The 144,179-nt window shown below is 38.8% G+C and overlaps 1 protein-coding gene across 2 annotated transcripts; it reads left to right on the top strand.

Moving 5' to 3' along the window:
* The first annotated feature begins 53,734 nt into the window (after positions 1 to 53,734).
* LOC131369540 (gamma-aminobutyric acid receptor subunit alpha-3-like) lies at positions 53,735 to 143,896 on the top strand. Of its 2 annotated transcripts, XM_058416299.1 has the most exons (10): positions 53,735 to 54,014; positions 72,100 to 72,204; positions 85,468 to 85,586; positions 86,840 to 86,907; positions 97,864 to 98,084; positions 114,646 to 114,728; positions 120,408 to 120,551; positions 125,276 to 125,428; positions 130,127 to 130,332; positions 138,391 to 143,896. In XM_058416299.1, the coding sequence occupies exons 2-10, from the start codon at positions 72,122 to 72,124 to the stop codon at positions 138,739 to 138,741; spliced, it is 1,428 nt and encodes a 475-aa protein (XP_058272282.1). In that variant the 5' UTR covers positions 53,735 to 54,014; positions 72,100 to 72,121; the 3' UTR covers positions 138,742 to 143,896. The 2 variants fall into 2 exon arrangements, with proteins under 2 accessions (XP_058272282.1, XP_058272283.1); XM_058416300.1 differs by lacking the exons at positions 53,735 to 54,014; positions 85,468 to 85,586.
* Positions 143,897 to 144,179: the final 283 nt, after the last annotated feature.

Raw genomic sequence — 144,179 nt, 5'->3', positions numbered from 1 at the left:
AATCGCACTTTCTGTTTGTAGCCTGGTTTCTGTCTCAGCTTTCTTTCTAATGAAGAGATTATAACACTGTAAAGAAAGACAAAAAAAAGAGACCCAGAGAAGAACAATGTGAGAGAGAGAGAGAGAGAGAGAGAGCAGCAGGATGTGGAAATCAATGGTTGTATAGCTGGTGAATCTCAGCACCTTCATTCCACCATTTTGCCGATGACACACAGTCACATGGCCGGGTGTGGTGATGGTTTTGCGCCAAACAGATTGTGTTGCTTGTTATTTAATTTTTTGTTTGTTTTGTTTTGTATTGTCTCAAATTCAAGCCCGAGGCCTCGTGACCACATGGTTTTCCGATTAATTGAATGAAAATAAAAAAAGATTTTGCTCTGAAAAAAAGAAATATTCTGCCAATCAGAGACCAATTGGTGGAGTGTGAAGGCTAACACATGCTTCCTTCCAGACACATGAAGCCGGCCAACTGCATCTTTACAAATCACGGCGTAACACAATCGGAGGAAAGCGTTATCCGCCCCCTCTTCCCCAAACATGAGCTCATGGATGTTCAGGATTGGCTAGCGTCACTGTTATTGACAGCAGGGACAGAGTAAGCCCCTCCCCCCAGAAAGCATGGCCAATTTCACTGTCCAGTCTCCTGGACACAGATCTGGATTTCTTGACAATAAAGTATTAGCTCTTCATCCCAATCACTAACTTGCCTTCTTCTTACCGTAGCTTTCTTGTAATATCTACTTCTGTCTCTCTTACTCGTATCACATGTTGTAGCAGTGCTAATCAATAGCTCACATGTCCACAGTAGTACACATTTCAGGCAGTGCATCATGATGAGACAGAGACATCTCACTGGGATTCAGCCAACAGCAAGCGTGTATTCTTTCACCTTGAAGAAGAGAGGTCAGTGGGACGGGGAGGTCTAGAGCTGAGGACACCGTTCCTCTGAAAAGGAAACTCTACAAAATGCGGAATCTTCTCACCTCGGATCAATCCGACATCACAAGCCATAACGGTTAATAGCTCTTTACGACATTTAAGAGCAAACCCGAGATTTACAGGTGTGAGATACTGTAGTCATCCGTCTCAGAGCCTGAATTTACGCTAGTTTTCCGTGTTTATATTCAGAGCATTTTTCTCTTCTTTTTCATTCTGAGAGGTGGATTTCTCCTGCTCATATTAATACGATAACGTTCCTATACTATATCTCATTCAGACAAAAGGTTTACAGTATAATAAAAAGGATATTTAATTTTTAAAAAAGACCTGTTGCTGCCTGCTAAAGAAAATGTGTTCGTACTGTTAGATGGTTATTTCTGGAAGTGTCAGTACTTTTGTAACCCTGTCTTCAAGACTGGAGAGGTTATGTTCCTTTGTGGTTTATTAGTATCATAACAAGCTGACTTTTTGTCTTATTTACATGAAGAGAGGGCATCAAGTGAGACTGGTGAAGGGATGAGTGTTTATAGCTGCTAATATGAGACAGAAAGTGACAACAATAACTTTATAGTATTCACATGCTACACTTTATTGCCAAATGTTTTGGGACATCTGCTGTTACATGCACGTGAATGTAATATGTATATAAGTTGGCTTGACCTTTGCAGTGGCTTTCCACAAGGTTTAGGAGTGTGTTTATGGGAATTTTTGACCATTCCTCTAGAAGCACATTTGTGAGGTCACGCACTGATGTTGGACGAGAAGGCCTGGCTCAAAGTCTCCGCTCTAATTCATCCCAAAGGTGTTCTATTAGGTTGAGGTCAGGACTCTGTGCAGGTCAGTCAAGTTCCTCCACACCAAACTCCCTTATCCATGTTTTTATGGACCTTGCTTTGTGCACTGGTGCACAGTCATGTTGGAAGAGGAAGGGGGTCATCCCCAAACTGTTCCCACAAAGTTGGGAGCATGAAATTGTCCAAAATGTCTTGGTATGCTGAAGCATTAAGAGTTCCTTTCACTGGAACTAAGGGGCCAAGCTCAACCCCTGAAAAAACAACACCTGATTTGAAGGGGTGTCCCAAAACATTTGGCAGTATAGTGTATATTTTAATATTTGCATATTTTCCATTTCCTCTTAAAGTCTGTTTTTATTTTAATCTATTTTTATTCTGTTTTAATGACATAGAAAGTCGAGAAAAGCATTTCACGGCACAAACATCCTAGTGTATGAGTGTGTATCTGACCAATTCAATAAAAATAATACAATGTTATATGTAACAATAAATAGTTAAAAAGCACTTCTTGTCGTTATAATCATCGGTGTTTTAAGAGGAATTCTGGGCGAAACACTTACGAAAAATCCTTCAGCCTGATTGTTTTCCTATAAATCGATGACTCTGTGTGTTGTTCTATACTTAATATATAATATAACATATAAAATAAGTCTAATATTCCAGTTTAAAGGATACTGATGTTTGGGTGTGTGTAGTGCTCACGGTTGTATCGCCGTGTTATCGGAGCCGATTGCTGGGTGTCCAATCTGCAGAAATATTTGATCTTTCTATCTTTTCTGCTTTGTACTTCATCTCCACAGAACAGAGACTATATTTTAAGAGAAAGGCGCAGAACGTAGTTTGATCTGTCACCTGCGACTGCGATTTCATCAGTTCATCAGTCTCAAATCTCTCCTTCATTTTCAGATGATTTCAGGGCTGAAAAAAATTCTACCATTCCAGATGAGATTTTCTTATAAAGGTGCTGGTTGAATGAATTAAAGGAGTTGCTAATTGACCTCCCTCTTCTTATACACACACACTCACACACACACACACACGAACAAATTTGAACCAGGAAAACCATCCTTTGGGCTACGACTCCATCTCTCTCTCTCTCTCTCTCTCTCTCTCTCAGAACACCAGTAACATGGTTGACCTAAGCTGTCTGATATTAACACACTGACAACAAAACACCTTCTGTCATGCACACAGGAGGTTAATTCACATCATAGCATTATCAAGCCCTCTCTCAGCAAGCTGTCGCTTTATGTGGTTTAATTTCGTTTGTATCAGTGCGCATTGGAAGCTACTGGAATGTGTGAATGTGTGTTTGAAGAAGGAACAGCTGGCTGTAAATAGCAGGAGAGCTGTTTTGCTTTGTCTGTATGCAAAGACTATGTGGGCAAAAGGAAAGCATCGCTGAAAGGGTTAACGAATCCTTCTCAGAGATAGATATTGCCATGGAAACAGCTGCGTGACTGCTTGCAGCTTGTATTTGGTACTCCCGAGGAAGGGGGGGGGGGAGAGAGAGAGAGAGAGAGAGAACAATAGAGCGAGAGCTATTTTAAAATTCTAAGAGCACTAACTGAAGTGTTTAAGAATTAGGATAATGGAAAAAAAAAACACCAAATTTCGTGAAAGACACTTCAGTCAACTAGCCAGATGTATATAATCTGTACACCATCTCTCTCTCTCTCTCTCTCTCTCTCTTTCTGCAAGATGAACCGGAGATATACCCATCACACGTCTTAACAAGAAGAGGTCTAGGCTCTAGGCATGAAGAACAAACTCTGATCTGATCTGATCTGAGGCTGCCACGCGGAACAGTAAATAAAGAAATAAATAATGAAATAAATAAATGGATAGATAGATAGATAGATAGATAGATAGATAGATAGATAGATAGATAGATCAGAGCAGGAGAGAAAATATGAATATGAATCTGTAAATAAATGAAATAGTGGGTGGTGAAGCAGATGTGAAGGATGGTGTCTGTGAGCGAGAGAGAGAGAGAGAGAGAGAGAGAGAAGAGGAAAACAAGACAGAAAGAAGAGGGAGGGTTAGATTGGGAAGCAGATACACTCCGAACGGGAAAGATCCTGAGAGAGAGATAGACAGAGAGAGAGATAGAGAGAGAGAGAGAGAGAGAGAGAGAGAGGGAATAACCATCACTGAGCCCTGTAATGACGTGGAAAAGGAGCACACAGAGAATCCCGCCTCTCTCTCCTGCTCTCCTTTTCCTCTTTCTTCCTCCTCCTCACCTTCATCCACTTCATTTCTAAAAAAATATTTATATAATCCTTTATTTCAGATGAAAGCTAAACGTATATTCAGGCATATCTGAAAGATGTCAGATCCACCAGGAAATAAGGAAAGATATCTAGTGCATCATCATCTGCTCTTTTTCTCTGTTCGCAGCTGATAGCTGTCAGGAACCAGGAAGTGGATGTGGTTTTTCTGACGAGATGCTTTTCTGCTCATCACGGATGTAAAGAGGGGTTGTATGAGTTACCGTAGCCTTTCTGTCGGCTCATACTGTCCATGTCAGCTCTGACCTCTCTCTCTCATCCACAGTGTGCTTTCACCTTTCTGAGGGGTTTTTCCACACCAAACTGTGGAGACTTTTCTAGAGTTTTGCGAATTAAAGTAGCCTGATAATCACTGCCACTCTTCCACCACTGACATTTCTTTCCTCATTCTGATGCTTGATGTAAATTTGAACTGAAACCTGCATGATTTTCCACTCTGTAAACGTGTCTTCAGAGCTAAACGTGATCCAGGTTATGAAACGTATGAATATATGCATATATATTTTAGATAGCAACACACCGTTCACCTGCATCAGGAATCTCACAGGCTAAGCCTTGTGTCTTGTTATCCGTCGTACATCACTGCCTGACATATGCGCTCTCCTCTCTGGATCGGCTCCAGCGGGACACGTCTCATTCAGAATCAATTAAAGGGCCAACGTGATATTCACTCACAACTTCATTTTCACCCATTGGCACACACTGTTAAGAGAGTCAATGGAGGCGTGTTTTGAGAGAGCGCCCACATCGATTGCAATCATCCAAGAAATGTCACCGCTTTACCCACGATGAGTCCACTAGTGACTGCGGAGATCAGGAGTCAGCCGGCTGTGAAATGCCCCTCCGTCTCTATTTCCAGGTCTATCAGATGACGCTAATGGGAAAGTCTACACTGCAAAATAAATAAATAAATAAATAAATAAATAAATAAATAAATAAAAAAGCTAAATAATTGTTAATTTACAGGAGGAAAAAAAAGCAAAGAAATGGTTTTACAGAAGAAATTTTACAGTGAAATGGCTGCTTGCAAATCATTTAATTATCCGTTAAAAGCGAAACAACTACAACACATCTATTGGATTTGGTTTTTACCTGATGATATTAATTTTATTTTTTTTGAGAATTATAAACACTCACAATCATTTAGTGTACATTAAAGCACTTTGAAGAAGGTTAATTTGATAATAATAATAATAATAATAATAATAATAATAATAAAAAGCTCTGCAGTTCAGAATATTTGTTTCCAAAAATCATTTTGGTGTTTCTTCCTTTTAGTTAATTTTTTAGGAATAAAAAAGAATTAGCTACACTTGTGTTTTGTTTCATTTCTTTTTTGCAGGATTTGCAGGATAGTGAGTTAGTTTCTAGTTTTGTTGCTTAGCCTGCTTTCAGTGCCTTCTTCTCATTCAATCCTTCATCTGAACTAATTGGCATGTTAGTTAAAGTCCCTCTGTGGCCAGATGACCTCTCTGCTCCTCCCTGGGAATACTCAGTCTTGGGAAAATTTTTACGAGTGAAATTCATGATCCGTCAAAATATTAGAAACACCGTCACCTATAACACAGTCGCTCAGTCGCTGCAGAGAAGGTGAGCAGAATATCAGCTTTAAACTCAGCATCTCGAATCCACTTCCTCGACTCGACAAAACAAAGACATGGTCAAGGAAATGACCAAAATCCGCTAATTCTAAAGGATGAATTCGGACGGGTTCTGGCACATGGAGTAACATTAGTGAGCATGATAATTATTTGATATATAGAGTATATATATATATGTAATCCCACTCCCTGGTGTTTATAATTCTTTATAATCCCACTCCCTGGTGTTTATAATTCTTTATAATCCCACTCCCTGGTGTTTATAATTCTTTATAATCTCACTCTCTGTGTTTATAATGATTTATAATCCCACTCTCTGGTGTTTATAATGATTTATAATCCCACTCTCTGTGTTTATAATGATTTATAATCCCACTCTCTGGTGTTTATAATGATTTATAATCCCACTCTCAGTGTTTAGAATGATTTATAATCCCACTCTCTGTGTTTATAATGATTCATAATCCCACTCTCTGTGTTTACAATGATTTATAATCCCACTCTCTGTGTTTATAATGATTCATAATCCCACTCTCTGTGTTTACAATGATTTATAATCCCACTCTCTGTGTTTACAATGATTTATAATCCAACTATCTGGTGTTTATAATGATTTATAATCCCACTCTCTGGTGTTTATAATGGTTTATAATCCCACTCTCAGTGTTTAGAATGATTTATAATCCCACTCTCTGGTGTTTATAATGATTTATAATCCCACTCTCTGGTGTTTATAATGATTTATAATCCCACTCTCTGGTGTTTATAATGATTTATAATCCCACTCTCTAGTGTTTATAATGATTTATAATCCCACTCTCTGGTGTTTATAATGGTTTATAATCCCACTCTCAGTGTTTAGAATGATTTATAATCCCACTCTCTGTGTATATAATGATTTATAACCCCACTTTCAGTGATTATAATGATTTATAATCCCACTCTCTGCGTATATAATGATTTATAATCCCACTTTCAGTGATTATAATGATTTATAATCCCACTCTTAGTGTTTATAATGATTTATAATCCCACTCTTAGTGTTTATAATGATTTATAATCCCACTGTGTTTATAATGATTTATAATCCCACTCTCTGTGTTTATAATGATTTATAATCCCACTCTCTGTGTTTATAATGATTTATAATCCCACTCTCTGGTGTTTATAATGATCTATAATCCCACTCTCTGTGTTTATAATGATTTATAATCCCACTCTCTGTGTTTATAATGATTTATAATCCCACTCTCTGTGTTTATAATGATTTATAATCCCACTCTCTGTGTTTATCCGTCAAAATATTAGAAACACCGTCACCTAAAACACAGTTGCTCAGTCGCTGCAGAGGAGATGAACAGAATATCAGCTTGAAACTCAGCATCCCGAATCCCCTTCCTCGACTCATTGACGAAACAAAGACACGGTCACGATATGACGAATTTGTTAGCTCTCAGAAAGCAAACGACCAAAACCCGCTAATTCTAAAGGATGAATTCCGACCGATATCGTGTATATAATTGGACAGGTGCTGGCACACGGAGTAACATTAGTGAGACGGATAATTGCTTTTGCCATGCTTAAAGGGGTCAAGACAAATCCTGTGCACAGGAGGCGATGCTGAAGAGAAGTATTCCGTCAGAGAGACAAACTACGCAGGCTAAACGCTAAAAAAAGGGGGGGGGGGGCTTCTGAGTCTGATTTTCACACAGCAGTATCTGCATTTTTCATTTGACGTTTTATCCGCACAGAATATGAGCAGGAAATTGGAACATTTACCACACTCCTGTTTACAGGGATGCTGACGTTGCAAAATGGAAATGCGTGGCCATGTTTGTCCCACTTCTCACACACACACACACACACAATGACACACACTCACACACACACACACACACACACTCACGCTGCCGCACAGCTATTGAAACTTTGATTAAGTTTCGTAACTTTCCGATTAGACCAGTATAATGCAGGAGTACTTCTACAGATGAAACACAACACACACACACACACACACACACACACTGTGTTGCAGATGCAGTGAAATGTAAAAAATAATATCCTGGCAATATGTGCGGCTCGGGTCAGAGGTGGACTCTACCGCTCCAAACTGCTGTTTACTCCACTAGTGTGCAGTTTCAAGTCAAAAACCGAAGGAAGTGTTAATGAGGCAGAAGAAGAGGAAGTGCCTGGACCTGACACAGCCACTGACTGACAATGATTTCTGTCCATCTGTCCACACAGTGATTCTTCTTCATCTTCTGGAAGATCTATTTTAAACAATAATCATCAAGCAAATGCAGGATATTTAAAACAATCAGACCGTAGCTGGCAAATCTAGCAGAATGATTGGATTATTTCATTAGTGTGATCATGACCTGTTTTTTTGTTGTAAAGTTGAAATTTTGGGAAGTTTTGTACTGTGACTCAAAGAAGCTTTTAAACCTGAGTCAGTTCTGTGTTCAAGCCAGGTTGGTTGGATATAACTAAATCTTTTCGTGGTCAGAAACGAATGTAATTATCAGTGCTTAGTGCGGGTGAAGAAATACATTACACACCTGGGTAAAGACGTCAGAATGATGAAGTAAGCAAAAAAAAACAGAAGTCTCCATCAGTGATCAGTTCAGAACTTCAACTAGAATCACACTCTCTGTGTTTATAATGATTTATAATCCCACTCTCTGTGTTTATAATGATTTATAATCCCACTCTCTGTGTTTATAATGATTTATAATCCCACTCTCTGTATTTATAATGATTTTTAATCCCATTTTCCGGTGTTTATAATGATTTATAATCCCATTTTCCGGTGTTTATAATGATCTATAATCCCACTCCCTGGTGTTTATAATTCTTTATAATCTCACTCTCTCGTGTTTATAATGATTTATAATCCCACTCTCTGTGTTTATAATGATTTATAATCCCACTCTCTGTATTTATAATGATTTTTAATCCCATTTTCCGGTGTTTATAATGATTTATAATCCCATTTTCCGGTGTTTATAATGATCTATAATCCCACTCCCTGGTGTTTATAATTCTTTATAATCTCACTCTCTCGTGTTTATAATGATTTATAATCCCACTCTCAGTGTTTATAATGATTTATAATCTCACTCTCTCGTGTTTATAATGATTTATAATCCCACTCTCAGTGTTTAGAATGATTTATAATCCCACTCTCTGTATTTATAATGATTTTTAATCCCATTTTCCGGTGTTTATAATGATTTATAATCCCATTTTCCGGTGTTTATAATGATCTATAATCCCACTCCCTGGTGTTTATAATTCTTTATAATCTCACTCTCTCGTGTTTATAATGATTTATAATCCCACTCTCAGTGTTTAGAATGATTTATAATCCCACTCTCTGTGTTTATAATGATTTATAATCCCACTCTCTGTATTTATAATGATTTTTAATCCCATTTTCCGGTGTTTATAATGATCTATAATCCCACTCCCTGGTGTTTATAATTCTTTATAATCTCACTCTCTCGTGTTTATAATGATTTATAATCCCACTCTCAGTGTTTATAATGATTTATAATCTCACTCTCTCGTGTTTATAATGATTTATAATCCCACTCTCAGTGTTTAGAATGATTTATAATCCCACTCTCTGTATTTATAATGATTTTTAATCCCATTTTCCGGTGTTTATAATGATTTATAATCCCATTTTCCGGTGTTTATAATGATCTATAATCCCACTCCCTGGTGTTTATAATTCTTTATAATCTCACTCTCTCGTGTTTATAATGATTTATAATCCCACTCTCAGTGTTTAGAATGATTTATAATCCCACTCTCTGTGTTTATAATGATTTATAATCCCACTCTCTGTATTTATAATGATTTTTAATCCCATTTTCCGGTGTTTATAATGATTTATAATCCCATTTTCCGGTGTTTATAATGATCTATAATCCCACTCCCTGGTGTTTATAATTCTTTATAATCTCACTCTCTCGTGTTTATAATGATTTATAATCCCACTCTCAGTGTTTATAATGATTTATAATCTCACTCTCTCGTGTTTATAATGATTTATAATCCCACTCTCAGTGTTTATAATGATTTATAATCTCACTCTCTCGTGTTTATAATGATTTATAATCCCACTCTCAGTGTTTAGAATGATTTATAATCCCACTCTCTGTGTTTATAATGATTCATAATCCCACTCTCTGTATTTATAATGATTTATAATCCCACTCTCTGTATTTATAATGATTCATAATCCCACTCTCTGTATTTATAATGATTTATAATCCCACTCTCTGTGTTTATAATGATTTATAATCCCACTCTCTGTGTTTACAATGATTTATGATCCCACTCTCTGTGTTTACAATGATTTATAATCCCACTCTCTGGTGTTTATAATGGTTTATAATCCCACTCTCAGTGTTTAGAATGATTTATAATCCCACTCTCTGCGTATATAATTATTTTTAATCCCACTCTCTGTGTTTATAATGATTTATAATCCCACTCTCTGTGTTTATAATGATTTATAATCCCACTCTCTGTATTTATAATGATTTTTAATCCCATTTTCCGGTGTTTATAATGATTTATAATCCCATTTTCCGGTGTTTATAATGATCTATAATCCCACTCCCTGGTGTTTATAATTCTTTATAATCTCACTCTCTCGTGTTTATAATGATTTATAATCCCACTCTCAGTGTTTATAATGATTTATAATCTCACTCTCTCGTGTTTATAATGATTTATAATCCCACTCTCAGTGTTTAGAATGATTTATAATCCCACTCTCTGTATTTATAATGATTTTTAATCCCATTTTCCGGTGTTTATAATGATTTATAATCCCATTTTCCGGTGTTTATAATGATCTATAATCCCACTCCCTGGTGTTTATAATTCTTTATAATCTCACTCTCTCGTGTTTATAATGATTTATAATCCCACTCTCAGTGTTTAGAATGATTTATAATCCCACTCTCTGTGTTTATAATGATTTATAATCCCACTCTCTGTATTTATAATGATTTTTAATCCCATTTTCCGGTGTTTATAATGATCTATAATCCCACTCCCTGGTGTTTATAATTCTTTATAATCTCACTCTCTCGTGTTTATAATGATTTATAATCCCACTCTCAGTGTTTATAATGATTTATAATCTCACTCTCTCGTGTTTATAATGATTTATAATCCCACTCTCAGTGTTTAGAATGATTTATAATCCCACTCTCTGTATTTATAATGATTTTTAATCCCATTTTCCGGTGTTTATAATGATTTATAATCCCATTTTCCGGTGTTTATAATGATCTATAATCCCACTCCCTGGTGTTTATAATTCTTTATAATCTCACTCTCTCGTGTTTATAATGATTTATAATCCCACTCTCAGTGTTTAGAATGATTTATAATCCCACTCTCTGTGTTTATAATGATTTATAATCCCACTCTCTGTATTTATAATGATTTTTAATCCCATTTTCCGGTGTTTATAATGATTTATAATCCCATTTTCCGGTGTTTATAATGATCTATAATCCCACTCCCTGGTGTTTATAATTCTTTATAATCTCACTCTCTCGTGTTTATAATGATTTATAATCCCACTCTCAGTGTTTATAATGATTTATAATCTCACTCTCTCGTGTTTATAATGATTTATAATCCCACTCTCAGTGTTTATAATGATTTATAATCTCACTCTCTCGTGTTTATAATGATTTATAATCCCACTCTCAGTGTTTAGAATGATTTATAATCCCACTCTCTGTGTTTATAATGATTCATAATCCCACTCTCTGTATTTATAATGATTTATAATCCCACTCTCTGTATTTATAATGATGCATAATCCCACTCTCTGTATTTATAATGATTTATAATCCCACTCTCTGTGTTTATAATGATTTATAATCCCACTCTCTGTGTTTACAATGATTTATAATCCCACTCTCTGTGTTTACAATGATTTATAATCCCACTCTCTGGTGTTTATAATGGTTTATAATCCCACTCTCAGTGTTTAGAATGATTTATAATCCCACTCTCTGCGTATATAATTATTTATAATCCCACTCTCTGTGTTTATAATGATTTATAATCCCACTCTCTGTGTTTATAATGATTTATAATCCCACTCTCTGTATTTATAATGATTTTTAATCCCATTTTCCGGTGTTTATAATGATTTATAATCCCATTTTCCGGTGTTTATAATGATCTATAATCCCACTCCCTGGTGTTTATAATTCTTTATAATCTCACTCTCTCGTGTTTATAATGATTTATAATCCCACTCTCAGTGTTTAGAATGATTTATAATCCCACTCTCTGTGTTTATAATGATTTATAATCCCACTCTCTGTATTTATAATGATTTTTAATCCCATTTTCCGGTGTTTATAATGATCTATAATCCCACTCCCTGGTGTTTATAATTCTTTATAATCTCACTCTCTCGTGTTTATAATGATTTATAATCCCACTCTCAGTGTTTATAATGATTTATAATCTCACTCTCTCGTGTTTATAATGATTTATAATCCCACTCTCAGTGTTTAGAATGATTTATAATCCCACTCTCTGTGTTTATAATGATTCATAATCCCACTCTCTGTATTTATAATGATTTATAATCCCACTCTCTGTATTTATAATGATTCATAATCCCACTCTCTGTATTTATAATGATTTATAATCCCACTCTCTGTATTTATAATGATTTATAATCCCACTCTCTGTGTTTACAATGATTTATAATCCCACTCTCTGTGTTTACAATGATTTATAATCCCACTCTCTGGTGTTTATAATGGTTTATAATCCCACTCTCAGTGTTTAGAATGATTTATAATCCCACTCTCTGCGTATATAATTATTTATAATCCCACTCTCTGTGTTTATAATGATTTATAATCCCACTCTCTGTGTTTATAATGATTTATAATCCCACTCTCTGTATTTATAATGATTTTTAATCCCATTTTCCGGTGTTTATAATGATCTATAATCCCACTCTCTGTATTTATAATGATTTATAATCCCACTGTCTGTGTTTATAATGATTTATAATCCCATTTTCCGGTGTTTATAATGATTTATAATCCCACTCTGTGTTTATAATGATTTATAATCCCACTCTCTGTGTTTATAATGATTTATAATCCCACTCTCTGTATTTATAATGATTTATAATCCCACTCTCTGTATTTATAATGATTTATAATCCCACTCTGTGTTTATAATGATTTATAATCCCACTGTCTGTGTTTATAATGATTTATAATCCCACTCTCTGTGTTTATAATGATTTATAATCCCACTCTCTGTATTTATAATGATTTATAATCCCACTCTCTGTATTTATAATGATTTATAATCCCACTCTGTGTTTATAATGATTTATAATCCCACTGTCTGTGTTTATAATGATTTATAATCCCACTCTCTGGTGTTTATAATGATTTATAATCCCACTGTCTGTGTTTATAATGATTTATAATCCCACTCTCTGTGTTTATAATGATTTATAATCCAACTCTCTGTATTTATAATGATTTATAATCCCACTCTCTGTATTTATAATGATTTATAATCCCACTCTGTGTATATAATGATTTATAACCCCACTCTCTGTGTTTATAATGATTTATAATCCCACTCTCTGGTGTTCATAATGATTTATAACCCCACTCTCTGTGTTTATAATGATTTATAATCCCACTCTCTGTGTTTATAATGATTTATAATCCCACTCTCTTTGTTTATAATGATTTATAACCCCACTGTCCGTGTTTATAATGATTTATAATCCCACTCTCTGTGTTTATAATGATTTATAATCCAACTCTCTGTATTTATAATGATTTATAATCCCACTCTCTGTATTTATAATGATTTATAATCCCACTCTGTGTATATAATGATTTATAACCCCACTCTCTGTGTTTATAATGATTTATAATCCCACTCTCTGGTGTTCATAATGATTTATAACCCCACTCTCTGTGTTTATAATGATTTATCATCCCACTCTCTGTGTTTATAATGATTTATAATCCAACTCTCTGTATTTATAATGATTTATAATCCCACTCTGTGTTTATAATGATTTATAATCCCACTCTGTGTTTATAATGATTTATAACCCCACTCTCTGTGTTTATAATGATTTATAATCCCACTCTCTGGTGTTTATAATGATTTATAATCCCACTGTCTGTGTTTTTAATGATTTATAATATCACTGTCTGTGTTTATAATGATTTATAATCCCACTCTCTGTGTTTATAATGATTTATAATCCCACTCTCTGGTGTTTGTAATGATTTATAATCCCACTCTCTGGTGTTTATAATGATTTATAATCCCACTCTCTGTATTTATAATGATTTATAATCCCACTCTGTGTTTATAATGCTTTATAATCCCACTCTCTGTGTTTATAATGATTTATCATCCCACTCTCTGTATTTATAATGATTTATAATCCCACTCTCTGTGTTTATAATGATTCATAATCCCACTCTCTGGTGTTTATAATGATTTATAATCCTACTCTGTGTTTATAATGATTTATAATCCCACTCTCTGTATTTATAATGATTTATAATCCCACTCTGTGTTTATAATGATTTTTAATCCCATTTTCCGGTGTTTCTAATGATTTATAATCCCACTCTCTGTATTTATAATGATTTATAATCCCATTTTCCGGTGTTTATAATGATCTATAATCCCACTCTCTGTATTTATAATGATTTATAATCCCACTCTGTGTTTATAATGATTTATAATCCCACTCTCTGTATTTATAATGATTTATAATCCCATTTTCCGGTGTTTATAATGATCTATAATCCCACTCTCTGTATTTATAATGATTTATAATCCCACTCTGGTGTTTATAATGATTTATAATCCCACTCTCTGTGTTTATAATGATTTATAATCCCATTTTCTGGCGTTTATAATGATTTATAATCCCACTCTGTGTTTATAATGCTTTATAATCCCACTCTCTGTGTTTATAATGATTTATAATCCCACTCTGGTGTTTATAATGATTTATAATCCCACTCTCTGGTGTTTATAATGATTTATAATCCCACTCTGGTGTTTATAATGATTTATAATCCCACTCTCTGTGTTTATAATGATTTATAATCCCATTTTCTGGCGTTTATAATGATTTATAATCCCACTCTCTCATGTTTATAATGATTTATAATCCCACTCTCTGTGTTTATAATGATTTATAATCCCATTTTCCGGCGTTTATAATGATTTATAATCCCATTTTCCGGCATTTATAACGATTTATAATCCCACTCTCTGTCAGGAACAGCTGGACAGTTCCCTGCCAGGCCCAGAGAGGGCGCTGGCAGGTGAACCTTGGAAGCCTGCTTCTTTGTGTGTCTTTTGTTACGCCCTTCCTATTGTTCCTATCCTGATTGTGTCACCTGTATCCCATTAGCCCTAATGTCTACCCCTATAAATAGGGATCCTTGTGTTTGTGTCCTGGTCCATGATTGTTATCTGTACTGTGGTTTCTGTTGGGGTTTTGTTTGCTAGGTTCCATGTCCAAGCTAAGGTCTAGGTTTTGTTTAGTTTAGTTTAGTTAACCACGCCATGTCTAGTGTTACGTTTGATTCCCTATGTCGCGTCTTAAATGTAATAAAAGCAGTGCTTCGCTGAATCCTGCGCATGGGTCTCATTACACCGTGTGCTGGCGTGCGCACACACACCACGGGCGTCTGGGGTCGAGCCCCGCATAGGGCGGGGGTCCCAGACGTTACACTCAGGGAGTTCCCCTCACCTCTGACTCACTCATTAGGCCTGGATTTACATTTAAATCTTGAAGCTCACTAAAATTGAATTGAAAGTAGCAGCTGCGACATATAAAAGGTCATAAACATCTTCTGCATGGTGTCTGCCTCAGCCGAGATCTTCATGTGAAGATGTAAATGCTTTGGGTTCATTCAGTGAGCAGTTATGTAATTGTTATTACAGATACGTGTGTGTTCATTATATGGTCATTGTGTCCATTGGGACTATTAGCATGGATGTGTACGGGTCATAAGCAGACGCTGTCCTGCATTCACTACTAGGTCACAAGACGACGTAGAGTCCCAGTCTCTCTCTCTCTCTCTCTCTCTCTCTCTCTCTTTCTCTCTCTCTCTTATAGCATCTGCATCTAGTATGCGCGTGGCTATATTTAGAGAGGTTAGTCAGTGATGACATGCTTTCCACATTTCTCCACAGGCGTTATGGAGGGCGGGAGGGATGAAAGTACAATCAGGAGAAAGCGAGGGAGGAGAGGAAAAGAGTGGAAAGCGGTGAGACAAACCGGCAACCTTATGGAATCATTTTAGTGTTTTATACTTCATTCTTTGGATCTAGGGTTAGGGTTAAATGTATCCCAGAATTTAACGACGATGTAACCTAAACTGAAACACTGTACATCATTTGATATACTATATGCAGAACACCACTCATTCAATTATTCAGTCAGCCAATCATGTAAGAATGGGTGGGGCTAGCAGGAAACTGGTTAGAGTAACTCATATAAACACTTTTTACAACCATGCTGAGCTGAAAAGCATCTCAAACCTTGAGGAGGATGAGCTACAAAAGAAGTAGACGACACCCAGCCAAGAACAGGAAGCTGAGCCACCGAGTCAACCAAACCTCACAAATGAACAGAAGGTTGGAAGAAGACCAGACAGCAACAAAAACGTTACCTGGCTAATGTCTTGAACCCGGGCGTTCGGCGTTTGATGATCCTGGGCCTACTGCATGCTCAGCTCTTTCATTACGCTTCAGCTTCAGTGTGTTGGTTTTTATGAAATGTATGAAAAATGGGTGTGGTTATACTGACATGCTTTCGAACGATTTCAACCTGCTGGTGAATTTACTTCATTTGCATGAATTTCAGAAATGTGTATGTGTGCTATGGCTTCATGCATTCGATCCCGGTTTATAATATTGTACGTCATTGCAGAATTCTCTGAAATTTTACAATCAATTTTACACTTACTCATTTTATATAGCTGTCATCTTTATAGTATTAAAAAAAAAAAAAAAAGAAAGTGGGATGTTATTGAATATGTTCTTGGAAGTCTAAAGCTGAAGCTCTGCAGCACTGGTGCTGTTACTGCCGGGCAGCTCGGAGATGTTAAAGAATTCCATTGCCGAAAGTATTGGATATGAGTGAGGAGCTAATCTGAGAAGAGCTTCATGACCACAATGTGCTTTCTAAACAAGAGCATGCAGGCAGAACAAGAACCTGAACGATGATGAGCTTCTCTTCTCTTGACATGTAATTAAACTAGAAACAAAAGAGAGAGAGGAAGTCGGTAATGTCAGTGAGTACGGACACCAAAACCCTGTTTTACTGCATTCATGTCATATCAGAGATACGACAACTACGACTCTGAGGAAAACTGGGAGTTTACACCAAGTCCTGAGTTCTTCACTGATGTTCTCGACTCAAGCGATGACCTCGTGGATGAAGGTGATGGCACTCCAATCTCTTCTTTCTCGTACATAATTTACGCCTGTTCCATCTTCAGTTCCCTGAACCTCATGAAAATAAAGAGAGGGAACTGGAAAATAGAGCGGATTCAGGAATCTGCTGCACATGACAGAAGACACGTTTGATTTCTTCTCATTGGATGACATTCAGTGCTACTTATCTATGTTGATTAGCAACCAATCCTTAGAGCTAACGGACTATATAGCAAATAATGGCTTATTGCTAATATTAAATGAATACAAATAAATGAACACATCATCTTTGTTACTGTTTTATAAAAGCGATAAGCCACACAAGGGGCAAGGTTTTATCGCAGGTGATAAAAGCAGCTTTCACGTCGTACCTCACAACACCGATACCCATTAAAATCATTACTGGAAATTGTGTCTTTCTTTTTCTCATCCCTTCCTGTCAGAGCACATCAGAATCGTCTCAATCCGCCCCAGTTCTACTACTTTATCAATAATAAGTGGGTTGTGAGGTTGTTGGAAGGGTAGAGATTCAGCATCTAGAGTCCTCTGGTGGTCCTTCATCACCAGGATATTGAACATCCTGCCACATTAATCTTACTGTTTTTGTGTCCTGGGACACATGCCCCCTCCTCACTTAGATCAAATAAAAGCCCGATGATAAATTACTCGTCATATCGTTAGAATAAAAATAGCATGCAGAGAGGAGGAGGGGCAAAAGTGGTGGGGACAGTTGTTTGGAGGTGCGCCAGTGTTTTTCGCTGGTGTGGGATGATGGGGAAGTTCGGGCTGGGGTTGAGTCCATGGGGAACGCTGTAGGGGCAAACTGTTTGAGTTTGACATTGAGCTCGGTCGAAGGAAGAGTGGATTTTAGATTCCATACATCCCACAGAATCATCATACAGACGTTTATCTCTTTTGTCTTTTAGGTGCTGGTTCACCCCTACTGTACATTTTCACTGCAGCTGAAACGTCTGGATAAAAACCATCATCTGATCAGCGTCGGGAAAATATGTACAGTATATAGTAATAAAAAAGATCATTGGATGTCCAGCTGCTGATGGAGAGATCATACGAACATTATCCTTTAAATTTGTGTTGCATTTTTGTTATGTTGTAATCTCCATTGCTTTGCTGAGAACTGTTTAATGATTTAAGGTTCGTTTTTTAAAGAAAAAGTACATCTTTCCATGTTTATTTATTGATTGCAATTCATTTTAATACCCAGGCAGAAAATACTTGTTTAACAGATGAATGAATTACTGATTATTTCACTAATCTAAACCATTTGAAAGCCTCTGAAGCGGGATTCTGTCAGTCATGGTCTTATAACATAGAATTAGCTCTGAATGCTATGCTAGCAGGCAGTGTTACAGATTTCTGAAAAATTTAAGTTCTATGCACAAAATGAGATTTTCACAAACATCTCAAGCAAGACCGGAGGAACGTTGCTGGTTTTCAGATGGACACAAAGAAGATGCACGCATGCATTTGATACTGACGATTGGTCTCATGCTGATTTCAGAAAAAAAATGATTGAATTCAATCTGCTCCTGTAAGAAATGGAAAATATTGGACTTGGAGTTGAAAAAATTTTTTTTTTTTGGTTGGGATTTTAAATATATATATATATTTTTGTGTTTTATTATTTTTATTATCTTGACCATGTATGTGAAAGTATGTTTAACTGAAAGAAAAAATAATAATAAAATAAAAAAGCTGTACTTTTGTGTAAGTCATGTTTGTATTTTGTAGTGAGGCGCTTCAGAAGATTTTATAGAAAAATGTATTGATTTCGGCTGTTAAGGTCTCGTTATAGTTATCAGAAAAGAGAAATTGTTATGGTGTTTTCTCTGTTATGAACTGAAGGAAAGTCAGAGCTGCATGTAGCATAGAATTCATAGAGCAAACGCATGAATTCTGCTCACTTTTTAACTTTTATACTTAATACAGCAGTTCATCTGAAATAAACCATGTCCCCAGATTGCCTATACCCTGATAAAAACTTTATGAATATTGTAAAATTGACACATGGGACTCGTAAACATAAGAACACATCAGGATCCTGTCCGCTTTTCAAGGACGATGAGGACGACGTCTGATTTGCAATAAAAAATCTCTGTTTTATTACGATGGACGTGACTCACGCTGCATATTCTGACCAACCAGCAAAGAAAGCCCCTGGTGTGTGTGTGTGTGTGTGTGTGTTCAGAATGGGAGTTACTGAAAACTCCTTGATCTGCAGCCTTGTTAAGTCATTACAATATCATCATCATCATCATCATCATCCTCATCTTCTCCGCATCCTCTCCTTTCCCTCAGGACTTGTGTACTGTACTGTACACACTCACCATATTAATAACAGCGCATTATGCTATACATAGCATGTTTACTGCAACATTAAACCATCTAACTGTCTCTCTTAGGGTTGACTGCTACTGCTAATTTTCCTCCGAGGCTCTGTTAGCTCGAATCAAGTCCCAAAGGAGCAAATCACTGCAGTTTATAAGCTTCCCTTTCTCCACCACGCTCCACTCGAAACGATGAACGGCTCGCTAATTAGCTAGAGGTCAATGGGGTGTGTTTCAGAGCAGCTTAGAATAAAAGACTAAACTTTTCTATATGTTTACTGTAATGTCCGATATTAGCGCAGAGCATCGTGAAACAACAATAACAACAAAACATGGTTGTATAAGGTGTAGCATGTTATTAGACCGCGTAGCACGGAGGACCTCTTTCTTACTTGGAAAGATGTCTAAACAACGTGGTTTTTAGGATTACCTGCTACTTTGAGACAAATTTAAAAGACCTTTCTCCCTCTTTCTCTCTCTCTCTCTCTCTCTCTTTCTCTCTCTCTCTGTATTTCTGCAGAGATTTCTTTCTTTCTTGTCATTGTTTATTCCCTCGTAAATGATTACTGGTTTCCATATTAGATAATATTAGTAATGTGGTTGAAACACCATGTCGCGGTTGAATTCTCAAATCAGAGAGTGTGGATTAATTTTCGATCACAGTACGTCTCAGACAGTCGTTATCACTGTGACATAAGACACAGGTTTTATATGAACGCACTGGTTCTAATATGTTATGGTTTCTATAGTAACAGCTCCATCACAGGAAGACAGCAGATTCTTTTAATGGGTTTTTAACAAAGAAATTGTATAAACATTCATGTGGCGGAGATTTCTGTAACATTTATTTAACGTTCACGGAAGGAGTCTCCAGTTTCGGTGCTTTGTAGCCGCGGAGGATTTAAACTTTTGAGGTAAAACAATAAAATATCATTTGCCGTAGAAAAGAAATCAAATAAAGACTGATCAGGGAGCGTCACAGAGTGCCACAGCAATACGATCCCTTTTAAGTTATTTATTGCATATTTAAGATGCTAGAACATTTGACTTCAAATAAACCAGTGTTTATGGTATCCAGTTTATTTTTATTGTATCCAGTAACCAAAATGTCAACACAAATGTCAAAGTGCTTTCTAATCAGAATGGCTTTCCTAGTCTTCTGAAGTGGTTATGAATTCATCTCTTTCATCTCTCCTTCCCTCCATCCCACTCTTAAAGCGAAGGAGGTCTGCGGCGTCTGGACATAAAGCAGTACAGCAGGTCGCTTATCAGGAACACGTGCAAGACCTGCAGTCTAGGGATCCAAAGCTATCTCATTCCAGGGGCGTGTAAACTTCTGCATCCAGCTTCTGTGCTCCCCTGGATGTGCCCGAGCTTGATTTATCGACTGTGGGCTAATGCTACTCTGCTGAATTTTTACAGGGAACCCCGCGGTTTACAACGTGATACTTTAGATCTATTTATATGGCTTTACGTAGGGAAATGGAGGCACTGCTGCTTTTCCTTTTCATGAGACCGAGCTGGAAGAATTGTTCCTGGAATGAGAAGAGCTCATACATACCAGCTGAATTCGCAGGGGATTTTTTGGGTCAGGCTCCTTATTTTTCACCAGGATATGATGAATCGTGCTAACATCAGAAGCTTCTAATGCTACATGTACACATCTGGTTTCTTCTCGATGCTGCATGTCTTCAGAAACGTGCGCTCATTCGTGTAATAAAACAGAAGCACAGCAGTTTTCCCTGCGGGTAAAATGATTATTAGTTGTTTGAACATTAAGTGAGCGAAGTTGAGGTGAAGGAAGGTTTATATAACCACCTGATCTGGCTTCAATGCTCCTACTTGAGCTAAACAGTGGATCAGAACATAAGCCCAGAGATCAAAGTTTTACCTTTTAACATTGCTTACACTGACTTGCATAATGAGAAGCAATACATTTGCAGGTATCTTCCTAGATTATTTATTGTGCAGCCAAATATATACTCAAAAAGCAAGATAATCCCAAATGGAATCTATTTTGAGAAGAGAAACATCTGAGACGCCTCTGTCTGAGGTCTGCTGCTTCCAGACCCTCAGCATGTTCACCTTTCTGCTTCTGTAAAGTAAAAGTGAACTCTGGGATCTTAGAGCACAAGAAATTGGTTAAAAATCGAAAGTTAATTTCAGTTGATTTATCTTCTTTTCTTCTCTTTCATATTTTTCAGACAGCTTATTTAACGTTTCTCTTTTTTCCCCTCAACTGCATTTGATAAGGTTCCATTAGTTCGGCAGATGAATTCTTTACATACTTTCCATAATGGAAAAAAAAGCTCTATAGAGTACATTAAACTTTATTAGCAGGCTTTAGTGGTTTTGCAGTTGCACTAATGATTATTATACGTTGTATTTCTTTTTGTGGCTTTTTGTCGTTCCCCATTTTCTCCCTAATTTGCTCCTGGCCAATTACCACCCGCCTGCCACCCTGAGCCTCTTCTTTAACTTAAGAAGTTTAACACACTATCAGGAAAGTGCTCTCTATGGCCTTCCGCCCTCTTCCACATACATTAAGATCACGGATTTCCATTGGCTAGTCTCGCTGTGATTGACAAGGTAGAGAGAAAGTCCCTCCCACCCAGACAAGACAGCCAATCAGGATTTGACCTTTGTGAATTGAACTCCTGGTGAAAGAGCTGAGATACTTGTAGAAGAATTGCAGAAGTTTTATGAATTTTGTTTACACTTCTATTGCATTTTCAGTGTATTATAAATGTACTAAAAGTTTGGGAGCTGTATGTGTGCTGTTATTATTATTATTTTTTTATTTATTTTTTTTACAAGATAACCCCCAAACTGGACCCTTAACCCCTAACCCTAACCCTGAACTCAGCTCAATAACAAAATGTCCCAAAGTGTGTTTAACAAATGCAGATATCGTAATACAATTAAATTTAATGTATGATGGCTGAATACTTGCTAGCTTTTAAGATGAATTAACATTAGCAGACATTACATTTATCAGTTTATTCACAGCATACTCTGTCCATACTTTATATATTTACAGTACAACTGAGTGAATTTATCTTTTACAACCTTTTACTCTTACTAACTGTGCAGTAATCTCAGAAGCACACGTTACAAGTCAAGGCAGAAAATAATGTTGTGATGCATCATCAGTGACATACAACTGACACTTGTTGCATGTACACACACACACACACACACACACACGCACACACGCACACACACACACACACACACAAGGGCACAAATATACATATGCATGCTGTATTGATCTCCCACAGAGGTCACACCAAAGATCAATAATCAGAAGCGCTGTTTGGAGATGACCGTCTGTATTTCTTTCTTTTTTTTTCCGTCTATTAGAAATAATTTTTAACAGAACTATACATTTCTCACCAAACACCAAAATGTCTGTGTGGGAAGGATCTGTTTCTGTAGGAAATCCCAGTTTCTTCTGCTTTTGCTCAAACGTGCACACACCCACACACACCACATGGCACATATTTCTACCTTCTGTCATGTTTACATCTTGTGAAGACCAGACAGGTCCGGTTTTACTTTAATGGAAATAACCGAAGGATAAATCCACTGATGATACATCATTAGATACAGTTCTTCTCGTTAGCCTGATTTTTAGGGCTTAATTTTCTGCACAAGGTATCATTTCATAACCCTAATAACTAATTATTGAAGAAATTAGTCACCATAATTCATGGAGCTTGGAAGCTGATAAAAAAAAAATAAATGTGAATTTCGGATACTTCAGTTATACAGTTTACACATCACGTTGTGTTATTCAATTTTTTAAACATATTTTTAGGGCTTGATTTAAATCGATTACCATTGATTACCGAAATCATACCATTTGATATGACGGATTACAGCAAAAATCCTAAAGACAAATAACAAAAATACTGTAATGTTAGGCTCAAAGAGGAGCATCCAGAATTAAATAAAACTTATTAACCAGCTCGCATGATTCAGAGGTACTTTTTCCCTACTCCTTGATGGAAAGCTCTAATATGGAGACATGTGATGTTCTTCACAGCTGTCTAAGAGCAGATGCATTCTGACAGATGAGATAGATTTACCTGGGCTCTTGTGCTCATCCTGAGGGAATATGGGTATTGATAACCTTCTCCCCCAGCACCATGCATGCCTCTCATTGCCTCTATTGATTGGGTTGAATTCAATGGCTTGTGACCCAAGACACTGTTGCTGATTGCCTACTTGTCACTAAGCCGCCAGCAGGGTCAGGCCCCTTGTGCATTACGCCTGGCCTGACTTATTATTATTCGTGGGAGAAAACACTCCCAGGATATTGTGTCGATGCCTACGCATTCATCCAGACTGTTGGAGAGACAAAGGCATTCTTCACTGGCATAAGCTGGCCAGAATTGTCTAGGACAGCAGACAGACATCGAGAAAGTGCCAGGACTCTTGAGTGACTTGCTTATGTTCCCAGCAGATCAAAGCGCAGGACAGCAGGATGGACGCCAAGGTCCTGGCCCTCTTGTCTCTGTATGGATTTGCTGAGACCTCCTAAAGTGTGAACGCGGCACGTAAGCAATTACTTTGAAGCAGGATGCTTAGACATTAGCGAGAAGTGCTTCTGTTGTTGCTGCCAATGCTATATTGTCATATATTTATGCCAAATCCAGAAAGAAATGCATCAGCATATTCCTACATAAAGCCCAAACACTCAAATTAGATTTAGACGATTTTGAAAAGGATGCGTCTACTCATCTCAAATTCTAAGCAGGAAACCTCGAATGCACAATGCATCAATATCACCGATCTGCCCTCTTTTCATTCTTTTCAATTCACTCTTTCCCCTTGTGTGTGCTGTCAGCAAGTTCTGATCAGCTTGACGGCTGTTCAGCTCGACATGTACTGTATGTACAGTCATTATTCATTAAGTCTCTTCTAGGTACCCAGACACCCGAAACAGGCTCAGTGCACAGGACACGACATACAAAATCTCTGAATCTCTGACCCCCGGGTTTCTTGGTGGATGTAGCGGTGAGCCCACTGCATGAGCGCTCATGCCTGATCACGCTCAAACACATCTTTAATGGTATAGAGGTGCACCTGATCCTACACTTTCTCATTGCAAGAGCTGTAATTAGACTGGTTACATGGTCAATAATTATCACAGGAAAAATAAAAAATGAGTGAAAAGATTAAAATATGGAGGAAGGACCGGATAGAAAGACTCAGGCAGTGAGGATTGTCTGTTCTGCAAAGAGAACTGGAGGGATTGTGAAAAACTAAGCTATCGTAAAAACCACTTAGGTTTCACTCTACAACACAAATAGATGGAAACTGGATTCAGGGATCTGCTGCGCATGACCGGAGATGAAATTGTTTTTCAGAGAGCTTTTCTTGCTACTACATGTAAAGGGGGTTACGCTAAGCAATTCCCTGCCAATAAAATGATGCATTTCCGAGCTTCACGCTGCTGTTCGTACACAAGGGTCACTGCAGAGTAGTGAATCAGAATCAGTCAAACTCATGTAGTGTGTACACGGCTTAAGCAGCTGGATTTGTGGTTGAGGGTAGTGCTGGAATTGACTTGCTACTATGTGCTGGCTTATCAAATTGAGGCTTAATCACACTAATCACACACTAATAAGTGGTTTTCGCCAGACTGGCAGCTCTGGATAGATAGCAATGTGTTTGTGGGTTTGCCTTGAAGGACTTGCTCCATGCACAACAGATTAAAACTCAGCTATGTCATTACAGTCAGCTTTCTATTAGCGAGGTTACATTAGCTCAACATGTTATTACCACTGTAAAGGGCAGGTCAAGTGGGATTGTTTTTGTGTGTGTGTGTGTGTGTCCTGGCTAATCATCTTCATTTCAGGCCATATTGGGTCCCAATTCAGCCCAGTACAATTCAGTCAAATGTCAGTAAGGTGTACTAATCCACTGCTTACAATGCAATTGCAATGCACTATTATTTTTTCCTGAACTACTACAAGTGGCTGGATAAGTGTGATATAAGCGTGTGTGTGTGTGTGTGTGTGTGGTTGGAGTGTGCCTTACACTTGGCTGGCAGTATGACAGCTCCAGTAGGTGAGGCCATTACCAGCACAGCCGGCCCCTCTGTGGGTACCTGCCTCTCAGCCGGTTAGTGACACATGGTGGGAAATGAAACGGCAGATGAGATTTGAAGTGCTTAGTGGACTAGGAGGATGGTCAGCTGCCGTTGCGATCTCCCCGTGGAACCCTGGCAACAGCTACAGCTACTGATCGCTTTTAATCATTTGGCCTGGCAGACAAAGCATGGCGACTTTTACACCTTTTCACTGTGAATGCTGGGAGTACTGATGGTCCACTGTTTGTGTGTGTGTGTGTGTGTATGTGTGTGTGTGTATTTTTTTTTATGTTCTTACAGTCTCTATTACAACTTCTAAATACAGTGAAACAACAGCCGATGACCATAGATTTTGGTGTTGCAGAACATATGAGGTTATGTTGCAGACATACAAAATCATACAAAGTCGAGATGCTTTCACACTTGAATTATGCTTCATTCTAGTGCATTTTGAGTAACCCCATCATAAAGAGTTTTTACTTGACAACATAAAATATCCAGTGTACAGTCTAGCAGCTCGTTTTCCACAGTTTTTGACCTAAGTACCTAGAACTGTGGTCAATAGAGCAGGTGAGATTCCTGAAGAGCTAACATCATTAACCATGCATGCAACTACTATGCAAAAAAACCTTAAAATTAGCCCAAGACATGTCCCCTTTAAATTTAATCTACAGCATTATTCATAATCTTCATAATCCCCCTTTTTATCTCCAAATCTTTACAATAAATTTTACAAGAGAAATATTTCTATACATTATAGTCACGCTGTACTTATTTTTTACCATTGTAGAAATTCTGATTATTTGCTATAAAACAAGCTCTGTAGTGCAGCACTGTCATGTCACTGCTCCTACAGTGATAACTGTTCATAAAAGCATGGGCCTGAGTGATTCCTGCCCCAATCGACCTCTATTAGTGCTTGTTGCAGTTCCTATTTGTGACCACTAGGGGCAGTAATATCTCTATCAGTAAACACACTGCACCAGAATTGCTCAAATGTACACTGAAGTATGCTGAGGAACGACTGATGATGGATCCACTGAAGTCTTTCTGGAAGTATTTTAAAGTGTAGATGTTGGTGGTTTATATCATTTACTTTGTGCTGCACCAGGAAGTAAACAAAAAGCTAGTTAAACTGACGCTTTAGCTACTACAGCTTGTATAACTGTACAGTTTGTGTGTCATAATTATCATGTCAACATCATGCTTAGCGTTTAGCGTTTAATTAGTAGCTGATATAACATGTATTTGACGACAATAACCTATATATATATATATATATATATATATATATATATATATATATATATATATATATATATATATATATATTTTTTTTTTTTTTTTTTTTTTCTTTATAGAGTTTAGATGCAATGATGCTAGGAGTCAATATGAATAAATATGAAAGATTTGCATATGTATTTGATGACAATAACCTACCAAATAATATTTAATCATATTTACTTCAGTCTGTAACATTTCAAGAAAGATTGAGTCCATTAAATATGAAAGATTTGCATTTAATAGCAGCGAGATTAAATAATAAAGCAGAGATATGTTCCTCTGGGTTTCATGCTTGGTTATGGCTCTACATATTTCCTTTATGAATTTATTTTGGAGCTATTTGTTTCTATTTTTTCAAATGATCTGTTCTGAATAATATATTCTTCTATAATTATAACAAATGTAATGCTGCATGCATGTTAGAAACATTAGCAATGCTAATAATGGAAGACCTGCATGCAGCCTGCATTGGCCACCTTCAGCACATGGGTGCTTGGGATCAGCACATTATCACTGTACACAACTATCTTATTTTTTATTAGTGTTCGTTTATATGACAGCTGTACAATTAACGTCATACGTTTAGCTGCGGACTCTCTTACAGCATTATCAGTGGATTATGTATACACAAATGCTAACCTGCTCTCTTCTGCTCCAGTGAATCATAGAGTCTGATTTCCAGTGCAACAGCACTCCAGTTGGTTCTCTGAGGTAAGAACAGCTCAATCCAGCCTTGAATTAAGGGAGGAAGGTGGATAGAGGAGGGGTGGCTGAGAGGAAGGAAGGAGAAGGAAGCCAGATCGAAAACAGCAGGGCTAGATTAGTATGCCGTGGGGGAAATGCGGCAGGCGTGAGAATTCACCCTGAACACTTGTGCTTCAGCGGCGTCATATTATGCCAATGCAAACTTGACAACAATATAGGCATGAAGGTAAATAAGGTGACATGGTGCTTGAGCAAGAGGAATGAAAGACAGAGAAGAGAGAGAGTGAGAGAGAGAGAGAGAGAGAGAGAGAGAGAGAGAGAAACCACACATGAGCATGTGTCTGTTTGACTCGGGCTTTTGATAGTGTTGCCATGGCGACCGGGAGCCAATTTCCAGAGCGTCGTCATCACTATGACTGCTCCTGTGGAAACGTAAGGATAAAAATAGATGCAGGGGCTAGAAGAACAAAGGGCTATTTAAAAGAACACAAGGGAGGGAGTAAGAAAGATGGAGTATGGAAGAAGAAAGAAGATGGATGGACGGATGCTGGCAAACGGCGGGCAAGCAACGAATTTAAAATGGTGGCGCTTTGATTGACGTGTGGCGTGCGGGCAAGGAAACCCCTCTGTTAGGGAGGTTTAGTTTAAAGCAACAGCGCCGTCTGGGCGGCATGAGGGCTTCCTCTTGGGCCTGAACCCTCCCCCCAAAACCCACACACACACACACCAGTACAGACCAAAGCCTTCTGTCATGAAAACATGCTAGGTCTGCTAGGAATTACTAAAAGTAATAAAACAGTTCAGTTACCACCTTATATTATTTAATGACAAATAAAAAGGCTATGAGGTCATAAAAAGGAGAATGAGGTCATGCTATGTCACCTCTACAGGCTTTCATTCATTAGTCACCTGCATTAACAAAATTATTCTTAAAAGGTTCAGATTGTTTTGTTATTTTTTCACTGTTTCTTATTCTTCTACCTTATGTTTATTGCTAGCATGAATTCCTAGACAGTTTTGCACCAAGCCGTTCCTAGATCAGCACTCTCGGGGCATTTCCGTCCCCTGAGGTTGCCACTTTAATCACGTACAAGCCTCATACTCCCTCAGCCTCACTGCAATTTAATTAACCATGACGATCTGTAATTACAAATGTATGTGTAGATATTCCTCCTTGTTCCGTGCTTTCCTCATATAAAGGTCTACTGGCACTTCAGGATCTGGGCCTGATCCAAGACCCGTGTCTGTGAACGTCGGAGGTGTTTTTATTTCAAAGGGCAGGGTGTTTGACCTTTTTTTTATCCCACATAAAGAGAAGAAGACTACCATTATGTGCAATCCGAAACGTATTCCTTGACATTTCAGTTTAAAGAACACTAATTCAACTCCATGTCGCATCTCGTTACGGCACTTCAGTACACCGTTGCAGCATTTTATCACCGTTACAGAGTAAAAAAAATAATAATAATACACCCATTAAAGATGATATTTGCAAAATCAATTACAGGACTCAAACAGAATACCTCAGAGACCAAATGTTTATTCAGCAGCAGCAATGTCTGAGACAGGGAAGACAGATGAGCATCACTGACCCAATTTATCAGCTATCTTCAGTTTTAAACACTTTACATGATAATTATCTGCAGAAACCAGACAAAGAGATCTCAGTATTGTACAGCTTAACATCAAATCAACAGTTACATGTCCAGGTTAGCTGCTAACTAGCTGAATTTCAGCTAGACTAGAGCTAGCCAGATCTTTTTATTCAGTAGAAATCGATATATTATTTTGTTAAATATATTTAAGTGTTGCTACAGTCTATAGATAGCGCTCAGGATCATATGTAAGAAGTGATTTTGCTACATTAGCATGCTAGAAATATGTATGAATTAGCAAAAGCTAGACAGACAGCCTGCTAAAACCTAGCATGCAATTGAACCCCCAGCATGTTGTCTAGCCTGCTGATTCACTTCAGCATCGCTCACTTGGTGAGTTAACAGCTTTGTTCCGTAGGTGTAGAATATCTTTGGATGATCCATGAGAAAGCTTATATAGTTTTACATGAGTAATTTTTTTAAAGTATTATTTCATTATCTGTACTTTTACTGAAGTTAGTGTACTTCTATAGTCATCTAAAAGACATACTGATCTGAGATAAGCCAACTGAAGCCATGGAGTTTGAGTACAGAGTGGATCCTGGTGTTGGTGGATGTTCCTGTGGGACGAGCCTGGAGTCCAGAGTGAGGCAGCTGGCTTGGCTGTTTTGGTGTTTTGCTAATGGGATGCCCAAAACCCATCTGCTGTTGTCTTCCACATGTCCTCTGTCCCTCTATGCCCACCCCAAAGTTTCCACAGGCCCACCTGGGTCTAACGGCAGCGCCTGGTCCATGGCTGATTCTGGGCATGTGTAGAAATCATGTGTAATATATAAGGAAACATGGTCTCCGTGTTCATGGGAGGACAGAGCCACCAGGGCAGGGATGCTTTTTATTTCGTGCGTCTTTGTAAGAAGATGAGGGTTTTTTGTTGTTGGCTATTGTAGCATATCAAAGCAGCACTGTTTCAATGCTTATTATAAGCCTCAGTAAAGGCTACCAGAAATGCACTAAATTATGCCTTTGGGGAGAAAATAACATAGAATGTAGTAATTATGTACAGTTATAGGGACAGCCATTATTTTTCAACTTGTTTTTTTTTTTTAATCTTAGCATGTCCTGGTCAAATTAATATGCATATGAACACAGCAGAGGAAAATCATTGAATTGCATAATAATAAGAAATATAACAAAAGTGTAGCTAAAGGTGAGGAATTCACCCTGTGTAGTATCTTATGTTCTATTTATCTTATTTATTACAATATTATTTGTGTCTATCTGTATCATTAATGCTGGTGAAATCAAGCTAAAACAAACAAACACGTTTTTGTTTACTTCTTACATTTATTGATTTTTATTGTTACGTATCTAACCTACATGATGTTAAATTTATATTATAGGACAAACCAGAAAAACTGAGATTTTCTTATCAACCAGAGTGCCATTTGAGTTCTTTGAGTCCTTCCTCCTCCATTAATTAATTTAGGAGGCACTATTCGATCAAATAAAGGTCAGCAATTATAGGAAGCCGCACATTGTAGTAAATCACATAATTTAGAAGGAATAATAATTAATGATGCTTCATGATTTATCATGATACTAATAATATTAACCTAAAGGTTATAACATAGATCAATGTGTGTTATGACCTTTAGGTGTTAAATAAGAGTTTCTGTCACACATGAAGGTCTGGAGAACTGGGCCTGATCTTGTATCTCTGGAAATTTTCAGAAGCCGGTGTTGGCTGGAGTACATGTCAAAGACGCCCGGAGTTATGATGCTGGTCCTGATGTGGGTGCTCCACTTTCTCTTCTTCAGCATTAATGGAGTCTCTCTCTCTCTCTCTCTCTCTCTCTCGCTCTCTCTCTCTCTCTCTCTCTCCTCTTCCCAGCTTGATCCTGCTTGAACACTGTCCCCTGCTGGTCAATTTTCTTTTCAACGGCCACGTGGATAGAATAAATGATTTGAGGTTTGCTGGCTGGGTCTGAGGCTATAAACACACAGGCAGTTCAGATTCCAGCTGTTAGGCAAATTAATTATGTGGTATCCTTTCACAGTCTTCCTAGATTTTCATGCTGATTAGAAGCATTACCTGATTTCTATATTTAATTTCTATTGTCTATATTACGTTATTAATTCTCCTTCACAAAGGATTCCCGAGATTTCCATTGAATTTACTATTTACTACATTATATATATTTGATTTAGACATAAGCATTTATAAGTTTATGTTTTTTTAAATCTGTAAAGCAGCAGCATGCACATTCAGCGCAGTTCCTCTTCCATCCTGCAGGGTGTCTCCAACATCCGTCCTCTGTCAGGAGTGCATCCGTCACTCTCTTGCCACCGGTCTCCCTCTCCTCCTGGACACAGTCAGACCTGCGGGCACTTTGTCCTGGTATGTGAGTGAGACAGAAAAGAAAGAGAGATGTTTCAGATGGGGTTTCAGATTGAAAGTAAGAAATGATATAAAAGAAAGGCATAATGGAAAACAGGGGGGTTGATGTGAAAAAAAATAAAATAAACAATAGATGTAAATGAGAGAGGAGAACATAAGAGTTTGCATAAGTGTGTAGATTAAGGACAAAAAGATAGACGCATCAAAATATTCCTAAATGTGTTCGATCCGCAAAGATGAATGATCACTGAGCTGTCTGACCGCAGGCAAGAGACAGAAAGCCTTCCTCTGGTTTGGAATGAAGTAGACACCAAGGACACCGGGTGCCAAAGGGGATGTGCAGCTCTGATTAAAGGAGGAAAAAAGCGCAGTACAGCGTAGGATAGAGGAAATAAACAGGTTCAGGTGCTGAAGACAAGACTCAAGCTGTGCTGCAGGATTAAGGATGTTTACTTTAAGTGCACTCTTGAGTACACTCACTAGTCAGCAATTTCCCTACAGCTACAGGAATGAATACCCAGCAGACATTCAGCAGCACTGGATATCCTTTATTGTAATGTGAATGAAGCTATGATTTTTCACTTCTTTTTTTTTTTTTTACTTTCTAGTAATATTAAAGCCACACAGCCACTGCTCATCATTGTAGCCATTAAAGTCCAAACACACCCCTACTGCAGTTTTGTGACCCACAATACTTTAATTATTAAATACTGTAAACACAGGAGCCTAACAAACCTGATCCATTGTACACCCTTTGATTCTGTCCTCCTATGCTAATGTCTCGCCTAGTAACATAAAAACTTCCTGTTTACAGTTCAAGCGAATGCCAAGTAGCACAAGAACCTGTCAGAGCTCTAATGTATTACATCAGTAAGCAGGTCAAAATCATTATAAACATTGATTTCTCTGAATAAGGATTCAGTATTATAACAAAACGGGTTTCCATTTCAAATGTATTATGGGCTTGAGGCTAAAGGACCAGAATGTAAAAAGGTGTGTGCTCACAAGCTCTATTGCATATATCCATGATTATTTTACAAAGTCATGAAAAATTCATGCCTGACATTAATGAACAAGATTCCAGCATTTCAACTTACTTGCCTGCAGGGCCATGTGGAGGGAGTTTTACGCTAATGTCAGAGGCTAGTTGAGTGATCGAACAGGCTTAACAATTGAAATGCCACTCAGGCCCATGGGCCTTATAGAATGATTGCCTATATTGATCGTATTGATTGATTGATCATCTAGCGCTGACATGGATCACTGTGTATCGTAGCCTTCCATTGTTTTTGCCAAGGAGACAGCTTTATTTCTTACACAGGCATGCAAGTCACATACAGAAAGATATTCCAATTCAATTAAACTATTTAAATCGTGCAAAAACTTCAAAACACATTGACTTGATTAAAAGTAAAAGTAAACGATCAAGAAAATTAGTCAAGCATGACTAAAGAATTTGTCTGGTGAAGTAATTGCTTCACAAATTACTTTTTTTTTTTTTAAACAAGTCACACAACTTATCCAGAATTGTTTTATTTTTGAGGAAAAAAAATGATGTTAATGAACCAGAACTGAACACCACCTCCATCATCAACAGCGTATAAAGAACACTAGCTAGCTGACTTAAAAAAATATGCTCAATCAGCTAGCTAATGGCTTAGCTGGACACGTTTCCGCAGAATACAATAAAGTTGTACAATGCCGAGATCTCCACAGGTTTTGGCTTTTGTATTATAATTAGCAGATCATTATCATATTGAAGATAGCTGATAAACTGAGACAGTGATGCTCATCTGTCTTCGCTTCACTCAGACTGCTGAAGAAACGGTTTTTGGCTGAAGTATAGGCGTTGGGAAACTGCTTTGTTTTGACTGGGAAAAGAATCATTCAAAATTCACATATTTTAATTGTCTTACACTCAATCATTTATTATTTTTCAAAGCTTGGAGCAGTGAATATTCCATCCAACCATCCATTCTCTAAACCGCTTATCCTTGTGGGGAACCTGGAGCCTAGGAGATTTGGGGCACAAGGCAGTGTACACCCTGGACAGGATGTGAGTCTATCAAAGGGAACTCACTCAATATAGACAATTGAGAGATGCTAATCAGCCTACAACACATGTCGTTGGAGAAAACCAGAGTACCTAGAGGAAACCCCTGAGGCACTGGGAGAAAATCCAAACAGGAATTAAACCTCCAACCCTCGGGGTGTGACGCAAATGTTCTAACCACCGAGCCACTGTACCCCTGTACAGTGATTGACTATACTCCATTCTACTCATCACACTCCAGTCTCGGCATTACAGTGAACCATGTGCTCAAGCACTGTAACGAGAGTTCATGTAGTTCATTTTGACCTTCATCGTGTTCCAATTGAAATTCATCATCTGCACGATGCCAAAGAAAAGGACTGTCCCAATCAGGATGCATCTCATGTCTACAGATTCTCCAGCATACGAAACAGCCACTTTCAATTTAGTAACATGAGCCAGGCAAGCCAAAATAAACTGATCTAATATAACCTAATTACTTGGTGTGACTTAATGAAATATGAAGGCAGCATTGAGAGAAGATAAGAGTCCTAGTCTCACACGCAAACACTGCTATTTGAACATATTTAAAAGATGTGAAAGCATACATTTCCATGTTGATATGTTCATTGATATATTCATAATTCCCTCAGTTATGATCACAGGTTGTCATCCTGACCTTGCAGAGTGGGTTTAGTTGACATCCTGTCTCAGCAGAGGAAATTGGGTTACATGACAGCTGCTGGAACAATTCCTCCACCTTCCACCTAATTAACTCGGCTTCCGCTGTGGGTCAGATTCGTGAGTGGGGTCGTGTACGGAGAGCCCTGGATATTCATAGACGACGGCTAATACTTTTTGATATACCGTTTTAATAGGATTTAAATGAGAGATGATAGGAACTGTTGTGTGAAAGTTCCACTGGTGCTGAAGTTGTCATGTCCCATAAGCCCTACAAGCTTCTAGATCTAAATGTTCATGCATGCTCATGGACGTTTTATTTAATGAGGTGACAATTGGCATTCTCTAAGTGACCATTACAAGTGAAATGACTGCACAGAGAACATTACGGGCACAGACTGAGCATTGAACTTTAACTTTGGTCACAACCTTTTGCATTGTACAGTATAACACGTACGATAAAACAAACAAACAATGGCTTTCCAGCTTCTCTTCACATTTGAGCTTGTGCAGAGTCTCATACAACAAAACACACATATTCAGTTCCCTGCAGAGTAACAGGGAGAGTACATCAATAAGCAAGCAGAAATCAGGTTCAGGTGTCTTGCTATACAGTTTCTGCCATTACTACACCGGCTTGGTGAGATGTGCTGCCTTCACATCCTGCTCTGAAGTTTGTGTGTAGGAGTTCACAGGTGTTGTGGAGGTGTGAAGTGGTTTTGGTTGGTAAGACTGACAATATAAGAAAACTTTTTTTTCATTTGTTTTTTGTGTTTTTTTTTGTTTGTTTTTTTCCCCAATTGCAGCAGGGTATGGAACAGAACCTGATTTTCAGTTGTTCAGTATGACAGTGTGATGCAGTTCAATTAATTATGATTTCTCCAGGCTTGAAGGTTGCAATAATCCTGGACCTCGTCCAAGTCATCCTATACACCTAACCCTATCCCATGAGACTCTGTACAACACAGAACAACATACATACCTTCTGAAATACACTGAGTTGCTTCCACCGCTGTTAGCATGTTTTCCCGCACTTCCTGGTTCACTGCTGCACTCACTTCCGGGTCGGGTCACTTCCCATCTTGGGGTTTCACGTCCGAGTCGACGGCCATCTTAGACGGTCCAGTGCTATATAAACACGCTACCTAGCATTGTTCTGTGCCAGAATGTTCATGCTTCTGCTTAGACATCCCACCTTACTTCCTGTAACCTTGCTTGACTCCAACTTTGCCTGTTACCGGTTACTGACTTCTGCCTGCCCTACATTGCCCTGTTCATGGTTTGGATTTTTGGATTGTTTTTGATGCTGTTTTTGGCTGCTCTGCATTACACCGCTCATGGTCTGGATTTTTGTATTGTTTTCAACACTGTTTTTGCCTGCTCAGAATTGCATTGTGTCTCATTACGATTATTGGACTGTTCTTTGACCCTGTCTCTTCCTGCCCTATATTGAACTGTGTTCTTGTGGACATTATTGGTCTGCCTTTTACGCTGTCTCTGTCTGCCCTGCATGCTCCAAACCACGCCTCGTACTTTGCACTGGTTATTTATCTTGGTATTGGACTTCTTCATTAAAGACACTCTCTGTCTGAACTTTGCCTGCGTCTGCATTTGGGTCCACACACCTCAGTGCCCTGACAACTGCCTGGACATTTGATTTGACTCTGACCAAATAGAAGGAGCTGGATGAGGTGTAACTCCATCTCCTGGAGTTTTGGTTCAGCAGCGATGGTAACACAGGCGTACTTATCCCCACAACCCTTCCTCTTTCACTATAGCAGGGTTTTCCCAAACTAGGGGTCAGAACCACACTTAATTTATAGATGAATTCGTGAGGAAAAGCTCCCTTTATTTCCATTAATTTGTTTAATATTACTTAATTTTGCCATGATTCAACTCTGAATATGGATTATGTATCATAACCCCAACAATAATTAAAAAAAATCTTTTTTTTACTACAATTCTACTAATTTTACCAGGAGTCACATTTGAACAAGCCAAATGTATAAAGGGAGTGTATCCTTATACACAAAACTAATTTAGAAACAGTTAGCTAGCTTGCTAGCTCCTCAACATTATTCTGACAGAAGTCAAGGGTGAACATACTTATGTTGGACTTTTTATTAAATCTGGATTTATAAGAATGGCGGTAAGGAACAATAATAAGGAGAATCAAAATATCAAAGCTTGAGGTTGCAGAAAAAAGTCAAACATCAGTTTGTTCCAAAAAAGTTTGCGAACCCCTGAACTCCATATGAACCACAACCACCAATGATCCCATGCTGCATACAGCATTACTCATGCCGCATGTGTTAAAACTCTCATTTTTATTTGTAATTTGAATCCATCTGAATGTTTTGCTAATGTCTTTCTCACAGGGTTGCCTGTGAGACCATTGATTGGTCCAATCAGTCAGTGATGGACTGCATTCACCAATTACATCCATCAAAGGGATTGGTATCTGCAGCACTCAGACTCTAATCTGATCTAATTTTGGCCCCTGGCTGTATACAGTTCCCTCCATGACAGCAGAGTTAATCAATGCACTTTTCCTCCACATTGCTACAGGCGACACATTCTTGGCTGCACCATCTCACCACTGGGAAAGGGTCACTTATTCCTGACACTTAATCGTTCCCTCCTGATTTTAATTGTCTAGAACTCCTTTTAATTCCACCTCGGTTGCAATCCGGTATCATCCCGAGACATGTTAGCTGCTCTGTGGTGACACGGCACAGGGGCGTAGGGGACAAATGCAATTCAACAAGGCCTGTGGATGGCACATTCTGACACTTCCAGGTTATGACATACTTTTTCTCTGAGTTTAGACAGTTATGGAGTTTACTTTTAGCCAGTGAGGAATTACACGCAGAGGCAGAAAGACCTCGTATTTCCCCACTGTTAGTTATGTGGGGCGATCGTCTCGGCACTTCTGGGACTCTTCATCAGAGAGATTGTCTCGCTGCACACTGGCCTGGCCTTTCCTCACGCTGTGCTTACTACACATTTCTCTCTCCTTCCCACTCAACCATGCTTCAATTGTCTTGTCCTCTTTTGGAAATGAGGGAACTTTAAGTAAAACCGAAGTTTAAGGTCTGATGTCTTGCCCAAATCCATCTGACAGCATTCAGTGAAGTAAATCTACCTCTGAGTTATTTTTGAGCCAGAACTTAAACCCCCATCCCATGAGGTGCAAGGCACATGTGCTAACCACTAACCCATCACGTCCCACTGAAGATTATAATGTAACTTCTAAAAGTTGCCACAAGATGGTTTGTTGTGATTGAAGTGATTTATGACCAAACACAAACCTTCATTCTAGAGTTCAGAAAACAAATCTGTGGCTAAACTGCTGAACTGAAAAGAATCCAGAATATATTACTTCTAACTAATGTGTATGTCAGTGGCAGAAGCACGGTTGTCAGTTATGGCAAATGGCAATAAATTATTTAGCGCTCAGAAATTTAGCATATCATCCAGGTCGAGAGAAAACGGCTCTGAGCAGCATAATGTACTCCGAGATCAGATTTACAGTTCCAGGAAGGATTTAGCTAATCAATCATAAACCTCCACCAGTCAGAATAAACCAGCTTGGAATCTAATCTGAAGTGTAGTTTCCTCTCTTTGTCTGTAAGTCAAGTTGAATATGATTGTCTATTCTATTTTAATTTAATTATATTTTAGTAGATGACCTTAAAAAGAAAATGTTAGCTAGTTTTTCAAATGATGGTTACCGTGACCTATACCAATCAGCCATAACATTATACCTAATATTTTGTTGGTCCACCTTTTGCTGCCAAAACAGCCCTGACCCATTGAGTCACCGACACCACTAGATCCCTGAAGGTGTGCTGTGGTATCTGGCACCAAGATGTTAGCAGCAGATCCTTTAAGTCATGCAAGTTGCAAGGTGGGACCTCCATGGATAGGACTTTCATTGTCCAGCACATCCCACAGATGCTCAACTGGATTGAGATCTGGGGAATTTGGAGGACAAGTCAACATCTCAAACTCGTTGTTGTGCTCATTAAACCATTCCTGAACCATTTTAGTTTTGTGGCACGGTGCATTTTCCTACTGAAAGAGGCCACAGCCATCAGGGAATACTGTTTCCATGAAAGGGTGTACATGGTCTGCAACAATGCTTAGGTAGGTGCTACATGTCAAAGTAACATCCACATGGATGGCAGGACCCAAGGTTTCCCAACAGAACATTGCCTGGTCCATTTCTGATACTCACGTGCCTATTATTGGCGGTTTTGGTGGTGTACAGGGGTCAGCATGGGCACTCTGACTGGCTGCCTAATATATCCCACCCACTAACAGGTGCCATGATGGGGAGATAATCAGTGTTATAGTGGTCATAATGTTATAGCTGATCGGTTTATTAACGTGTTCAAATAATTGGTCAAATGCATTTACATAATACAGACTTAATTTAATAATGATGAACGGCCATCACATGCTTGCTGCCACACTGATCACTCTGAGCTTGTCTATACTTTTGTTGATATCTGTCTGTTGGCAGGTCCTATGAGTTCCAAACTCCAAAGTTCTAATCCTGTGAAGTGCCACTAGACCCCTCGGTCTACAGCAGTGGTGACTCATTAATAGATGCAGGTGAGGCCCATCATATACTGTATATCACCACATCTTCATAAATATTTATATTGGACATATATATATGTATATATATATAAACAGATGTTCCACTGATTCCCCAGTGTGGCAGGATCTAAGCTCACCTCTTGTGACAGATTGAACTAGTTAAAAAAAAAACCTCTGCAGGCGCCAAGAACTTGTTTTATAGCAAATAATTGGAATTAAATCTCATAAATTTCCACAAAGTGTAAGTGCCAACAGTTTCAGGTCTTTTATGTGGTTATTTTTTTTAAGATGGAGTTGGCAGAGTTTTTTATTCTAGCTTCATTTGTCCAGATGATTACATCGACTTGCGAGCAAGCACAGGTGAGACGAGAGAACGACTGTGAGCTTCTGGTTCTGTACAATTCTGCAGGGAAGATAGAACTAGGCTAGGGATAATCATAAAAATAACAACAGAGAGCATGATTAGGACAGAGGAATAAATAGAAATCTCTAAATAACAAAAGAAATTCAATGAAGGCCAAAAATAATAGGAAATCAGCTTGTGCTTTGTGACCTTCTGGTAATCTCAGGGTGGATTCGCAAAGGTCCTTGGCTTAATCATAAGCCATGAGGAATACAGAAGAAAGGCAGAGAAGAAGCACACACTCTCTGGTCTAATTTTCCTTTGCTGTTGTGCTTAATGACATTATTACTGTGGCAAATAATATGGGAATTTATCTGTTTACGTTTCTGTGTATGTAGTTTTATGGCGTATGTGCAGATTTTTACTATAACACACTTTGTGCGAGTGCTTGAGCGTATGAAAACTTGTGTTGGTGCATCCATGTCAATATTTGCATAAAGCTAACAGATCTGTATCTGCACACATTTCTGCGTTTGCCAGGATATCTTTTTTTGAGAGTGGGAAAGAGAAAGCAGACAGCAACAAGCCAGAAGCAGTAAATCCCGACAGGAAGAAAGCCAAAACCCGGCTATCTTGAAGGACTGCAGCGAGAAACAATTTGCATAAGCTTCTCTTTCATCTGAGGGAGGCACAGCAGAAGTTTTAGGAGTTTTCTGCTTTTTTTTTTTTTTCCCCACCACCATTTCGGTTTGCAGAGAAATGCCCTGTTCTTGCACCTTGCTCTCTGTGAATTGTTCTCTTTTCCATTTTCTTTATGTCCCACCACATACACTGCTGTTTTCTGGAAAATTATGGCACTTTTTTCCTGTCTTGCTAACTGAACCAAAGGGATGTCTAACTCTAGCCCAAGGGACTTATTTTTATGAAATTGCCGCTAGCTTTCACGGCACTGGTCACTTAGTTTAAATGTGGAGAGAACAGTCATTTGTCAGTATGCTGTGGTATAACTACGTGGTATACTGAAGTGGCTCATTAGAAGCAGCCCTAGAGTTTCCAGAGTAGGAAGCATAATAGCATCTCACATGGACGCGGACACTAATCACCTAATTCATGGTGGAGGATTCTTGGGCAATTTCTTGGCATAATTTTTGTTGAATAATTCTGATTGCATTATCAATGGGTTCCTCTAGCTTATAGGTCTGCCCTATTCATTTGTATGTAAATTTGGACTTATACAATATATATAGCACCAGGATGTAGGTTATGGAGAAATGGCCAGTTATGACAACACACTAATGATGGAGGATTCTTTTGAAGCACTCCAACTTATGAATATTTAGGTTTTTGCCAACGTGACAAAGAGCTTATATAAAACATTCTCCCCAAATCGTGCTACACTCTTTCGGTAGAGCAAATGATTATGATTAATAATAATAATGAAAACAATTCATCAAACTATTGGTGTTGTCTTTTGAGCAGTTACAAGAGAATGTTATCTTACTATTTACTTATCTACTTAATGACAGGTGTGTTTAAATTAATTAAACAAAACTTAGGGCAAAAGAATAATCAGTGATCCAGGGTTCATTTGTTTAGAGGAAACTGAAGGTACAAAACATATAAAATATTTATGCATTGTCTATATTAAAAGAAATATCCTGTTTCTCTAGAAAGTTTGCGCACACACACACACACACAGATAGATCGATAGACAGATAGATAGATAGATAGATAGATAGATAGATAGATAGATAGATAGACAGACAGACAGAGAGACAGACAGACAGACAGATAGATAGATAGATAGATAGATAGATAGATAGATAGATAGATAGATAGATAGATAGATAGATAGATAGACAGACAGACAGAGAGACAGACAGACAGACAGATAGATAGATAGATAGATAGATAGATAGATAGATAGATAGATAGATAGATAGATAGATAGATAGATAGATAGATAGATAGATAGATAGTTGTCTTCATGAGTATTGTTGTAGTTATTGTTTGTGTGTTTGTCTGTGTGTGTGTGTGTGTGCAATGTTTAATTCCTATATAAATGAGCTGTCTTTGCTAGTACACTGTGAGAATGTGTGTGCGTGTGTGTTTGTGTGTGCGTGTGTGTTTGTGTGTGCGTGTGTGTTTGTGTGTGCGTGTGTGTTTGAGTGTTTGTGCATTCTGTGCATTGCTGCAGCTGTCCAGCTGAATGAAATTGGTGTCAACTGTAAACATTTTGAGTGATAGATGGTCCATGTGTGTGTGTGTGTGTGTGAGAGGCACATATAGTTATGAATGACCATAAATCTTGGATATTTATATGCAAACTATAATGCACTGGACTCAAGAGAAAGTTCCGAATCTATAAGCAGGAAATCTGTATTGACTGTAGTAATAAACAATCCAAAATCCAAAATGGCGGAGCAGACACGAGTCAAAACACAATCAGGCAGCAAACAACAGAACGGGAGGATAAAGCAAAATAAACAGGCAAAGCATGAAGACACTCAAAACTACTGACAACACTTACCTCATATGTGTGAAAGTGGGAAGTGAACAGGAAGTTGGAGTCAAAGATTGTGTTAGAACTCAGGAAAGCTAATCTTTTAGCTTTAAGTTTTAATCATTACTAATAATGTTAGGACATCACTGCTGCCATGTTTTTAATATATTATTTGAACGATAATCATGACATTGTTCTGAGAGCAGGTTCATTTAGTTCATAATGAATAATTCTCCATCAAAGTCTTTATCGGGAGAAGGTATCTGCCTCTCACATATACTGTGTCTAGCTTTATATACTAAAAGCAAGTGTTTTTCCCTGAATGACTGTTTACAAATGTGAACGAAAATGATGCCATGGGTGGGGTAGAGAGATTAAGATTAAATGTGAGTTACCACAATCTCATGGATCTAATGAATAAATGCAAATAGAGAGAACAAACATATCCTTAAACAAGAATTATTAGATGGTGTTTAATCTCGCTGAATGCACAGGATTTAGTTAATATCTTGCGTGAAACAGTTAAGTGTGATTAATTATTGTTTAGGCAAAGTGTGACTTTCAATTGATTAATGTTCTTAATGTTGTTAACATGAGGATCTGTATGTGGCCCCATACACACACACACCCACACACACACACACACACACACACACTTTATTAAATTTGTGATATTTGTGTGTGGAATAAAAGAGTTTGGTGTCACAGGATGACATTAATAACAGCAAAGTCTCAAAATAAATTAAGTTGAGGGGTTTTCACACTTGACTTATGCTATAGGCTACTATCTAGTGAGTTTTTAGATAAACCGAGAGTCGACAGCATACGGTCATCCAGCATACAGTCTACTCCTAGTCCAAATCTGTGTAATATATCCTACTACAGAGATGGTTCTGTACATTATAGACACACAGCGCTAGACAAATCAGTTTGCTGGTCGCATTAATGTTAATGTACCCTCCAGTCTATCTTGTTACTTATTTCTGTGCCTCAAATATCCTTCAAATATGTCTTGACCATGTTCAGATCAATGCTAAATAATATAATCAGATCATTTGGTAGCACCAAGGACAGACAGACAGATGGATTGCCAACACTGACGGCAAAAATCTTACAAAGGACCAGGAGTTCCTGTACATGAATGTGAAAATAAACACTTCATTTCAGACATTCTGACCTTGTTGTGACCGTAAGCATGTTTAGATCAATTTTAAAATGTAATCAGTTCTTCTACCAGTCCCAAGGATAATTCCATATAAATCCCACAAACATTCAACCCCTCGTTCTTGAGAAACGGCACTGAGGAGAATCTCTGACAACCCGAAAACATAATGTCTCCTAGGCGGGGCATAATTAGCAACTGGTGTAGCATGCGATTGGCATTGTGATATAATGACAATGAATTGTTAAGGTCACTAAATGTTTGATCCTGGTTATGGCCCTTGGGGGAAATCTTTGCCTTTGAAGATTTCCCTCTGACTCTATGATCATTTGGTAAAGTTTTATGCTCATTCATTTATTCTGTTTCATATTCTTCACGGCAGATTTACCTGGAGCTGTCTCTGAATACGTCGTATTTCTTATTTTGTGTATTTTGGTATTATCGGTCTTTATGACAGAAAATACCAAGGTCAGAGGTGCTAACACCCTCTGGCTCAGTTGGCTGCTTCTATCTTATCCCCTGCTTCTAGCTTATCTCCTTTCTCTCACTCTCTTTGCTCTTTACACGAGCTGGTCTCTCCATCCTAAGTATGAGGTGTGCAAACTTTCTTAGGTTTTAACTTCTCTAAGTGAAAAAGAGGATTTAAAAAGACTCCAGGAGTGCAATTAACCATCTAAAGATCATACCAGTTTCTTGTTTACTCACTAAATTTCTGACCAACTGGTGCCGTGACCCAGATGGCAAACTAACACCCTTGTGGTGAGTTACAGTGTATCTGAAAATACACCTATGGTAAAATTACAGGGTTTTTATTTTAATGAAACTAAAAATAAAACAAAACAAATTTTGATCTTGAAGGGCATATAGCACCCAAAAAACATTCAAGTGAAAATCAAATTGAAACATTGTAAGGAAAAAAGACTACAATAACCTTGTTGCACACACCTTTAAAAGTGGACCATGTGACTGTTTTCAGTATTAACCGATCACATTCAAAAGTAATTATCACATGTCGATGATCTATAACGTGAACCCCAAATAAAGATCAGCTGTTTCTTAGGATCTTCTTGGCTCTGCACAGGGCTTACAAGTATGTACAGGATCTTACTGTTAATAAATATCTTTCATGAGAGGTACAAAACATTAATGGTCTTGAAGGCCATCATCAGCAAGTGGAGAAAATGTCCACCACAGTGACATGACTGCAGTGGGAATGTCGGAATTTCTGGAAAGCACGGGTCATTCTCGACACCTTTATACCACCATTATGACGCCATGGCAATAAATACTAATCAACCATTAAATAGCAAAGTAAAAAAGAAATTAGGCTACAGTATTTCAGACCTCACAAGGAATAGTCCATTTTATTACAGTCCGCCTTGAAAATGCATTTGTAAGGATGTCTGCCACCAAATCGATTTCTTCTCCTCTGTCAGCCACTGTGAGTTAAAATAGATATACAGTGAAACCTTGACTTACGAGTGACTCAACTTACGAGTTTTCTGAGATACGAGCCGTCACTCGGTCGATTTTTTGCTTTAAGATACGAGCCGAGATCTGAGTTACGAGCGAGCGAGCTTACGCCACCCGCCACTTGGTACCCCAGTGAGCGGTCAGTTCACGTGGTTATCTCTCCAGGTGTGTTGGCGCTGTGTAACGACACTTCCTCACTCATTTTCCAAACATTTTGAAAGGGAGGAAGAAACAAACCTCCTTGGACAGGTTTTTATTGAAACGCCCTGCAAGTGAAAAGTGTGGCGAAAAAGGCAAAAGTCAGTGAAGAAGATGATTAAGTGAAGTGAAAAAAAAATAAATAAAAAGTAGCAATTAAGTTTAGCGATAAAGTGTAGCATAGTGTGTAAGTTAAATTTAGCAATTAATTGTAGCATTAAGTGTGTAGCGAGTAAGTTAAGTTAAGCGATAGAGCACGAAATGAAACACTCCGCCACCCTCCTCCGCCAATCTCCTCCACCTCCGCTAGCATCTTTGTCTGATCTTCAACGTAAATACACTTAATAAAACCAGTTTATTTCTTTACATTCTTTTTTATTATGTATTATTATTTTTTATACATTATTTGTTATTTATAAAGATATATACATTTTTCTTATTTAAAAACACGTAACAAAAAAATTGGTGTGGTTTTTGGGGGGCTGGAACGGATTAATAATTAATTAATTACAAGCTCGGTCACAGAACAAATTAAACTCGTAAGTCAAGGTATTACTGTATATATATTTTATTTAGTTTGTGCAGGTCGCTGCCTCTGACTACTCCAGTTATGCATTCAAAGGACGGGAAATTGCTGACGTAATCGTATGCCTGCTAGATGGCCCCAGTGATGCCAACTCGAAATCTGATTGGTTAATGTAACAATTTCATTGCCACTTATTTTAAGCTACGGGCACCTGCACTATTGATTCTGAAGGCCTTAAGGTAGATTTCTTTCACCCTGGCAACACATGATGTCAGCCACTGGCTGAAATATGATTGGATAAATACTCTTATCATAAATATACACTACTGGAAGCAGCGCAACCAAGAGAAAAGCTATGAAATGTAGAGAATAGACTATTAGGAATAGTTACAATAATACACATTCATGGAAAAATATATTAAATATATTAAAATGCAAGTCAGTGATTCAGATCACTGCTGTTTAGGCCAGCAGAGAAGGCCTTGCTGGCCCTGACGGTCCACCACTGGTTGAAGCCCTTTCTGGAGAAAGCTAAACATTATATGGACTGATGAGACCAAGGTAAGATTCCTTGGCCATAATTTTAAAATAATTCAATTATATAATTTAAACATGTTTAATGGTAAAAAAAAAAACTTGAAGTTTATCATCAACAGAACACTGTACCCATGGTGAAGCATGGTGATGGCAGAATCGAGTGTCCCTGCTTCTCTTCAGCTAGCACTGGGGCTCAGGACAAGATAAAAGGGATCATGGATTGCTCTAAATACAATTCCATTTTGGCACAAAACCGGCAAGTCTCTGTTAGACACCTGGAGAAGAAGAATCATTTTCATTTTTCTGCATGATAACAACCCAAAACAATAGCCTAATTATTTTTGTTTCATTTTCGCTGGTGTTATCTTGTTATCTCCACATGACAATTGGCCCAGAGCCAGTGGATTTAGGGACAGATTCATGGAAGCATCCTTACTATTAAAACAGCACTATAGTTAAGGGAGGCACAGAAGTGTAGTAATGTATTTTGGTGCACGTAAGATGGCTCCCTCTTGCTGGTTGTGATTCGCATTCTGCCTTGCAAAAATGCTCTAAAATTGCTATATGTACAGCAGGGTATTTGGTACAAAATGTTTTCTATTGTCCTGGGTAAAGCATGTGGAAATATATGAATGTTCTCAATTGTGTGTGTGTCAATGTTTGTCCTTCTCTAAATCAGTTTATAAATCAGTGGAAATAAAAAAGTCAGTTTTTTTGTGGTGTAAAAAGAATGAATCCATTTCCACACTTTTTCCATCCTCCATCTGAAATTACAGTGAATAGAAATGAAGTGAAAAAGATTCAGTTTTACATTATAGGAACAACCTGCATTACTGGATGTGGCGGTAATAATCATCCATCAGTGAAATCATTCTAATTAGCTCCAAATAAAGATTCGCTTTTGCTGTAGGATTTTCTTCACATTTTCTTCGTTTCATCTGCTAAAGCTGTGGTGTGCAAACAGCTTGCAAAGCACACATTGTATCTTGATATCTATCAGTAGATGTGTAGATGTACCATGGAACGCTGTGAAAGCCCTCTCCAACAAAATCGAGAAAATAGCGCACCACAGTGACATTACCAAGAACAGGACAGTCCTCCAAAATTCATAAAAGAACAAGATAAAAACGTACCATGGAGGCTGCCAGGAGATCTACTGCGACATTAAAGGAGCTGTAGGAATATCTGACAAGTACTGATAACTCGCTGCATACGACAACAATCTCTCATATTCTTCACATGTCTGGCTATGAGGTAGGAGGGCTAGAAGAAAGCCCTTTCTCACAAAAAACATTCAAGCTTTAAACTAAATCATCTCGAACCATGTTGTACAATGTGTTATGGTCTGATATAAACCATTCCAAAAGATAGAATAACTCCATAATTCCAAAAGGTATAAAATCACATCACTAAGCATCAGTGCAGCATGGTGGTGGTAGCGTCATGATTTAGGGCTGCATTCCTTCAGCTAGAACTGGAGGGACTAAAAAAAAAAAATAGCAGCAAATACCAGTTAAATTTAGTGCAAAACCTTCAGGTATCTACTAGTAAGCTAAAAATAAATGACAGTGATCCAAAGCATACATCCAAGTCAACAAATGAATGATGTTTTGGAAAGACTTCGCCAAAGCCCAGACCTGAATCCAGCTAAAAATCTGTGGGGTGAACTGAAGTGGCCTGTGTACATATGCCCTTACAGTCTGATGGATCTAAAATGTTTTTGCAAGAAAGAGTGGAAAAATATTGCCAGGTCAAGATGTTTCCTGCTGAAAGACTGAGTAGTGTAATCAATTCAAATGGTGCTTTAACAAAGTATTAGTTTAGGGTTGTGCACACTTGATTGCAATTTGATTATTATATGTTTTTTATTTTATCCCTAATTTATCTTAGTTTAATTTTTCTTTTTAGTACATCACAACAACATGTCGTTTATATCCATTGCACACCTTCACCCCATGAGTTGTTTATTAGGGGGAAAAAATCTATCACCAGAACCCATTGCCTTGAAAGCCAGGGACTAGCAGCTCAAGCGCTGAAGCAAGCATTAATTTGAGTGCCCCTGTTTTCACATGTCTCGGTCGTGAGTGTTGACAGGGTCACAGTGATGATCCTGTTAGCTTTTTCTCCATATTCAGTTCAGCTGTGTGTGCAAATTACTGAGGGTCTAGTCAAGAAAAGGCAGCAGCTTCAACACAGGCATGCCAGATGGATGACAGTGTATCATAGAAGCCAAATCTATGGTTCAGTTGTTTTTAGAAGGCAAAAGCAAGCAGAATCAGTACACATGTTATGCTCAGCAGATGTGTAGGCCAGAGTGAGAGCGAGAGAGAGGGAGAGAGAGAGAAGAGGGTAGAGGACGAGCAACAGCTTGATAGTGCAAAGACCTGAGGCAAAATGCAAAGAAATCACACCATTTGCAGTCATACACCACCCACAGTGCTGGCCTGCAGCTGGAGCCATTACATTTTCATTTGCCCTGCAATAAAAATACATATTCATAATGTCTTTTAATACAGGTATGTCGACGTTTTAATATCCAAATGTTAATTATCATACACACTTGTTTTTACCTGAAACCCAAATAAAGCTGTTTGGTATCATCCAACTCTGTAGCCATGGTTCATAAAGAGCTTACAAAGCAAATATGGCATCTTACTGTCCAAAGAAATCCAAAACATAAAATATACCATGGAACACTGTGAAGGCCATCATCAACAAGTGGAGAAAATGGGGCACCGGAGTGACATTACCACAGTGGCAATAACAGAGGAGCTGTAGGAATTTCTGGCAAGTACAGGTCACTGTCAGCATGAAAAAACCCCAAAAAACTCTGGGGTCTACATTTTGATCCACTGTCTATGCAGGGCTGGACTCCAAACTCCAAAACATCTCACGGCAACCCTGAGCAGGATAAAGCCGCTACTGAATAAATGATGAATGAATAAATGACTTACACATACAGTACATCTATACTATATGGGTCCAGTAATAAGAATTACATGACTTACAAATAATCTGCTTTCTGAACGTACTGAATATATAGAAATGATTATTTATCTATTAATTTACTTGCTTATTTATTTATTTATTGACATTTTCAGAGCAGTGTGAAATGTTGCATTCATGTTTTCTGTAATGTGAAAGAGGTGAATCGTTTTCCTTTTTTCCATCTTTTCGTTCAGTGTAACCTTTCTAATTTCTGCCAGAGATATCAGTACAGTTAAACGTAACAAGCAGTCAGTACTATTTTCCCCAAGGGGATTAAGGTTATGGAGCCTATTGATCTTTGTCAGCCACTAACAATTTCAGTTTCTTAAATAAGGCATACAATGAGCTGGTTCAGTGTTGACCAAGTGCCATGTTGGTGCCCAAAATGTATTCCAAGTCATAAGTAAACAAGATCTAAAACATCACTTATATCTCAGGAAATTTCCTGGAAGGCATGTGGAGGAAAATAGACATTTTGAAAGGAGAGAGAGAGAGAGACAGAGAGAGAGAGATGGGTTTAAACAAATAGCCTAATGCTATTATGCTAAAGTAACCAACTTTAAGAGATATTAAACATGTATGACTTTTCTGACATCACGATATCACTGTGAGATCAAAGAAGGTTTTTCTTTCTGTAAAACCTTCCTGTCTTGGAATTGAGATGCTCTCTTTTTATTTCCTCTTTTCAATGAAAATGCATCTCCTTGCACTAAAAAGCCTGCAATAAAAAACTACGGCAATAAAACCAAAGAGCAGAAGCTCATGCCGAACTGCCACAGCATATATCATGATCGGGGGAAAAAAACTGTGATCACAGAAAAGGGCAAGGCAGAGTTCAGCTATTATTCAGCTGATTGGAATTTAATATAAGCAAATCTTTTTTCATCTAATGAAAGCTGTGGTTAATTATGAAGGAGGGAGACACAAAGATGAATCGCTCTGCTGTCATTCTAATTTTAAGAGCCATTCTGCATACATGAAAGCCCTTACAATTTGTAGTTCTGTCGTTCTTGATAACTCCATATTGAACCGCGTTAAATGCCATACAGTATCTGATGGAATAGAAGTTTCCTCTTGTATAAACGGCCCCCTTTACAATCACATATCATTGAGTTTATACAATGAGTTCTGATTATAGACAGCTGATCTGATTTACGATATGAAAGCAATCATTTTAGCCGCAGCCCTGTGGAATTCGCATATGTTGCGTCAACGTGTATCCGCGTCTGCGCAAAGACGGCGCATTCCACGGCGCTTTCTGGAGCATTGTGTCCTCATGCAAACTCAATCAGCAGCTCAATTATGGGACATTCAGAAGTGTGAGTTAGCGTAGCACCTTCTGGCTTTTTTCTGTAATTGCATCTCAGACTATCCTCTAGGAGGATCCATTAATCATGGTGAGCAATTCTCTGACATGAATCTCAACTTTCTCTGCTGCTGCCAAGGCGTGATTAGTGGCTAACCTCAGGGCATACACTGGCACCCTGTCAAACTGCTGATATGCAGATGAGCTGTCAGGTATGAACTGAAGATAAATTTAGACACAATAGCACTTTTTTTTTGAACAAATTAACCACAGTCATTGATTATTTATTCACACGTGGCTACTCCATGCTAACACTGGCAAGACGCTGTCACGTTTGACAACTGAATAAATATTTATTTTAACAAATGACCCACATTCAGTGAATATCTGTTTATGTTTTCACATGGAATAACCAAAAACGGATTCAGAATTGAGCTGATAATAACACTTACCGTAAGAAATGACTAATTTACCTTTGGGCTTGTTAATGTAATACTGTGAATAAATAACAATCCGAACTAGATTTGTACTAGATCTGTTTTGTAGTGTATGGTTTGAACAAAATATTAGATATATTTACATAAGTGTATGTAACGTATGTTACATAACAAACATTCGCATCCCCACCCCAAAGCGGTAAAGGTGGAAGACCGTGTTTTCTTTGCCTTTATGAAGAACTGTGTAGTGTGCACTGATCCTGTGCACCTCCGGCTGTGCAGGAAGTTTGGAGCAATGCCAGAGAGCAAAACACACAACAGAAATTTTGTATTTTGCACATTACAGCTAGTCATTTTAAAAACGAGCCTCTGTGGCACTTCTGCTGCCCAGTATACCATGTATTATCACAAAGCACCACCTTCTCTGTCAAGAGAAAACTACTTGTGCTGCTTTTGGCAGCTAACACAGGTTTTGTTCTTCATCATGGACATAGGAGAAGCCAGATAACCACTGTGTTTTTACTCACTGTGAGGCTCTACAAAGAGAAAATAGAAGCGTAATATAGCCTCCGCTGCTCACCAACACACTGGTTCGTCTTCCTGAAGAAAAACCTAAAAACCGTATACGGTATTTTTTTGTTTCTAGCCAAATAAAACCCCAATGCTGAATTGCAAGAACGAATCGATTAATTATACCTGGGAGAGTGCCTGGTGAGGTGAAGACCAAAAATCCATATACTTATCACCACAAAATGGAAAAGTGTCTTCTATTATCAACCAGAGCAGTCAGAATATCTCTCTGGTGTGAGGGATGTTCCTCTCCTCTCCACTAAAGATGAGATTAATAGGCATATCCAGACATAAGTATGTAAAGGTACCAATTCCAGCTACAGACATTTCCTCAACGCTCAACAGTTTCTCTATCAGACAAACTAGCAGATGTCTGAATGAAGTTAATTTCCGCATATGGCTGGCTTCAGTACAACCCCATTTATCATACTCAACAGCAATGACAAATCACTTGTTTTAAACAATTACCCTATTTACTTTATGGTAAGCATCTACCTAAACTTTGGCTAATGAATCTGCCAATTTTTACCGTGCAATGTAGCTGGCCATAAGGCTATTTTGACATTGCTCTTACTGCTTTTGTATTAAGATACAGTATGGTCTCTATTCAACAAAGCATATGTTCAATAAAAAACATTTCTTGGCACCATCAAGTCAATTTGGCCCAGTTACTGTAATATTACCTAAAATCAACCCAACTCGATTGGCAACTTAAAAGTACAATTCAGGTTCGATAGCAATTTAACTAATAACACTTGTTCTTTTTCACCCACAACTTTATGCTATTCGAAATCCAATAGACTGCTTCTACCAGCTTGGCATGCTCACCCAGGCGGAATAAATTGTTTGAAAGGCTGAAATGAATTGCTTAATTTCTTTTCTAGCCTCGAGAATTTTGGCACACATTTTGAGTGTTTGCAATTCTGATGAGTTTGTTTTTGCGATTGCTAAGTCATGCTGAATTTAAAATGCAGAATTTCCTCAGAATTACCTCCAAATAATACCCCCACTGTGCCCCACACAGCCCTTTTTCCAGCTGTGTGGGTGGCTAATTATTTAAATAAGCTATGTATATAAGCTTCTCAGAAAACAACAACATAAATCGACAGTAAGGAATAAAAAATTATTAGTCTGATCTAAATCGAAATATGATTTTATATGAATAGGAACAGTCAAATAACGTTTTCTTACAATGCCGAACTTTTCACTTTGCTTGTATAAATTTCTTCACAAACCAAATATTTTTTTGTTTTTTTTGGTAGTTATGCATTATTTGCCTCATAAAATGGTTTAATACAGAAACCTTTCTACTGTGCATAGAACCATTAGGGTTCCCCCAGAGAAACCAACCAAAGAACCCTACATTGAATGCGCCTAGTGTGTAATTTCATAATAATTCGAGAATACAAAAAGTTATTACATGGTTCTGTGCCAAGAAACCTTTCAAGAACAGTCCAATTCCAGGCTTGTACCACCTTATTCCTCTGTTTCTGTAACAGATGGCAAGCCTCGGATACCTATTACTGTCTGATTCCTTTGTGTCTGCTAAGCATTTTTCCTTATCATTTGATACACAAACAATATCAAGCCAAACACCAGTGATCTGGAAATCTAATCATATTTGTGTGGATGAATTAACCTGTCTAACAGAACATATTGTAAAAATGGGTGAATGTAAGCCATGACTGCTCTACTACTACTAAAAAAAAAAAAGCCTACAGAATACAATATATCCTCTAAATTTGTCTAGTACAATAGCATTCATATGGGATAAAAATTTCATTCTAAAGCAAGCAACAATGCAGAATGACAAAGTTAATTTTCCCAGTCGGGGAACATCTCTGAGTAAAAAATGTAAGTATATGAAACAAATCTCTTGCTAATTCTGATGGATGACGGTGTAATGTATATCACATTTGTGTTCAAAAAACTGCTAGCTAATATTGTACAGATTTGCAAGGTAATATTTTGCGTAAAGTCTAAAACACACCACGTCATCAACAAGGTTTGGGCGTTAAATGATCTTAATTGATGAAATGAAATCAACCTGTGGAGATATCAGCATTCAACCTGTGTAAACATACACATAAACCATTGGCTAGCTACGTGGGCTAGACAAACATTAACTGGAACTTTTGTTGTTTTACAGTATAAAAAGTTCTGTATTGAACTGTAAGAGGTAACTTCGATGCTCTGATCACTTGTTGCTTTATACTGTATATATGGAAATGCTTCTACAGCCTATAAGTAACGTTCAGGGTAATGGCTAAAGGGGTAGATCGAAACCTAGATGAATTAACAAGCGGGCTAATGAAACTAGCACTCCCACCAGCATATGGTATCTATCCAACATCATTTTTTTTAGTTATTTATTATATAAAAAAAGATGAATAGAACTGAAAAAGAAACGTCTAGCGTTAGCTCTCAGCTTAAAGCATGGGGAAAGATCGTTTGTGGAGTAAATCACTCAGGAGTTTATCTGGTCTAGTCTGTGTTTTAACTCTTTCCACAAACCAAGGAAAGTTTAGACCAGGAAGAAGTATATAAAGAATAATTTAACCCCCCCCCAGGTAAATCTAAACGAACCCTGCTTTAATATTTATAATTCGCTGGCACCCGTCTATTGTCAGTGAAGTTCGCCACTTAGTGTGCAAAATATATTATTTATTGCAGTTATATACGGAACAGGAAAGTGTTTAGAGAGAGATTTAGCTTATGATATGTGACTGAAGAAGACCTCCTCGCGCACATAACCGCCCCCCGCACCCTTTCCCGCCAGCACCAATGTGCGCGCGCTGGGAGAAGGGGGCGGGAAGGTTGGTTTGAGAGACGCAGGCTCGCGACGCTAACGGCTCTCCCCTCCTCACTGCAGCCCTCTCACCTCAGCGTCTTTAGCTAACACTTCACTGGAAGTAAAATCAGAAATTTATCTGGGAAAGAAGCGATTTGTGTGGAAGTGGAAGAGAGAGAGAGAGAGAGAAAGAGTGGGAGAGGGAAAACGACTCGCCGTCAGGCGCGTCAAAGCTGGAGAAAAGTCCGAAGTAGGTCGAAAATCAGAAGAAGAAGACGTTCATCTGTGCTGAGGTAAATGTTTGGTCCCTCTTCATATTGTACAATGTCTTCATGAGGTAGAAACATCGTCCTTGGAAGGCTGAAGGGATTTATCGTAATGTTTCATTCATAAGAAAGGACGTGTGTGTGTGTGTGTGTGTGTGTGTGCCATACATTTTTGCTGTTGAAGGTTTAACAGGTCTCCTTCGTCTGCTGCAGAAGTGCAGTCCTGAGGTGAATCCGTAGCCCCATTCACTCTCATTCAGATTAGAGAAAAGGTAGGAAAAGATGTAGACAGTTGTGTTTCTACTTCTTATTGATTGATGGATGTTCAAGTAAAAGGCAACAAAAAAAAAAGGGGGCAAATGCGACGCAATCATACCCCACATCACACTAGTCATCATTTCAGTTTACTTTAAACACCTGTTCACATTAGCAGCTGGAACCATTTTTGGTCCAGATACTGTAAGGGTAAGACTGCAAAACCAAGCCCATGTAAGGTGATCAAATGAGGGGGGGGGGGTATTAGATAACATGACTTAAAAATCAGACATCTGATAGATAGATTCTATTAGGGTGCAGTCAGTGATTCCAGGCACCTGTAAGATAAAATGAAGACGTTAAAGCAGAATCGAGGCACTAATTCACAGTTTCTGACTCACCGTGTAACGGAGCCAAGAACGTGGAGGAAACTGGGGTTTTTGTGTGTTTTTATTTTATTCCTGCGATCAACAGTGAAGCAGAACTACCAGAGTATCGAGCTCTCGAGATTGCGTGAGTGTGTGTGTGTGTGCTTGGGCAGAGGGGGTTGTATATTAGCGATTGAGAGAGAGAGAGAGAGAGAGAGAGTGATAGAGAGAGAGTGAGAGATTAGGCTTTTCATCCCAGCATTGAATTTGCTTCATGAAATTATTTGTTGCTTTTTGTTCTTTCCTCTGAAAACACAGGCGTGAACATGTGAACTCAATTCCATGAAAATTTTCATTATGATTTTTATATATTTATATATATATATAATATATGTATATATGTATGTATATATGTATATATATATAGAGAGAGAGAGAGAGAGAGAAAAAATCTGTACTTTCAAATGCATTTATTGCAAAAGACCTTGAATAAAGACACACACACACACACACACAAAAAAGCCCAAAACAAAACAACCCTGAGCAAAATCAATTGCCTGAGAAATGAGAGAACATTCTGCCAGGCTCATCTCTGTGACTGCGCATAGAACAACAAAGAAGCGTGCAGAAAAGGAAAAAAAATAAAAAATAAAACAAAACACATTTTGCTTTCCTGTATAGATAAACACACAGGAAACGGAGTGGAACAGATTAATGATTTGAAGCCACGAGATCTACAGGCAAGGCCGTGGGGGAATGGAGGCGGTGGCAGGTGAGGAACGAGTCAGGTTAAATGCTGGATGCCGGAGGTCTGCAGGCTCAGGGGAGCCATTTACAGCCGCCTCCTGTTACTCAGTTCCAAATTGAACGTTTCCTGGATTTTAGCACAGAGAGTGTAGCTGGCTAGAGTATATGAGGTATTTCATTCTTTTCCTGGTATTTGACATGTTATATAGAGAGCCGACTCAGACCGAGCCTGGGTCTGGAGTGCCTCTTTTGGACAGGGTCGAGTTTCCTAAAAGCATCGCAACACAAAGATTATCATTAAATGGTAGCGTGAGTGTCACAATCACGGCTCTCACACACATTTAGATCATCTTAACTTCGTGATGCCTTTGGGGACCTCGGTCTAATTAAGTTACTTTTAGGATATTTTAGTGTGATCTCATTTTTTGCCACTTAGATTTCTGGAAAATTGTCAAACCCCAAACGCTTTTAAAATCGGTGTCTGTAACCTGAAAGGTAGTAGATTATACCTAGAAGATTGGCCCTAATCTGTGGATTATAGATAGCTATAAAATCTGGATGGGAAGCACATTGTTTTCTAAAATTCTTACATACAATCATATTAGCTCGAGAAACAACAACTGTGTTTAGCCGCAAATGGGAATTGGAAAATTTCATGACTTCCTGGTAAGTTACAACACTGACGACTTGCCAAATATGTCTTCTTTTGTTCTTGACAATACACAAGCAATAATACTACAAACTTTATACAAAACACATACACTCATGAACACACAGCACATTTTCTCTTTTCAACGTAATATTCAGTAACAATGCAGAATCGAAAAACACAGAGCGCCATGTGAAAGCTAGGTAGACTTATATCGTTTCACCCCTCCTTTCTTGATTTTATTGACTTGTCCATCGTTTGTCTGCCGTCATTTTTCATTTGTCTACAGGTGTCTTTTTAAAAGCCTATGTTCAAGACAGGCCATTCGTGTCTCCGGTTTCTCCTACACTAAAAACATGCTTCAAAACCCCTATCCACAGTTAAGAGCACTCCTTGAGAAAGCGGTATTTAATAAATTCTGTTAACTAGGAAGACATTTGAGCATTTTGGAAAAATAGTCAAGTGTAGTCAAGACTAGTCAAGTTTAAATGCAATCGATTCAGCATCCGTCTGAAATCTAAACATCTTCTTCAGTAATCTCTGTGGAGAAGATGCTTATTGGATCTTACTCCCAAGGATTTTTACTAGACCTTTTTTTTCTTTTTCTTTGATTCTATCCCTTTGTAGTGTTTTGTTTTCAGGTCTTTTTTGGGTGACCTACAACAGAACCCCCAGCCCAGTTCTCTTTTCTGAATTAATAATTGGGCTGCATGTCCTCTTGTTAGGAATGTGTATTAACTCTTTAACTGTACATTGTGCAGCATGCAGAACAGGACCAGTCGCTCTGCGTTTCCCCCCTTTCTCATAAATTAAAAATGGTAAGCACAACAAGAAGACAACAACATAAGGTCTATGCAGTCTATCTCTCTGACTCTTTCTCTCTCTCTCTCTAACAAACAAACAAAAGCCTTATGGTCGCTGGGAGATGCACAACACGTCATTATTACCACAACACAGAACCAGTACAAATGTGAGAGGTTTGCAAACACCACAGCATTATCACAACACAAAATAAACAAATCTGACAATATAACATCGTTTACAGGAACAGTCACACTGATAGAAATGGGTTTTTTTTCTGTTGTATTTTTTTTTTGTTGCATGTTTTCTCTATCACATTTCTGCTACATTACATGTTTTATCTTAAAACCACAACTGGTTGCTTGGCTGCAATGCGCCTGATGTGGGGTTGCAGAGAGCAGGCTTTTTTTCTGTTATATTTTCATTTGTTTTCCTGAAAGAATCTGACATGTGTTGCATCAGCTGTCCGGTACTAAACAACAAAACAATTTCTATACTCTCAGACATCAGGGTGTGGATCCAGTTGTGTGCACTATTAAATAAACTTAAATGGTTATGTCTGTATTTGATTTTCAGGTTTTAATAACATTCAATGAAAGCAAATAAATTTGTTTATGCTTAAGTAATGCGTTTTCACCCGGTTAATATGAATGAGTGAAACAAACACTGAGATTTCTCAATTATGTTTTAGCTTGAATCTTTAACGTATAAGGCTCTATAAAATTTGCTTTGTGCTGTCTGGGTTGGTCTTGTGTCGTGTCCTTGAATTTGTATTTTTGTGTTCTGGTCATTGTGTTGTGCATCTCTCAGCCACCGTAAAAACATGAAAAAATGCACTCATGCATACAGTTCCCAGACAGTGATTACAGTTGTCAAAATATCCAATACCTGATGATGTACTGTCTAAAAATAATCCACAACGTTCTGGCAGCATGTAAGAATGCACACGGTACAAGGTTAGCATTAAACTTAAATCCGCAAAGTAGCAAGCTAAAAGGCACGTCGGCTCTGAGAAAGATTAGACGGGGCTCTCCGACGTGCTAGCGTTTGTTGCCAGCAATTTTTTGTACTCTTCCATCGCTGAGAGGTTTTTCCTCTCTCTGCCAATCCCAGTGTCAAACCCTACTCTTTTCTTTTACATACTAGATAAAGAGAGGAAATCTCCACAGACGACATCAAAATCCGCCCAGGAACATAACACATTCTGTTAGAGAGAGGAAGATAGTTTTCTTTGCCCCTCCCTGGAGGCGTGTTTTGCTCTGCCGTAGCAGTTCGTTAGCACTAAATGCGGTTCGATGGTGTGTTTTTGGCTGAGCGTCTTCCTGGGCACTAAGCCCTTTTCCAAACTTCAGAAAAAAAATGGTTGGGGTTTATTCGTTTTAAACGAGTCGCTTCCTCAGACACAGTTCCTTCCTCAGAGAGAATTATGTCTTTATACACCGTCGGGGATTCTCCATCAGTAAGAGTCAGTAAAAGGCTCTAGTTAATCTCTTCACTGTTGTCTGTATTTAGTTAAACCGCTAAGCTGCTGTCAGGTTTGTTCAGATCGGGTAGAGGTGTAGTGCATCTTGAACCTATTGGCTGTTCAACACAATGTTGCTCATAATCGCTTTTTCAGAAGGTACCACAACAATCAAATAACTGCTAAGAAATAACAGAATTTCATGAGGACTTGAAAGATTCTGTGGTGGTCCTCTATAGGGGAATCTTTAATGGCTACATCTCTGTCAGAGAGGGTTCCAGCTTGAACTCGTATAAATGCATAGCTTCTTTCACAGTAGGTAGAAGGATCAGGCTCCAAGTAAAATCATTCCGCCCCTGCATGTCCCAAAGAATCAACTGAAGTCCATAACGAAAGCTGGTGTCTGAAAATCTGGCTAAAGCTATTCCTATATGACTCAGCAATCTTGTTTTAAATCTCAGGAAATTTGCAGTCTGAGCTCAGCACACAGGGGGAATTAATGCAGAAAGAAGCGACTGTATGGCTGTTACACATTCATGTTTATGTATATGTCAGGTGAGTACTGGCCAGGTCATGTCAGGCTTCGAAGTGCTAATTTGGAAGGGAAAAAAGGTCTCTCATCTTTCACCAGAGAGCAATAAAGAAGCTTTGGAATCTGTTCCCTCACACCAGGGCTGTGTGAAAGCCTTGCCATGCTTGTTTTGACAAATGTTACTTTATTGTTCCACATTTCGGCAGTTATTGAGCACAACTATTTCCTAGCTTTCATCTTTTCGAGTCGGAATAGAGAAAATGCATAACTGCAGCCATTAGCATACAGTACAATACAATAGCTACCATCAGGATATTTTAAAGGCTGTCCTGGATTTGGAGATGATGCAAGCTTCAGTCACTGAAAGGATAATAGGAGGTAAACTAGGTAAGGTTTCTCTTCAGCCCTAACAGGTAGAAGAGGAAGGAACAGGGGCTATGTAGGAAGGAGAGGCTTGGCTTTGGCCAGTTCACGTTATAGTTTGTCTCTTACAGGCCATTTGTTCAGTTCAAACAGGCGTTAAATTAGTGAGAGCAGAAATGAGTTAATGCTGAACCATAGGAGTGGTCTGAGGACTCATTCCAACCGGATTTTTGGATCGGTTGCTGTACGGCAGCATGTCTAATTTGCATAAAATTGAGAAAATCTCAATTCAAGTGCTGTGACTTGCTACTGTCGCACACATACATAGACAAATGAACGATCTGCTGTTGCTTTGTTGCTCACTAGTGTGAATGCAGGGTTATGACTCACAATTCATACTGAATTTCATTTGGACTTATGACCTGCATTCACTTTGCTTTGTCCTGCAGCTTTGCCAGGGCTTACTGTAAAATCACAGAATGAGCAAACACGAACAAGTGAAGAGTAATAATTAGCTTATTATTATATAGCTTAACAGCTGCCTTGATTTTCAAACATGACCTATTCAAGCATGTCATTCTTTTCTTCCTGCTTCTGTAAGCTTTCTAGCCGAATAAATGTAGATGTGCAAGAGGGGGAAATAAATAAGTAGTAGTCTTGTGAAGTCACAGATAAGCATTAATTCTAGCTTGAGCAAATTGAGGCCATAATGTCACAGCTTTCCTTTAGCTTAACACTATCCTCCTTTTTGCTCTGTCCATGGCTGCTGGCTCTCAGGCATTAATGACCTCGATTTGTGGCGAAAAAAGCCGGGTCTCTCTCTCTCTCTCTCTCTCTCTCTCTCTCTCTCTCTATCTTCCTCACATAGTTTTATCCACGCCTGGCTTACGATTAGCCAGATCTCATCTTGTTCTCTGCTTCTGTCTTGTGGATGCTGTCTCATCAGCTATGTGTTGAGCTCTCTGTACTCATTTTCCCCTTGTCAGAGCGAGATAGTGAGCCAAGTCAACTTTTTAACTGCCGTGTGTTCGCTATTAATCATTACCCTACTCATAATTTTAATTAGAGTCAGTTGTGATTGGATGGAAACCAGACGGATTGCTAATGATCTCAATAGGTGCTAAGCAGACTGAGAAGTTGAGCCACAGATTGCTTATTCTATTGATTGTTTTTGAAGGAGGAGAAACATGAGGGGCGATCGATTAAAGAGCAGGAGGATTATCAAATGGAGACCTCTGGAAGTGGCATGGCTGTCACAGTTCTGACACCTTGCTGATTATTTACAGATGGTGGAGGAACATCAGTGTGCTTCGTTGCTAACAAAGAGCCAGAAGCAACCTGTGAAATTTGTGCTTCAGCATCAGCTTTAATACATAGCGGCACTGAACTGATCATATTGATAAGCCACAGGAGTCCCACAGGAGCCTGAACACGATGCTGATGTGTTTTTTGTGAGTTTTGTGACAGTCGACCAAAAGGTAATATTTGAAAGGTGAATGTATTTGAAGTCCTCACTGCTTGCCTGACATGTTTGTATAAGTCCATGTGGCTTTCAGTCATGACTGCACCCGTCAGATTTTAAAGTGTATTTAAAATGAATATTCTTGTCTTTACTCTTGCATTTCAACTTATATTTCAGATTATTATACTATTTTATGTGAGAGTTTTCTTTCTGTTTATTACATATATACAAACCTTTAATAAGAAGTGCTCTTATGTACTGTCAAAACTAGGCTCTCATTAGTAGGAGAACATCTGTTTGCAATTTATCTTGTAGTTTAGTTATTTCCATTAAGTAGGCATTTGAAGAATCATGGTAATAAAACCTTGATTTTATTTATATTAATTATGTGGCAACGGCACAATGCGTAACACCATCCAGATACGGGTCAAAAGCTTTAGTTAATGTTCACGTCAAACATCTAAATACGGGGAAAAAAATCTGGTCTTTGTCTTATTCATGGTACAAGTCAGGCTAGTTTGAGGATTTCAGAAAATGCTGTCCTGGGATTTTCACACACAACAGTTTATAAAGTTTACAGAAATGGAAAACACTGAAGATTAGAAAAAGACCACATGATGTTTATACTAATCTTTATTTGACGAGTTTTGGTGAGCCTGTGTTTACGATAGCCTCATATTCCTGTTTTTAGATGACCAGAGTAGGACCTGATGTGGTGATGCTTTTCTGCTCATCACAGTTGTAAAATGTATTTGAGTTACTGTAGACTTCCTGTTAGTTCTGACCAGTCTGATCATTCCGTGATCTCTCTCATCAGCAAGGTGTTTCACTCTGCGCTATTTTGTGTAACCTCTAGAGACTGTTGTTTATGAAACCCTGGGAGATCAGCAGCTTCTGAAATACTCACATCAGCCCACCTGTCCATATGCACAATGGTCCTCCTTGGAAAGATTCTGCATCAATGCCAAATACGTGACAGTTGCCATAGACTTACCGTATAATTTTCCTGATGAAAAATAAACACTATAGGCTAGGGCTGTCAAACTGCATTTGAATTTCATTACACTTTAATTTTATGCTGCTGCAGACAGAATAAAAATTAGCAGCAGTGCTACATAGTGTTTTTGATTTGGGGGAAAAAAAAGTAAATTAAGTATTCGTTGAATAATATCAAGCAACAACCAAAAAGATTAGGAAATGCCTTTTTCACAGTTATTAATGGTAACTATTGGATTGTAATACTCATTTTAGGGAATTAGATCTTCAATTTATTAAATAAAACTCATTAAATATTAAACTTTGATTTTTTTTGCCTTGGAATATGGAAATATGAAAATGAGATTAGTGAAATGTATTCTTTAATAGAAATACATTAAATCTGGTGTTTCCAATGATGAAAATAACAGTGATTCTTTTTAAAAGCATTTTATGTTAACACTAAGGGAACAAAATCATAATGTAATGTCAAGGTGCTTGGTCTCGACTCGAGTTTGTACCATCGCTCTACATGGGTGATTAATTAGGCTGATATTAAGCATTTTAAGGTAATTGGCATTGGCTGATCAGCTTGAGCGCGTGGCAGATTAATAAAAGCCTCGCAATCGCATTCTGCCTTCGAAAACAATGAACCATCACAAAGTACGCACTGCTGTTAGAGTTCCCAGAGTAAATATTCCACGAACAAATGATTAATAGTTCTTAGTGTTAAAGGTATAATGTCTTAGCAACAGTGTGAAACCCATAAAGAAAACTGACTTCTAGTCTATAATACTTGTTTGGGTTTGGCCTCCTCTCAGTCATTTGTAGACACTCATAAGTCATTTAAGATTCTAGGGAACGCAGCTTTATAAACATGGTCAGATGGGTTAGTATTCATGTTGATTCGTGTTAAGCCCTGGTAACATTTATAGTTGTAGATGTAGCACATAGCATGTCTTTGCGTATGTTTAAAGCTAAATAAACCTTTTAACAACACGTTATTACTATTCCCTGCAATATCAGCTACTGTAACGTTGTCTGAAGCTTCAGTGCAGATAGAAAGCACTTTCAGCCACTCTTTCAACTTGCCGCTTACTCATTTCCACATCACGCTGCTTGTCATGCTTCAGACAGCTTGTCATTTTTACTTCTCGTGAAGATTGTTTTGCAAAATTTAAGTCTGACCTAAATCCTAACTTTCATGTTGACATCTATTGTGCTTCTTACTTGTACAAAACCAATAGCTTGACATGTTCTTTTGTGCGTAATTTTTTCAGCAGACTGAATGACGGGGGGGGTTATTTATGCCGAGGTGTATTATAGTACTCTGTGTTCTAGTGGATAGAGAACTTAATAAGTATTGTTATGCATATTTTTTAAACAATAGAACTTATTAGTCTAATGATATTATGCATTCATGGCAATGCGTTAACATTTAAGGGAAGGCTTTGTGTCGTGAATCTCCACCTCGCCCTTCAGAGCTGAGTGGGCAGTGCATGGCAACCGGAAGAGCGAGATCTTTTGCACGTGTGTTCGAGTTTCTGCTGTGTTTATTTACTTTGCGATACCTTTTGTATTTTTTCCTGTCCTGTCTCCACCTACTTGTCATGTCATTTCCTGTTTCTCACATTTACTGTGATTGTTCTGAACTCTTAGTAGTTTCGGCACTGATTCATGTCCTTATTTTAACCCTTCTGTGTCTGATTGTGAAGTGTACTTTCAGTGTATCTTTGTCCGCAACATAACCAAGCTTCCAGTTTAGTTTAGCTTAGATGTTAGCGCCTGTTCTATGCCTGACCTGCTTTTTGCAACATTTACTGGATTTGCCCTGTCATTTATTGTAATAAAGAAGAACCTCCTGCACTTATGTCCTCACAGGCCTGCATCTGTTCATGAGCCCCATCGTGACACTTCGTGTCCATCTTTACTCTTTGCTTGATTGCTTGCATGCTCAAAGGTCCACACAGAAGAGTGCAGTCATTTAAAAGCATCCAGGAATAAAACCAGTATCCTTTATGTTTTATTTCTTTAGGTCAAAATTGCCAATATCAGGGCATCCAATATCCAATAAACCTGACATTTACTGAAAACTGTTTTATTTTCTGTCATTATTTCATGGATTCAAGAACAACCTAGCACTTTTTTTAGTTATTGCTTTGATTTGAAGCTTGCTGCTGTTTTTATTTAATGATCATTAGTGTTGTTGGATATTATCTTATTAATAACATGTACAGAGTGATGAAAATGATGTAATAGGAAAAAGGATACTCGTTCTAGCCAGCTAGTGGGAATGTGACATAGTTTCTGGCGATGAGGTGCTTAAACAGCAAACAAATACGCTGCTTTTGTATATATATTACCCAACGGGGACAATTAATTACTTGTCATATTTTCTGAAATTTCACTGGCTGTTCTATGGTGGAAAAACAGTGTTTCTCCTTTGAATTTCACATCCTTTCAGTTCAGATTCTTATGTAATTACAATACAAACCCAGCAAGAAAAAATGTGTTCACACACTGTGCACTATAGTTTCTCAATCCTTACTTAAATAAACTTTTCATAATCTTCTTGATAGACTTCTCATAACTTGTCCAAAACACAATTGTTTAGAGGATATTCAAGAGGGCTTTTCTAATGTTTTAATATTCTATATCGTCTTACATTCAGGTTCATTTAATTTGCTCATTCTCTGGCACCCTAATAGCCTGCTAAAAGATCATTATTGCTCTCAGAACTACTTCAGCAATCATTTCCACTGCTTAATGCTGAAGAAATTCTTACAATGCCACATATTCACTTCAGAGAGTCTAAGGCAGAGAGTTGATCTCTGAGTCAGCAAAGCTTTCATATATCTCAATGTCTTATGATAAGAGCAGCCAATGCCAACATCCCATCCCAACCCGCAGTTTTCCTTTAAGCTCCACTGGCTTAGCCTGAACACTGCCTTGTTTCTAGAAGATGGCTATGAAGTAGTAAATGTTTCATAAATGTGTTTTATGACATGTGAGTAGTATAGCTACCCCCATTTGCCCTCAAACCGTCAGCCTGTCAACTTTCACAGACTGCTGTGATTGAAGCTGTGCTGATGCAGCAGAGTTGGCAGGTCATGTACTGAAAGCTCTTTCTATGGGGTCGAAATGTTTCTTTTCACAATGTACTTTGGTTCTGTTTCAGAAACTATAGCACTGCCCCTTGGAGACCTTTGCCTCTGATGTTTTGCTCTCTTTTTTATTTTTATTCCTACAATGTGATTTTATTTCACCCTGCTCTTGGCCTCATATGGACCCACTCAACTGGCATTGTCCTCAAAACTTGTGTGTGTGTGAGTGTGTGTGTGTGAGTCTGTGTGTGTGTGCCAGAATAATCTTCCTGTCACTGATTAACAGGATCTCTTGTACGTTAAATTAGCCAGGGAAAATTCTCAAGATTATGTCACCCTGATCCACACAGCAAAAAATATGTTGCACTAAATTGTTCAGAATCTAGGGGACTAAGGGACATTTGTAAAGGATATTCATTCATATCCATTCATTCATCTGTTCATTGATTAAGGTTTTTATTCTCCTGGTGGGGGTGTCTACAACCTGAGAATGTCAGAACAGACTTTTGTACCCCTGACCAGCTTTAAACTGGGAGATCTCCAGATGTTCCCACTCGAAATATGAGAGATGTTTTCTTGTCAGAAGGTCCTGGGTCTACTGTGGGATCTCCTTTCAGTATTAAGTGTCTAATTCAACTCTAGTGGAAATTCATCCTTTTTGCCTGAACCACCTTATCTGAATCCATTTCGGTTCTCGATTTGGAGGGAGTAGCAGCTCTACTCCGAGGCGGTGCCGGATTACAGATTCTCGACTCTATCACAAAGTCTTATCCCAGCAACCCTGGTGAGGAAGCTTGTGTCAACTGCCTGTACACGTGACCTTATTTTTCCAGTCTAGTGATTATAAATGAGGATGAGGATGTAGATTTGACTGGAAAATGGAGAACTACTGTAGCTCTGAAAACTGAACGCCTGCTCCATCACCACAGAGCAGTTCCCTGTAACGCTTCTGCCATGATCCATTTGTCATCTATCTCACACTCAGTGATGTGAAGTGTGAAGTGACAGTCAATGTTGTCAAAGCCAGCTTCCACTGCAAAGGTCCATGTAAGTATGTTCATTGCATATCTCCTACTTGACTAGCAATCCACATGACTTCCAACTTTCATTTTGTAGATGCTGAGTCCAAAATATTGTCCTATGTCACCAGGTTCATAAGTCCTGGCCCTAAAGGTGGCTGCTGGTAACCCCAAGCTGCGCAGTATATACCTTGTCTTTGTTTGTACCTTTCTTTGCCTTTAGTCTTCAGGATTGCTTTTGTCTGACCTCTAAGACTTGGTCAAGTCCTACTAGTAACATTAGGCTCCCAGTGCCATAGCCCTGAGGTTCACCAAAATACACACTCTCCTTCACCATGATCCATGAACAGGCCTTGGGATATGCACACTCCAATAAAACTCTATCTGTGCCTTCTTCTCAAGGCCTCTTTCTTTGATTCTGTACCATTGATAATGATAAAAACTTTGAATTATAACTTTTTTCTTATTATGTGTGATTCCATTTGAGGAGTTTGAAGTTTGGACAGATGGTGCTGAAATTGTGCTTTTAACGCTACCCATCTACTATATGCAATAAGACTTAACAACATATTTGGATGGTTATTTATGCCCAACACACGCACAGTTCTTTTGCACAGATGTTATTTGTTTGTATGGATGAATTTCTTTTACCACATCTGACAATATTGTCACACTTTATAGTCTTGTCTAGTTTTCACATTTTGCTTGTATTTTTAACTGCTTATAATTCAAGTCAAAGACACTGCATTACTTACAGAGGCACTGTGTTATAATTATTAAACTAACTTTTGTCATTGTAGAACAGATTTTCAGGCTTTAGCCTGATTCTGAGAATCAGTATTTCAGTAACTCAGTCCTTGATGGAATAATTTATCAGTCTGAACAAAAAATGAATGCTGTATAGGCATAATGCTTTATTACACAGCGGGTGAAACCTTATGCTCAATTTCTTGTGACTTCAAATCCTGATTTGTTTATACCTGAAAATCAGTTATCAGTTATATTCCATTATTATTACAGTTATATATGTACATTATTATTAATGCTTTTTATCTTGACTATATAACTCATTTGGTTGCAGAACCTATATACCATTTACTCTTAGCCAAAAGATCCAGTTATGACAGTATGTCAGTTTGATCTTCCTTCAGATTTTATGATGATAGACATTCCTAACAGATCTGTCATACATTTTACCCCAGCAGTGTACAAAATATACCCTATACAGGGAGTTCTGGGTTTTCTTGTCTCGTCACTCATAAACCTGTCTAAGAGAGTGTTTAATATAATCAGCATTTGTTTTAGCCTCTGGAGGTAAGTGAATGGGGGAAATGATGAAGTGAGTTCCAATCTGAATCAAGGCACAGAAAACACAACCCTTTTCTCTGAAAGAGTTTCTAGTCTGCACCTCCAGCCGCTTTTAGTTATTTTAATCTCTATTCACTATTGTGAAAAATGCACAACAATGGCTCTGTGTTCTTCAGGCTGTCAAGAATTCGAGAGCCGATAGTATTGACACAGAAGCTATCTGCTTTTCTTCCAAAGCCTGAAAAATGAAAAACGTGTAGAAGAAGATGAAACTAAAACACTACTTTTAATTTTCTCTTTATTAAAACGACAGGATGTACGATTGGTAGAATGATGCAAGCTACCATAGCTATCACTGCAAGCTACAACAGAAGGTCATTTCATTATGTGGGTTTCCTTCGACAGCGTTTCTTTAAGGTAGCAAGCTAATATTAGCTGGTTAGCATGTGAACATTGGCTGTAGTTTTGGGTTAGCGTGACGCTACAGTGTATTGTGAATCACAGATGCAACCCCCTGTTTTACTGTTCATTCTGCAAGATCACAACAAAGCTGATAATAGCAGGCTAGCCTTCTGAATCTAGCATGTTAGCTGCTTCTGCAGGTCTGCAGAGGGAGTACACGAGCTGTCCTTAAGGCTTTTGGTGACAGTTACTAGTACCTCCCTTGGCTCAAAGGCAGTTAAAAAAGTGCTTTATGTTAGGTTGTATGAGAAGTTTGGATTGAATTTTTGGCAGTGCTCACCTGCCAATTCCCACGCAGCAGCCAGTTCTACTTATCGTTTAATCTCTAAGGGTGAAGCCAACCACTGCTGCTCATGCTGCATCACAGGGCAGCGTAGCAGATGCATATGATTGGTTAGTGCCATTTTGATTGACAGGGGACTAAAAATGACATTATCCCTCCTACCCGGAGAGCATGGCTAATTTTTCTACTTTGGTGTCCAGCCATCCTGGTGATATTTACCATCTCTGCTGTGTAGGAGAGATGAAACAGCCACCTGGCAGTAATCTTCCTGGAAAAACAAAATCTAAACCTCAAAGTAATAAAAAAAAAAAAAGCCAGGGCAGGCACATGAATGACACTTGATGCATGGTTCACAAAATCCGATGCACCTCAAATGAATGTTGGACAGGAGCTGTAATGATCAATGAAAACCATCACACTATGTCTAAAGAATTTACAGAGACGGTCTCCCAGGAACTGTGTACAGCATCTAGCATGTCACTCTCTCATTATGGACATGGATATGTGTGTCCTTTGTTATGGGCATAATTTTAATATGGTAGAAACATCATAGAAATTGACCATAAACCTGTAGGTATGCATGGAAGTGATGGAACTGAGAACATAAACCTCTGTAGATGCAGATGGTAGCTGGTGCATGAGCAGCTGGTCAGTTTTAGTTTTGATTCCCACAGTCCTTTTTATGTTTAGACAAAGCTGAAATTTCACTGGAATAATAACAGAACTAAACTGTTATACACAGGAATAGAACAGTTAAGCTTGCTTCTTTACATCAAACTTTTTTCACTGACCCCAGGTCAATCATATCTGACCATGGTACCCATGGGAATTTTACCTCATAATATTTATATAAGCAGATTTTTTAAATATTTAATACATCTGTGTACTGTTCTATGCAAACAGAACCATGAAAACAAATAATCCCTTAAAGTCCCCTGATTCTGACCGGAATTATACTCTTTACTTTTGTAAGCACATACACAATAAAGCCAAAAGTACACCCCTGACCATTACAGATATATGTGCTGTTGAACATCCCATTTCAGATTTATTCCCCTTTGCTCTTATAATAAGCTCCACTCTTCTGGGAAGGCTTTCCACTTGATGTTGGAGCATGGCTGTGGGGATTTGTGATCACTCAGCTACAAGAGCATTAGTGAGATCAGACACTGATGTTGATCGGACACCGGTGAGGAGGCCTGGGGTGCAGCCAGTGTTCCAGTTCATCCCAAAGGTGTTCAGCTGGGTTGAGGTCTGTGCAGGACACTCCAGTTTACTCCTTAACCTTCTTTAGAGCTGCTTTTATGCATAGGGGCATTGACCAGATATTATGTTTGTTATTGTGGAGTTTATGATGAAACTGATCTGATACTAATACTAAAGTGATTATATTTTCTTCTAGCCACTTAGTTTTAGAAAAAATGCGATTGTCATTTTGAAAATGAAATTCTTTCTACTACTCACTACTGACTTCTGCAACAAACAAACAAACAAAAAAGAAAATATTTACTATTCAGTATATGTACACTATCAGAGTTGTATACTTCAGCAAATAGTAACTACAATTTATCTATTTCATGAATTACCATTAGGTGCTTTTCTTTACCTATTTATACTTATTCAGGCTTAATAAATTCAAGGAGCCACTTATTTAGTCTGTGAGGGAGGCCGTTTTATCTCAGGTTAATAGCTAATGATACAGAATTAGTTTGAATGTGTCATTATGAACAATAAAACATAAGAACATATGAAGCTTACCTAATACAGCTCAGAGAAAGCGACACTTTAACAGTAAAATAAACTTGATCCCAAGCTGAAGCCCGTGAAAAACCTTTGTAGTGAGTACATTATTACTTCCATTGCTTGGTTCCTTATAACTGGGAACACTGAATCCCTTTAAGAAACTTCAGGTTTAATCCTAGATCTCGAAAGGAAATCTCATCACTGTGCTCACCCGAAACACAACCGCTGCACTGGATTAGTGTCACGGTTGACCGAGCAGGTAGAAGACCTATGGGGATCCAATTAAGCTTTGTGGATTGGACTTACTAAAAATGCAATATGTTGTGGAATTGGTGAGGATGGAAATAGCATATTTCCAATTTTAAGACTGTACCCTTAAAGTTAAAACTCTTAAGGTTTTTGAACAAGCGTGCTGTTCTCAGGAACAGATTAACGTCCCTGAAAGGATGCTACTGTCTTTTATGGGCTGGGACTTCAGGCTTGATGCTCAGTTTTAAATGAGGTTTTAAAACTTAAACAAGAACCACCTCAAATACAAAGGCTTTCAAAATTAGCTAACATAATGATGTGTGTTGCTGTGTCAACAGTTCCTGGATCGGGCTTTAAATAAGTAAGAGACGTTATTTGCTATTAAGACAAACTGGTGTTCAATTATTTAATCTCTACCATGCTGGCGCTTCTCCTGAGGCCATGTGTATTTATCAGGTTTTAATTAAGCAGGTGCACACTGGATTTCCTTATTTCACCAGACTCACTGCGTGCTCTCACTTTCTGTCACAGGAAATGGTTTTGAGTTCATTAATGCGATCAGCTACGCTAACTTTAGACAAGATTATAGTTAACCTTGGCTAATTATTTGTATTAGGGAGGCTACCGAAAAACTTGGTCCAAAAATGCTTAAACACAGAACTTTCTGTTTTAACGAGATAAAAGGAGAAGAGATACACTATATTGCCAAAGGTTTTGGGACACCTTCCAAATCATTGAATTCAGGAGTTGTTTTTCAGGGGTTGGGCTTGGTCCCTTAGTTCCAGTGAAAGGAACTTCAGCATACCAAGACATTTTGGACAATTTCATGCTCCCAACTTTGTGGGAACTGTTTGGGGATGGTCCCTTCCTGTTCCAACATGACTCCACACCAGTTCACAAAGCAAGGTCCATAAAGACATGGATAAGGGAGTTTGATGTGGAGGAACTTGACTGGCCTGCACAGAGTCCTGACCTCAACCTGATAGAACACCTTTGGGATGAATTAGAGCGGAGACTGTGAGCCAGGCCTTCTCGTCTAACATCAGTACCTGACCTCACAAATGCACTTCTAGAGGAATGGTCACAAATTCCCATAAACACACTCCTTAACCTTGTGGAAAGCCTTCCCAGAAGAGTTGAAGCTGTTATAGATGCAAAGGGCAGGGCAACTCCATATTAAATTCATGTGCATGTAAAGGCAGGCATCCCAAAACTTTTGGCAATATAGTGTAGATTAGAAATTTTTGAGCTAAAAACAATTAATGCAAAAAAGTGTAAAATGTAATGCTACAAATAATGTTAATGGTGCTGATAATTGAAAAATACAACTAAATGCCTTGGGGTGTTTTTTTTTTTTCAAAAAAAAAAAGTGTGTTTTTGCACTCATTAGTGATTTGATGCGTTTAAACACTTTGAGCTGCAGATCAGTGGTGAAATTATCTGCCATGTCGACATTCTATAATCGATCTGTAAACGGTTTAAACTGAAAGTGTACTCAGACATTTTAGAATCAGACTTTTTCAGTTGTTGCTCCTGCTGGTGAGCAGCAGAAGTTCTCGTTTTTCAGCAAAAGATTGTGAGCAGGCAAAAATCACTAGAGCACAAACCTACCTTTCTCACTCAGGTTTGCTTCCTTCATGCAAAGTTGTTATAAATTGCTCAAGATGCGTTCTTTGAGCTATAACTACAGATGGTTATTGTAAATGAATAATGCAGGAAACTAGTGTTAAATGTAGGAGTAAAATTTCCTTTCTGCCTGGCCTGCATTATTTGCTGTTCCCTGGAGTTATATTATGGTCAAATTATAATTCAATGCAGCACATACAGGGAGCAGAGGTCTTTAATACAGGCTGAATAGAAATACTCACATTAATGTTTTACTTTCAGTTTATTATAGTGTGCTTGGCAGGGACAAAACTGTTTTTTATGGCAGCACACTGAGATGTTCCTCCCTTGAGAAAGTGTGGCTCCAGCTCTGCAGTAATACATGAATTTAGGGATTAGAATGATAATTGCTGGTTTGCTGAATTATCAGTCTTAACAAATCTATGATTTTTGCCCCATTTATGATTGTCTGTCTTCATCAAAATTGATGCATGAACAGCAAATGCTTTCAGATGGTGTCTCTGGAGCCAACCCGGGTGCCAGTTTGTCCATGTGGAACAGCAAGCTTTTCGCACGGCTGCTGAGAGCATGTGTTCTGCAAATGCTAATGTGTTGCTTTCTGCATGCCAGGCGGTTGTCAACAATGCAGCCACCAATAAATCATAAAATGGCTTCTATCACTCCACCGGTTTGCTCATTCTCGGCATCGTCTCTTCCCTCTGCAGGCTTTTCTGGATTCAGCGTGACATGGCTAGTGCTCCTAACAAGCTTGTTCTTGTGTCGGTCATATGGCTGTTCCTAATGCTCCTCGAACCCAGCCTTCAGAATGGGTAAGATGATTGCCTACAACTTTCCCTAAACTCATTGAACTCCATATCTCCAGCTCCATGCATATTTTACAAGTGATTCCCTAATTAAAATGGTTCTGTTACAGCAGTAGGGCTTTGACAATCTGTAAAATGTCATTTGAGCCAGCTGCAGCTGGGTTTAAATTGCTTGGCAAAACCAAGATGGATTATTTATTTAGTTAGTTCGTTATTTTTTTAGTGAAAGTGCAGTAGTTTGTAACATAACTTCACAGCAAGAAATGACAGGGATTTTCACGTTGGTTTGGTTATATGTGTCAATCACTTCACTGAGCCACTCTTTTTATGTTGTACACTGTTTTATGATAGAGGAGTTTGGAAGATCTAGAACGTTAGAGCTCATGTTGCATATGAATCCTTTCCTAGCACTCTCACACAATAACCCTGCTTTTTCACTAGCTAACCAACAACACAGCAGACAACTGTTCATTTTATATATACATGCACAACACGGAAACACAATTTCAGAAAGTTCTTATACATGACATGTATAGAGATGTTATGAAAAAAAATAAGTTAAACTTGAAAAGAAGTAGCCGATGGTGTCCCTGAGAGTGTTTGTAAGCTAGTACAGTTAGCTTGTGCTGCTGTTTGCTTGTAGCTAAGGTAAAGAGCTTATGCGAATGTAAATCAATCAATTTTCTTACTTATCTGTCTGTCATTGAATATGTCTTTGGTGAGTTATAAGAGGATATACAGATATTTAGGTATATGATGGTGACAGTGAGTATAGGTAGCTAGCAAAGTTTGTGTATCTGCTAACACAGCACATAGGAAGCCTGGGTGTACCAAACATCCCATTTTCACACTTTCTTCACAGGCAAATATGTGAATTCATTTTAAATGCATCTTAAACAAATCTAAATCATATACAGTAGTAAATTAGGTGCTGTAAGTTATAATTTGTCGCTTGCTTCATCCTACACAAAAACTGGTTTCAGGCATCTTAGAAAGAAACCAAAATATGGCAGTTTGAAAATCTTTTCTGCCCTTCACAGGATGTGGTGTGAGTAACTGCTGCAGGTCTCTTTATCTCAGATCTCTTATGGCTTCTTTACATACGGTATCTTCCATAAATATGCATTTATTTGAATCTGCGTATTAGACTGTGAGATAGAATGGCAGAAAGAAGAAGAGAAAAAAGAATGACACAAACATTAGGACCCCTTCTCTTTAGTGATCTACACAGGTAATATTTATGAGGTGGTTGAACCATGTTAACATGTCAGCAGGGAGAGGACACGACATCGTGAATTTTATTCAGTGTCACATAACAGAACGATTCTCCTCACACAGTTCTCATCTCATTTTCAAAGGAGCTTTGTCTAAAAAAAAATGCTGCAAATGGTGCAGTGTTCTATTGTCACTGTGGTAACTGTGATAATGAGAGACTTAAGGCAGAATAATCTTTTATTTGTCACATATACAACATAGTCAAAAATATTTTTGCGGGTCAGAGTGCAGGATAAGCCATGGTACAGCTTGCCTGGAGCAGAGAGGGTTGAGGGCCGTGATCAAGGCCCTAACAGTGGCTGTGTGGCGTTGCTGGGGCTTAAACTCCTTATCAGTAACACAGAGCCTTAACCGTTGAGCCTTAACTGCCCTGATTTCTTTCCTGAAGTTGAAAACAAGAAAAGTTTCATTATTGGATTAATCTGGGTAAACATGTTGTGTTTTTCCTTTTGTAAGCGGTTCACTTAAAAACATGGGCTCATTATTCCCTTGCAAATAATTAAAACAAAAACAGCCAAAACAAAAGAACATCCAAGATGATTAAAAAAAGTGCTGTTGAACTTAGTGTTAGTCCTTATGAAATATATTTTTTATATCTTTTAAGTACAGGAACAAAATATTCCTTATTAAGCTGACCCATTTCTACTAAACTGAAGGTGTTCCAATTTAAAAGAATATATCAGAGCGAAAAACCCCAGAGAAAAACCGTCCATCGAGCCAACCATGGCCTGGAGTCTCGGAGCAAAACCGGCCATGTTCTCTTGGTGTATGGCAACAACATGTTGGTAGTTGTAGTATATCAGGGGAGAGCTGTCTGGAGGGTGAGCAAATTAAGGAGAAAATGGATAAAAAATAATAAATAAAATTCCTCCTGATCCTTGCACTGCTCAGCGCCTTTTAAGGTAAGTTTAATTTCATGCACGAGTATAGACCAATATTTTAAACGATTTTCCCTTAATGCAGTTATGTGCACACATCCTGAAAATGGGGGTAGCAAATGTGGAGAATTTGCTACAAGGCAGCTGGCATTAATGTTACTCCTTTTTTGTTTGTGAAGGGAGAAAAACACATTCCACCATGGCTTGGAGGAGATTAGACTTAATCAGCCTTATTTGGATGGCATTGTGTTTCTCTCTGTGAATGTGTGTTCCTTAGATTAATAAGCATAATAAAGTTTGAGTGCTAGCCCACTTCAGTGTCCTTCCTCAACTCTCCACTCACACCTCATCTCCATCACGGCCAGCTGACATTTCAAAGATGCTGATAGAGATGAGATAATAACAACCTTCACCACAAATCCCTTCACCCCTTGCACCGTGTGCTTGGCATTCCATGCTTCAAAGGTACTGGCATTAAAGCCTCGGGAGCCGTGTTCCTCTGTGAGTACATCGTCCGAACGTGTCTAAATGACTACTGACACTTCCTCATTGATTGCGGAGCCATGGAATTAATGTTTTCTGGAGGCAGAAAAAACAACACAGTTGGCTCACTGTGCATGCTAACAAGGTGACCTCAATCACTATGAAGGCAAAGAAGGCTGACTCGTGCACGCCGACCCTGCCAAGAACCTCGACGCCAGCACAAAGTATCATCAGACTTCACTTGTGTTGCTTTCTTCTTAATCTTGTGCTTTATTAAGGTACCCTTTATGTAGAGTGGATATTTAAGTTCTGTCGAAGAAAAGTAAGAGCACGAGCAGAAAAGTTTCTCAAACATCCCACAAACATCTACAAGAGCTGCCTGTTTTTCTACGTCCACTAATATCTTCATCTCTACAATGCAGGCAGGAGGCTTTGCTAATGGATAAAGTTGTCCCGAGACAAATCCCTTGTATTAGTCATTACAATCTCTCAGGGGACACTTGCTTGCCAATATCACAGCTTGATTAAACAATTCGTCTCCACAATCCATCTTTTACATATGAATGCACCTGCTTACCAGTGCCTGATACCTCTCTCTCCCACACACACACACTCATTATCTCCACCCTTTAAAGCACAATCTCAGGTTAATAAGCATGGACAGCTTGAGCCGCTTTCGTTGTCTGTTTTGTTTGGGATCAGTCTCAGCACCCCTGGATAAAGTGACAAAAAATCAATGGTGACGAAGGGGAGAGTGCCCCTCCACTCCTGCCATCCTGTCATATAGATTGCTCATTGACTTCTCTCCTTTACTACCCCTCCACTACTACTCCTAATCCCAGACATCAGTGGCACGGTGACCTAGGCAACAAATAGCAGTCTCTTGACAGTTAGCACAATGCTGTCATGGTTTATGGGTTACAGGGTTGTATGTAGTAAGGTGAGTACGGTGACAGGCAAAAGCAATGCATAGGTATTATAAATATAATGAGCCAAGCCTACAACAGGCTTGTTTAATATTGATTTAAGGAGAGAGGTGGAAGGGAGTGTGTAATAATGTAATGAGCTGTGTAGCTGGGAACTGCTTACTGCTTACTCCGGATGGTGGATTTACAGGTGGAAATGTACTGCAGGTTCACCGTATCTACAGAATAAACAAACAAATATAGAAAGAAATGGGTGCATTCTCCCCAAAACTAGTTGGAATACACAAAGTCACACTTTACAATTCATAAAGGCTGGCAGGTATGGTCATATAATATGATGAGATAAACATCACTAGATATCATGACAATGTAAAATTGTGTGAGATGATTAAATCTTACATCACACAAGCCTAGCCAACATGCATTAGTTGAACATGCATGCCACCCACCTCACTGCTTTCCTCGCACTGAGATTCTTTATCTCTGTGGCAGTGAAAATGCAGGGACTTCAATACATCATTTCCATCTCTATCATGATTATGTTGTGATATATGACCCCTCTGCAGAGATTACCCTGTTAATCACCTCATATTTTTTGTGACAGAACCCACAGCAGCACTATCCTTACTAGCTGAGTAATAGCACTGTCGACTTCAGACCCCCTAATTCGCTAATAGTTCCAGTGGGCCGCTAGGGGAGCGGGGTCTGATTATGCTCTCCCCTGACTCTACAGGGGGCACACTGCAGGCCAAATACTGAGAACTCAATATGAAAAACTCATATGGCCATGCAATTTCTGAGCCCTTCCATTAAACAAGAATGAGTCAGACTCCAGATCCCCCTCCCACCATACCAGAAAATCAAAAATGGGATGGAAATATTCTTCATTATCTAATTCTATCAACGACTTAGGCTATATTTATCATGCAAATGACCCTTTTTAATTTCAATGCATTATTAAAATAGTGTGTTTCATTCATTGTACATATTCTCCTAAGCTCTCTCAGAGCTGTGTAAATGTTCAGTGGAGCCAAGGAGGACCTGTCAAGATTGGAATTTCAGCTTTGGATGTTTTAATCCTCCCTACTGATTTGCCTCTTAATTGCACCAAGGGAAAATCACAAGTTTTTAGAACAGTCACTCTGTTTAAAGTACATTTTAATTCTAGTCGCTTTTTGCTTCTCCAATCAACTCTGACAAGATTTTTTTCTTCTTTTTATACTGCATACTGTCAGTATGCTTTGAAAAGAAGGTTGCATAATATGCAGCCCTTTCTGCTGTTGCATCTCAGGACAGATCAATAGTCTGTTCTCTGTTCTTCAGATCAAATATTATAGTATTAGTTAGAAATGCAGTCATAAAGCTACTGTGATAAATAAAACATCTAAAAAACTCATTAGTTTAAAAGACAAATTCAGTGTGCTGTCATTTCAGAAAATCTAATTTCAGAAGACTTTGTAGTGAGCAGCAAGATGCATTATGTTTACAGAATGGATGTTTCCACTGGATGGTTTTTGTTTTTTGCACCATTCTGTGTGAACTCTTGAGGCTAGACCACTTCCAAAATACTCAGAACAGCCCGTTTGTCACCAACAGCCATGCCACGGTCAATACAAATTTATAATATGCAACACAAATAAAAGAGGTCTGTGAAAAGTAAGGAAAAATACACAACACAACTCAGTGTTGTTCGAAAATAACATGATGCATAAAGCACAGCAGAGTGCTGCTTCCCCCCCCGAAGCAGGTTCTGAACACTCGATTCTGGGTTTTCTTCTTTGTATGCTGACAGTAGGTCAGCATGCTCTCAGAATTTGTCTCCTTACAAATGCTGCTTATTCTACCAACTAGATTTGAAATAAAGGTCTGTAGAACAGGTGGTCTAGGAACAGGACAGGTCTAGAACAAAATATTGTATAGGGTATAATTATATACATAATATTAACATAACATACATAACAAACATAAATTAATATCATGGAATTCTGTGTAGGGCAGCACGGTGGCTTAGTGGTTAACACTGTTACGTCACAGCAAGAAGCATGTTCCTCCTGTGCCTGCGTGGGGGTACTCCGGTTTCCTCCCACGGTCCAAAACCTTGTTAGGTGGATTGGTCATTCCAAATTGCCCATAGGAGTGAGTGTATGTGTGTGGTTGTCTGTCTATATGTGGCCCTGCGATGGACTGGCGACCTGTCCGGGATGTACCCCTGACTTTCGCCCAATGTGTGCTGGGATAGGCTCCAGCAGATCCCCGTGAACCTAATTAGGAATAAATCAGGTATAGACAATGGATGGATGGATGAAATTCTGTGTAGAATATGATTATAAAAAACTGCGGTGTCACCTCCTTTGCCAATTTATTGAGGTTGGAGAACCTATATCTGGGAGGTCTTCTAATATCCCTAATAGTCCCTACTTCAGATCAAAGGTGCCAGCTGTACATTCAGTTGATCTGTTTGGTTAGTTTAGCTCTGATTAACTAGGCCTCTTCTACGGCTAAACATTTATTGGAGCACCACTTGAACATCCCATAGTTACCATAGCCTGCTCTAAGCTGCATTAGGCTTAGGGGCCAGAGCATATTGTGGCAGAAATACATACCAAAACACCAAGGGTTTTAAAATCACTAACAAAATTAAGTTAGTTAGCAGGCTGGGAAACTAGCTAGCATTTATCAATAGTAGACATGAGTGAGATTTCAGTATTTGTGCCTTGATTTATATTATCATATTCCTAGCGATTAATTTTAATACTTGCCAGACCTATTATTCGCAAGTCGCAGGCCTGATTGAGCCAGAAACTACTGGCTACTGGATACTCATTGTTTGTGTCTGTGCATAATTTCAGAAGGATTTCTCATGGTGTGCTCCAGAGTACTCTGAGTTTATACAGTCTTGCTTTCTGAGTTGCAGAATGGTGATGAAGAAGAAAACACACTGTGTTATCAGTCGAGCCAGGATGGCACTGACTGAGCAGGTGCAGGCTTAGTTATCTGTCCACTAAAAAAGAAACAAGAACAAAACACTCTCAGGTTGAATGCCACACTGAATAGGCTTACACAAATTGTAGTAACTACTGTATGAACCTATATCCGTATTAAAAAGCACAAAAAAAAACAAGGCAGCCTACCTATCATGTAATTCTGTAACAACTTCAGAATTGTTTCTCTTAAATAACAAGGAAAAAACACTGATTTATCAATTCCTTTGTCTGTCATCAGTCGCTATCTTTCTCTGAAAACTTCTCACAGACTTTCTGCCGGTTTTGAATGACAGCAAAACCATGTGATTATCTAGGGTTCATAGAACCTCAGTTCCATGCATAACTACCATTTTGCACAGTAAATGCCAAATGTTTGCGGTGCTTGTTGAACATCTTATTCCAGATTTAGTCTTTCCTTGTTATAGTAAGCTCCACTCTTATGGGAAGGCTTTCCAGTAGATGCTGGAGCATGGCTGTGGGGATTTGTGTTCATTCAGCCACAGGAGCATTATTGAGATCAGACACTGACGTTGGGCGATAAGGCCTGTGGTGCAGTTCATCCCAAATCTGTGCAAAAATGCACTGAGAGCATTACAGAAAACAAATGTCTAGTGATGAGAACGGCTGCAAGCTTGAACGATTTCTGTATGATCAAATGCCAAGGAAAATGACAAGTAAATCAAGAAACTGATTCCTATCATTTTGCAAATCTCCATTTACAAATGTGGCATATGGAATTGTGCAATCAAGTCACGGTTCATAAGGAATCCTTGTATGAAAGCATACCTATGATTATGAGCCCCGCCCCCAAGCGAGCCCGGAATCGGTCGTGGGTGTGGACTCGAACATTTACACCAGTTTTATGTTAATCTTATAATGAGATAAATTTGATAAATGTACCTATTTAAGATGTTTGTGCAGTGTATGATAAAACAGAGATGAGCTCATTGAATTAGAAAATAAGTTTATCTGCTGTAACCTTTTAGAAGCACGAGATTCAGAGCTCAGTCAGTGTGCAAGCAGCAGTGCTATAGCTGTACACACGTCCTGCATAATAATTATGAAGCTGAATGCAGTGAATATCATACAAAGACAGAGCAACCTTTAATGTTTTAAGGATCAAAAACAAACCTCGTGTTTTTTATGTATTGATGTATTGAGCATCCAGCCATAAAATAATTACCTTCATAGCCTTCTGGTCTCAGAAAATGAAGTCTCCAGTAGGATATATCTAAATTAACTTCATTCTGCTGTGTTTGGGCTTGATTTTTTTTTTTTTTTTTTTTTTTAGATTAGAAAGGTTGCAAAAATCATTTCATGTTTGCTGATGCAATGCCTTGGGGCAAATATCTCAGTAGGGGATGCTAAAGTAAAGCAGCAGATACTCTGTAAAACAATATAAAAAAAAATAGTTCATTGGAGCTTAACAAGGTTGTTCTTTCAATGATTATCTCATATTGTGCCCTAAATATTGAGAAGTCGATACCAATTTACAACCCCGAACTGAGTGCTCTCTCTCATCCACCCTTTCTGAGAGTGTGAAATATAGTGAATTTCAAAAAAGGGCGTCTTAAAAATCATGGTTTAATAGTGTCTAGTCTTCATGACCTACTTATTTTAACACTTAATCTGCATTATTTATTTGTTCCCCTAACTTTTTTTTTCTGGTAACATACTGCACATTATGGTATGCAGCTGGTATCCAGCCCCAGATTGAGCCCGTGCGGATAGTTTCATATCACAGGCATTATCAGATCCAGATTGCTATAGCAGCATTGGAAGTGACTGTAACTTTGTGAGCTAAATCCCTCGGCATGTCGCAGCAGTTGTGTACTCAGCAGATCAGAGCAGAGCTACAACACTGATCAGCCTGATAGAGCTGCGCTTAACACCAATATACAGGAGTTAAAGACTGGTGTGGGATTTTAGATCACTACAATCGCAAAGCTGCAGAGATGTGGACTTGGCTCCTGGTTTGCATTTTAATTGCAAATATGATAAAACTAAGCACTGAATTTGAGATGGCACTACGCATACAGTTCGTTGTATGACAATGAGAGACTACATTTCCTTCGCCTTGCCCTTTTCAACGTTGAGGGAAGAGTCCAATGTCCAAATGCTTTCTTTGTAGCACAGTGGACTGTGGTGGCTACCTGGCGAAGTACTAGCTATGAGCAGATGAAATTCAGATGAAATTCTCTTGAGAGATGAGGTGGTACTGGAGTTCGGTGACCGCTTGCTCTGTGAACTGAGAACTATTGGAAGGTTGGGACTTAAAATGACAGCGTCTCTGAGCATGATTGGGCCCTTAATCAACGTCCTTAACCCTCAACTGCTCAGTTTTATCTGGTCTCATTTCAGCCAAACATAAAATATGAATGTAGTTTAGCTAACTCTACTCTTGTGCTCATCTTCAGAGAGATGGTGCTGAAGAGGTTAAAGAGGTTTTAGACTAATTTCACATAGATGTCAAGTCTGCCAGGGAAAATTTAACATTGCTTCTGGTGGGACAGATACTGAAAGAATGCTTGAAATAGAAGCTGTTCTTTACAGAATGTCAACATTTCCAAAAAGGATGTATTTTTATTTGTAACTGATATTGTTGTGAATGTAATTTATATTTGTTTTGTTCTCCATCTTTATCAGTGGTCAGATAATAATTCTGTTTTGCATGTTTTCTGACTGTTTTCTATCCCCAGGCCACTTATGCAAATGCATTTCAATATTCAAGATTTAATTGGAGCGCAATTAGACTTCAGCAGATTGTTTTCTGCTGAGGTTCACTCTTTGGGAAGATTACGGTTATATATGTATGAAATGAAACTGGGTGGTTTTGAGTCATTGTTCTGTCTTCAGAATACATTTTTTTGTCCCTATAAGTCATTGACATAGAGATTAGGAATAATAGATGGATGTGAAGGGCACAGGATGAGAAAGAAGATGATGAGGGGAAAAGGCTGGAATGCTAGAGAGAGAAATTCACAGAGTGCTTCCTTCAAGGATATCACTGAAGAGACTGTGAGAGAAGACGTTGAGAGGGTTTGAGGTGGGGAGGGGGGAGAAAGTCAATTTTTTATTTGCAGTGGTGATGTGGTGGTAATGAAGAGGAATGAAACAGCTGCCGCTACGGCCCGCCGTCCTTTAGTGCCTCAGCCACGGAATGAAGCAAAAACCCAATGCCTTGACACACCTCACATGAAACCAGATGGGGACACATATGTCTCATGTCTGGCAGTGCACAGCTTTTTTATGTTCACTGCAGTATTTCAGAATTGACTGGGTCCCCACAGGGATCCCAATCCACTCTTTAGGTGGCCTAAATATCGATTATGGTGGTTTGCTCTTTTTTCTTTTTTTGGTGATATATTGTAGACTGCTGTGACATAAAGTATTTAATTTCTCACTAAGAGGCCCTGGCAGATCTAACTTCTTCATCAGGTTTAATGAACAAAGGCACAACTCTTTAAGGTTGAAACCGTGAATCTAAATGCAAGCCAATCCTGGTTAGTCATATACATCATGTACATTCAATCACACACATTCACACCTAGGGCCAATTTAGCAAAACCAATCGGGGACACTGAGAGGACAACAAATATGGGATATTTTAAATAAAACAATTTTAAGCATAAACTTGACTGATTTGTGGTACAATATGATAAGATCTGTTGAGGAAGCTAGTCAAGAATTTGTCATACCTTATTGGTTGTAATGATGTCGTCGTGATGATTCAGTGGCAGCACAGAATCAGGTCTTTCTTACTTGTCCTCTTACTTGTCCTTGTGGTTCACCATGGTCCTTATGGAAATGTTTCTGTAGACTATAAATGTTTCACTGTTCTCAGTGGTGGTATTACATAAACGTAGTAGAAATCCTGCTAATAAACACCCTATTTTGTTAGCAGTGCTGCGTAATTCAAAAGACAAGAACCACCAAAAAATGCACCAAGCTTTAATTAACTCAAATATGATAATGGAAATGTCAGTTCACAGAGGGACATGCCATGGCGTCTGTCTTCACAGTCAAACTGACAGTAGCTCCTATTGTCCCACTTGTTGTGGTTTCCTTGGCTCTGGGCACATTATCTCCCCCACACACAAGTGTAAGAAGTCATATTGCGCGTGTCCTTGTCAGGGGAGAGGCGTACATGTTTGACTATTTATTAAAATCACTAGGCGTTTTTGCTGAGAGACAGCATTGATTGGCCACTGCCTAGTGAACCAGAGGAAATGAAGGGTTTCAAATGATCTTATGCTCCCTCTTATGCTGGATGTGTTGCAAAACAACAAATTGCCAGCTAATTAAGTGTGTATCAACTTGCCTGGCCTCGACTCAATACTCCTCCTCATTGTCGTAAAGACAATTTTCATTATGTATTAATTGCCCCTTGCTCGGGAACAAGACCCAATAACAGTGACATGTGAGGGAGATTAACTTTTTGAGTAACATTACCTTATAAAATGTATGAGGTCATCTCAAGAAATCTCAGTCTCAGCAGCTGCATGTCACTCAGCAGACCTGGGTTGTGTATGCATTTACTGGTACACATACCCCTTGGCAAAGTCAGCATGCAGTAATGTAAATTAAAATAAACAAAAGTGCAGCTTTTCAACTGAAGGACCCACACCTGGAGCTGTCTCTACCTTACTTAAAGGCCTCAGGGGCTGCGTTCTGCACAATGAGGTCAGTGAGACTGGACAGAAGAGAGAACACAGGAAAACTGAAAGTTTCGGAGAAACCCCGTGGAGGTCGAAAATAATAGACGTTAATATGGACCACACAGTGGTTCAGATCACTTAAATTTTCTGCATTTTGTAAAGTATCGCGTAGTGTACATAAATGATGACAAATGATGTTTTGATTGGTTAGCATCTCTTTCGGGTATTCCTGCCTGTGAGGTGATAACTGCTTCACGATTTTCTCCTCCAAAGCAAGGTGGTATGGATGTAAATCGACATGTGACTGGAGGTTTCAGTATTAATTCACGATAAGATCACAGTGTATAATCACTGTGAATGACCAGCCAAAAAAAATGAGCCATGGGCTTGTAATGATCCAGTTCTACCTGCATTCAGCATTGAAAAAATGTTCACATGACTCCAGCTTGCACATTTTCCCTACTAATTGTTCAGCTGATTTAAGGCCCTCTGTCTGTCAGTCTCGCATGCTGCAGTGGATAACCCACCAAAGCCTGATGTGTATTCCCCTTAAATACTGACAGGTACTTAGCTCTGGATGAGAGGAGGACCTTTGGACTACAGAGCCTCTGAGATCTACCTCCATTTGTGGAGACCTGTCCACCTCCATTTGAAAAAGCAGGAGCAGAAAAGCCTAATCTGGAGCACCTCTGGCTTATGTTTCCTTGGAGTCAGCCTGGGCCTTGACCCAGAATGAGGGATGATGGTGATTGTGTACTCTGGCCTTGTTAATACTGATATGTGGAGTTCAGTCATCTGGATTGCGTTTACCAGAGTTCTACTGGTGGCACTGTACCCACTCTGCTGTGCCTGGCCAGAGTCGGGTGATGAATTGCATTATGCAGTTTTCTATTGTCTCTGTGCTTTTGTCCCTTCAGTGTTCCGACACTACAATATCCAGTATTTATTACACACAAATCTGTGGCTTGGACTTCATATTAAAGGACATTCCAAATGAGAGAGATATGACAACAGACTTGGGATTTTCAAGATTGTAAAGAAAATTTTCTAATTGTACCTTCCTTTCAGATGTCAATAACAGGGGGTTTTCTAAGTAATTTAATAGCAAAACTTCAATAAAGAGTTATTGTGTCATTGGTGTAAGAAGTACATGTTTACAACAGTACATGTTGTAGAGAGAGAAAGCTCATTAGTATTTTAGAATTCTTGCATATTTATGAGTGCGTTGTCAGATTCTTCTACACTAATTGTGCAGGGTCAGTACTGAAAAAGCCCTTGATTTGATTTGAGGATGCTCATTATGTCGTCAACTCTGCCATTCACATTCTCCATTGTACCTCTTGTTTCACTGGGGAGTCGTGACCCCAACAAGAGTTAATTGTCCTGCAGATTTAAAATAATTAAGGAAGGGAAGGTTGACTGCATATTTAAGACACCATTTTTGACTCATGAGATTTATGTAGCCAAAACCCAAAATGGTGATTGCTGTACTTAACCGTATTTAATGATGGAGCAGCATCCTTTCATCATCGTCCATTTTGTCACGCATTCATTCAGCCACATACACATACTAACACACCTTTGGTGAATTTGTGAATGTTTGGTGAGTTACCAGGTTGGACAAATCAACAGTTATCACTAACTGGAGATATAACAGTTGGATAAGTGAGAGAGTTGTCTGTATTGGGAGGTGAGAGAAAGTTGCACCAGGCTCTTCTACTTCTTGTTAGATGCAGTTTCTTCACTCACAGAGTTGATCCTATGTGATTTGTAGTAACTGTGGCGCTCTGTGGAGGAACTACAATAGCATGAATTGTTCAAAATATAAAAGATCAAAGATGCTGACTTATATCAAGCTGTTATTCCCCCTTCGTTCTCCTCTCTTTATTGTCCACATCACCACAACTTCCTCCCTTTGCCTTTGTTTTACCGTATCCATTTGTCTACCTCTTCTTCCGCTCATATATTGCTTCATCCTGACTCATCCTCTCTTATATCATCCCTAACAGGCCAAACTTGTTACCCCTAACCTTTACTTTATCTCACACTTCTCCTCACTCTACAGGGCTGTAGCAGGGCACAGAGAGCCTCTTCCTGATGACAGCAGAGACATCACCATTTTTACTCGGATTCTGGACCGTTTGCTAGATGGCTATGACAACAGGCTGCGCCCTGGTCTCGGAGGTCAGCCTCAAATTTGTGTCCTGATTCTTCTTCATGTCCTCCACTGTCCACTTTGTGGCCTACTAGTAGAACAGTGATGGATTGGTTTAATGACCCAACTGTGGATCAACTCCCTGCCAAGCAATCGCCGCACAGCTCTGTCTCTGAAAGACACATCCATAGCAGATTGCCATTTTAAAACAATTAAATTCATTTTATTATGACTGCAATTAATGTAAATTAACAACAGCAGAGAAAATGAGCAGCAGAAACAAAGTAGCATAGGGCAAAACTCTCTTCAGCTCACTTACATCTCCAAAGGAAGCCCTGAAGAATGGATCATTATGGCTTTCTGTTTATGTGATTTAAGAGTTCATGGAGAGAAAAAAAAAAGCAAAGCACACAGATCCATCAAAACCCCGTCTGACACTGTTCTATACATATACACGCTAAAATTACAATCAGAATATCTATCTATCTATCTATCTATCTATCTATCTATCTATCTATCTATCTATCTATCTATCTATCTATCTATCTGTCTGTCTGTCTGTCTGTCTGTCTGTCTGTCTGTCTGTCTGTCTGTCTGTCTGTCTGTCTGTCTGTCTGTCTGTCTATAAAGGACATGTTTTTCATTCTTGAAAGAAATGACTGTTAATGTTGCCTTCTTTTGACCTATTTTCACCTATATCAGCAAATTTTTCTGATCATGTGCTCATTGTTGCAGTTATCCAATCAAGTGTTAACCAATAGTACTTGATTAGCCAAGTGTATATATATATATATATATATGTATGTATGTATGTATTCATATACCACACAAATCAAGTGTTAGATATTGACTTCCAGGATGTAACACTCCATATTATAAAATGTTCATTTCTCCCTCCCCCCCTTTAATGGTGGTAGTGGTGAATACTTGGATTCGTTTACCTCCATTGTTTCCTTCTTAAGCACTGCCTTTTATGGTAATGATCTTACCAGATGAGGCATGATAAAAACATTAAACTAAACCAAAGCAAACACTAGCTTACACTTTTCCCATTTCCTTCTTTTTTCTTTTCTTTTCCTTCTTTTTTGTTTTTACTATTGCTCATTAGTCTGCTGCTGTGATATCAACCCACTCAGTCATTAGAAACATTGTTCAGATTTTCTTCTGTGATACATTACTTCTCCGTTTCATGTGATGAGAAATTTCAGAAATTAGAACACCATAACATTCTTCTATATTTATTTATTTTTAAATATTTTATTTCTCTTTTCTGTTTAATCAGAGAGTGTGACTGAAGTTCGAACCAACATCTACGTCACCAGTTTTGGACCGGTATCAGATACAGACATGGTAAGATGTATTTTTATATACACTGATCAGGCATAACATTATGAGCATGAAGTGAATAACACTGATGATCTCCTCATCATGGCACCTGTTAGTGGGTGGGATATATTAGGCAGCAAGTCAACATTTTGTCCTCAAAGTTGATGTGTTAGAAGCAGGAAAAATGGGCAAGAGTACGGATTTGAGCAAGTTTGACGAAGGGCCAAATTGTGATGGCTAGATGACTGGATCAGAGCATCTCCAAAACTGCAGCTCTTGTGGGGTGTTCCCGGTCTGCAGTGGTCAGTATCTATCAAAAGTGGTCCAATGAACAGTGGTGAACCGGCGACAGGGTCATGGGCGGCCGAGTCTCATTAATGCACATGGAGAGGGATAAATAAGGGACAAATAAGTCCAATCCATGGAGCCTATACCTGCTAACATCTTGGTGCCAGATAGTGGAGTCCATGCCTCGATGGGTCAGGACTGTTTTGGCAGGGCAAGGGGGACCAACAAAAGATTTGGCATGTGGTCATAAATATATATATATATATATATATATATATATATATATATATATATATATATATATATATATATATATATATATATATATACATATTCTAGTCTATAAAAGATTTGGCATGTGGTCATTCACTGTGTGAATACTGAGATGTTTCTACTTGCCCTTGAAATGAAGTCGGTGCACATCTGAAAAGACATAGTGTCAATATTTTTTATACCCTCTCCCAGTCCTGGTGAACATACAAGTGTGATGTTTTGTTATAGGATCGTTTAAGAGAGAACTAATTGGTAACAAGGCAGGACGAAGAAAATGTACGCATCTTAATCATACACACAATTGGCTCTGGTACACAAGATGAATCACTGCAGCTGTGTGGCAGCACTTTGTATTCAGGATGAGACCTAATGGTGAGAGGAAAACTGTACACTCTGTCACGTTATATGGAGCGTAAAATGATACTTGAATTACAAAGCAATAATTAGGCAGGTTAACATTAACATTAATCAGCCTTTGTGTCTGAGATGAAAATAAGGCATGTGTGATTTTTTCTTTTTTTTTATTTCATTTATTTATTTGTTTGTATGTGTGCACTGTATTTCCAGAACCATTTAAAAGGAGGCTAATTAGAATTACGTTATATAATCTCCACAACTATTTAGATTACAGATTCATCTGAATAGCCAAATGTTTTATTTTTTTTAATGTTGTGATAAATAAAAAATCGTTGCCATTAGCAAATCTCTGTGGTACTAGAGGAGTAAAACATGTTTTTTTCCGTACTTATCATAAGCATTATATTATGTCTGTGCAGCCTTGTGGTGCCATTACATTATTCTACACAGTAAGACAAGAAGATTATGAGAAAATTGCAAGTAACAAGTATTTAAGTGCTGATATCTGTGGCTGATTGCTTCATTTCCGTTGTTAAGTAGAAGAATATTTCTAAATTTACAAAGCCAAATGGGAGGCTTATGAATGTAGGTTATTACTGCATCATTCATTTACATTTCCTCTTTTGTTTTTCTTTTTTGTTTTTCTTTTGTTGTGTCTACCTTTTTTTTTATTGCTGTTATCTCATTGGTTATTATGACTATGCTAATATTTTCCACTACGCTAATATTTTGTTTCTATTTTTTTTACTCTCCTCTATTTCTGTTCTTTTTGTCTGTTGATATTTTTTCTCCTATGCTCTCTCCTGCTTCTTTCAGGCTTTCAATCCTTTTCTTTAACCCCCCCCATCTTTTATTTGTTTCTTTTGTTAGCACTCTTCAGCTATTGCATCATTCTGCCTTCTCACACGCTCACACTTCCTTCTTTGCGTGCTTTGTGTCTAATGACTCTGGAGTGTTGAATTGACACGAGTCTAATCTAACCCAGGTGCCATGTTGAGCCTCATGCTTGCTGAGGGTGGCAGCGCCAGTCAGAGACTCGTCCCAAGAGCCCGGCTAATTCTCGACTCGTTTCAAAAGTGCGCTGTACAGCAAAGGCAATGCTGACATCAGGACGTTTTGTGTCTCGTGGGCCAGAACTGAAATTTTTTTAAAAAAGATCTTTATTTCAAGAAAAAGAAGCAGGGTCAGTGTTTTCCTATTTCCCTGGATTTTACATGATTACACTGCCCCAAAAATACCCCACATATGTTTCCTTTGCTCATTGATGTGATTTTCTAGTCCGACACATAAAATCATGCAGAGACAGGATTTATAGTTACAAAAATGTTTTTGTTTAAAAAAATTTAGATCTCAATGACGTTAGTGACAGATGTATGTGAAATCGCTGATCTCCTGTGATTTACACAACAGGATAATGCAAAAAACACAAAGAGAAGTCAAAGCAGAATGGTTCGAACTGACAGGAAGACTCTAAATGTAACCACTCTTTTACAACCAGTGTGAGCAGAAAAGCATGTCATAACTAGAGGCAGATGAACTACAACGGCTGTAGACAGATCAGGGTCCTCTACAGTCAATCAGGAATGAGAATCTGAGGCTACAGTGGGGACAGACTCACCCAAACTGGACAGACGAGGATCTTTCCAATCTTGAGGTCACATTTTTTTTGTTCCTAATAAAACATCCACTGCATGCAGGTAAATTAGTGTTCTAGCAGAATCCAAAAATAAAGCAGATCAAAAAAAATGAATGTGTTCTAGTGGGACTTTTTTATTTTTTTGGGGGGAGGGGGGCTTCAATAGTCATCTAAACTCACAATCTAGGGCAAACATAAGTCTTAAAAGCTTAACTGGCGGTGCCTAGTATGTGGCATCCACAAGAATTGGCATTGTGTTGCCATGGCGACAAGTCATTATTCCGACTGATGTAAATCCATGCTGTGTAATTGCATGGCACTTAGGACTTTGAGTGTCCCTCATGAACAACTTTTTTTAAAATTTTTTTTTTAGCATCACCTGCTTGTTTACTGCTGCTAGCCGCTCTTCTATCTCTAATGATCTTTAATTTCCTTCAGAGAAAGATATACGATTTAGCAAACCACACGTATGAATACGCTGTAGTCTAACACAGGTAGTGGCTCAGTGGTTAGAACACTAAACTATGGATCAGAAGGTTGTGTGTTCATATCACGTCATCACCCAAAAAAAGGTGCTGCCTCTGAGCAATGCCACTGACCCTCAATCGGTCAGTGTTTAAAAAATAAGAAGTACTGAAGTTGCTAAGTGTGGCTGTAACTGTAATGCATGCGCAGGTTAAACTCTCCCGAAGTTTGTTGAACCATGGATGTTGTAACTCCAGTGAGACAGAATGAACGAAATAAACCAGAGGGCACATGCAGTCACCATTCTGTATAATAATCTGTGGGGCACCAGATCCAATCCCTGAAGAGCTCAATATGAAATGTCACATAATCAGTAGAAATCTCGACGTCGTACAGAGAAGCTAGCCGGTGAAGACATCTCATCTGATTAAGTATGCGCAATCCATAGAGATAATCTGCAGATTCACTCTTTGTGCCATTTATATGCGTCATTCAGAGCAAATCCAGTTAGAAAACAACATTGATAAATTGTTGGGATCTGTCATACGTATATCTGCTGTATTATTTTTTTTCCCTAGTGCTAATGATCCTCACTCCATTGATCACTGACTTCCATGAAGGTGAGTCAATACAGCGGAATGATGAAATGTTAGTGGTGTAAATTTTTTTCAATAGTGATAGATGGGAATAATTTATTTCAAAGATTAGTCTTCTAGGAATAATGAAAAGAAAGAGAGAAAAAGAAGAGAGATGTGGGGAAAAACAACGTATCTCTGATACGTGAATAGGAAAGCTGTACACATCTCCTCCTTCTATTCTGTAAGAGCAGCTCTCTCTGTTATGCACCGTGGTGATAACTGTAGCGCCTGCGTGAAATGAAGCTGGATATAAACGGTTATCGAGGTGACGAGGCTTCATGATTACAATTGTATTTCTTACTAAATGCCTTTGTGACACAAAAGATGGCATCAATTTTAGTTCTCTCATAACACTCGAGTAGAACAGTCGAGCATCACACCTTTGTTAACACTCGGGCATAACACGCTGATTACATTCCCTTTGGAAAGCGCTGTTGTTATGCAGGATGTAATTGTTTAATTGTAATAGCTGTACAACCCCTAGCCGTTATTACATATTGGATAATGGGTTGTAAGGTCGGGGTCCATAATATCTGAGCAGTAACCACACTGTTAGGTGCTGTGATAGAAAGCAACTTCCAAAGCTCAGGCGACAGCAGGGATGTCGGAAATTTTCCGTCCTCCTCTGCAGCATATGCGGTCTCTCATTATCAGGCTTGGAAAAATAGTTTCTAAAAGAATTTCCCCTCCTTTCTGAACAGCCAGCTCACTGAATAATCAGGAATAATTGCTGCTTCATGTCAGAATCACAAAGTTCAAATTGCTGAACTGTTTGGAAAAGACCAGCGTAATGGAAAATTGCTTATACTGATTGTGTTGTCACATTTTTGATGCTGTCTGAATCAGTAATGGAAATGAGACGAAAATGTTATTTCACACCCTGTTCTGTTGTGTTCCATTATATTTCACTTTAAATCTTTTAAAAATGTCATGTGCAGTACTGTTTATTTTTTCCCGCTCATAATTTAACACTTTAAATGTAACCGTCTTAACAAATCGACTAAAAACAAAGATGGGAAAGTCGGCATTTCCACCATTTCAGGAGGAGCGTAGTGGAGACACAATTAGCAGCTGTGAAGTCTGGAACTGCTTATAGGCAGAGACAGTTATGGAAAAAATAGTGCATTTTGGATATGATTGTGAAAACAGGGTGTCTAATGTTCATCTGCTGAGTGGATAATGGAGAAATAGTGCAAAAAAAGTGTGAAAGGAGTATTTCATCACCGCTGGTGTTTCATCATTGTCTTTGATTTGACATTTCAGTGTAGTTCTTGGAAAAAAGAAATTTTAGGTAAAATATTTCTACACTTTTTTATTTTCAAAAAGAGAAAGTGGCATTTTTGACCTTTTTTGACCATTTATGGAACAGATTTTAATAAGTATATGTACGCTATGTACTATAATAATGTTATCTGTATTCATAATAGATTTTTCCCCCATTAATAAATCGACAGAAGGTGAGACAGAAGACTTCATCAGTTTGTTCTTGTGAGACTGGAAGTAGGAAGAGGGCGGGGCTTCCAACTGATGTCAGTTAATATCATAGAGACCAAAACACCTGCCAGTCATTCCAGGTTCATATGCCGGTTAGATCACCTTCCATTTAGTATATTCTGATGTTAAAGTCCGTAGCTCTTATGCAAATTTAATGAAGATTGGCAGATCCGGTAACATAATATAACTTAATAGATCGTAATATAATCTGAAGTAAATGTCACTGGATATCATGACAGTGTAGAGACGCATAAATTGTTATATTGCACAAGCCTAATGTCTAGCCACTTAAGATTCATTAGGTACAGCTAATTATTTACCGAAATTCTAACATTATAACATCATGAACTCAGTTGTGTGTCTCCTGTCTGCTTTATTTCTACGCAATATGCCTTGTGAACACCTAAGTTCCAACACAATTTGTGTGGTAGTTTGCATCCTATTTGTTGCTGTTGCACTCGCTTGTGTCAGTCTCGCACAGGCTGTGCCCTGCAGATAAGCACCGTGATGTGGCTGACTTCACCGCTCGGAGAAACAGGCCAGCGAGCTTAGACAGTGCACTTCATCCTCTCTGACTGCGCAGGCGAAGATATTCAAAACCCCCTTCAATTAGACACGAAGCCAAAATGGCCGTGCTTAACAGATTTGCCAGGCTGCGTGGTGAAACTGATGGAAAGAAACGAGAAGGCTGTGCAGTCTTTTGGGAAGCACTTGCTAAAATACTGAGGGATTTTTTAAAAAATAAAAAGATGCTAAAACACTGATTAGTAATTGCTAAAATACAGCATGTAGCACATTAAACAAACACATTGCCTGAGCAAATTAAACGGTAGAATGATAACGCTGCTTTTTAATTAATTGTGCAATGCTACAGCGGATCAGAATACAGTTACATCAACACCTTGGGGAATCACTAATTTGATAGAGGAGCTTTCTAAAGCCATGCTTTAATTGCTAGTTGATAAAGAATATAGACCTCTGCTTTATATAAAGTAGAACAACAACAAAAAAAAAAGATTAGATTGGGTGGTGTTCTCTGCCAAGCCTAAACATGTTTAAGTGGAAAACCTCAAACAAATCAAAACCTCGAATCAATTTGCACATAAACATGAAGTCCCTACTCACATACAACAGAGATAAGAGAAAAGTAAAGTGTGTTATTCCACTCATCCCACAGAAACTTCATTTGATAATGAACGACAATGTCGGGGAACATTTATGAGACAAGTTAGTTGCTGTTATCATTACAGCAGCTATAAACAGTCGTTCTCTTATTTTCTCTCTTTTCTTCTTCTCTTCAGCCTCTCTTTTTTTCTCTCTCTTGAATTTAATATGACCGAAAAAATGCAGCTTGTCATGTTACCAAGAACATATGAGACGTAAACTCTTCTATCCTAAAGATTGTTACAAAGCGCTGAAACTGGAGACTCCTTTCGTAATTGTTAAAAAGCTTTAAAAACAACACACTTTTAAAACAATTCAGATCATTGGTATACAGATGATGTTGAGAGTCCTGCACAGAAGTCCCTGTGAATGAGATAATGGATTAGAATGTGCGCATTAATATGTACATTTCTTGCATTATGAGGCACATATGGATTTTCCCAGGTTTCTACAGGTATAAATTATACGCCAATTAAAGTGTTTAAGTGGCTCATCTCAGCCTAGCAGGCTTTAACGAATAAATCCCTACTGTCATTTAACCCTCAACCTGTTCTTATGAGGCTTACAGCATTAACATTCCCCCTCCTTTCAAATGATAAAACAAAATCCTGTATAGTGTCTGCAACGCCATGTTTATCTCCCAACACCTTGGAGTGGAGTGCCTTCTTCTTCGGCTGTCATGATGAGCAGAATGACGAGGAGTCACTGAGTTTATCGCAAGACACTGAGGTCTGCCCTTCCTCCATCCCAACACCACACACTCCAGAGGAATTAGGTCAGCGGCCATTGCTCCATAAAGACAGGGGCCGAGGGAAAACCCCCAGCAATATTCCTCCTTTTTCCTGTTTGCAATTCGGTCCTAAATTAGCGAAACAAAGTTCACCATGCGCAGCTGGAAGCGAAGTCCACTTGGTCATGCATGAATTGGCTCACGCGCGTTGCTTTTGATCTTTAAATTAATCCCACTTCGAGGCTGCACTCATTTGACGGCTTTCACATAACAAACCATAGCTTGCACGCTTTCCTATTAAAAGAAGAGAAAGCACGGATTAGCCATTGGCTGTCAGACTGGAATTGATTCTTTAGAAGTGGGCCTGCAGAAAAATGTCACCAGCGGTGAGATATATAGGTGTTGGGTTATATCTTAGGTGAAGACGGCTAGAAAGCGAACTAAGGGTTGATACAGCACCGTCTCCATGTTCGTTTATTTTTAACCTAGCCTTCCTGATGCTTTACCTGGTCTACTGCTGTAGAAATGACCTATCCATTAAGTTTAGTTTTAATATTAAGACAATTTTAACACAAACAGTTGAAAGGTTAAAAGAACAGTCAGAAGTGTTGTTTCTGCATTAATGAGGATGAATGAAGAGAATTTTTAAAATGATTGCAATGCCTGTAAGGCCATTATATTTTTTTGGCAAGTGCCTTCACAAGGTTTTCCCCTTTATAACGAGCACTTTGTTATCTAAATGAGCCATAATTACTCAAACGATTCAAAAGTTCAGAGTATTGTGAAAAGGAAGAACGGAAAGTCAATCTTATATTGAAAAAAAAAAACACTCTCTGAAACAGCAGTATTTAATTCTTTCAATAAGAGAAGAAATAGATGAACATTTGCATAACAATGCAAACTTCTACAAAAGCTTGCAAGTCTTTGAAAGCGAGGAAATACCAAAGGAACTTTAGTAAGAAATCAACAGAGGGGCAGAAAGTAGTGCTTTCTCTTGTGCTTTTTGGACTTTTTATCTACATACCGAGTGGCTCCGAGGACTTGAGTGGTGCTTTGAGGTTTAGCTTTGAGCAAAGACGAACAAAAGTGTTTGATAATCGACACAAAAAGAGAGATGCTGGAATAGACAGAACAGCAAAGCTGAGAACAGCATTTATGTCACCAGAGGTACGAGTCCGTCTTCAGCACGTTGCCTCTGGGAGCTGTTCGAAGGCGCACATTTTTACTTTTATTGGCACTGAATCTGAAATGAAGTGGAGTTAGCTATTAATTATATCTGAAGTTTAATTAAACACAGGACATTTCTTGTGTTTATGCAAAATGCAAACTATGAAAATCCCTGGGGCTTCTCAGGATAGAAGACTGATTCAGTTTGTAGGCTGTATTGGGTTATATTTCGTGTGTCAAGAGACCAGTGTCGTTTGTTATGGTCTATAGATTCATATAAGTGTCAGTTCAGTCATTAAACACATAAATATGAACATACGGATATAAACATTTAAAGAGCTGGAACTAAGGATCTAAATGTTTGCAGAGGCTCATCGGCGGCAGCTTTATTACAAACACCGTGCTGATCATGGGTAGGTCGTTCTTTTGTCTCAGAACAGACTCAGTGCTTCCTGGCATGGATTCCAAAAGGTGTTGGAAACATTATTTTGAGATTCTCCCATACTAACAAATTTCATAGTTCTTCTACTGCATTTATATGTGGTGACCGAGGAGGCCGGCGAAATGCCCTGAGCTCATGTTATGTTTGTGAAACCAGGTTGAGAGACTTGTGATTATCATGCCGGAAGTAGCATTATAAAATGATCATTGTAATCAGCAACCATATTCAGATAGCTTTTGGTGTTCAAATGATGCTAGATTGGTATTAAGGGGTCCATTGTGTTACAAGAAAGCATTCCCTACATCGTCACACCACCACCAGTCTGAACTGTGGACACAAGGTTGGGTCCATGGAGTTATGGTGTTTTAGTCTTCACTTCTTTCACTGCAGCCTGAGATTCCTTTTTCCAAGTGACAGGGGTGGAACTCGATGTGGTCTTCTGTTCTTGTAGTCCATCCACCTCAAGGTTTGACAGGTTGAGATGTTTTTCTGCTCACCACGGTAGTAAAGAGTGGTCAGAATATATTTTAGAATATATGTGCAATATAGTATCTGTTTTATCATTTCTCTACATTATGATTGTATAAAGTAGCACAGGCTTATAGTTCTTCACTGTCAAAATGATTTGTTTCAGCTTTAAAGTGTTTATGAAGCCAGTTATTAATGCTGCACTTTTGTTGGGTTTAGTGTGATTTTTGATAGTGTGGAAATTTGATGAAATTATTTGATAATTAACATATTATTGTATTTATTCTACAGAGATTTAACTAGAATGTGTTTGATTAAAAACATTACAAAACAGGCTACAAAAAATCTTAGAAAACCATGCAGCTGAGCTGTGAATAATAATAATAATAAAAAAAAATGTCTCATATAAAACCTTGTAAGTCTCATTAGGACAATTAGTACTGCACTGCTCATTCTCTCAGCTTCACACATAACATCCTCAAATAGCAAGGGTACAACTTCATCCGAAATACAATCTGATGTTTCTTATTACGGAAAATGCCTGAAGACTGGGAGAATCGAATGTTTCTGTTGCATTTGTCAGAAAGGCTTTTTATTTTAAGTGATGCTATAAAAACGTGCATTAAATGCATCAATGTACATTAGTGGGTTAAAACTGGGTAATACGTTTTTTTTATGGTATGTATGCTAATTTTATCTGTGTTTCATATACAGCTTGCTCGTTTTAACCACACACACACTTTGTCCATCATTAGAAAAGAAATTAGCGAAAGTTTTGCCATATCAGTGTCTTTAAAATGAACAGACCAGTTTCTTGCTCCATCCGGAAGCCATTACAGCGATCTGGGATGGATCCATGTGGGGAATTTGTCTGTCGCTATGTTACATAAGGCAAGCAGAGAGTTAAACTGTCACAGGAAACAAACACAACGAAATTGATCCTATTTAAGTAGATTCTTGCACTTATGATTTCATTTGTAATTCATATGAGCTCTTCCATGCCTTTTATAAAAACTCCCATTAAAATCTCCAGAGTGTCTTCAGGGGAAACAAACCCAAACAAAACCCAAGGTCATTTGAGCATCGCAGCATTCACAGTATTGTCTCATCTCCATCTTTCTCCCACCCTAACTCACTCTCCATTTTGAAAGGGTTCACAGCGGACGATAAAAAAAGACCGAGTGGACGATAAGTCGTTTTCCATGGCATCTGTGTATTTACATTATGGAGATCAAAATTTAAAATAGCTTGTTTCATACTGCCGAGTGGCATCTGAGGAAACATTCATCCAAGTATAATCTTTTGAAGTGTGCCTTAAGGATCGCTCGTCAACAAGCCTGTAGGAAAAAGCAGAGTGATGTTTTGAAGTAAAAGGTCAGGCAGGAATCTTGACTAATCAAGGCTAGTCATTTTGGAGAATGGAGTATGGGGGAGAGTTAATCGTGACTCATCCTGCTTCAGACTCTCTGGCTTAGAGGGCATTCAATCAGATGAGTAGAGAAAGTCATCATCAGGGCTAGAAACTAGAATAGATAATGTGCCAAAATCTAAAGTACTGCAGTGTAAAAGTTGCAAGAAGTTAAATAATCTGTAAAGAACTAATATTAGCTAGAATTTAACTGGCTAGCTGGCTTATATTAGCAGTTGGAATCAATCTACCCTGGTATTAGAAAAGAGAACAGGCTAAAGTAGAGAAATCTAGCCAGTTAACTTCTAGGGAGGTAAAGGAGACTTTTATTATATAAAGTATAAATAGGGTAAAATAACATCTAAGTATATCAACAAACATTTTCCATTCGCGGTTAGCACTTTTCTTTTTAGCAGGGAGAGCCTGATTAATTCTTTCTCTCTCTTCCAGGAGTACACAATTGACGTATTCTTCAGGCAGAGCTGGAGAGATGAGAGGCTGAAGTTTGACGGACCCATGCAGGTTCTTCCACTCAACAACCTTCTGGCCAGCAAGATCTGGACTCCAGATACCTTCTTCCACAACGGGAAAAAGTCGGTGGCTCACAACATGACTACCCCTAATAAACTCCTGCGTCTGGTGGACAACGGCACCCTGCTGTACACTATGAGGTGAGTCCTGACCCTGATCACTTTCTGCTTATTACACTATAAAGACAACAATGCTAGATTTATTTATCTATTTAATTAATAATTGTTTTAGCAGCAACTAGTCAAACAAATATGAAACATATTCGTTTTAAACTCTGAACCCCGATCTTCTGGTCAGCAACCCGGCTCCTTAATCACGTGAGCGTGTGGTAGATGCCAGTGTGGTTTCAGATGAATGCCTTTTCAGCAGCAGTGGTTAAGTAGATCTCAGAAGGAGTTGGATGCTAGAAGCCCCTGGTCCAGAAGTAGCACTGTGAAATGAAAAGGGCTTGAAGAATGAATTAAAAAATTGAATTGTGACTCCAATGGCCAGCAGCCGTCCAGAGCAATGTGCCCATCTGCTGTAAAAAGAGCAGGCCAATTCAAGTCTATTGACCTTTATAATGTACCCCGGGGGGCTTCCTCAACACACACAGTATGAAAGGACAGTCCGAGTCAGTGGGAGCTATTCATCTTTCCTCAAATTTGATTTTTGTCCTGGATTTTAGAAATGACCTTCAACCAGATAATAAGCAAACTACATTAGCATATCCTGCCAGTCAAAAGTTATAGAACAGTCTATATTTTACTGTATTGCGTGCTATATGGTACACAACCTCAATTTCCAGTTAATATAAAAGTAAAAAACGTTTATTATTGTGTCAATAAAAAAGATTTTAGATTTCTGAGAAATAATTTTCCATCCATCTCACAGAATGATGTTTGTATGTCAGTAAAGGTAGTGACATACATACATAATAGATCACTTTTTGAAAACAAAGACAGTCAGATGACAAACTGTCTGTATCGTATCAGTGTTTCATTAAATATCGATGTTGCCTTAACAATGGAAATGATATCGTATCAGGTGTAAGCTTGAGTTTTACATCCCTAATGCAGTAAGCCAGAACGCTTTCATTTGCAATTTAGCACACTCTAATTTGTCACTTTAAAGTCTAATGAGTTTTTTTGCTGTTGTATTTTTCTCTATTAAAATGCTAATATTAGATGGAAGCTAATTTATCCGCTATTCCCCCGTTACCCATTCTTCCTCCTTCAGCATTATCTTGTATTGTATAACACTTAATCAGTATATATAATGATATACATGGGCTTACTGCTAAATGAAGGGAGAGTGTAGTTCATTTGTAAAAATCATGTTCAGGACGACACGCGAAGTTGTCGTCCTGTACGTGTGATAGAACACCTTTCTCTTTAGCCTCGAGTGGATGTTCCTCTGCTCCTCCTCAAGGTTGAGAACATTAGAATTAGTGGAAGTCGTGAGCTAGTTCACCTCAGAGCAGAGGGACATTGATGTTTGATGACAGTTATGTGCAGAGACAGGATTGTATTGTTGACGCCTGTGATGTATGTACCACCTCCTTTCATTTTGTGTGGAGGAGTTTTAAACTGTCTGCTTGATTTACTGTCATATTAAAATGAGACAGATAGAGTGGGTGGGTTGAATGTAACACTGCGTGGTACGACGGATGATCCGATGTACCGGCTGTAATTCTAACTAAAATATGTGCTTCCTCTGGACTGTTAAACAGGGCTGGACTCCAAACTTTATCATTAGTATAAACTTTTTACTGAGTCAACCATATAATTTTATTTATATTTTCTCTAATATACATTTTAAAGATCGCTCTTTCTAAATCAGTTACGCTTAATATGAACAATTTCTTAACCTGATACAGTGACACATCGAATAACTGGAAATGTCGCTGCAGTAAAGAAACTCCGGATCAATAATATTATTAGTGCTTATTGCAGGGGTTGCAATTCCATGTGGGGTCATTTGATTTACAAATGGGGTCACAAGGGAAACACACAAAATCTCCCTTTTAATTTGTAAAGTTATTAGAAATATTGATGGGTCCTGTGTGCTAATATTTTGAAATGTTAATGAGTCTCACATGCAGACAAGCTAAATAAATTAGCGTACATGCTTAATGTTAGTTTTAATTTGAGATGTAGATCATGACAACAGACACAAAGACAGCGGAAGGTTCCCAGAGTCACAGGGCGTCAGTCAGTGTTTACATGTAGCCGAGTAATCCGTTACTAATTGGATCGATCGCTCAGTCAGATTGAAAATCATTCATGTAAACACCTGTAATAGCATGCCCTGCTGTGTTCCACATTCAGATCACGTTGACGATTAAAAAAAAAAAAAACCCAAATAACAGCAGCCTTTGTTTCATGCTCCCAGTGACAAACCGAAAACCAGAAAATGTCATTTCCTATAATTATTAGCTTGTCTCTATAGCAACATAAATGTCAACCTATCCTCATTTACAGTCCCACACACACCTGCTTCTCATTAGCAGCGCAACACGCACCTTTAGTGGTAAGGTTTTGCACACAGACCTAGAGAAATGTTACTAGCAATTCAGTCAGAAAACCCAACTCTTTGTAGAACCCGTTAACTTTTTGCTCTCAGATCATAATGAGGCTCTAAATGAGTGCTTCATTAAAAGCAGGAGCACTTGGAGGGTAAGCCCCTTAAGCTTATGTAATAAAAATCCCATAGACAGTGTTAAGTGTTAACTGTAAAACATAAATGTGTGCTGTGCTACAAGTGCCTAATGAGAGCGATAAAGATTTTGGCCTTTGGATTAGACCTTAATTGTAATCATTTTTAGTAAACGCTTTATCCTGGTCTTGGTCACGGAATGCTAGGCAGGAATAGTGCACACTGGAAGGTGTGCCATCATGTCCATCACAGCACACCTACAGGCCATGTTTAGAGTCTTCACTCCACCTGACATGGTTTTGGATGGTGGGAATAAATCTAGTCTAGGGTATGGGATAATATAACAAACCTACATGTTGTGTAAACCAACTGGTGTTTGATGGAGCAACGAAACAGAGATAAAAGTAAAAGCTCACGATTAAAAAGCAGTTTTCTGTTAAAACTACTCTAACAATACTGTATGGATGACAGTGTATCGATTCCAGTAAAAGACTTTAGTTTATTTAACGGTTACAAAAATGTAATTATATATCACTGCAAAAAAAAGGAAAAATTCTGTACACATTTTAAAGATTAAAAGATTTTACTATCAAATCAGCTATGAACATTCAATACGTAATTATAAGAAGATATCATGATATCCACAAGTGTACTACATAATTTATCATGATGATATTATATCAGCATATTGCGAAACCCTTGGGACAGTACGTTTATGTATTCGATTCTGACATTAGGAGACTGTCAGAGATTCACTTTCCACTGTTGCAGATGTTTATGAAGTAAGAACATTGAAAAGAATCTGCCAGCTTCCAGTTTAAAGTCTTAATAAACACTCACTGTGTATAAAGGGTTTGAGAAAGACGACAGGCACGGCCATGACTCACTCATCCTATTTGTTCATTACATACATTAGCTTTCGTTTGTTTAGTAATTGGGAATCCTATATTCAGTACATGACACAAAACATCCGTGTAGGACAAATTTATTCCTTTAAACTGCAAGCGGCTGTTTGGGTTATTGGTCATGCGGTACTGGTCAAATAAGGTGGAATGATGGTACTGTTTTATGCAGCAGTATATAAATGCAGAAGTGACACTGTTCTGAATTGCTTTGAGAAACGGATCTCAATCATAAGTTTAATATAATATTAAAGGGCAGTCTTCATGACTGTTGGGTTGGAGCCAAAGAAACCACTCCCTAGGCAGCCGTTTGATGAGCCTCGATTATGAATTAAAGAGGAGTTTGCAGGCATGGCTCTTGTAACTCAGTCAGAGATGCCGCTCTGTTCTTTATCTTCTCAGCCCAGTGGATATGCTCGGCCTTTTCTCTCGTTCTTTTTTTTTTTCTTCAGTACAGGAATGTCATCAGCCATGTTTATCAGTCTAGTGAAGGTGAAAAGGACCATGTCATCAGAAAGACAATTGAGCCACAGTCAGGTACCCTAAGCCTATTTCTCTGCATTAAAGCATGTCACAATAGACGCTGACGCTACAGCATTCCTAAACAGAGCTGACAGACACTGAAGAAATTCTTATTACTGTTATAATTTGTCATGACAGTCCCAGTCTAGACTCAATTTCTGCAAATGACCATTTAACAGTTGAGATGGGTCTGTCTGCTTTGTGAAAGTGAAGCAATGGATATACACCGTAGGGATTCTGAATATTGGTTATTGCCTGAGTTGATGTTAGAGTAAAAAGGATGCTAGGATGTTATTCTCAGACAAACAAATAACTGTTATATCCCATGATAATATATTGACATACATTAAACACGAGTGAATACATTCGATTTAGATAAATATGTATGTACACTATATAGTGAAAAGTTTGGTTCTTCCGCACCACAAAGTTGCACAACTGTATAGAATGTCACTGCATGTTCCAGCATGACAATGCCCCTGTGCACAAAGCAGCTCCATGTAGACATGGTGTGGAGGTAAAGGTTGGAGAAAATGAAAGATCTGGAGTGTCCTGACTCTGACTCAACCCCACTGAATACCTTTGGGATGAACTGGAACTGGAGTCTCCTCAACATCAGAGTCTAATCTCACTAATGCTCTTGTAGTAAATGAACACACATCCTCAAAGCAGCATGAAGAGTAGGGCTCATTATAACGACAAATGTAAATAAATCTGGAATGAGATGTTCAACAAGAACATGTGTGTGATGGTCAGGGGCGCACACTGTGTAAAACATTTAACAAGAAGCTGTTCTACATGCTTTGTATAGAGTGTACATCATATACTAGCATGTTTGAATTTTGATGCACTCGATCTTATTCTCTTCATGGAATCTTAAAATTCTATGCATGACTTGAGATCGAGACATGAGAGATTCACGGCTGTTTTACCCCTAAGCATCACTCCAGCTTCCCTGATTATGAAGCACAGTCATGCATAGTGAATGAGAATTAAATACGTGAGACTTTAAAAATGTTACCCATCATTATTTCTTCTCTGTGGATTTCTCGTGCCTCAATTTACATTAACAGACTTTAACATGTCACTAATCCTGAAAATACTCATGCCCTTACATCAAAGAAAACAAATCTATATGTTCAACATCTCGAGGGAAATGATGCCGCCTCAGCTAAATGAAATTGTCTACAGAATTATCTTAACGTGGCTTTGGGATTTTCCTTGCTAAGTAGCACTAAATGTGCAACCATAAGCACTTCTGCTAATTTGAGTTGAGGAAGCATGAGGAGGGGAAAAAAAATCAATATGCCATGGCACTACAACAAAAACAACTACGAAAATAGTGTTTTTTTGTTTGTTTGTTTTTTAAAGTAAAAGTGACAGTGTCCTCCCGCTGTTTAGATATAGACCTCCCCTATGGGATCGACTACCATTTAAGATTTGAGCCTTTGGTGGATGTGCTTGGCCAGTCAGTAAGTGAAGAACTGCTGTAATTAATCTTGTTGGATAAATTAATAACATCTGAATGCTATCACTACAAACATAATGAATCACTATAACGAGAACTTTTGGGAAAACATCAAAAATGCTATAGAATGCAATTGATTGTATTTGATTAGCTTCCATTATGTTTTTTGGTTATTCCATTTCTCTCTTTGGTGCAATTCAACTCTGAATTGACGGAAGGAAGGAAGGAAGTGAATAAAACTAGAAAACCTGGTTTTCTTTAAATGTGAGCTGTTGAACTGAACCAAAGCACAGGTCAGTAGATTATTTTGAAGGTTTTCAGAGACATATGACACATTATTCTGTAGGAATTGCTAGAAACAGAGCATTAGCTCAATGAACACTTTCATATGAATTTGATTTGATTGACCTAGAAACTAGGTAAGAAAGATATCTCAGGATTCATAACGGGTATTTTGAAGGTCAAAATGAAAATGTTGGTTTGTTTATTTGAGTAAAGGTAGAAGTATTCCATTTCAGTCAAATTTGAGATAGTAGAATGTTTTTTTTTTTTTCCCATTTCCTTTTACACATTTTCTCTCTCACGGCACGACTTATTTCATCAGGTATATCGGGTGCAGAGAGAGCACAGGGAGAAAGCATCCCATAAATGTAGAACATTTCGCAGTGGGCCGAAGTGTTTATGAGTTTTCTTTTTTCATTTTCACCGAGTTCAGGACTCATGTAACAGTCATGCACTCTAGGGTTCTGTTAAACTTATTTCCTCTATTAATATCAACTTTCTGCTCAAATTTACCTGAAATAACAGTATCACAATACATTTGGAAAGGAAGGGTGGATATATTTAATACAACAGAAGAGTGTTTACCTGATATTTGGGAGATGGCTAGTGTTACATGTCTCCGAGGAGGCATGCGTTATAATGTACTCTGTTGTACTCAGAAAGTTCTCAGAAACCATCTGAAGTTTTCCCAAGTTCACATCTAAGCGCTTCAGCTTGAAATAACACGGATGGTCAGAGCAAGATCGTCTCTGAATTTGATAAATGTATTAATAAGAGCTACATTAATTATTCCTGTGTGATTAGCGATAATGAGTAATGAGACAAGTCGACTATCTTGTTCATCGTTTCTCATAAAAATGATCACAATGCTCTTATCTTTCTTATGTTTTTGTCGTGTTAGTAAAATTGGACTGAAATCAACAGAATTATGTTATAGATATCATAGAAATACATTTTGCCATAACACAAATGATGTGTATGTTCACTGTTGACTGCTGTGCACTGCCAGATTGTTGTGACATCCAGTGTGTTTATGCCAGAGACCTCAGGCAAGGTGGATGTTTCTCGAGTTCCCAAATGACCATTCACGGGATTAGAGAGAGACAGCTAGTGGATGAGAAATTGGCAAATGAGCAAATTGTGGGATGAAAATGTGAGTTCTCAGTATGATGCATGTGCTTATTGTGTCCTTGTAGTAAGCAGTTCGCAGATGCAGGGATTTTGCAGACATGCTTCAGGGTACATCATACATTACAGGTGCAGGCTAAACTGAGAAAGTAGAAAACGTGGTGCCTTTAGAGTCGTTCTCATTTCACCCTGGTAACACATATGTTCCTCCACACCTCCCTGTCAGGTGAGATGCGATTTATTGAGGGCTTGTTCAGTCCCATAGAAAGGTGAAGAGCCTGGATGAAGCAAGCAGCTCTTGTCTGAGAAAGCAGCACAGGAAAATTAATGAGGAGGGGTGACTCGCCACTGAATCACAGCAGAACTCATGTGTCAAGCTGCTTCCTTTCTAGAGGATAGTAACAAGCGGCAGAGTAAAAAAAAATATAAACACGCACCTCAAGATTCCCTTCAGTTTATTAAATTTAAGGGCACATCTGGAGTGTCTGGACCGGCTTGCTGCTCCATAATCACATTCCTCACTGAATCTCTGTTTGAAGGCTTTTGATGTTGAGGGCAAAGGTGACAGAATTGACCAGCAGTTCATTTATAGACTTGTATTGATGTGTTCATTGAAAATAAAAATTATTGACCTTTTTGGCCCTATTGTACCAGGGCCAGAGCTGGGATATTTATCAGCGCTCTTAATTAAATTGACCCAAGGTGGCACCACATCCCATATCTTCCCAGATAAGTCCAAAGGGAGAAGTGTAAGGCACAGGGCTTTGTATAACTTGCCAGAAGAAGTTGGCCACTGGGACTCTTTGGCTGTGTTCAGTTACCCTGACCTCTCAGTGGCATTCATATCCTGTCTGGGCAGCCAGCCGTGGCAGTTTGTTAGCCTGGGATTAGCTGGCAGTGGGGAGCACAGAGAGCAACCTGGCTCTCCTTTCCTCAGCCTAGCCTCCTGAGCTGGCCCTGACCCAGCACTCAATAGCAGTCTGCTCAGGTTAGGATTTAATTGCATGTTCAGAGCTATAACAGGCTGTAACTTTAAAGCCTATTGGCAAAGTGCTGTCGCAGAGCCAATACTAACCCATGTATAATCGCCTTCACTGGGAAAAAGTCCCAGGAGCACGGGGAAAGGATGAGGTTGTTTTCAGCAGGTTCAGAAGCATCAAGGTAGCTATTCATTACCACTGTTAAGTCCTCCCACTTTCACATGTGTCCCCAACAGTTTCCACTGAAGCTTGTAATAAAATTTGGTGATCCCTTTGTATAGAGTCTTTGAGTTTGAGTTCAGTGGGTTCGGTGTAATCCTCTCAGTGGATATGCCAGCAGTCATCAGATATGACCAGTTCAGCAGTCGTTATCATCAGCAATAATGCTGCCTCTTTAAACATCCATTTAATGATCGGTCTCTCCAGGGATTTTGTACAGTTATATCCTATCGACTTCATTATAGACTAGAACTGCATCATTAAAGCAGTTATTTAACATCTACAATATAGCGATAACAAAGCACTCTCCTACAGGAGAGATGTTTTCTTTAGACTGAGTATGTGTCTGAGTAGCCAAAGTATTATTAGCCAACTTACTCAATTTTTGAGTCATGTCGCTTCTGCAGTCCTGTTCTTCATGTGTCTAATGAGCACCCAGGGCTTTGTGTAAATTATGTTAGTACAGTCAGCCAGGGTGTTTCTTAATCCCTATTAAGAAATTAGCCATTGATGTATTATGAATATATCTATATCATGCTCTGTCCAGGGCTGACTGTGTGATTCCATTTGTTTATGACCTCCTCTAGACTGTTATATCCTTTGACCTGGCCTGGACATTCTTTCTGTTATGTTCCGATAAACATGTGCCGAGCCCAAGACACTCCGTAACGAACTCATCAACCCATCAGTAAATGCATAAACCACCATGTCTGTTCTTGTTCACGTCTTTTGTTTATCAATGAATAACACTGAATGCTACACCTTTTGTTTTATATAAATACTCCCTGTTGATCTCCCTGAATTCAGCTCAGAGGTAGCGGCAGCAGCACGACTCAGACTTATTCTCAGAGTGAACCCCAAAATTCTGCCATCCATATTAGTCCATCCTCCATAAACAATGCTTTCAAATATCTCATCTCATTATGGTAACCTTGTTGTTTGAACAGAGTTACTGCTCATTCTTTGGGCCTGATTTAGCGCAGTCCAAGTCAACATGCCTGAGCCTAATGAAGTCTGATGTTTGGGTTGCTTCTGAGGTGTCTTCACCGTGTATTATGTATTCAAAGAAATATTTAACATTTTGTGAATACAAATAGACTGTTATATAAAGTTCTCACTTCATTTCCGACGATTTTAACTCTTGGCACAATGATGGCTCCCTTGCCAACAATTTCCATTAGTTCAATTTCCATTAGTTCATCAGAATGTTTTTACTGAAATGTCACTACTGTATTGTTACTGATTTTTAAAAGAAATGATTTTTTTCTATAATGTGTTCCATAACAAGCCACTCAATCTGTTTAGCTTTAGGTATGAGGAGTGAGGTATGCATACCTTTTCTCCCTGTGAGAAGATTTTTTTAATAGACCCCCCCATTGTAAAAAAGCATTCCTGCTATGCTAGTAGACTAAAAATAAGAGCCTCACGCAAGGTTTCCAAGCAACAGGCTCCTGACGCAGATTAATACAATGCAACTAACCCTGAACCGATCTGCCCTTCTACCCGTTCCTTTTCTCTTCCATGCTTACGCCACTCTCTTCCTGCATCTTTACTCAACCATAATTACAGATACTGGTTATTGCTGATTGTCACACCGTGTGAAATCTGCCCAGGGCGATTATATAAAGACCGCACTCAGCCTGGCCATGGGGCAGGACGAAACCAAAACACGCAATCTCTATATCTAGTCCCCTTCTGGGTTTCCACAGGGCTAAATAAAGTCCCTTGTTTTTGACACTGATCCCGATGGGACATGATGTAATGAATGCCTTGGACATTCATCAAAACATGTCTAGTGCAGTGTTAATAACTCGCCAAGCAGTGGCTGTCTCTCTGGCTACAAGGTTTCTGACATATTGATTTTTTCCATGCTTGTGATGTACTGTTTTAAAAAATGATGATAAATGATTTGATTGTCCAGAACAGATGGCCTCAAAACAAAAAGACCGGAAAGCGCTCTTTTTAACCATTTCACATTTAAGGAGAGTAGGCAAGGAAGAGCACAATCACATAAAGACAACTAAATCACTATATCGCACAGGTTCACTAATCCTACAGTAATTTTTAAGTGTCTGCTTGAGATAACCAGAGCATGAACTCTATCATTTAAATATTACATATAATGAAGGTATTAACACACCTGGAATTAAGCAGTAAAGAGAAGTGTTTAAACAACTCAGATATATTTTTTCAGTTAAATTTCTTGATGGTTTTCCTGAAAAAGTTCTCAAAATGGTTCTTCACTGCTTCCACCTACTTGTTTGAAGTACCTATGGTGCTTACGTAACTGAAAAATACATATTAACATGCATATGCATTGAGAAATTGAATGAGATGGGAAAATGAATGGAATAAAAAAATATGTGGCCATTTATTCCATTATATACATTTTATCTTAACTGTAGGCCTTTATCAAAAAATGATTCTAAACATACTTTCAGTCTAGCGTGTCCACATTTTTAACTGGCAGTGAACAAAATCCCAACTGAAGCTTCCAAACAGCCTACACACCTCCGCAGTGATGTCAGGAGCTCAGTAAGCGTATCTGACACCACTCTATCTGATGGATGAACACAATGAGATAAAATGATGCGCCTTTACTTCCGCTACTTGGTCATTAAAATAATTTGAAATAGTTTATTCTACAGCACACTTGAATTCACAGACCATCAAAGTGTGAATTAATTTTCAATTCCCGGATAGTAGTGCTGCCTGAAACATAAGCGGCAGCTTTCTATGAATTCGCTAGCTCTAATATGTTATCGTTTCTATAGTAACAGCTCATACACAGGGACGAGTATGGAGACTAATCATAAACAGTATCACTGTTTGTTTGTTTTTAAACAGTGATATCTGTTAGGAGATTTTTATGACATACATTGTGCCAGGTCACCATTTTCTTATTTTCAGCATGTTCCAAAGTTCGTACTTTACAAGCTGGATTTTTTTGGGTTTTTTCGTTGTTGTTGATTTTTAAAAATAGATTGTAACAGATCAGTACACAGATAAGGCATAACATTGTGAGCAGTGAGAGGTGAAGTGAATAACACTGATGATCTCCTCATCATGGCACCTGTTAGTGGGTGGGATATATTAGGCAGCAAGTGAACATTTTGTCCTCAAAGTTGATGTGTTAGAAGATATGGGCAAGAGTAAGGATTTGAGCGAGTTTGACGAAGGGCCAAATTGTGATGGCTAGACGACTGGATCAGAGCATCTCCAAAACTGCAGCTCTTGTGGGGTGTTCCCGGTCTGCAGTGGTCAGTCTCTATCAAAAGTGGTCCAAGGAAGGAACAGTGGTGAACCGGCGACAGGGTCATGGGCGGTCAAGGCTCTTTGATGCACGTGGGGAGTGAAGGCTGACCCGTGTGATCCGATCAAACAGACGAGCTACTGTTGCTCAAATTGCTGAAGAAGTTAATGCTGGTTCTGGTAGAAGGGTGTCAGAATACACACGATGTTTTTGGCAGCAAAAGAGGGATCAACACAATATAACGTTATGCCTGATCGGTGTATAAAACCCTGTTTTAAAACTGCATTCTATGTTACATGGACTATTTATTGAGATCCCATTAGCATCTTCTTTCTAAAATGAGGCTGCAGTAAAAATGCCAACACTCACATCTTACCCAGCCGAAATTCAAAGCCACTTTCAACTGTGTGTCTCCAAAATTTTTGTGGAGAAATGTCAGCATGTCCTCATGTTCAAAAAGTCCTCACTCTTGTTTTCTGCTGAGGGGAAGAGGAAGTTTTTGCATGCTAAGGGAAATACTATTCTTTGGTATATCCTGATGTATAAAATGCGTCAGAATTTAATTGTGTTTCATTCTGCCTCTTCTTCTGAAAGCTTTTTATCTGCTTTCTGAAAGTGTCTAGAATTGAGAAATCATTTTTTCCTTTTGATAATAAAGCATGTCTAGTTGACCTTTGGCTCTAAACGATTCTTTTAAAAGATGCTCCTAAACGGTGCTTTTCTAAACGATGGGCTGCTTGAGCACTTAGAACCCTCGCTCTGCTGATAAGAACATAAACATAAGAAGATAAACTAGTCCACATGCTCATCTACAGAGGCTTGAAACTGGAATGGATCTTTTGTTGTTGTTGTTGTTGTTGTTGTTCAGTGGAGATGAGTCAGAGTGAGACATACACCCATACACCTGCACATGTTCTGTTGAAGATGCAGACCTCAAAACAAGACAAACCAAGGCAACAGTGAAATGCTTGCTGACCTTGAGAGCAGGACAAGAGAACACAAACCTGTTATCTTACCTGCTGTCTATTAAAAATGTCCATTATTTGGCTCAAGAGTGACCCCCATGGTCAGTGGGAGTAGACGTAATTAAATAAAATAAATACATCTTGAGTCTGGATCTGTCTAGATGCCTAGATCTGCTTCAAACTGAAAAGAAGAGAAAGAGTCAGTAAAGTAAGTATTAACCGATTAAAGTTTCGGATTCAACAAAAGCTAAGCAGGAAATCTTGACAAGCACACTACAGGCCTGCAGTATAGAGCACTGATATCATCAACACCTACACTATGTGGCCTAAAATATGTGCACCCCTGATCATCACACCTGTATGTGTTGCTTTCGCAAACTATTACCACAAAGTCTGACTGACTGTGTGTGTAGCTTTACAGTTTCCCTTCACTGGAATTGAGATTCCCAAACCTTGCTCCAGCATGACAATGTCCCCGTACACAAAGCAGCTCCATGAAGACATGGTGTGGAGGTGAAGGTTGGAGAAAGTGTCCTGCACAGAGCCCTGACTCTGACTCAACCCCACTGGGATGAACTGGAACTCTAGTGGAAATCCTTCCCAAAAGAGTGGATCTTATAAAACTAAATCTCAGTTTCTTTCAGAGCTTACTAATCAACACTGGTTGAAAGCAATAATGAAAGTTTGTGGGGAACACAGATAACACCAGGTGATTTGGGATGAGAATAAATTTACAACTAATTGTCCGCCTAAATTGTGAAGGTGAAGAGATGTTTTGAAATTGTTCTTCATTATGGAGTCAAATCTAGGACACATCAGTTATGGTTAAATTTAATTGAACTGGACAGTGAACTGATCAGTAGTAAATTGAAGTTGCCTGGAATCGATACTTGTTTAACTGTTTTTGGATCACATTTTCAGACAGAGAGTGATTCGCACCCCAACAGAAAATCATCCAGTTTCATGCAATGCAATGTAACTCACCTCTAGATCACTGGAGACCGTTACTGAATTTTACATAAACCATTATTATGTTGCTCTGTAGACTGTTTGCTGTTGTCAGTGCATAGTGTCTCTAGTCTCTATTATTTAGCATAAATACATAGTATATTAACATAAATTAAAAAATTGTTGCCTACCAAACTGACCTTAACCAGTTTAAGTATTGGTTCAGTACTGTTTAATACTGTACTAGCACAGGTTTTGAACCATAACCATTAGTCATTTCTTTTTTTTTTTCCTTCTTCATCTTATTCTTCTTTTTTTCCGATGTGAGTCAAATGAACTGTGAACTGTTATCCATTCTCTGTCATCCGTCTGCTGAACATCAGTCTCGTGTGCCGATATGTTGCACGTTCAGTAAAGCATTTCTTGGAGCAGTGATCATTTCTGCACAGCAGCATGGCGCAGTGGGAATACTGACTCTCAGCTCCTCTCATTGATCATCCACCAAGTTCAAAACAATAATAAGTATGATGAACGATGCTGCATTGGACAAACTCCAGAATTGTTTCATACACATCAAGGGCACTCTATCAGAGCCAAGCTCAAGGAGGTCATCTTTGATGAAGAGTACATTTGGTGGAGTGGCCCGCTGGAGCAAACAGACATGCTCATTCATTGACTTGGGATTTGCTGGGAGTGGGTGTTTCCGTGAGCCTCCTCCCCTTTAGCACGACAGCCTTTGGGTCAATGTAGTGTGAAGAACTTTCGGGAACCTGGTTGATGCTCGTTAATTAATGTCAACAAGGCAAAAGTGCACCACAGTTCATTTGCAAGGCCCTGAACATCATAGATATTATGTCTGCATATTACCCAGGAGACATCAAGCTTTATCTCATTAAGCACTTGAAGATGCTAGGACCTTGCAGTGGAAGAGAGATGAAGAGAATGAACGAGGAAGCATAGATGCTCTGCAGAGCGTGTAGTTTATGTATTGCCGCATATCTTGGAAACAAGCCTGGAATACATAAATATGAAGCTGTTTTTTGTTTGTTTTGTTATGTTTTTTTGTTTTTTTGATGAGAGGAAAAAAGGCTTCTCTCCTGAATTCATCTGTGTTGTAAACTGTCATTGTAATACTGTTCTGCTTGGTAGATTTACCCTGAGACGCAACTCGAGTTGTCATAAGGCACAGAGAAGTTACCCTATGGTTATGAAGTCATTAGTACCGCGAAAGTTTTTTTGTGCTTCCCAGCATATCAGGAGAACTTCGTAACTGTCACATGTACCAAAGTGTCAAACACTAAACCAGTAAGAAGCATGTAGCTTTATGATGCTGTTATCATTCCAGCATGTTCAACTCAAACCTCTAGCACTGGACAGGGTTTGATATATTTTTCCCCGCATTATCCAGCTTGGCAAGATTTCTGCCAGCCAGAGCAGTTTTAGCCCACTCCACAATCCCAGGGGGCCAGTTAGATGGAGGTGTGGGATGAACACATGGCTTTACTCTTCAATTCAGGCAGCTGAGGCTTCACATCTGGTCGGAAGTAACAAATGAGAGACAACTCATTCCTGAAAATCTAGGAGGCTTTAGCACTGCTGTTCACCATGACTAGAGTCAAACTAATAGGACTAGAGGGATATCGTGTATCGCAGTTAAATGAGTAATAATCTGAAGAGGTTATTGTTTTTCAGAGTGATGCGCTGCACAGAAGAACAACTTTCGGTTGTGTAAATAGTTGCACATGACACACAAATCCCTTTTTCTCATGAAATATAAAACATGAGAGCTCTTTATTATGTCTGGATTTAAATAAAACAGGAAACAAGAGAACACTGTGCAGGAAATAATAGTTAGTGAAAATTGTCTATTCTGCAAAGAGAACATGAAGCATGGTGAAAAGAAACCTGGTTATTTTTATATGATACGAATTGTGCCATGTTTGTTTTTATTGTTGCCGTCGTGTTTATATGTCTTTGTTCCGTGACATTAATGGATGGATTATACACTGGATTCAGGGATCTGCTGCTCAGGACAGGAGTAGAATTTGATTTCCCCCCCTGATTTTTTATTGGTTGTTTGTCATCTTGATCCAGATTACACAATTCATCAGCGAGAATATATCGGCACCTTTGCGATCGCTCGAATGATGTCTTCATGTTTGATTCCATCGCTAACATATGCTGTTTGCACACATGCAGACTCTGAACAGTGTACCACTGAAAAGAATAATGATCTCTGCTTGATTCTCATGCATAAACCAACATGTAGAAAAGTCACTACCAGATAGACCTCGAATCTTTAGACATTCAGAAGGGGCATAGTAAAACTATCCAAAAACAGCAACAATACATATACTTTTAAACACAGCTTTTAGGAAACAAGTTACTGTTACTCTCCAGTCATAAAGCAGTGATATGACTTTGATTCACCTCTGAGAATAAAGCTGTTCCACTTGCTAATTAGCAACTCAGAGGAGCTATTTATAGCTAGTTTCACCTTATCAACAACACCACAGCATTGAAGTGTTAGCGTGCCTGGTGTAAAGTGTATGATGTGCTGCTGAAGAGAAGAATAGCTGAGTCATTCACTCTTCCACTTACACTTTCCACCTTCCAGGTTCGAGCTGGATTACATTTTACCTTTGACTGCCCTTGAATTGTCAGTGCATTAAGAACATAATGTAGGGCTGCTAAATGCACATTTCACAAATTCTCATTTTGTACTTTTGTTAGAAAATGTGCTGAACTTATCAGACGATGTCAGTCTCTCCGTACCATGCAAGCTGCCCCAGATACACATGATTCAAGCAAAATAAAACATGACAGTGTTTAAATTTGCAGTACACATCTGAAATCTTCACACTCCAGTCATTTCTCACTCTTTTTTGCTTTCACATTGCAGGGTGTCTGCAGCTCCGGGCTTAATAAGTTACACTTTAGCTTTTTTTTTTGTTTGTTTGTTTGTTTGTTTAGGAAAGTTTAATTTTGTTTAATATTTTCAGCTAGATTACGCAACAGTTGTAAACTCCATAACATGTCAATAATATCGTTATACTTTCTTTAATTGTATGTCATTTGGTTAAGTAACCATTAAGGTAATGCCTGCAGCCATCCTTCGTTTTGCTTTTATTCACAGAAACATGTCGATATGTGCAAATGTAACTGAAGAGCAGTAAATAGCTCACTGCCTTAAAACTTTTCTTCCTTATATGAAACCTTATACTATATTTCTTATATTATATTCAAAAGTGTTTTTATATTTCCTCACCCCGACAGATTTGGTCTCAGATTACATTTGATGCAGAACTGAAAGCGTTTATTTCTTTAGACTTAACTTGAGTATACCTGCAGACGAATCATGATTCTGTCTTATGGTCATTATCTCTTTTACGTGCAGATTAACTATTCACGCTGAGTGCCCCATGCATCTGGAAGATTTTCCCATGGATGCCCACGCCTGCCCGCTCAAGTTTGGAAGCTGTAAGTGGGTTTTTTTTTTTTTTTTTTGCCTCTATCAGTGTGATTGGTATTCAGAAAGCAGCTCGGATGAAATCGACCGCCTCCAGCTGCTCGTACCGCTCTGTCTTCATGCGCTAAAATGGCACAACTGATTCCGAAACATTGTCCTTATTACAAAGACGATTAGCCGTCTTAAAGGGCTGGAATAGTGCTCGGTTTTGCCCTTGGTATAATTACAACTATCTAAACTACATCTATCTAGTTGGATTAATAAGGTGTGTTGCAGTTCTCTAATGTACCTATTGTAGATTTTGGTAAAAATGGACTATGATGTGCACAAAAAAGAGATCCAGACCATCTTGAAATTCTTATAGTTTCAGTTCACTTATGGCTGGTTTGAGGATTTCAGAAACTGCTGACCTACTGGGATTTTCACACACAACCCTCTCTAGAATTTATACAGAATTTTGCCCAAAACGAAACTCAAAACAAAGATCATTGAGAAAGCGTCCGTTCTACAGTTTGAGGAGAACAGCCAGACTGTTTTGAGCTGACAGGGTAATTCTGTAAATAAATACTCTTTACTACTTTGATGAGGAGAAAAGCATCTTCATCAGGGTTCTACTGCTTTTGGCCAAGAACGTGAATCTGACCCTACAGTGGGCATGGACTCACACAAACTGAACAGATGGAAAGTGAATAACAATCAGAATTTTTGGACATAGACTGAACCTGCCTCATGCGAACATTTCAGGCTGGTGATGTTAGAGAAGTGATATGTGGAATGTTTTCTTGTCACACATCGGACCCCTTAAAACCAACCGAGCATCATTTGAACCACTCAAATGAACACAAAGGAAGTTTACCATCTTGTATAGTCTACTTTCTGCATGATGATGTCACAAAAAATCATCTCAAACAGAGTTCATGGTACTCCCCAGTCTCCAGATCTGAATCCTATAGAGCACCGCAGGGATCTGGTAGAACTGGAGAAAAATGTGCAGAGCAGAAATATGCTGCAGTTTCGTGATGCAATCATGTCAACATGTACCACAGGAACACTCGCAGCACTTCCTGGAATGCATGGAAAGAAGATCTGAGACGAAAGGTGTGTGGGGAGAGCGAGGTAGTGTGGGTTTGTGCTGGGGATGTGGTGGTTGAGAGGTTTGTCATTCTGAGTATTAGTATGGTGTCTGTAATAAAGTACAGTTATCTGTAAATAACTGCTGGTGTGAGTGATTTGTTTGCACTGGAATAAATAACCTCAGCTCAATGAAAAGCTTCAAAATCTCTTTAACAAATGTCAGTACATTAGTTAGTTAACTAGTTAAATCTGTAAATCTGATTATTTTCTAACTTGTTTTGCTGCCTGAAACACACAAGTTTAAATTAAGGATGTAGCCCCAGGCACTGGAGATCACCGTGATGCAGCGGTCATGTCACCATGAATAAAACATCCCCCCAGGCGATGAAACAAAAGGCTTCCACTCCTGCATATTCAGCTGCACCTTCCTCCTTCCAACCAACGGCCCTCGTTACGAAGAGCTCAGCACAGAGGGGCATCTCATTTGATCCTTCTGCATATCATCGGAAATCAGTCTGAAAAGATGGTGAACAATCGGCTCTTTTATGCAACCGATGCCGTACGATCAGCGAGTAATTAGCGGCTTTTGTTAGCGGCTGACAATTATGAGCGTGCTCCCTCTTGCCTCCCCTCCTGCACATACCCTCTCATTCGCCTCATTCCCTAATCACTGCCTACTTCCATTTTAGTTTACGCTGCCTGTCAAACTGTGCTTGGCAATCACATGAGACTTTTTTTTTAAATACACTTTGAACTTTGGATCTTGAAAATCAGCAAAGCAGATGAACCGGGTGATTTATTTCTGGTTCGAATGAAGAACATTAAACCATCGACACTGAAGACGTAGACAATTTTGCATGAGAGCACTGATAATGAAAATGTTCTCCTGTTCTCATAATTCATTATCAGTTTTTTGTTAATGATCTACTGAGATCTACTGTTTAAACCAGAATGACATCATTTTTGATCAGGTCTTGTCCGAGCTACAAAGACCATGAAAGTATATTTTGATAGAAACATTTTTTCCCAAAACTGTGAACTGGCCAGCATTATAGATTTAAGCACCTAACCTGTCTATGTTGATTTATCCAAAGGATTTAATTTTATTGTCTGTACCACTTATCTATCATCAGGTCACAGGGAGCCTCTGCCTATCTCAGGCATCATCGAGCAATAAGGCAGGTTACACCCTGGACAGAGTGCCAACCCATCGCAGGGCACACACACTCATTCATTCATTCACTCACTCACACAATGTGGGCAATTTTAGAGACTCCAATCAGCCTACAAGCATGTCTTTGGACTGTGGGAGGATACCATGCAAACTCCACACACACAGTGAACGGGAGCGAGACTTGAACCCAGGACGCTGGAGGTGTGAAATTTAATTTACTGTATTTACTCGGGAGAAAGGAAGCACTTGGAGCTAGAAGAACTGAAGTGTGTGGATATACCATTGCGACCGCTCAATTCATGGCAGGTTGTGCTCATTTGTAATGCCCCTGTTCGCTGATACTGCTCCAAGCTCTCAGGTTGACCGGCCTCACGCTCATATAGATGTAAGAGGAGCACCTGGTTGATGAAGGACGTCAGAGTGGAGCAAAGCTAGTCTGGTGTGATAACTACTACTTACAGCCATGGTGAGCAGAAGAGCATTTCACACCACAACCTTCAGATAGATGAGCTGCAGTCACACAGGGCTCCTCTCTTGTCAGCCAAGAGCAGGAATCTGCAGCTAAACTGGGCAATAATAAATTATTGTTGTTGCATTATCACAAGTGTTTGTTTATGTCACGTTTCATGGTTATATTCACGGCAGATTTTATATTTTTGTTTTCTTTTCCTTCTCTCTCAGCATTCTGGGTTTAAACCAAGTGACTAAATTTAAGGTTGTCCTCATTCTGTTTGCTGAAAGCGGGTGACACTTCTGCCCTTTTCACTCCCCATAAGCTGGCCTGACTGTAAATAAACCTCTCTGTGCTCACTGCCTGCTGCAAACTCTATATCAGAAGTGTGAACAATACTCTTCATTGCCAATTACAATACATTATTGATGAAGCAGCATTAAATTTTATGTGTTGAGCCTTTGATTAACGGTTTTCCAACTGAATAAAATAATATCTTTTCTCTCCGGCCATCAAAATTTCATTAGCAAACCCTTGGATGGTGTGTGAATTTGGTTTCTGTTCCAAACCTTTTTTTTTTTTTCCTTGTGGTTACTGATGTATATACCTTGGATTCAACATAATGTAACAATAATTTAATGTATTGATCGTTCCTTTTGCTTATATACCAAGTGACACTGATATTGATATTTGTTCCATTTATATTTATATAATGTGGGATTTATATTCAAAGATGAATCCCACATTATAACTGCAGAGAGCAGTGTGTAGGTGTTAGTTTATATGTAGAATATACATACACGTGACCGTATTATATGTTTACTCTGGACAAAATCGATGCCTACGTGCTGCACTTCAAGTCAGTCTTTATTGAATCAGTGGTCTATGTGATATTTTCTCATTTCAGAACACAGCTCATGTCATGAAGTTATGTGTGTTATACAGGGTTGGGCAGTAAATAGTGTGGAGATTCTTTATAAATGCACTAAATGAATATATCGATGAGCCAAAGGACAAGTCACAGATGAAACGGTGAAGTTGATTATCTCATAACAAAAGCATATGTCAAGGTCTCGTATATTTAAAGGAAAGCGAACAGTCAGTTCTTGTAATGGATGTTTGGGGGAAATGGGCAGGTGTGAAGATCTCAGTCACTTTGACAAGGGCCACATTGTTAAGGCTAGAGCACTAAGTCTCAGTCAGCAGTATTGAATACTGACAAACAATCACAAACCTGCAGCAGCACATTGGAGCCCAAGGCTCAGCAATGTGCAAGGGCAAAGAAGGCCATCCTTTCCAGTCCAAAAGTGCCAGACGGGCTTCTGTGACACAATCACGGTACATTTGAATGCAGATGGGGCATCGTAACACCTGACAAAGTGTTCAGGGTGTTACTCTGGCCTCTGATTTCCCCAGATCAGTGTACACCGATCAGGCATAATATTATGAGCACTGACAGGTGAAGTGAATAACACTGATGATCTCCTCATCATGGCACCTGTTAGTGGGTGGGATATATTAGGCAGCAAGTGTCCTCAAAGTTGATGTGTTAGAAGCAGGAAAAATGGGCAGGCGTAAGGATTTGAGCGAGTTTGACGAAGGGCCAAATTGTGATGGCTAGACGACTGGATCAGAGCATCTCCAAAACTGCAGCTTTTGTGGGGTGTTCCTGGTCTGCAGTGGTCAGTATCTATCAAAAGTGGTCCAAGGAAGGAACAGTTTTGAACCGGCGACAGTGTCATGGGAGGCCAAGTCTCATGGATGCATGTGGGGAACGATGGCTGGCCCGTGTGGTCCGAACCAACAGACAAGTTACTGTTACATCACAGTTTGTTGCGTATGGGGCTGCATAGCTGCAGACCAGTCAGGGTGCCCATGCTGACCCCTGTGCACCACTGAAAGCGGCAACAATGGGCACGTGAGCATCAGAACTGGACCACGGAGCAATGAAAGAAGGTGGTCTGGTCTGATGAATCACATTTTCTTTTACACATGGATGGCCGGGTGCGTGTGCATCACTTACCTGGGGAACACATGGCACCAGGATGAAGGGGAAGAAGGCAAGCCGGTGGAGGCAGTGTCATGCTTTGGACAATGTTCTGCTGGGAATCCTTGGGTCCTGCCATCCATGTGGATGTTACTTTGACATGTACCACCTACCTAAGCATTGTTGCAGACCATGTACACCCTTTCATGGAAACAGTATTCCCTGATGGCTGTGGCCTCTTTCAGCAGGATAATGCGCCGTGCCACAAAGCAAAAATGGTTCAGGAATGGTTTGATGATCAAAACAAGTTTGAGATGTTGACTTGTCCTCCAAATTCCCCAGATATCAGTCCAGTCAAGCATCTGTGGGATGTGCTGGACAAACAAGTCCGATCCATGGAGGCCACAACTCACAACTTACAGGACTTGACGGATCTGCTGCTAACATTTTGGTGCCAGATACCACAGCACACCTTCAGGGATCTAGTGGAGTCCATGCCTTGATATGTCAGGGCTGTTTTGGCAGGAAAAGGGGGACCAACAAAATTTTAGGCAGGTGGTCATAATTTTATGGCTGATCTGTGTATATTTGTAATAAATGCTTTGTGCATCCTGCTTTCAGTTCTCTCAGATGTTGATCCCAGAAAGAGTCATTTCATGGTTAATAGTATTGAAAGCTAAGAGTCTCTGCAAAGTATTGGAATGGATTCCACACACAGAAAATAATTCATACAAAATGAGTTTAGCATTCAGGATTTTTTGAGTGTGAGAAACAGCTAGACGTTTGGATATTTATTTTATGTTCATTTTGGATTTGTCTTGTTGAAATTTGAATAAAACAGGACTTGAAATTTTTCAGAAGCAGTAAAAATGTAACAAAATAGCACCACTACATGTTAGTTTGCATGTCACTTTTGATCAGCTTATAATATTATTCTAACTGCTCAATAGAAATAGGCTTTATATTTGTAAAAATGAATGTTCACCATCTTCTGTCTCTCCCAGATGCTTACACCAACAACGAGGTGGTCTACATCTGGACTGCAGAGGATGAGAAGTCCGTGTCCGTGGCTCCAGATGGCTCCCGTCTCAACCAGTATGACCTGCTGGGACACGTCATTGGCAAAGAGACCATCAGCTCCAGCACAGGTAGCAACCAGTGGAACTTCAAAATCTAATCTACTCGCTAGAAGCGAAAAGTATGAGGAATGTTTACAGAATTCAGTAAAACCTTGATTAATGAGAGTAGTATAATATTCCGATTATATGTGTATATACTCAGTGTGGGCGTGGTCTAGACTAGAAGTGGAAGCTTTATTCACCTCCTAAACTTCTATTGTTCCTCAACCTCAGCTACATCACTCAACTCTTAACCGGACCTTGAACTAATGTAATAGAGTAAGCTAAAGAGCTATCTTCCACAACAACAACATCTTACTATCAGCAATAGTCAACTAATAACATTTTATTAGATGTCAACACCAGAAAAGCTGCCTGGAAACTCTATCTTGACCTATGAAGAAGAGACGCAGTGCTACAGCGAATAACGACGGAAGAGCGTTCTTTTAGAATGACGAAATACATATGCAATGACCTTAATATTCATATTTTTCTAATTAATTAAATGAATATTTTAGGACACCCCAGAAGAGATATTCCTCCCTGTGGTTCTATAAATAAATTAAAAGCATTTTATTATTGATTTTGGGCCAGGTTGTACACAAATATAGTAGAAATATGGTTTTATTTTGGAGTTCTGTAAGGCAGTGTTTAAGTCGAGCTGCTGCAGAGGAGTAAACACTAAGAATAGTTTCTAAACAAGACTGAGGTGCCTCCTGTTTGTAAATGAGCGACAGACCGTGAGCTTTATATGATGTCTGATTACATCTTTCCAATCAGACTAATGTGTCCATATTCAGTTCCTGCACCTCCCTAAGGGGAATATGCATCATATCTTGCGACCCATAAACACATCCATGTGTGTTCGAGGTCATCTTTTACCTGCAGGAGGTTGATTCACCTTGACAACAACAAACAAATTTAAATGTATTCATAAATCTGTATTGATCTGACAGAGGTGAAGAAATCCATTCGCTTTTTCAATTTCAGAACTTCTCTTTTTGGTTTATGAACAGTGGGACAACCTGCCTGGATAAACTTTCTGTACGCTGTGTGTGTGTGTGTGCCCGGCATATGCTTACAAATTCCATTTGTGTCTGTTTGTAAAGTAATTTATCTGGCCTGCTTTGCAAGCACTGAGCTCATCGATTGCTTTCTGCCGCAGTTATTGGGGCCACTGCAGGCTGGGTGAAGAGTGAAGGGCTCGTTGATTGTGTTTCTGTGTGCTTTTGTGCTGGAAATGTGTATTTTTAGTTCCCTTCTCCAATCATCGGAATGGATGTGTGAGAAAATAAAAGGAATTTTTAAAAATTGCTTTCCGGTCAAATAAAAAAACATTTCCCCAGTCTCGTCTTATAGAGTGTAGCGTGATGGATGTATATGCTTAACAAGTCTTCTTGACACGGTTCAGACGAGTATCTCTCGTTAGCAGAGCTGCTCAGATCTCTCTCTATCAGAGTGTCTTGAAAGTGTCCACTCAAAAAAAAAAAAAAGGAAACGTAAACAGCAGCCGATGCCCAGAGCAGTGCGGTTTTATCAAAGAGCACATGCTCTGACTTAAGATTGAACTGCTCATGAATTTTTTAAGTAAAAGGCAAAATATTCTCCCAGCCTTCTGGATCTCTAATGTGGAAAAGACCCGTACAGATAAAAAAAAAAAAAAAAACCTGTGCAGTTGTATGAGAGGAAGGTGATGTCTACTCAAAACAGTCCTTACATTAATGTTAATCTACAACAAATTATATCCTTCTTGCCTGTGTCATTATTCATTATTCAATATTCATTCATTTAACCTTACAGTCTCAGTCGTGCCAGTGGCATTTCTCACAGACAGTTCTGTGTGATGTTGATTTTAACATTTTTGTAAAAATCACGATTAATGATTTAATTGTGCAAAATTGATTAGAGGAATTGATTCATGCAGGAAAATGAGCATTTCTACCAATTCAGGTTTAAGGAGAGTAATAATCAGTAAGGAAAGGAAGCATGTTTTTTCCCTTTTTAATGATTAACGTTATTTGTTAAATGCTTGATTGGACACTTCACTATAGCTACTATTTCAACGTTTTTTCTTTCCTCCATTCATCCTTAATAAATGCCATTATCTGTTAACAAGTTTTAAATAAATGTTAACTAAGTGGAACACTGTCAAGAGCATGTGAGATAGACAGAAGGGGCGGGGCTTCCCGGTGGTGAGAGTTCATATGAGTTCAAATCACCTGCACAAATCATTCCAGATACATATGTCAACCGGATCATCTCCTTTGTTTTGACTCTTATTAGCGTACTCTGACGTCAAATTGCTGAGTGTTGCTTTTGTCAGATCTGGGAATACTTAGTATCTAGTAGAATTGCAGTAAACGTTACTGGATTGCAGTGTAACATTGTGTAGAGATGATTAAATCGTTATATCACAACATACTGACACTCCCTATAGTTCTTCTCTCCACAGTTCAGTTCACTGTGACTCGGACAAAACATTAGCGATCACATGAAAGCTCTAAAGGCTCAGGAATAAGGCTTTATTCTGAATCGGTGAATGCTGAAGGAGTGAAATAGCAGCTGTTTAAATAACCACTAGTCTAAATTGGCTGTGATGATGGTGGTGCTTTGCATTGACTTGCCTGTGGACAAGGCCGTTTTTACAGTCTTCCTTGGCAAAGCTGGAAAAGATAAATGGCCCTCTCAGTTTCTTGTCAAGGACAAGGGACATTTGTTATTCTCTTTTTAATTGTCTCCTGCCTTGGAGTGTGGAAGGAGGAGGGTTATGAGAACGTGTTCGCTAGGTGATACAGCTCCGAATTGCTATCTCTGATCGTGTTCAAAACCTCAAAGGACTGAGATACCATCATTACAGAGAAAGTGTGACATTTTCAAACGGACTTTAGTGAAAATTAGGCCAGTCATATATCTTATTTGTTTATACAGAAATTCATTACTTGTATGTTTTTTTAACGAGTGAGCAGCCGATTTTTCATACCTGTTTAAATTTACCCACAGCACAATTAAATGAACTCCATACATCACACTTTGTTTTGCTTCCAAGAACCTCATCACGAAGATGAATCCGAGCCCACGCATTGCCGAGTGCATTATGTAAAGGCTCTAATGGCTTGAGACTTGTAAGTTTGACACTCGTGAGGTCTAGAAAGATTTGAGAAAAGACAACGGGTGCAAATCTACTCCAGAAATCCCTGACAGATGAGCCGGGGAGGAAGAAGTGCAGAGAAACTGTGCTGAAGTACTGGGTCAAAATCTCACACGATTAAAATTCAGAAGTGTGGAGCCAAAAATCTACTGAAAGGCATGGGGGGAAAAATAATCTACGTTTAACAGACTCGAGAATCATGGAATAAAAGAATAAAATTCAGGAATAAAAGTTTTCAAAAATCTTTTCAAAAATACTTTTGAAATCGAGCAGAAACATAAAATCGAGTTCATCGTGACAGTCTGCATGACTAGCTAGTTTTATTTGTAAATGTAAGTGATATTTTGTATAAAAGACTTGAAAGGCTTGTATCAGATCGAGATCGTCTGATACTCAAGGTGGTAAACAGTATCAGGAAAGATAACGTAGATTCATGTGACCTTTATTGTTTTGTTTTGTTTTGTTTTTTGTTTTTGCTAGCTAGTATGCCAAGAAATTCTGTCTTGTCTTGTTGGTCAGATGTTGGGCAAAAACCTTTTTGGAATAAATTTTAGGACCCATTAACAACAAACATATTTGAACCAACTAGCAAATTTGACAAACTAATGCACAAAACTTAAGTGACTAGCTTAATAAATTTGTGTAAAATGTCCAAAACATAAATAGCTAGTGTAAAAATGAATGTGCAAAGCTCAATTTAACTGTTGTGTGATTAAATATTGTACAACGTTATAAAGTTAAATTATCAGTTGAAGTTACACAACTTAACTAACTATCTAACTACCCAACTAATCTTAAAACTAATGTATAAACCTTAATGATCTATTCACAGCATAAAGAATGTACAAAACTAGGTACCTAATTTAACAAACAGAGTGTACAAAATTAAATATACTATCTAATATTTCATTTCATTGTCTGTACCACTTATCCGATCTATCATCGGGTCACGGGGAGCCTGTGCCTATCTCAGGCGTCATCGGGCATCAAGGCAAGATACACCCTGGACGGAGTGCCAACCCATCGCACACACACACACTCATTCACTCACGCAGTCACACACTACGGGCAATTTAGAGACTCCAGTCAGCCTGTGGGAGGAAAGCGGAGCACCCGGAGGAAACCCACCAAGCACAGGGAGAACATGCAAACTCCACACACACACAGTGAGCGTGACCTCAGCGAACCCAGGACCACTGAGCCACCGTGCCGCCTGTATCTAATATAAGTAACTATATTTAAAAAGCTAGCTTAACTTTTAGGGGTTGATATTTAATTTTTACTTTGGAGGCTAAAGCATCATCCATAAAACTCCAGCATAAGAAAATATCTTACTTATAAACAATGGAATACCTGAGTAAAGACTAATTCTTCCAGAGTAATTCTTAAGTAGAGTATTTTCCCGAAATCTGTTCTATGATGTAGAATCTCATAGGCAGTGTGTTCCCTGTGGAAAATACTGCATCTGTATTAACTTTCATAAATAAGTCCTGAATATTTCAGCAAGTGAGCATCGTCTGGATGTGACATGGACCTCATTAATAATGCATTGCCTTCCCTTTTTCTCTCTCCTTTCCTCTCTCTTTTCATTTTTTTTTTCCTACAGGAGAATATGTGGTGATGACAATTTATTTTCATCTGAAAAGGAAAATCGGCTATTTTGTCATTCAGACGTACTTACCCTGCATCATGACAGTCATCCTTTCCCAGGTCTCCTTCTGGCTCAACCGGGAGTCTGTCCCGGCACGTACCGTCTTCGGTGAGTCTTTCTCCTCATCTCATTAACCTGAAATTTAACTGAAAAACAGCTATGGTAGAGACGGCATCGTTCCCATACCCAGGATCAGCAACATAAAAAAAAATCAAAAATCATAAAACATAAAAAGAAATCAAATCCTCTACCAGATCACTATAACTAGAAACGAATTTGGAATAGATATTTATTTTTAGAGCTGGAAATGTTTAAATATAAATAGACTTGAATGTTTTTATTTGTGTATTTTGTAACTGTGAAATGCTTCAGTCTACGAGCATTAGTAGTTTAAAAATAAAAACAGAGGGGTATCGTGATTATCGGATACTCGAGGTGTTCATCAGTATTAGAAACGATAACGTAGCATCATGTTGTTGTTTTTTATTTTTTAGTAAATAATGAAAATAGGTGATTATTTTGGTGTTACTTATTCTGACACTGATTCTCCACACACTGCAAAAAATATTATCTTCGCAAGGGATGATTAAACCTATTTCTAGCCAGAAGCAGAATCGGTATCAGAAAATAAAAGTGGTATTGTGCCATGTCTAAATTAAGCCACTTCTAATTAATAGCCACTTTGCTGACAGCTGATCTACAGGAGATGAGACTTCATCCAACTGAGACGTGCTCCGCACATTTGAGAGGTTTTCTTCTTCTTCTTCTTTTTTTTTTTACTACTCCCCCCTCAATCTGTGACAAGATGCTTTTGACAAACGAGTGCACCAGGGATGGTATTAAAAAGTTCTGCTTGGAATGAAAGAAAGTTAGCGCAAACCGCTGACTGGACAGCACGTTCCTCTGGACAGTGATGGATTCATCTTTCAAAGTTTGCAAAGACCAGTGGACTGACCTATAATTACTGCAACCGCCACAGAGGCACCTAATTAATTACAGATTAGCTGGACCCAAACTTGGCGTGAGGTGATGTTAAAGAAAAAAGTGAGGCCGATGCTCTTCCTCAGGGGAAATATGGAGTACAGAAGATAAACCCACAAGCAGCAGGATATTGGCTCGGACTGGCAGGAGGTTTAAGCCAGCTGGAGTTAAGGAATTATTATTATTGAGCTTATTGAGCTTGAGTCAACTTTGGTCTGCTATTGTTGATGTTTTTTTTTGTTTTTTTTATCCCTGAGGCAAGATGTAAAAGGAAGGTCATTCTGCCAGTATTGCTCAGTTTCAGTCACATGATCTTTTTCTGTCCATCATATTTATAGCAGTGGCACATCACTGGTTGCCAAGTCCAAGGCAACAGATATAACAGATCTGAAATGAGCATAGACATTGGAAATTCATTTATTTATTTTAGATTTTTTATCATGCTTTGCAAGATATGTTCAAAAGTACTTGCACCCCTGACCATCACAGCCATATGTGCTTGTTGAACATCTCATTCCAGAATTATTTCCCATTTCCTGTTATAATGAGCTCCACTCTTCTCTTCTCTGAAGGCTTTCCACTAGATCCTGGAGCGTACAGTATCTGTGGGGACGTGTGTTCATTCAGCTACAAGAGCATTAGTGAGATCAGACTCTGATGTTGAGGAGACTCCAGGTCCAGTTCATCCCAAAGGGTGTTCAGTGGGGTTGAGTCAGAGTCAGGACACTCCAGTTCTTCCACTTTCTCCAACCTTCAACTCCACACCATGTCACCATTGAACTGCTTTGTGCTTTCTGCTTTGTTGCAGTGAAGGAAAATTGTAATGCTACAGCACACAGAGACATTATATACAATTGTGGGCGTCCAGCAGTTTTGGGAAGAACCATGTTTGGCAGTAATGGTCATAGGGCACACATACTTTTAGTCACCAGCCAACTTTACCAATGTGAAGTGTTTATTATCCAGCTTTCTCACTTCCTTGCTGCTAACTTTCTTCTTTAGTAGTAAAATATATGTTTATTTAAATATAGGGTTTTTTTTTTTATTTCTTCTCAGCTATTGTACTGTATCACACCGGTCAGTTCCTCCACATTCCTTCAGTGTTAAATATGGCGGCATGATCATACGAAACAGACGGATTCTACACAGTCAGCTCATTTGTGCAGCGAGAGCTTTTTTATTTCTGTTTTCTAAAGTCACGACTTCTTTTCCCTACAGACTTCCTTTGACCTCTCACTCTGCAAAAGCTGACCTTGTCACCAGTCCAGACACCCCACACTTAAGATGAGCTATTTTAGTCTTCAGTTTGCCCCATCTGGAGTTCCAGCATCTCTTCCTCAAGCATTTATTTTTAATCTGAACCAATCAAAATTTATTAAGACAATTGACAGACACTACAACAAGGCAACATGGACAAAGGGCAGCTATGTCATCTGGAATATCGTGACTTAATTCAAGGGCACAATCACATGAGTTGGTATCAGCATACCCTTAAATGGTGCGTCATATATGATTTTGCAATCAGAATGAATTCATTCGGATTGCTGAAAATATCACAGTCTATATGAGTACAGGCATTTCTGTATTCCTGTGCAGTGTACGGAATACCATCGTCCTACGTTAACTCGGATATTTTTTTTCTCTTTTTTAGGGGGCATAGTCTTACAGCTGTCATTGTCTCCCTGTGACAGACTATAACGAAAAAAAGTTTTGCACTATGATGACTCAAACATTCAGACTTCTGATATGAAAACTTGCCGACTAGCTCAGCTGTCTATCTGACTGCATGTCTGACTAAACCTGTCAAAATGATGAATCACTCGTAGGACTGTGCTTCATGACATCACATTCCCAAGCCTAATACTTACATCTAAAATATTAATTGTCATGTGAGCAGATGAAGTCCATCATCACATATTCCCAGATCTTCAGCTATGCCCTAGCAAGCTGACAGCCAGTATAGATGATCTGCTCGCCTCCAGTCTGGAGATCCTAATGAGGTGCAGAGAACAAACTTATTAGTATTCTGCAGGAATTGCAGTACCAGTGTCTGCGGACGTGATGAAGCAGCGTGTCTGTCCGCTTCAGGCTGCAGGTCAGACTGGGAGAAGGTTCAGTGTTAAATAGAGTATTCTTTAAACTGCCTGGAGGTCATGTACATCACGTTCCCCACACCTTGCTTTGCTGAAAACTCTCCGGATTCTTGCTGCTATATCTTGCGATATAACAGTGTAAAATCATGTCTACACATGACATTGCAACGATCTATAGGTTCTTCTGATGTTTTATCACCCATTGATTTGCATATTTTAATAGGAGCTCTGCAAATTAACATCAGAGTACCCTGGTAAGAGTCATTGCTCAAAAGTACACCAGTATAATTCCTTCCCATTAAAACTGAACATGAGAGAATCAGTTGTACTTTAAAATGTAATGCAAACATCATGTTCACAATTTCTGTCCTTTGCTGCCGCTCCAAAAAACACCCCACTTGGAGGTTGAAATTTAATTAATCATTCATGCCCTGGAAGTCTGCCAGCATCTTGAGCATCGTCCAAACAATTGTCCACTGTCTTTGCTGATGCAGCGGCATCTCCGGTGACACTGATCCTCGCTAATGTCCCTATGTTTTTCTCCTCTATTGCTTTAAGGTGATATGCCTTGATGTAAATTTAATTATTGACCTGCTTTGTAATAATTGCTACAAAGCATTAGACATTTTCTGAAATCATCTTTACTTTGCAGTAGAGGATGGGTAACTTCAGTTTCATGGAAGGTGACACAATGTTTTAGTCTTCTGCCATTGAGGCAGGTGGTAGCAGACCGAGTGGAATGATTTCTTCTATCTGCTTTAATGGGCACCAATCCTGGACTGTTCCCTCATTTCACTTCTGCTATTCCATTCTCAGGGCAGAAAGCTCTGGGTCACCACACAGTGACCTATGAAAAATTCTGATTTCCCAGTGTGATTGATTTATTTTCTACCCCTTCTTTTATCTTAACTCAGAGATACACAGTCTCCACAGCCCCATAAAACAGCCATACAGTTGACAATAAAGCCAAGGCTCTCAATTTTTTTTATTCAAAGTGCTCATAGACGTGAAAAATATAATTCCAAGCTTTAGCAATCTTTAAGTTGAGGTTTTCAGGGTGGATCTTGACCAAGGCAAAATATACAGAAGACAAAAAAATCTGCTCATGGCTTCAGGGTTTTGAGTTCTTCAGAGGGAGAGTTGACTTCTGTTTTGTTTTACATTTCCCAGCCACTTATCTACATACCTACAGCTGCACTGAACACAACCTCTTCCCTTTTTTTTCCTATCTCCATGTCCTTCAAAACTGTACAGGGCTATTGTAATGCATCTGCTTGGGAATGATGCTTCCCAATTCCTCCCAGTTTTATACTGGCATCACAGGTGTCCTGACAGATGGTGAGAGACCAGTGTACACCATGGCAACACTGCCATTTTGTCAATACTCACTTTTGCTCCAGTGGTCTATTCAAAATGGCAATGGAGCAAATATCACTGTGACAGTGTTGGCTTCTGTGGTGCTGTCATGACAAGTTCAGGATTTATTATCTGAAACATTGTTAAGTAGGATTGTACAATTTAACAATTCATACCACAATGTGAGTGACTTCTTGAATCTGATTGGTCAGAAGCTGTGCATTATTTTTATTTCTAACAGCACCATTTGGAAAATGTTCCAGTGCAAGTGAGATTAAAAATTCCTACAACCAAGTGTCAGAGTGAACACTTTACAAATAATGTTAATATTTGTTAATAATAATGTTAATAATAAAGACTTTTTTTTCCCCCTCAGGAGTCACCACTGTTCTGACCATGACCACACTAAGCATCAGTGCCAGAAACTCTCTACCCAAAGTGGCCTATGCTACAGCTATGGACTGGTTCATGGCCGTGTGTTACGCCTTCGTCTTCTCCGCCCTCATTGAGTTTGCCACTGTCAACTATTTCACCAAGCGCAGCTGGGCCTGGGATGGTCAAAAGGAGATCCAGGAGATGAGGGTAAGCAGGAGTACCATCACTCCCGACTTCCTGACTTCATACAGCCTGAAAAATGCCTGCAATTTACACAGGATTCCCCCCACACTGGCATATTGGATTATTATTGTTAGAGCTCATTGGGAGGCTTTAGTTATGTAATTATGCTCCACGGGATGTGAGTTATAACTCAGTAAATTTTAGACCAATTACATTTCCAATTATTTTCTGTGTTAAAGATACAAATACCGGTAATATAAGACGAGTCTAGTTTATGTATCAAGCACATTTCATACACTGAGGTAATTTCAAGTGTTTTACATAGGGGACAAGATAATAAAATTAATAAATAAAAAAAGAGAGAGAACAGCACTGAATAATAAAATGAATTAAAATAAGATTAAAAGACTAATTAAAAGTGCAGTAAAAAATGAAGCACAAGTCTCAGAGTACAATTGTATTCACAAAAAAGTAGGAATGTTTTAACCTAGATTTATAATTGGCTACATTACAGCCATTTAAGAACTTTTGGAAGGTGAGGTTTTTTTGTAGCAAAAAAAGTTCACTGGCACCTCACTGCCACTTCCCAGAGTTTTGGTTTTGATTCTGCTGTCTGGCCTGTACCCAGGGATCTAAGAGACCTAATAGGTTTATATTCTTTAAGCATTTCAGGAACGTATTCTGGGCCTAATCCATTTAATGATTTATCGACTATTGGCAGCACTTTAAAATCTATTCTGTAACTAAACGCTTGCCGGGAGTAAAGATTTTAGAAATGATGTGCTCTGTTGTCTTTGTGCTGGTTTAAACTCTTGCACCTGCATAGGGAATGAGTTGTAGCTGTTTTCGAAAACCCCTTACACAAGTCCACTCTGATGGAGTTCAAAGTTTGGACGAGGTTCTCCACATCTAAATCTTTTTAAATGTGTGTAGTGAAGGAGAAATCTCGATCTATTAGAATGTCTATAAAATCATTTCAGATTGAAATAACACAGACCAAGTGCTGATCCCTGAGACATTGATATTGTATCAGTAACTCCAGCTTCTGAAACGTTTGAGGACTGTCCTATACAACTTTCAAGCCTGTCTAAAAGTATTCTATAATCTGCAGTGTCAAACGCAGCAGTTAAGATCTAGTAATAAATACTAGAACGGATATTTTCCCAGAGTCACCTCTATAAGGGCAGACTTGGTACTGTGTTGGTGTTGAAAACTGGAATCTGTCAAAATACCCATTTAAAGTAAGATAAGATGAGGTAAGGTAAGGCCATCTTCGATGTTATCATTTTGTTCTATTTTAAAGTTCACTGACTTTAAAAAGTTTGTCTTGTGAACCGAAATATAAGACCTTACAATAGACAACGGTTTTGCAACCGAATTATGTTTCAGTAATGAGTTCCCTTTCAGAAATATAGGTAACGAGTTGTGGCTGTTGCAGTAAGCACAATACAAATCTCTGGTCTTTGTCAGCTTTCTTGAGAAAAAAAAAAAAAAACATGTCAGGATTGTAATTTTTCAGAAAGATTGCTCCATCTCAGAAATCCAGTCCTCTCTTCATTCCTTCACAAATGCCTTTTTGCTCACTCTGGCATATTGCCTCGTTCTGTCCCACTCCTGATAACCACTGAAATATGGAGCACTCACAGCTAATGGCTGGAAAGCTTAGCGAGGAAGCCGTATTGTTTTCAGCATGAGGGCTTATTGCTGATATAAATTTCCATTTCATTCTCCTGTAGTCAACCTTGTGTAATCTGTTAAGAAGTCTGTTATTTATTCATTAGCTGTTTTTCACTGACTGTTCATTAGATAGAACAGAAATGTGGAGCCTCAGGAGAAAAGTGCTGAAAATGAGTGGGAAAAAAAAATCTATATAGCACAAATGGAGAGAAATAATGGCTGGCATTCAAGTAAGGAGTTATCTTAAGATCTTGTATGAGTCTGTGAATGAAAGGTGAGTATTTGGAGAGCTTCTAATGCTGAGCTCTGCTTCTCCAAAGTTTTTAGCATTTTTTAATGTAGTTTTTATCTGTTTCTTTTTCGCATGCCGTGCTCTTCAGTCAGATCTTATTTCATCTTTTTCATTCAAAGCACATCACATTAACATACCAAAACACAAAAACTTTGTAATGGTAATACAAATAGATCAAGATCATGTGAGAGAGACTACACTACAAAGAAAGTGCCATTTAAATCTGAGCACGCTTCACTGTTCTCTGAAAGCTTTCCACTAGATCCTATGGTATCTGTGGGGATGTGTGTTCATTCAGCTACAGGAGCATTAGTGAGATCAGACTCTGATTTTGAGATGTTGAGGAGACTCCAGTTCCAGTTCATCCCAAAGGTGTTCAGTGGGGTCAGGGCTTTGTGCAGGACACTCCAGTTCTTCCACTTTCTCCAACCTTCACCTCTACACCATGTCTTCATGGAGCTGCTTTGTTCACAGGGACTTTGTCATGCTGGAGCAGGGTTTGAGAATCTTAGTTCCAGTGATGGGAAATTGTAATGATACAGCACACACTGAGATTCTATACAATTGTGTGCTTCCAAAACAGTTTGGAGATGTGTGTAGTGGTAAGAGGTACATATACATTTGGCCTAGAGAGAAGCAAGATTAACAATAAATAAGCTTAAATAAATAAATAAAATGAGATAAATCATCTAAAGCTGAATAATTATATTTATAACCATTTAATAGTAATAGGAAATTTTAAGATTCATTTCCCCATGTTTAATTTCATTTGCTTTTATTAGCTATCTAGCTACATCATTACTTAGTGAAATAGCGACTAGAAAAATTTGCAGCGTGAAAAGAAACTCGCCGTAAATTATAATAATTGTTTAGTTAAAACATTTCCTTCATGTTACTTTTATAAATGATATAATCATGTTATAGCTTGCAGCATAAACTGTTTTATATTTAATATCAAAAGGTTATACACTGGTTAGATCTACTGCCTGTCTGACGTTCTGTTCCAGTCAGAACCTTAACCGAATAAATCCACACTAAAACAAAAAAATGCTATTTTTGCGATTGAAATATTGAAGGCTTGAGCCAGAAAGGAAATAACACAGGATTATGCAAGTGTTACACCTACAACATATTTTCACCGTGTGTATGTGTAAGTGTTAATTGGCCTGTGTGTGGTTCAGAGACAAAGGGAGGATCAGTGCAGAATTAGCACGAGGGTTGGGAGGCATTTACCTTCATTTGGGATTTGGAGCATGTTTAATTCATGCAGCTTGACAGCCTGTTTATTACACTGTAGTCTATAAAGACTCCAATTCAGTTGCATTACACAGCGTCAGTGGCTCTCAGTAAAGCCACCAAGCCAGAGTAGCATAACACGCACTCACTACACCAGGTCTATACGGTTCACGTGTCTGTGGAACATTTGATGTGTTCTAGTCGATAGCTCCAACCTGTTAAAATTTTAGATTATGATTCAGTTACTCATCCTATCGTGGATTATTTTATAAGTACTATGAATTATTCAGAATGAGGAATGTCTGGACTCGCCTGTGAATATAGACCACTTCAGTTTTTGTAAACAAAGAAAGTAGCCTGGAAACTCGCCCAAGAATTTTATTTAGGAATCAAGCTGATTTTCACTAAAATGTTCTCCACCAGTATTAGCATCCGAAAGAGCAGATTAGTTCTAAAAGGCAGAAAGTGTTATTCAGCTAAACTAGCACTTTCCAGTAGTGTTACTCCAGATGACATCCAAGGCTTCCTATAGAGGCATGCAAGCCTCCTGATGCCTACAACTTTGCTGTTTGTGGAAAGGTACCAGATGTAAGGTTTTACAAGTACAACATTGAGGACATCATGATACCAAAAGCCAAGGTGCTGCCCAAACTGATGAAACTCAAGCTATCTGAGCAAAGTTAGCTAAACCTGTCCATTATTGCTAACACTTTAGTAAAAATGTAAATATTTTTATATTTATATATAAGTAAATATTTTGTCTTAGCTAGCTAGTTTCTTGATGTTGATTTTAGCTGAGCTACATAAGTTCGTTATAAGCAATACGATTGTTCAAGCCTCTTCATTTTTTTGTTAGCAATCCAGATTCAATTAGCTGATGTCAGTGGGCACTTCACGCAAAAGCCGAGCTCTTTGGAAAAGTGTCTGGGTCGATATAATGCAGGAAAAAAAATAACTGGATGTGTTTATGGAAACTTTTCAGATTCTGACACCAAACAGCACATTTTAGAAAACAAATTCTGGCTTGCAGAACATGATGATTGAACTGTTAGTGCTAATTCATGAATCGAACCATTTCAAGAAAAATCAATTCCACTGTCATAGAAAGTGAAATTGTGATCTGTCCAATAATGAACCTCGTAAAATAACTAAGTTCTAAGTGACAATGGCTTTTGTGTGAGGGTTTGTTTTTCTAACATCAGGTCAGAGTTCAAGTCTGAGAAAAACTTTCTTATTTAAATCAAATCATGACTCCTTTTCTGCAGTGTGGAGAACACTGTATCCTCTGACGATGTGCTCAGGAAGGAGAAAATGTATATAATGTAAAACAAATTAAAACAATGCATCATTTCTGTATGACGTTTTTTTTTCCCCTATACGTTTATTATTCCAGCCCATCGGATCTGATTCATTCGGTGCAGTATTGTTCTAAACATATTTGTTTACAGTGTGTATGTAATCACTTGAAAAAAAGATTACTGCTTTTTGTGCTGATGTAGGGAGACACCAGAACTAATAATGCCGTCGTTGGTTTGACAAGCAGCTATGAGCTCCATCCCATGGTAATACTTGTCTTTGTATTTTTAAGCGTTGTCAATAAAGTGGAACTGAATGTAGCCCATCAGAGAGACCTGGAAGCAAAACCTACCGAGGTCTAAAGGTCAGAGTCTAAAGGGGTCAGAACCTGTGGATGATTTCATAATCATTCTTTTCTTGCTTTCTTAATAAACTGTTATGTACTCTACACGCTTGAGTGATTTAATGATACAATAACGGCAAATTTTCCTGAATTGCAGGTATCGTAATTAGGGCTGTGATATGATGGTAAAATATTTACTATGTAATACAGTAACATTTTACAGTACACTTTTCTCACATAACATTTTCTTATCATTTTTGCTTGTTAATAATTACAAGCAATCTGGAAGAGCTCATTTCATGCTAAAGATTTATATTTAATCCTTAAAATGAAAATTAAAAATGTTTTGACCCTCTCTTTCTTTTCTCGCCTGTGCCTTCAGTATAAGGATCAAATAGCTCTAAACTCACCGTTATACATATAATTTAAAGCACACCTAGTGTTAATACCCTGTTTTGTTATACTAAATTATTGCTGCTAGAGCTAAGCTGCATAATAAGCCCCAGTTAATGCTATTATTTATTTACAGTAAATATTCTTTGTGACCGCAAGTTCACCTCAAAAAAACTTTGGATGAAAGTTTTCTTTACCTCTGCAGCTTCTTCACAGTGCTGTTAGGAAGTGTGCTGCAGTCTTGTCAAGACATCATATCTCCTACTGATGTATATTTGTTCCCGGTCGGCCTGTGGTTCAGAGGCTCTGCTTATTTAGTCGAGCGTTCTGCTGCCTACCTTGTCATCTTTCACTTTTGACACTAGCTTGACATCACTGGCCAAATGTTTTCGTGGCCAGTGATAGGCTGCTTGACAGGTAAAATCCTTTTCACTCAGAGGCTCAAGGCCAGAAACTGCTCTGCTAGCTATGTATGCTGGAGTGTATCCAAATTCCCTGGTTTGAGCTGTATGTTCTCGGGACAAGTTGCTCATTTGGTGCACCAGTGTGTGCGCTAACCTCCACTGACCCCTGTCCAAAAAAAACGTTGGATAAATGAAGCAAATAGATCATAGCATTCACCAGTAATGAGCCGGAAGGTTATCACTCTCTTAACATGTATAATCTTTTTAACCATGAGAGTAAAGCTGTGGTCTCTAGGTTGGAGGAGCATATTCTCTCTCAGCGCTTTCCTCCGAGTATGTTAAAAATTGTGTTGCACAGAGTGGTGTGCTTGACCATCACCAGCCAACCAGAAACCCTTTCTCAGAGGATAATGTCTGCCTTTTTCGTGTTGTTCTGAAAAGAATCAAACAGTAGGTTTATTTACAGAGAAGATTGCACCAGCTTCGGCATCTGTAAGTTATAAGTTGTAAACACAAAGTAATGGCTATTTATATTCAGAACAGGAACGATCTTACAAGCCAGTGCAACAGGCAGCTGTTTTTTTTGTTTTTTTTTCTTGGTTCTGAAGGCAGCCGTCTTCAAGAACATATTTCTCTGTAAAGCTTTGGCCAGTGAGTCATAACACTTTATCAGAGGAGAGCCACAGTAAAGTGCTGTGTTATCAGCCCACAGTCATGACCGAGCCAAAGTATTTGTCTGACCGGAGCGCCTACGAAGATTATCAGTGTTACATACAGTACAACAGCAGGACTGCACAATAAATGCACTTAAGCAAAATGGCAGTAATGATTGAGTGTCATGTGGTCAGGCGAAGTACAAACCAGGAGGCACTCTCGCGACTACAAGCGAGATAACATCAAAATGAGAACAGTTCAATGCAGAAAGACACTGAGCGTTGAGTAACAGACAAGAAAAAGTGAATGCTGTGTGAACACTTAGTAGTTTAAGATCTTGGCAAGTTGATGATGTTGAGGTGTGAGAATCAGAAGTAATCAGATCGTGAATGTGTATGGGCAGATCCAGATACTGCAGTGTGTCAGTTGACTAGTCCTATAGTCCTGTGCTTCAGCAATAATAATAATAATTATTTTTTTTATATATATATATATATAGCCATTTTCATTTTAAGTCAAAGGGCTTCAAATAAATAGAAAGAATAAAAATAAGAACACATTGTGTATAAAGATAGAAGAAAGTAGAGTGACATAGAAGAGATAAAAGACATACAATAATTAAAAAGAGCACAAAAAATACAAAAATCTGCAGGTGGTGAGAAAAGAAAATCAGTAGATTTAGAACATTTTAACAGATGTTTAACCTGGATTCAGCCATAAACAAACTAACTATCATGTGCCAGACAAAAACGAATCATCACTCATGTGTACTGGTATCAGAGAAAGTCAGTCCTAAAGATAATTTTGAAATTCATGTTGAGATTAAACATAGTAAAAAAAAAAAAAAAATGTAAAAAAAATTATTTATTCTATATTACCTCTCCTGACCAGCAGGGTCAGCGTAAATCACGTGGATATCTTACATCTTGTTGCACGATCATGTCAAGGCAATAATAAATACCACCTATATAGAAGTCCTTTCCTTTTGTTTAGCCTGAGGCTAACAGATCTAACACAGAAAGTCAGTTATCTCAGTTATCTCAGCACCATGTACTGCCTGCTGTTAAGCCCTAACTCCACCAAGGCTACCGGGTTGAGTTCTCCTCCTGTATTTTTCCAAATGGCCCATCATCCAGCCTACTAGCAGGCCTATGGCTAGTGCCACTAGCATAGTCAAGGCACTGTTCATAGCTAGCCCCTGCAAACACCAGAGCTGGGGTCAATTGCAGGTTGAGTTCCCCCTTGGCTCTTCCTCATGGGCATCACTTTGCTCCAAGAATTCTCCGCTAGTGTCAGCATTTGCTTTCTCCAGGGTCACTCTAACCCCACGAGTGTGGAGTTCAATTATATTCCAAACACCTTAACAGTATATCCAGGTGATTCAGGAGCAGGGAAATAGAATCGAACAACCACCAGGACTCCTTGCCTTTCAGAGCCAGAGTTAATCCGTATGTATGACTGCAAATCCTGGATCATATGTCATGGCGTCGACGAAATGTCTCGGCATGGGTGCACACACTCACAGGAAGGTAACCAGGCCGTCCTGATGATCAGAACACCACGGTTACATGCTTCTTTGCAGCTAAGCCATTTCTGGGTGTTATTTTTTATTCCCAACATGCAGTGAGATAAAGAGCAGTGCTATTGGCCAATGTGCTATTAGTGGGATGACTTGTGATTTACACATCCAACTAAAGAAAATATTGAATTTCATTGTAAACTCTTGAGCTCTAATGCATTTCTTTTTATTTATAACAATCTGTTTCTGGTGTTTCCTTCTCCCACAGAGACGCGAATCTGCATCATTCTCCAAAAAGACCAACAACACGTTTAACATTGTGGGCACCACTTATCCGATGAGTGTGGGAAAGGAACCTGGACTGACCACCATCGCTAAGAGCGCTTCCAGCACGGCCTCGGCCCCGGCCCCGGCTCAGCCGGTCCGAGAGGTGCGGCTCTCCAGGATGGATGGCGAGTACATCTGCGAAGGCGTCAAGAAGTCCTACAATCGAGTCAGCAAAGTGGACAAGATCTCACGCATCATCTTTCCTGTGCTCTTCTTCATCTTCAACCTGGCCTACTGGGCCACTTACGTCAACAGAAAGCCAACCATCAGGAGGTCCAACCCCCATAACTGAACCTGAAGTATATCCAAAACAACAGTGAAAAAAAACTTCCAGTCAAGTCTGGAGTAGCCATACGATGCTACCACCACATTCACCGTATTTTTTTTTCTTATTTGTTTTGTTTTGCATCGGTTTCACACCAGGGTTACATGCTATCTTCTGATTGCTACGAAGTGGTTTAAGAATATGTTTGCTCGATGCTTGTTGTTTATGGGAGACCCATGTGGTAAGGTCTGATTAAGCCCTATAGTACATTTTTCGATGCCAAAATATAAACAGCAGCCTGTTTGACACCACGGGTTCAGGACGATCTACAAGGCTGTACGCTCACCACAACACTGCATCATCAGATAGAAAACTCTGAGTCATCGTCGCTAGTCAGTTGACTGGCCGATCGCCTGTAGCCTTCAGCAGCCAGCAGCGATGTCCGTATGTCTGTGTATCTTTCATAATGATCAGCGTTTGCTCTCGGAGACTCGGCCAATTTAGACCAGTATCATCTAGAATCGCTTTTCCATCATCCCCTTGAGTTTCCTTTATCTGTATTGTATTGTTTTAACAGCCCATGCAGGCTCAAAGGTAAAGAAACTGTGTGCCTTTTCTCAATCCCTCTCCTGTGCAGATGAATCATTCATCACTCAGGCTCATTGTCTCAAGCTTACACTTTTACTCGAACAAAGAAATTTAAACGAACTCCCATTGAGTCGTCCGATGCTCCACCGAGCGCATCTGACATTTTATTGCATTTATTTGTTCCTGTGTGAAAACCATGTTCATCTGCATGAACTGTACCTTGTATTGCTTACAGGCTTTCTCTAGTCAATAGCCGAATGTTTTCTTTCTTTTCTTTTCTTTTTTTCCTTTTATTATTTCTGCAGTGACAAATCACAAGACTGCTGTACAGCTTTAACAACCAAGTATTGTGACTAAAGTTACATTTACTGTGCCATGCCATTATCAAGAGCTAAACTGTGAATAGTATCATCAGTAGGCTTTATGTGATTATGTTTAGCGTACTGTTTGTAGTTTACAATACATTAATGCAAATATTTAAAATATATATATGATTTTTTCATTCTCTACTTTGAAAGAGCCAAGTTTACAAAGAATTTTTTTTCTAAAGTTGCGTAATGTATGTACTTATGTGACAGCAAGCTATAAGAAGCAAAAAAACCCATTAACCTGATCATTTCATGAATCATTGCTATTGATTAATAGTTCTGAGTACATAGTGTAATTTACCATCCATCATTAAAAAAGAGAAACTAATTAGAGGACGGAAAATACTTTTATTTCCTTTTTTTCTCACAGATTTGTTTGTTCATTCACCTCATGCTGTATTAATAGTAGATTTAATGCATGACAATCTCCTCAGTATTCTGTCACCTCCTGTTACACCGGGTGTCATGATTTAGCATGACCTCCGAAGTGTAGCTTCTCCAAATAGCGGTATTTGGAGTTTGTAGATACATTATTATCTCATGGGGATACTTCATACGTTTGTATTTTGACGCAAATAGTCTAAATCGAAAATAAAACCATATCTAAAAATAAGAATATATTTATATAGCGATATAAACATCTATTTATGTTATTTATTATATACCGTATATATAGACATGATATATAGATACAGACATTATAAATATATATACAGTATATATATATATATATAGCTCAGGGAAGCCCAACAGACGGGAATTGTGCTGTTGTAATAAACCTGCTGATACACTGAGGTTTATTCGAGTAGTCAGTAATAAACTGGGCTGGACTCTGAGCATTGATCTGTTGGTCTGACACAGCAGCTGGGCTTCCCTCTTTAATTCTATTGGAGCAAATGTAAAATAAAATTTCAAAAAAAAATATATCAGTGATCCGTACAGCGACGTAGTGCCGTGAATTAGACCAGACCTGTATTCCAATCTATATTCGAGGCCCGGTAAAAGTTGTGATAGTTATATGTATTGTGAAATCCAATTTAAATAGGATACTTGGAAACTGTCGTCTGTGTAACAGTTCTCTATAACTTTACTGTCTAACTTATGCACACTGAGGAAGTACTCTAGATATGTATTTTTATGGCAATTATGTTTATTGTTAAAGACTTGACAGCAAAGGAGTGGATCACATTTGTGTCCAAGCCATAGTTGACCGATTAGACGTCCAGTATTATAATATATTGATTAGTTTGTCACTGCCAGTCTACAACACCGGATTAATGCTGCGTATCTTCGCTCAGCTGGCATGAACTTTCTTTTCTTTTGCTTCCTTGTAATGGTTTGTAATAGAGCCTGTTCATAGTTCTGGTTGTAGCTTCCTAACAACTGTCCCCGACATTAGCTAGCAGGATTCTTGCTCTGGTAGTCGTGCTGCATTTGTGTGGACGTTTTTCAATTTTTACTCTGGAAAAAAAGAACAGTAAGCTTTCTTGTACATACTGTATAAAAGAGCAAAAAATACTTACACTTTCAAACACTGGTTAGATTTCATCCCTGTGGTCCCTTAGCTAGTTCTTTCTGATGTAATCAGTGGCCTAAGGGGAGGTCAGCGTTGTCTTTTATGTATACGCTTACCAGCTACTTGGTTAGGAACACCTCTGTCCGTTTTTCCATTCACGCAGTTATCCAGCCAGCCAGCCAATCACGTGGCAGTGACACAATGCATCAGTTCATGTAGATACAGTTTTCTGTTAATGTTTACAACAGAATGGGGGAGAAATGTGACCTTAATGTTTTTTTGTCATGGTTGCTGGTGTCAGATGGTCTGATTTGAGTATTTTAATAATTCTGAGACGTTTTTCCGTTTTCATCTCTCCAGTTTTGGTGTCCACTTCAGCGTCAGATTCCTGTACTTGTCTGACTGGACCAAATCCCCATGTGCTTTTTGTGCTCTTGTAAGATTTTCTCATTCTGGTGTTGGATGTGAACATTAACTGAACCTTGGTATCTGCATGATATGATGTGATTGGCAGATCAAATAATCGCATGAATAGCGGTGAGTGCAGACTTATAACTGTATACCTTCACCTATTAGATGGAAAATATCTGAGAGGTGAATCATTCGGTTATCAGTCTCGTGGATGTTGGTGGTTGTTCATGTCACATGTGACGTGCTTATTTTATTATTAGCATTGTTATTATCGTGCTTCCTTTCGTGGCATTACACTGTGATCGGGTTTTAACGGATGATTAGGTGAGAATTGTCTTCTGCACAAATCATGAGCGAGTTCTTGTCTCGACATCTTCTTGAGTAAAGACGATGTCAGACTACGCAAAGCCTCAGCGGACGCTGCCCATCCCTTACTGTATTAATCAGACTTGTGGTTAAAACAGTCCTTATCCAGAAAGTTAAAAAGTAAATAAAACGCTGTGCTGTGAACAAGGATGACTTGATAAAACTGCCTTCATCAAAATAAATTGTAATGTTTACGACCCGCTTCCTCTGCCATACGTCACGATTATTGCCAAATTATTAGCCGTGCCAAATGACCTTTTGTGTGGAGCACAGTGAAAGAACTGATTTGCCCATAGATATGGACTTAGTTCTGTGTGTGTGTGTGTGTGTGTGTGTCTCAATCAAACAGTCAGGTTTTCTGCATTGAAATGTCTTGAGAGCTTAAAACGTGCCAGTGACGGAATTCCCATTCGCCGGTTCGCTATGACAGAACTGCAGTAATTGCGAGCAGTAAATTGCGAGCTTCTGTTCCTGTTTTGCATTTTTCCAGCTCAAAACAATTCTTGTGTCAAAACAGTTTTAAGCAAAGGCGCACTCGTTTTAAATGAACTCGCACGCCATCCTTGCCTTTATTTTCCTACAGAGCGGACTCGGGCCACCTTTAATGAAATGAGAATATCTCAGATCTTCATCCAGCGCTAAGATACTCCAGAGAAGCTGAGCCAGACGTCCTCCTTTTTTTTTCCCTCGGATAAACACTCCCCATGTAAGGAGTGATCTCCCCAGTGTCCTCATGAATATTTGAAAACATTTGAGCTTTTTGGTTCCAAATTACTGTGGAGATGTAATGCTTTTTGCTAATGGGAGATGCTTTTGTTATTAATTATAAATCGATAATGGTTTGTGTGGCCCCTGCCGTGTTTTCTGGTTTTTCCCACTGTTCCGAGTGCCCACGGTGCCTCGCTGACCCTCCACCGTCTCCTCCGTTCACACAGCCGAGTGCAGTCGATATCCTCTTCAGCTCTGGCGCACTTCTCTAAAGTCACGACAGAACGTTGTGTTCGACTCTTGCGTGACTGATTTACCGATCGCATTCATTAACGAATTTTTCCTGTTCTTGCTTACGTCACAGCAGCTATAAACAATTCTTCCCTGTCTTGTCAAGTTAATAAGCCCCCACAAAAAATACACCGCTACCAAGAAACTGTAAATCGGTCATTAGGTCACTCTTACCGAGCGCTGACACTGGAGACTCCTTCCATATTAAAAAATAACAGAAAGCTCCAGTACGTTTTTCTTCGTTGAACTGCTCCATTGTCCCCTGCAAACGACCCGTTGCCATAGAAACGCTATAATGCTTCAATAGAAATATTAACGAAGCGTATACGTTGCAGCCGGATCTACTGTTCAGAGCCGCACCGTAGTGCTTACTCCGTCCGCTTATTGCTGAGAAAAAGTCCACAAGAGTGAGATTGCTAAGACTTTGAGACGTAGACGTTTCTGTGACAGAGAGAAGTTTTAGTGCTCAGTTCCATTATTTGGAAACAAAGACAAATACAGGTTCTAATCCGATAGACCGTATTTCAGATAGGTGTTTAATCTCAGACATAATCTGATCTCCGTCACGTTCAGCCGTCGACTGTGTCACACTGATGTGCTCTGACGTGAAGCTAGCTGTTGTGTAACGTTCAGGACTCCAGTTTTAGTTCCGATCAGAAATCTGTCTCTGAGTTCAGTGCCATAACGCAGTAAGACAGTAAACTCTGATTAGATCTGCTGTTGAAAGTTGTTTTATTGTCAGAAAAGGCACGGGGTTTAGGGATCCGTGTTTTTTTCTTTTCTTTTGTAGAGATTTGAACATTTTGGTGTTTTACTATGTTTTCAAGGTGCGTTTTGTTGTGACCTGTTTGTGAGAGTAATGACAGTTTTCTGTTTTAACTCTGTGTGTCTGGGTTCGCTGTTACCTTGAATAAAGATACTCAACTTTCACATACTCGTGGGCCTTGTGTCGCTTTTTCTGACCTGAACATCTTTGTGTGTGTGTGTTTCAGCTCTTTCCTTTAGAAATAGCCTTTATTTGTCACATATACATTACAGCACAGTGAATTTCTTTCTTCACATATCCCATCCTTGGAGATTGAGGTCAGAGCACAGGGTCAGCCATGATGCAGCACACCTGGAGCAGAGAGGGTTAAGGGCCTTGCTCAAGGGCCCAATAATGATAACTTGGCGGTGCTGGGGCTTGACCCCCTGATCTTCCGGTCAACAACCCAGAG

Source organism: Hemibagrus wyckioides, linkage group LG18 (genome assembly GCF_019097595.1).
Source record: "Hemibagrus wyckioides isolate EC202008001 linkage group LG18, SWU_Hwy_1.0, whole genome shotgun sequence".
Classification (NCBI taxonomy): Eukaryota; Metazoa; Chordata; class Actinopteri; order Siluriformes; family Bagridae; genus Hemibagrus; species Hemibagrus wyckioides.
Note: the sequence above shows the minus strand (reverse complement) of the source record. Positions and strands in the feature narration are given on the sequence as shown.

Coding starts and splice junctions, on each gene's coding strand:
- LOC131369540 (XM_058416299.1), top strand. CDS start 72,122: ATGGCTAGTGCTCCTAACAAGCTTGTTCTTGTGTCGGTCATATGGCTG. Junction 120,552..125,275: donor GACCATCAGCTCCAGCACAG/GTAGCAACCAGT, acceptor TTTTTCCTACAG/GAGAATATGTGGTGATGACA. Junction 130,333..138,390: donor AGGAGATCCAGGAGATGAGG/GTAAGCAGGAGT, acceptor CTTCTCCCACAG/AGACGCGAATCTGCATCATT.